Source organism: Punica granatum, chromosome 2 (genome assembly GCF_007655135.1).
Source record: "Punica granatum isolate Tunisia-2019 chromosome 2, ASM765513v2, whole genome shotgun sequence".
Taxonomy (NCBI): domain Eukaryota; kingdom Viridiplantae; phylum Streptophyta; class Magnoliopsida; order Myrtales; family Lythraceae; genus Punica; species Punica granatum.
In genome coordinates this window covers 33,959,735-34,066,150 of record NC_045128.1, presented here as the reverse complement: position 1 = coordinate 34,066,150, position 106,416 = coordinate 33,959,735, and the positions used below count along the sequence as shown (strand labels likewise).

Sequence of the window (106,416 nt, the reverse complement as noted above, 5' to 3'; positions counted from 1 at the left end):
TCCCATACACTGCCCTCCCTTCCATGGCCTCCTATCCAAACAATTTGTGAAAAGAGAGAAGAATAAATGACAGAAGAGAGGACAAATGACACATTGTTTATGACATCACCAGGACGACTGTAGATACTTCCTTTTTTTTTAAGGGAAAAAATCAAATTTTTACTCCAATAAATAGATGGTCAAAAAATTGTCCTGAATTGTTGGATAAAGTAAAAGTTGATGGCATCCGCATAAATGATTTACTGGGGATTGTTTCATCCTCCCAAACTGTTGGAGCAATGTTTTCCATAATTTTATCTAAAAAAAAATATGGCTGGGGAAAATGACCCAAAACCTGAACTCCAAGTGGGCCTAATGGTTTGTTTGACTCCAGAAGCTCAAAATCCAACTCAGGCTAAGTCCGTTTGACTGAAAGCCCAGATCACCTCAAGATGGGCCAGTTTGGACTAGATTTCGCGCAAGCCCAATTCAACAATTGACCGGAGATTCACCTCAGGTCCTCAGCAGTAAGTTGCAATTACCACGTGGTGTCACCGGAAAAAAAAATAATCCCAAATATGTCTGTAATTATGTGAGATGCCTCATTGAGAAGTGATGAAGCATTTTCAACAAAACTTGGGCATATTTTGCGATTAGAGCACTCGTATGAAAATGCATTATGATAGGAAATACACGTAACTTTTTCCAGGATAGTAACATACTATGATTATCGCATTATATATATTAATTCCAGTAAAAAAAATGATATAATTAGGAAGAATGTCCATATGATTAAAAAAAAGAAATTTAAAAATGAAAATATTTTCCGCCTTTACTCATCTTAGACTGCAAAGAAGAAATTTAAAAAGAAAAAAATGGGAAAAGAATTGGAAATTATTGGCGGAGTTTGGAACATGGAAAGAAAGAAAATGTCCCCTTGCATACGTCTCCATCCTAAAGGTAGATTGCATGCATGTGCATGGACGAGCGAAAACCCCTGTCCGGTCATTGCCTACAGTGTACAGCCAGTCAAACTTAGTAAACAAAAGTAAAAAGATATTTGTCGGTCTTATATTCTGCTCAGCTGGTTTAAATCTAATTCTAAGGGATTTGACCAAATGATAAAAAGAATTTTAAGTATTTATTCGATTTCGGATTCGAAATTCCTTAGAGTCATCGGAATGCCTCTAGCATGATTACTCACTCCGTACGTCGCCGGGGTTCACGGAGCTATGGGAATTAGTCGAGCAAAATCTAGACACCTCGAATTAGCAAAAAAAAAATCGTTTAGATCCACTCATTCATTAGATACTGAGATTGGACTTAACTCCAATGGATAAAATCTTAAACTGGCAAGTTATATTATTACCGAATCTCTGATAGATTTATGGATTCATAGTTAATATTTTGACGTGGGATTGACACCTTATTAATAACACTCAACCTGTTTAAGAGAGTTATATTGTGACAGGGGCGGAGCCATTAAGGCTCCAGCCCTGACTTTTCTATTTTTTACAAATTTCATATATAAATTTGTAAAAATTTCAACTTTTGACCTTAAAAAACCATCAATGTCTCCCTGAATTATTTTATTATTTGACTTTTGCCCCAAAACTTTTAATTTGCCATTCCTGAACTTTATTTTTGGCTCCGCCCTGATATTGTCGGTTGCAGTAATATATATAGAAGAGAGAATACTCTGCTCCTTAAATCATGGATGGAGGGACTTAAGGATGGACGTAAATCACCATCCTATGGGAACTCGAGATTTTTATAAAATATCCATTGGGCCTATAAGCGATTGGGAGCATCTCCAACCCAAAAACTCGAGCTGATAGATTGTGATACCCAATCTCTTATAAACCCATTGGATTTTTCTTAGTTTTTCTGTGTGGGATTTTTACTCTTAACATCCGCCATCACGTGACAACATGTAACTTTGACATTCACCTACACGTGCCACGTGGACTAGAACAACCCGCCCTCAAGAACTAACTACGAGTCGGGACTGAACTTCCGTGCTCGGGAGGAGGGGGGACGACAATTGACAATGAAGCCACGATTGGGCCGGACTAAGACGAGGCGGGTTTCTCTCCGCACTCAGATTTCAAAGAGACCACGAGTTCCACACTCGGGCCAAATATGGGCGCACTTCGGCTGCCCATCGACAAAGAGACATTTCAACTGGCGTGATGTGAACCCACACACATGTGCGCGGAAGCGTAACCTGCTCTGATACCATATAAAATATCCATTGGGCCTATAAGCGATTGGGCCCATCTCCAACCCAAAAGTTCGAGCGGATAGATTGTGATACACAATCTCTTATAAACCCATTGGATTTTTCTTAATTTTTCTGTGTGAAATTTTTACTCTCAACAATTTTGATATTCTGTCCATTCATAAAACAAAGCTAAAGCATTTTTGTTTCAGAATGGATAGTCGTGCATGCAATATTGGTCCAAAGAAGACAACACTTGCTTTTATCATCTCCAATGACATTATAAAGCGAAAGTGAAGACCTCTGTCCTTTGCGCTTTTAACGAAAATGATATGTCAAATTTTCGACCCATGATTGAACTTCGGGAACCAATCATCCACCGCCCAAAGCCACAATTATATAGTTCGGGTGCGCCTCTGGTCCCCTTAAGCGAGATTCAGTCCCGTTGTAGTCATTCGATCAGCTTCGTCAAAATGGCATCTACGGCGATGCTTTCCCGGCCCAATTTGGATCACACGACATAATTTTTTTCGTATAGATTTTTCTAAGACTTATTCAATGGCTTTGCGATGAGTTGCTTTCAACCATTATCGCAAGACATAATTACCTATCAGAAGGAAAAAAGAGAGAGGACATAAATGAATCGGTTAATAAACTTTGCCATCATTGAGCCTCAAGTACTGGTGAAAAGCAAGAGTGTTTTTCAGCAATTATGGCCCCCTTTTTCCATAAATATATAATTCCAAGATTTTCATTTATATCAATATATATTGATGCAAAAGAGGAAAAAAAAAATCTAGTGTCTGTCTTTCTCTGTACGGACTGACGTTCCCGTGGGATCAAGATTACATGGGCCCCCACAAACCAGTCCGTAGGCCCATGGACTTTCCCATCTGCTGGGGCCCAAGTGATCGTGTCAAGGGCAATTTTGGTAGATTATTGATTTATTGTCTTTATTAATTTAATTTTAAGCGTATATTTATGTATGAGGCAATTAAATTAGTGTTAACACAAACTCAGCGACTGCAACAATTATAATCCATTGGCTCTTAAATGGACAATGGGCTAATGAGGTGGCTGGCTTGAAAAAGAAAAGTCTTAATACTATATGCATGTATCATGTATGTATATATTATTTATTTTATATGAATATATAATTTAGAAAAAGTAACGCAAAACTAGAGGACAAAACTACTTTTTTCGTTTTTAATTGATTGAAACCAAAAGATGAATTTTTATTTTCAAAAGAAAATAAAAAGTTTGGGACAGGAATGCCCTTCGTGGCTTTTGACAGAAAAGCACTTGGTGGGATGATGATTAAAGGGGAAGAGGGATGGGAAAGTACTTTGTGCCTTTCGATTCCTGATCCCCTTTTGCTTTTTAGGTGAGTGAATGCATGTAATGTTTGAATGATAGTGAAAGTTTTCTTTGTCGTGGGGGTGCCTTTTGATGCAGACATTTATCTTTTATTTTCACGATATATTTCTTCATTATTTTTTTCCCCCTCAATTGTCGAAAAATAACAGTTGAAAATGATCGAATTTTCGCCTATACAGAAGATGATTCGTCGAGAGTTTATAAGGTTACTCTTTCAAGTACAAAAGAGTTAGTCACCCGACGCATGTTCCTTTCGGGGTAACAAGGAATCGTGTTAATGATATGTAATCAACGTGTAATAATTTTGAGTTCTTAGCAATGATGATGGGGACACAACGCACTTCCTCCCCGTGAATAAAAAAAAAATGAGAAGAAAAGATAATTTTTTTTACTTTTTATTTTTCTGTCGTTGTCCTTTGATGAATTTTTTTAATTTTACCTTCTTATAAAGCAAGGGGAGGAAGTTGGGGCAATGATTTGTGCATGGTTGCACACCACTTGGGCCCGAGCTAGTTCATGCCCATTATCTTGGAAGTCTTTGTCCGCAATGAGCACATGCTTTTGAAAATACTCCCGCCCCTCATGATGGTCGTCCTGTCTTACTCCCAAATGATAATTAGTAATAACCCAAGATAATCACCGCGTGTATCGTAAAATCCGTACCTTCATTCGGAGTCTAACACCCATGTATTCTTCGCCATCCTCAATACATAGCTTATACATGTCGTTGTATCGGTGACATCGTTGCTCCCATTACCTTCACATATTGGTAACCCACTTGGGGGCTCATAGTAGAAAGTATATATAAGTCACGTGCAATATCTTTGGACCTTTCATGAGCACTTAATATATGTAGAGTTGTTGCCGTGAAACGCGGACCAGCTTCCCGTCATGATTAATCGAATCGACGAGTAAATTCTACGTAGTTGTTTTAGCAAGCTGTGATTGAAGTATATTGGTCGAGGTAATAGAGGGGTTGATTTTGATACCCCGTGTGGGCAAATTCAGCTGGATCCCACAACTCTCAATAAGTTTCCATTTATGGGGCATGAGAGGTACATTTGGCAAATCCTAAGGAGACACTTATAGAGTAGCAATTAAGATGCAAGAATCCACTCGGAGGAGATGAAGAGCAGACGAAAGGGAGGCCCCCCCTAAGCTATATAAGCTAATTAAGCAGCAGAAGCTAGCTAGCTATTCTGTCTTTGTTTTTGTTTTTGTTTTTGTTTTTGGGTTTTTGGGTTATAAATCCAATCTAATGTTGTCCTTGTCCAAAGACATCGTTGGACTTTTCCTCCATCGGAGGGACATAGCTTAGGACGTTTCGGGGACAAGCCCAACTCAACAGGTAACTGTTTATCAGAATAATGACACTACCAATCGCCAACAATTTCCCTTCCCTTGTCTACATTACCATTCTCTATCTCTCATCCCACCTTCTCTCCCTCTAGCCTTGAAATTGACACATAGAGCTAGCCAGAGAACTCCAAACCCTTGCTTATCTTTCAAATAAGATCACCGGTATTCCTAGTCTATATTAATTATTAAAAGTGAAATTATTCGCGTTTGAATATCAATTTGATCTTGACTATGATGTATTTTTAGAGGGTTTTAAATTCTTACATTGCAGGTAAAATTAAACGAAGATGAGCGCAGATTGAACGAAGGATAAAGTATAGGGAAGGAAAGCATTTTTCATGTGTGCAGCAGCACAAAGAGATAATAATGTTTCACTAATTGCTCTAAATTAATCCTTCACGAGAGAGGTGGGTAAAATGTAAAAGTTAAAGGGACTCTTACCCCTGCTGGAATCAGAAGGGATCAGCTGTAAAATGGAGCAGAATTTGTTTGTCCACCCGCTTTAATTTTTCTCTGCCAATTTCTCTTTTTGGGTGCCAAAGTATTAATTAATCTATAAATTGCAATTTGTAGTTTGCTGCTCTTTTCGAGTCCATTAATGGCTTATTAATGTACTGGCTTCGATCGGGCAGAAAAATCAACTGAAAATTCAGTTGCATAATTGATTATAAGAGCCTTAAGCAGCACGAACAGTATCTAAAATGATCTCTTTTTTTTTTTCTTTTTACGGAACAACAATATGTAAATCAATAAAAAAAAACACGAACATAATTTCTCTAAAAGAGAAATTGCGAAGGTAAATTTGATGTGTTTGGAGAGCAAGTTGGGGACATCTGATCCGAAAATTCTACTCTCGAAGCTCAGCATACATTGCTTTCTCTTTCCCGATTCAGATATCGAAAGCCCGAGCTCAAAAGGCTTTTGTAGTTTCTTTCTCTTGGCATGATTGCACGGTCCAACAGATCCATGTGCATATGGTTTTCAAAGAGGCAAAATAGAGAACAGAGACCTAAGAACAACAATATCAAATTATATACTATATATGTATAGGGGTCCTGTTCTGAGACTATGTAAGATAATATAGCATTGTTGTACTGTGATATGATTAATGTTGTTGCATGCTTCTGACAGACATGAAATCGTTTGGAAGCAAAATGAGACAGTGTTCACATTTTCAAAAGGGAGAACATGTAATTTTAGCAATCATGATCACTAAAATTGATGAAGCCGGTCTCTCTTATGTAAAAAAAATTAAAAAAATGTATAAGGCTTATTCATAATTAATTACACAAATCGAAGGCATGCATTAGCACATGATGAGCTTGGAGAAATGTGGAGCGGATGACTTCATAATTACTCAAATCTCGAAGTGTGTTAATGGAATATTAAGGCCTCTAGTTCGTCCATATGCTCTTATAGTTAAATGGAAATCAGGCCTAATTAGACAACAAATTTAGGGGATTCCATATATGACCATAAGCCCACCCATATATCTTTTTCCCTGGCAGAAAGGTGACAATACTGATGAGCAGCATAAAATGGGCATCGAGCATATGGAAAAGAAAGAGAACATCAGCTTTAGAAGAATCACGAGTACATTCATAAGCCTTAGCTTGTTTGACCGTGTGTACAAATCAAACGGACTGAACTAACAAACAAAAGCATTAAACCAATTAACGCAGTCCCATGGAAGCCCTAGTATAATTCTCATAAGCCGGGAAAGGTACGAGTCATTTACAAGTCAGACCCAAATTACGCATTTCTAGCATATACTTGTTGAGACAAAGTCGGAGAACGGATTCAAGTCTCGAAATTTGACATTGTCAATTTATATAAGAGTAAGCTTGAAATTACCAAACTATGATCTTTCCGGCCAGAGTGCAAACTCCAAACATCTAGTACAATCAACGTAAGCGGATAAAATTGTCCAAAAAGCATATTTCCAGCTATAATATGTTTGGTGAGTACTAAAAAGGCTTAATTCAAACAGTTTAGTGCTTATTTTTCTTAATTAAGATTTTGAGTTTGAGTCTTGAAAATAAAAAAAAAATCATTGATTGAGAGAGTTTTACCCCTTAGCGAATTGATTCGACTCAAACTGAATTAATCGGGTTCATTAGTCTTTCGGATACTGAGTTACACCGAAGACTATGTTGCCAGGTTTGTAAACCAGGAGATCGTAAACCAAGAGCCTTGCCATTTTACTTTTCTTTTTCCTTCCTTAATTTCCAAATATTTTTATCATTTGGTTCAATTAATTTCTCCAATCCCAAGCAAATATTTTTAAACTTTAAGTTGAACGAGGGCCAAAGCCAAGGTGAATAGGGTTGATCGAAGGGAATAAAAGAATAAGAAGGACGAGGCTACACGCGTGCAGTTGAATTTCCACATATAAAAATCTCAACAGGATCGATAAAACAATAAATGCTGGCCATATGGATAAAATTTAGTTTATTACTTACGATATGAAATACATAATTATTCACGTATTATCACAATTATAATAATGCGGGGGGCTATACTATATCGTGATTCTTTTGTTTCATGATGGGAAGAATACTATACATTCCCTTTCTAATTCTTTGAACCCATAACCCCAAAAGTATGACTTCACTTTTCCCTATAGACCCCTATTCCCTTCCCCAACATTCCCGAGAGTCATTTTCATCCGTTACTTAAATATTTTTTTTCCAAATAATAGAAAAGCCTCCACTACCTTTTTTTTAAAAAAATTAGATTAGTTTTTTTAAAACTTGAAATCCTGTCTAATTCATCTTATTAATCCAATCCGAACCATGGAGGTAAAACTCTCTCAATCATTGATTTTTTTCATTCACAAAACTTAATTTTGAGACCTTATTTAATAGAGGAACAAGTATCAAATTACTTCAACGAATTCATGTTAGTTTACGAGATTCAACCATCAATATTTGAAAAAAAAAGAGTAAAAAAGAAAATATTCGCTTCCCATATATTAACCTAATTTTATAATTTTTCTTTATTTTCCCTTTCATTTTTTTTTCTTGGGAGGAGAAACATATTCAAAGTTATTTAAAAGTAGCCTCTTGGTTTATGAGGGAAAGGTTCCTTATCCACCCTATTTGTGCATACACTACAAAACTAGAGTCTTCTAATTTAATCAATAACTTCGCGAGATCTGGTCCTTTTCATTAATTATTAAACTTGTCTTTTTTTTCCTAATTTAAGTTACAATTGATCTTCTTCTTCTTTTTTATAGTTAAGTTACAATTGATCTTAAATTTATGGGAGTATATTCCTTCTTTTCTTAGTTATTACTCTGTTCACAAATTCAGGTGATCTAGATCTGCATGTATATATTCACCAAATAGATCAATATTATTTTGATATCACTCTTCCCACTGACCTGAAAAAAGGAAAAACAAATTTCACATATCTAAAAGTAAACGTATTCGCATTTCCACCCAGAGAAAAAAAAGAAAAAGAAAAAGCTATATATAAATTACCGTAAAAGAAAAAAGCTATATGCATATACATATATGTAAGATACGTAGATATACATGCAATCTCAAGTCTTGCCAATGAAAGCAATTCCACGCGGCCCATGCCACAGACGAAATTTTGATTTTGTTATAATATTCACCATGCAGATAGAGATATCGGACGAGACTTTAAGAATATTCATTCATATGCATATCTTAGACATTTGTATCATGCATACGATATATTAGCACATGTACATGCATGCACACATATTTTGTATATGTGTGTACATGAGCACATGCATATATATACATATAATTTCAATATATATATATATATATTCATGAGTATTGAGTACAAATTTAGCAAGAAAATTGGGATTTGTCGTGCCCCCAAATGCGCCACTAATAAATAGAGATGGCTAGAATTAAACATAGCTGCGTGCAATTGCATTGACAAAGGAGGTGCTACCAATGGTAAAATTGTGCAGTGTGGGATACATTATGGAGAATGGGTCCCACCACACGCCCGTCCCTCCCTCTTTCTCGAAAGTTAAATCCATGGCCCTCGATAGGGAGAGGTGGAAGATCAATGTGTGGGATCCATCTCGACGTTGTATTATTAACATTACGTGTTTGTAACCCGTTATTGTTCGTCTCAATGCCAAGGCATATGCTTCCCACGACTTAATTTGAGAATCATAGAGTTCGGTGTCGAGTCTCTACTAAGAAGCGCTTGATTGATTCTCTCTTGTGTCTATCTCACCGGACAAATCTACAAATATTTATACCGCAATAATAGTTCTAGTGTGCCGATTTCATAACAATTTGGCCATATATATGAGTGACTTGATACATGCATGGAGAGAGCTCTTACTCTTTTTCTCCACGAAAGTTGCCTTCTCTTGTCATTTGTTTAATCGGGCAGGCCATACAAATACTATGCAATTCCATGCCCAATATTGCCCACCAATACGTGCTAGAAAAGGAAAAAAAAATATTTAAACTTTCCATGCTTGAATAGGAAAAAATCAAGAGAAAAAACAAAACAAGCCCATACCCCACTAACCTCCACTTCGACTTCCTTTCTTTCTTTTCTTTCTTATTATTATAATTTCCATACGAGTAATCATTTGGTGCATTAATTGAGCACCGTGGAACTCTGTATGGTGGCACCAAAACAATGTATCCACTCAATCGAGCGGGTACGTATGATTCCAACATCCACAAGACTTTTTTTTTCTTTGATGATTTTTTTTGGTTATATATTTCATGATTATTCATGGCTCCTCGTGTTTGCCCTTCATCCCTTTGGTGATGCACGACCAAGTTATGGGGTCTAGCAAGCTATTGCATGCTGAGTTTATGAGCAATATATGATTGCATCCAAACTATATTGCATGTCTACAATGAGCATATTCGGTTGAAGCATAACAGTTAATAGTACGATTGCAATGATATATATAAATATATATTTTTATTCTCCTTTTCTTTTTTGTGATAAGAGAGGTTATAGATTTAGTATCAACTCTCTACAATTATATATCCATTAATCGTATCAAGTACGTGATAATTATTATTATGATTCTTGATTGATTTACGACTAATTAATGATAAATAAAAATAGTCAACTACATTAAGAAAAAACCCAGTCAACTATCTATATATGTTGTTACGTGAATGTCACGTGGCAGACCATGATTGACCGTTGATCCATATGATCTTAGTTTAATTTAACAAGACAATGGCAGCAAAATACATTTTCTTTATGTGAGGACGAAAGTGAACAAAAGACGATTAGAAATGAAAATAAAAAGCGACCAAAGTTTTCGGACTGCTAGGGATCAAGAGGACCTGCTTTCCTATTTAGATTTATTGTTAACTAATGTAGACTTCCGATTAATCCAACAATGATGTTCAAAGTCGCCATTGACGAGGAAAGGGTCTTGTCCAGAATCAAGAGATCATAGGTTCGATCCTCACCAGTAAGACTTATGTACTCCTCTATTTAGTTTTTATTTCATTTTCTTGTATTAAGCTTATGTGTCCCTTATTACAAAAAAAAAAGCCATCATTGATGAATCAAAGACGCATGCCATCACCTATTGATTTAGGTATTGCAGGTTCGATACCTAGTGGGACTATCCGTGCTCCTTTATTAGTTATTTAGGATTTAAGATTTCTCTTTCATTGTATTAGATATTGGGTCTCCTTTATATTTGAAAAAAAAATCGAATGATCATTGTTATGAGGTTAATTTAATTAAGTTAATGTTTTAGCTTTCCTTATTGCCCCACTTCATTTTTCGAGTGGAGATCTTTGCATGGCTGGATTAAGTGCATTCGAACGTATTGAGCTATACAAATGCGTCACGTTAGGTGTTCATAAATCACTTTAATGTGTAAAATGAGATTATTGTGTATTAGTTTCGAGAAACCTTTAGTTTTAAATTACTAATCATACATCACATCTAGGAAGTGGTGCTATCCTTATATTCACCCCCTCCCCATGTCACATTATGTTCTTTTTTAGATGTCGACAAACATGTGTCGTGCACAACCATCCATCTATCTATCTATCCATCTAAGATAATGAAAACAGGATATTCAGCCAAAAAGATAATGAAAACAGGATCCTTTGGGCCTATGGGGGAGAGTGGGCGGGGTTTTCCCACCCGCCCCCCCTTTTTTTATTTAATCTTTTTCATTCTTATTAAATTTAAATAAATAAATATATATTTTTTCGGATGTATACCACTTGATATTCCAAATTTTATTACGTCCAATTAATTTAGATTCGATTGAGGTCAATCTAGTAAGATATAAACCTCTCATGATCGTGATTTTCTCTAATCACAAAACTTGCATCCAATTATTTACCTAAAGATAAACAAGCACTGGCTCACCTAAAATCAAGCCACATTAATAGAAAGTTTATTTCAATTCGTAATTAATTTTTATGATTCAATAATTAGTCACAAATTTAAATAGTCTCCCTTTATTTGTGATTTTTTTGGTATGTATCACTTCATATTAGAAAGCCACTAGGCCGAACTAATCTTTCAAGCAAGGTCGACCTACTATAGAATAAACCTCCCATAATTGTAAATTTTCTCCAACCATGGGACTCACACCCGAGGCTATACGTGTCAAGCGTGGTAATATAAAAAATTATTAAAGAAAAATATATCATGGTAATAATTTTTTACAAAAAAAATAACGATTAGTTAACATCATAAATAAAATGATAATGCTATATAATACATCACTATAATAAGTAAAAATAAATTATGCATTTATAGAACGAAAAGTGGCTCGCTAAGGAATAACTTCAAGTTTTTTTTTGTATTCTAAGCTAATATGGATATTAAGAGAGTGACTTTCATATTTCTTTAGACATTAATTAATTAAATTGATTATGTAAGTCTTTAAATGCAATGAAGCTCTTTTAGTAATTCATTTAATACTTTTGTTATAGTAATAGATGTTCGTAAGTAAATTTGAGTACCATATATTTTTCGGTGCGCACTCTGGTTATATAATAAGTCCTGATATGTCATATTGGTTTGCTTCTTATTAAAAATATCAGATGAGATCTTTTCATATATTTCAATAACCTAACAATATCGAATGAGAAAATGGCCTAATAAAAAAGAATATAGCTTTATAACTATTATAAGTAAAATTTAAACAAAGCATAAAGAGATATTATACACATACTTTTTGAATTACAAGTAATATTATTCATTTTATTCGTATGAGAAGACTAAAAAACATTTCAAATCTATTGTTTAAGATATTACAGTCCTATATAAATAAGTGGGTATAAGAAATAATAATTTATTAATATTACATATATCTAACAAATTATGGGTTAATTGCAACGGTGGTCAAAAAAATTTCAGGAATATTTCAGGTTGGTCCAAAATGTTTTTTTGGTAACTTGTTAGTACAAAAAGTTTCAAAACCGTTTCAATGTAGTGCATTCCGTCAATTGTCCCTGACGTCGTTAACATTTTGCTAACGTGGCACCTCCTATGTGCCACTTTTGTTACGTGGAATCAATCATAGTGCGGCACGTCATTTAAGAGGATATAAAATCTGAAAAGTGTAATAAAAATATAAAAAAAGTAAAATTTATAAAAATAATAAAAAATTATTTTAAAAACTTTTAAAAATAAAAAACTTTTAAATTTTAAAAACTTTTAAAAATAATTTCAAATTTTAAAAACTTTTAAAAATAATTTTAATTTAAAATTTAAAATAATTTTTATTATTTTTAATTTCAAAATAATTTGAATTTTTAAATATTTTTAACAAAATTTTAAAATTATTTTTAAAAACTTTTTAAATAATAAAATAATAAAATTTTTAAAATTTTTTCTATATTTTTAGTTTTTTTGTAATTTTTTATTATTTTATGTATTTTTATTAGACTTTTTCAGATTTTATGTTCTCTTAAATAACGTGGCGTTCTATGATTGGTTCCACGTAACAAAAGTGACACATAGGACTCGTCACGTCAGCAAAATATTAACGGCGTGAGGGACAATTGACGGAATACACTATATTGAAACGGTTTTGAAACTTTTTGTACCAACAAGTTATCAAAAAAATATTTTGGACCAATCTGAAATATTCATGAAGTTTTTTGGACTACCGGTGCAATTAACACGACAAATTATTGGAGAAAACTTTTGCACCCGTTGCGAAGCGCATGCACATTTCCTAGTGTCGAATTAATCGGTAAGCTTTTGGGTTTGGCATCATTAATATTGTTCAATCGATGCTCATTGAATCCCCCTTATGGAACGGGCCCTAACCCCTTTTTACAATCAAATCATTTTTTTTTGGCCCGGAATATAAAATAATATTGATATGACGATTACAGGAGGTCATCACTAGAATTTTCTGATTGTATTATATTAAGCTTGTTCTTTTGCATGCACGATGTAATCACAATACCGAAATTATTATTGCAAACTCTACCAAATGCTTTATTCGTCAATGCAGATTTTTTACATCTTATCATGAAGAGGACAAACATTAATTCGAGTGTCATGAAACGAATTAAATAAGGAGAAATCATAAGTTTTTAAATTTTTTTTTATAGTTATAACCATTTAGCCAATTACCTGCTACCAAAAAATAAAAAGGAAAAGAAAAAATAATTCTGTCCACTGATAATTTGACTTTTTTTTATGAAAAAGAATAGGAGGTTTCAGGTAGTGGGCAGTTACACCTCCTAGACTCCGACCATGTTGGCCGTACGAGCAGCCCCCACCGAAGCGCTAGTGGTCAGTCGGGCGAAGCTTACTTGGACTTCCACGGGCTAATGATGGGTGGAGCTTTATTTTGAACTTCCACGGGCCAACCGACTCCCAACAGACATTTCTAGTAATCTCCGGGACTCTTACTTTCGGAGAACGCAGTTGCACTGGGGTATAATCGAACGCGTGACGTCAAAACAACTCCAACAGGCCTTAACCACGAGGCTGCCAGGCCTCGATGGTCACTGATAATTTGATTTAAAAAATCATATTGAAGATAAATCTTTCTCTATTTATAAGGAAAAGAAAAAGATATAAAATTTTCTCTTATAAATAGAGAAAAATCTGTATCACTTCGCATCCTCAGGATACATTTTTGGGGAAATTAGAGAAGGACGAATCCATTGACAAGAGCTACACAGAAAGGATTTAGGAAATGATCAGGCTTCGAAGGTTTTAAAAACTAATTAAATTTCCACCGAAAAAAAATTAATTTAAGGATTATACAAATAACTAAAGTATCATTAATTTTGCTTTAAACAGTGACTAATATGTAATTTTAATTAGTTTTAAGACATCCATTTTCATTTAATTTAGCGCGTGCGATTGTGCGTGCACACACATATATTATAGAAAAAGGAGGTAGGTGTTGCAGACATATGTCGTGCGAGACAAAGAATTTTGTAATTAATTAAACTTTTATTAGTGAGATTCTTCGTGCCTCGTTATTTCTTTTCATTTTTCTATTCTTTTATCAATCTCACATACTGAAAGATATTGTTTAATATTTTGATATTTTGAACACTTATTTAATTTTTGGGTTAATTATACCGATGGTTCAAAAGGTTTCATGTATGTCTCAAGTTGGTCCAAAATATTTTTTTGGTAACTTGTTAGGTACAAAAAGTTTCAAAACCAATTCAATATAGTACATTCCGTCAATTGCTCTTGACGCCGTTAACATTTTGCTGACATGGCGCGTCCTATGTGTCACTTTTATTACGTGGAACCAATCATAGTGCTCTACGTCATTTAAGAGAAAATAAAATTAGAAAAATTCTAATAAAAATACAAAAAAAATAGAAAAAAATATAAAAAATTATTTTAAATTTTTTTTAAAACTTTTAAAAATAAAAAATTACAAACTTTTAAAAATAATTTTAAACTTTTAATTTATAATTTAAATTAAAAATAATTTTTATTAATTTAAATTTTAAATTTAAAATAATTTAAATTTAAATAATTTAAATTTTTTTATTTTTAAAAACATTTAAAAATAATAATAAATAATTTATATTTTTTTAAAAAAATTAAATTTTTTTTTCTAAATTTTTTCTATTTTGAAATTTTATATTTTTATTGGACTTTTTCAAATTTTATTTTCTTTTAAATGACATAGCGCACTGTGATTGATTCCACGTAACAAAAGTGACACATAGGACGCGCCACATCAGTAAAATGTTAACGGCGATTGACGGAATATACTACATTGAAACGGTTTTGAAACTTTTTATACCAACAAGTTACCAAAAAAATATTTTGGACCAAACTTGAAACATTCGTGAAACCTTTTGGACTATCGGTGCAATTTACCCTTAATTTTTAGAATGCACTTTGCCCTCTAACTTATGAGGTGAGTTTAAGTTTGGCCCTGACCTTTAAATTTCTGCGGAGTACTCACCGACCTTATCAAAAAATAAGAAGGGTACTCCCTCAACCAAATTACGATCAAAATTTCTACCAAAAGATGCACATGTCATATTAAATATGGTAAAATCGTTAATTGATTATCTAAAACTAAACAAAAAGAAAAGAACAATGGAATTTGGGATTAGTGCGCGATGCTCCTCCACTTGATGCCTTCTCGGATCCTTGCAGATTGAGGAATGTCAAATTGGAAAAGAAAAGAAATTATCCCTTTTTTTTTTTCTTTTTATCTCCATCGAAGAGAAAAATTAGAAATCTCATAAATTACTTCAGCTATGTACTCCATCATTTTAATAAATATATGATATGATATGCACATTGCAATTGAATTATGGGCTGCAAGAGCAACATTTTTTTACTATACTGTAAATACTCGTAAGTCAGTTGAGTGTTTACACCTAAGGATAATTTACTCGACCCAATAAAAATGTAGCTGCCAATGGTTAATCTCACGCTTGGAGTGTTTTTGCTCCTTTTTAGCAGCGATACCTCTGTTGTCATAAGCATGGAACCAGTATATGTTGTCCCTCAATCTACAAGGATATGAGAAGGTAGCGGGTGAAGGAGGATCATGTCCTAATTTCCAATTTCAATTGTTCTTTTCTTTTTCAGTTTTTCTTTTATTGCAATTAATCAATTAACGATTTTACCATTTTTAATATTACGTATGAGTGGTATCATCTTTTGATCGGTATTTTTTATCGGAAATTGGTTGAAGGGGTATCTTACATATTTCCAAATAAGGTCGGTGAGTATTCTACAAAAAGTTGAAGGTTAAAGGGTAAATCCAAACTTATTCTACAAAGTGCATTTAACTCTAAGTTTTATATATTAAAGAATTTGCCTACTCTTAAAATTATCATTTTTTTTTGTGTCAACTATCTGATATTTAAAAACTCAATAGATCTCGTCTAATCCTGAATCAAATCGGATCGATCTATTAAGAATTAGTATTTTTAAGCGTAAATTTTATCTATTCATAGAATTCAAATTTAAAAATTTATTTTAGCAATTAAATTTTAAGATTTTAACTTTAATTTTAACTATACTCACTACACAATAAAAATCAACTCTTCAAAATAAAAAATGTGGACTTCATACATAAATCTATATAAACTCTATTATATTCAATTCCATTTTTAATATTAAATTCTCTCAACTATTCATTACTTTTTCTCATAATTCAATAACACAATCATTACAATCCAATTAAAATCAAAACTCAAATTAACTTAACTTTTTACTTTTCCGATTTGTATCGTAAATTTTGTAAACTCTTTAGAGCTGGCACCGGTCGGGCCCAGCCGATCCAGATAAGATTGAGTCAATATGGGATGTCGGTCAAAGAAAGCAATCAATGATCCCCACAGTGTACGTCAACCACAGCCGTCCGATGCCATCATGAGAAGGGACTTTCATGATGATTTCATCAGCACCGTTCCATTTCCCACCGTAAAGATGCCTTCCGCTGGGTCCTAGCACACTTCCAAGTCTGAGGTGTAATCATACCCAATCACTACCCGCCTACGGAAGCTCATTGTTCTCCTTGTTACCCGTTGAATCTGATCTCCTTTTTGACCATAGACCCGCACGCAACTGATCTTCCATTATGGTTCATATCTTCTTTTTTTCTTTTTTCTTTTTTCTCCTTTGAACTACAAAAATACAGCAAGAAATCCACTTGAAGTACTCATGATAATAGCCAATTTAATTAACAAGTTAAAAATATTTCATAATCTTACTGAAAAATATATATCTATATATTTTTTTCTCTTATATCAATCTCATATCATGCTTAGAATAAATTATTTCTGATTGCAGGCCAGGCGAAACTGCACTAAAGCCGTTCTTCCTCTAAGTGCACAAATGATAGTTATCTTGAGTGTCTTATGGTGCGTTTGGTTTCAGAGTTAAAGTAATTTTGATTTTGATTGTGAAAATGATAAATGATTGTGTAGTGTGTTGAGTTAAAATTAAAATTAAAAATTTTGACTTGAAAAATGTTTATTTTTGTTTGTGTAGTGTGTTGAGTTAAAATTAAAGTTAAAATTTTTGTGATTTTAACTGCGAAACCAAATGGAGCATTAAAGACCGTTCACGATGCACATAAGAGTGCACTGCTTGATCTGTTGTCCTAAACAATAGGGTTATCTTAAAAAACTGGGGTTGATAATTTTATATGACCCAGTGTTTGTAGTTTGTTTTAATTATAGTCAATCCTTTTAAAAAATTTATGAGTCAACCTAACATTTCGTTTCTGTTTCAAATCTAATTTATCGTCAGTTTTCCATCCAAAATTGTCGGGAAATCTGATGTGGCATATTTTATAGGACCTACATTAATATTTTTACGTATTTATGTATATTTAATTAAAAAAAATGAACCAACCACCCCAGCCCTTGCTAGGGGCAGTGGCTGCCGATGAGGCCACCTTGCCCTCCAATTTGGACAAGATTTAGGTTTTTCAATCTCAACCAAATTGGAGTCGGCCACCACCCACTGGAAGAGGTTGCTAATAAACACGATTGCAATCTCGGGCAAATTGGGAGTGGGGATGCGTGGTGGTGGCCTTTCGGGGATGAGGTTGGCAGCGAGTTCTATGTTCGTCGGTGACCTCATCCTAGCCATCACCCCTTGCAAGGGCTGACAGTGGATGGGTTTTTATTTTTTTTATTTTCTAAATTAAATATATATATTATTAATGTGATCTCTAAAGTGTAACGTCAGATTTTCTGTCAATTTTGTACGGAAAATTAATGATAGGCTAAATTTAAAACAAAAAAGTACTATTAGGGTGTTTCAAAATTTTTTAAAGAATAGTCTATAACTGAGATGAACTCTAAATATTGAGTTACTTGAAATTATTAACCCTAAAAAATACTAACCAATTTATCGACTAATAAGTAGATTCCATTTTGCTTGTGCATTTTCCCACCAGACCGAATGTTACGCATTTTATTGTATAAATGCTACGAAAATAATTCGATTAAAACGTGCTCTTTGATGAGATTCAACATAATATAATTTTCATATATTCCAATTATGTAATTTTCAAAATGTAATAAAAAAGAAAGCATTTCATAAAAAGTAATTGTTTTGTCGATTTATAATTATATTCCATTTTGCCGCGCATCTTTTGTATTAGACCAAAGGTTATCCGTTATATTGTTATAACTGCTTTGTGGATGAATCACTAACCTCATGATGGATATAGAAAATCTTAAGTGGTTATAATTCATTATGATATGATGAGAAAAAATTAATAAAATTGCTTGATGAATTATAAATTTTGAACTTTTGGAAACTTTATAAATACAAGTTTAATACAAATCAACACCCATGAGTGAGAAACGTATTTGAAGCAAGTCATAAAGATAACGAGTCTTAAAAAAGAAATATTTTCGTTGACTAATAACTAGATTCTATTTTGCACACGCACCCTCTGCCGAAGATTGAATGCTTAGTCCCAAAATTGTATTGTGAATGTATCATTAAATTATATGGTGTGTTTGGTTTCAGAATTAAAGTTATTTTAATTTTGATTGTGGAAAATGATAAATGATTGTGTAGTGTGTTGAGTTAAAGTTAAAATTAAAATTTTTTACTTGGGAAATGTGTATTTTTATTGTGTAGTGTGTTGAGTTAAAATTAAAATTAAATTTTTTGTAATTTTAGTTTGCGAAACCAAACGAAACAAGAATCTGCAAGTACATGAGTGAAGAGGTGCAAAAAATAATAATTACGACTCTAATTTGAATTATTATATATATTTCTTTTTCGATGAGGATTAACATGGAATATGATATAGTTAAGCTTTTACTTTTATATCTTCCAACTGAAGTTTTCAAACTTTTTAAAAATTCCATATATGTAAATATAAATAAAAGCAAAACATATTAAAATCCATGCACAGTAAGAATAAAAATTTTATTTTAAGAAAGGAAGCATGCTCGCCGTTCTGTCGTCGAGTAGATAAATTCTATTTTCGCCCGTGCACCTTTCATACTAGACCAAACGTAACATATTTTACGGCCAGTGCTACAGTGTGGAAGAATTGTTAACTCATCGGGATCTAGAGAGCGCCTAGGGGATGCATTATGGCCAATAATTACGTCACCTATGAAATATAATTCGACTTAGGTAATTTTATTTTAGGAAATTCAACATGTATACGTGTTCCATGCATGTATATATTTATGATTTCTTGTTAATATGGTCCCGACATTATGCGTAAAGTGACGAATTATTGGACGGTTTTCGCAAACTTGGTTCATGCCACCCAAGTCAGTCCACAAGACAAAACAAAGCACGAGAGCCATGCTATGACCAAAACGCCCGAAAGCCATGCAACCTGGTGGACCCCACTCGCCGTCACTGCCGTCGAATCGACCGTTACATCTTACAGACAATTTGAGTATATATAAAGATGATTATCGGGACATTTTACGCAAACAAGAGGAAAAGGCAAAAAAAAAAGAAGAAGAAAAAAAGGCAGAAGAAAGATAGAGAGTGAGAGAGATGGGGACTGGACTGCAACTAAAGCTACGAATTACTGTTCTCATCCTCATAACTCATAAGGTATGCTGCTATATCCTCAATCTTATATAAATCCTAAATTAATAATTCCTTCATTTTGCTTTAAATTGTCCTCAATTGATAAATATTTTTTTTTCCTTTTTTTTCCTACTGCTCATTTTATTCCCATAAATCAAATCTTTTTTTTTTGGGTCCAAATTTGTCAAATTTTGCCCTTTGGAAGCTCTATAATGGGGAGCTAGCTAGTAATTAACTATTGCATTGCCGGAAATATGGTTATAAGGCGTCGTAGTTCACGTGATGAATGATACAGGTCTTCTTGGGATTGAGTTCGTCACGCCAAAGCTCGGACAAGTTTTTATATACATATATATATATATATGTATATTATAATTAACGGTGTTTTAACTGAAAAGGTCGTGTAACATATATCCTATTATGTGCATGATATAAACATGCACGTGGCTTTTATTCTTATTTGCACGTGCGGATTTTCAAAAGGACATTACGCGTGGTAAATGATCCCTAGTACGACGAGTTAATTACTGCTCCAAAAGAGAGCTGATTATTCAAAAAGGTATCATATGAGGTGAGTATTTACCAAACGAGATGTGATTAGCATGTAACTTTTTCGTTTTTGGGGTAAATGATTAGCATGTAACTTTTTCCTCTAGAAAAATCATGTATTGCTAAACCGGACGCTATATAATCGACGAAAAAGTTAAGCAATTCTCGAGTCCAACGACTGAATATTCACTCGGGGTCTCCATACGAAACGTTATTCTCCATATATGAAACGTTATTATTTAAGTATGAAAACGTTTCGTATGAAGTGCAGCGCATAAATATTCAACCACCGAATCCAAGAATTTCGCCAAAAATGTTTCCAACTTCAACTTCTATATCTATTTTTCTAAATAAAATACCATGTATTAGCTTCTAAATCATATATAACGTGATGATACGTCGTATTTGAACATGAGATGCGCTTTCTTGATTGTAGGAACTTGAAAAAATAGCTTCTTTTGTGTCCACAATTTCTAAATTCAGATGAAAATTTCAAGACCTCACCAAAAATACTTTGTAATTAGAATCAAGTCGGCACCCAAATGAAATTAGTCTTTCAACAATCAATAAATTGATAATAATGTTGTCTAAAAAAATAAAAGATTTATATTTCTCTTTTTTTGAAGTTATAATTACTATAATTATTTTATTTTCTCGTTATAAGGGAAAGTCATTTAATTAATAGTTTAATACGATGAAATAATAAATTTTAATAAATAATAAAAATTATAATAGCTAATAACTATAATTATTTTCGTTAGGCTTCATCTTAGTTGATATAAGATATATACATACAAAATATAAAACAATCACATTCAGATATATATATATATATATATATACACTACCAAGGAAATTCTTTTCGTCGACCGTATGTATGTACTATATATGAAGCATATACCACCTCGATACGAGGAATGCGTCAACGTTTTAATGTTGTACTACAAGACCATCGAGACGAAACGCCGTTGCTGTCTGTCTGTGGTCTCTCTCCCCTCTCTCTCTCTCTCTCTCTCTCTCCCCCCCCTGTGGTTAATGTTTAGGGGCCACTGAGGTCGCGCTACGTCCCCGAGGCGGCGCGTTCGACCCAAACCATAGTGTAATGTAGTGGAGGAGGAAAAGCTCAGACAGGTTGGCTCTCTCTCTCTCTCTCGTTGTGGTTGAGAGAGAGAGAAAGAGAGAGAGAGAGAGAACAGCAGAACGCAGACACAGCCACAGACAGGGAGAGAGAGGGGGGCAAAGGCAAAGGCAAAGCCAAAGGGAGCCGCACAGCCCACAAAAAACCCTTTTTTGCCACGTGACCAAGAAAGCAACTATCGCACACTCGCACCCAACATGAACAACAACAACATTAATAAGAAAAAAAAAATGAATTGTAAAAAAAAAAAAAGAGAGAAGGAAATTGGAAAAGGGAGGAAAGCAAAGAGAGCAGCAGCAGCAGCAGAGACCAAAGCTAAGCACAAAGAAAGCAAAAGGCCTCTCCTTTTGCATGCGTGTATAAGATCACCCATCATCCCCATCATCATATTCATCTTCCCCACCTCCCCATCCCCATCCCCATCATCATTCCCCTCCTCTCTTCTCTTTTTATCTCCCACCTTTCTTTTCCAGCTTCTGTTCTCCTCCTCTCTCTCTTCCCCTTCCCCTTCAGCTCTGGCGCCATTCCCTGTAGGTGTTTAGCTTCTTCTTCTTCTAGCCGTTAGATCTTGTGGTTGGAGTTGCGTATGTTTGTTGGTTGGCGAGTAGTAGTAATTGCAGTTCTTCTGGTTAATGATGATAATAATGCCTTCATTTTAATTTATTTTTTCTTGGTTTCATTTAATCCAAATCTCCTTTGCTCCTCCTGTAGCATTTTTTGCATTAATTTTGCGTATCCTTGAGATAGTGATTTCACTGCCCCTTTCAAGGTTTATTCCTTCCCTTTGTATGTGTGTGCTCTGCTCTCTCCCTCTCTCTCTCTTCCTTCCTTCTCTGCTAGCTCCCATTTTTCTCTTTTGTTCCTTTCTATGTATTCCTCTTCTCATTCTCTCTCTCTCTCTCTCTTCTCCCCAATTTTTTTATTTTTTATTTTTGTAATATTGGATATGGCTGTGTTTTTATCTGCTTGGTCTCTTCTGTGTTTCTTTCTCTCCCATTTCGGATTTTCAGTTTTGGGTTGGAGAGACTGTTGGAACCCCGGCTCTTCTTCTGGGTATTTCCATTTCGCTTTTGTTCCATTGCAATAAATAAAAGCCAAAAAAAAAACTGTTCTATTTGGATTCATGGTCATTGGTTTTCTGATTGAAGAAGAATCTGAAGGAAGAAGAGGAGGGGGAAGAAGAAAGAAAGAGTAATTGGTTTTCGGGTCTCCCTACGTTTTCTTTTGTCTTTGCGTCCATTCATGGCTTTTAAAGCTCAACTCTCCTCAACATGCCCTCCCGATGAAATCCATTTTCATTGAAAGGAGCCATCTTTGATTTGATTTCATCGTAGTATTTAATGGGTTTTCCATTTCTTGTCGAGGAACAGTGAAGCTCGAAATGTGCTGTCAATGGATGGCGCTTTTAGTCCTTACCCCACTCCCCTTGCATCATTGTTTCCTTTTATTCACCATTTCGTGCTATACATGCTTCCCCCCTCTGACTCTGACATGCAATTTTTCTTCTCGCCTTGGGCTTTCGTTTGCACAGGCGAGCTTTAGTCTGTGAGCAAGTAAACCAGCATGCCAGTGAGGCAAATGAAGGAGGAGAGCTCACAACAGCATCCCATCGTGATCAAGACCCACCTCCAAAACTCCATGAACCATCCCCACAAGTCCCCTAAAGCCCCTCAGAACGGCAAGTGCCCGCCGCGGCAAGACCTGGCTCCTAACTCCAACAAGTCCCAGAATGAGACCTCCCCGAACTCGTCCAACAAAAACCGGAGCCGGAGGCGGGGACGGGGCGGGAGGAAATCCGACCAAGGCGATGCCTGCACGAGGCCGAGCTCTCGTCCTTGTACTGCTGCCGATAAGCCTGTTGCTTCGGAGGACCGGCTTATGGGAGTCATCGTCCCGAGAACCCCGAACGAGTGTGCTCAGAACAGCAGGAGCTTGGTGAAGTTTCCGAGCTCGAGCAGGTCATGTAACTTCGCCCCTAGGCCCGGCTATGGGCAAGCAGGGACTAAGTGCATAGTGAAGGCCAATCATTTCTTCGCAGAGTTGCCACAGAAGGACCTGAATCAATATGATGTAAGTTCCTCGAATCATCATTTGCATTTGGTGGATTTAAAGTAAAATCATGGATCTTTACAAGTATGATCACTGAAATAAAATTAATTTAATTTAAAATTTTGCTTAAAATTGTTTTTTCAAGTTTTTTATTTACTTTCTTTGGTGGGTTTCTTGAGAAGCATGAAAATTTACTAGTAGCAGAGGAATTGGAAGCTGAGAAGGTAGAAAAACTGAATCTTGAAGAAGAATAATTGGGCTGAAAAATTGAATAATTCTTTGTTGGTGTTGATATATTTGGGGCCCTTTAATCTGACACTCTTTAGCGGGTTGATGTCACTTTATGAGGTTGCTTTGCTGATTTCTGCTGTTACATTTGAAGGTGAAATTGAATGGAGTGTCCTGTGCGAGTTGTGTTTTCTTTTTATCTTTTTCCTGTCTCTTTTCGGGGGCATTAATGAGCTCTTCAGATTTGTTCCTTTTGTTTGCTGCGCAAAGTTTGTTCTTTTTCTTCTGTTCTGTTTTCACCCTTCTGAGCAGCTGTTATTATCTGTCGCATGCAAAGGTCACTATTACACCAGAGGTGGCATCAAGAACCGTGAACAGGGCAATCATGGCAGAACTTGTGAGGCTGTACAGAGAATCTGCGCTCGGAATGCGACTTCCCGCCTATGATGGCCGGAAGAGCCTGTACACAGCCGGTGAGCTCCCCTTTGTGGCGAAGGAGTTCAGGATCAAGCTCTTAGATGATGATGGTGGTATCAGTGGCCCCAAGTAAGCTACTCCTTTGACCATTTCAATTATTTGACTTTTTCTTGAAAGTAATGCGTTTCTATATTCGCACGTCATTTGGGCAGCTCGTATTAAACGATGCCATGTACAAATACGTAATAAATGTGTTATAAGCTTGTTGGCTTTTCCTTGTGTTATTTGATAGCCATTGTATAATCATGGTACTCTTTACTGTATAATTATGCTACTCTAGTGGTTTGCATTTCTGGATTTATAATAATATTCAATGGCTCAAGTTTCATGACTGCAACCTTAAATACCAAAAGGAAGGGTGTATATAGTATATTATGTTATGCGTGCTACTAGTCTTTGATGTTCATGAATGCAGAATACACATTATCAAAAGAATTGACAAATTGATCTTTTGATTTGACTGAATTCCCACTCTGAGAAAAGATGTACTTGTTTTAAATTCCAGGCGGGAAAGAGAGTACAAAGTGGTGCTTAAGTTCGTTGCGCGGGCAAACCTGCACCATTTGGGAGAGTTCCTAGCTGGTAAACGGGCCGATGCTCCACAAGAAGCTCTTCAGATACTTGACATAGTACTTAGAGAGCTTTCAACAAGGAGGTAATGCATGAAAACCTTTCTTAAGTTAATGACAGCAATTTTATTTAGGTTATTCGCCTAATTACATAGAACATGCACTTTTGTAGATTTTGCCCAATTGGCAGATCTTTCTTCTCACCAGATATCAGAGCTCCTCAAAGGCTGGGCGAGGGATTGGAATCATGGTGTGGCTTTTACCAAAGCATCAGGCCAACCCAGATGGGTCTATCGTTGAATATTGGTAGTTAATCCTTTAACATATATTATAATCTTAGTGAACTGTATTCTTTTATCATATTACCTAATTATTCTTTCTTCAATTGGTGTATGCACTAGATATGGCTTCGGCAGCATTTATCGAGCCTCTTCCTGTGATTGAATTTGTGGGCCAGCTTCTGGGCAAAGACGTGTTATCAAGACAATTATCTGATTCTGATCGTGTGAAGGTGTATTTCTTGGTGTACTTGTGAATCGAATATTCACTAAGTTCACTCACTTATTGAGCTAAAATTCTATACCAGATTAAGAGAGCTCTTCGTGGAGTGAAAGTGGAAGTAACGCACAGAGGGAATGTACGAAGGAAGTATCGCGTTTCGGGGCTCACGTCTCAACCAACGAGAGAGCTGGTGTAAGTTCTTCTCCAGTGAATTTTCCCTATGATCTTGAACAAAAACAGGACCACCTTTTGCTATTTGGCTTTCTCTAGTTTTACTTTGTGGGCATGTGCTAAGGAGGGATCTATTGTTCAGGTTTCCTGTAGATGATGAATCGAACATGAAGTCAGTTGTAGAATACTTCCAAGAGATGTATGGCTTCACTATTCAATACACACATCTTCCATGTCTTCAAGTGGGAAACCAAAAGAAGGCTAATTATTTACCAATGGAGGTAAGTTGTCACTGTAATTTTAACTCACTCTGCTGATTAACAAACTTTTTTTTTTCCTCCCTCTGATAAGCATGTTAAACTTGTTAATTACCGTTGTTCTTACGCTGAATATTGATTTTTTTTTTCTTTTTAGGCCTGCAAAATTGTTGAGGGGCAACGGTATACGAAGAGGCTGAATGAAAAGCAAATTACTGCCCTCCTAAGAGTCACATGCCAAAGACCAAGGGATCGTGAAAATGACATCTTGAGGGTTCGTAACTTGCAACTGATTCTAGGAAGTTGGTTTATAATGAGTCTGATAATTAATTGCGCCTAATTGACCAATTTTCACTTGCTAACTGAGCAGACGGTGCAACACAACTCATACGATCAAGATCCTTATGCGAAGGAGTTTGGCATCAAAATTAGTGAAAAGTTGGCCTCTGTTGAAGCTCGTATCCTTCCTGCCCCTTGGGTAATATAAAGAACATTTATTTTTGTGCTAAATTCCTTCTAGGGGATTGCGTGAACTAATTGTTCTTCCTCTTCTGGCATTGTTACATGCAGCTGAAATATCACGAAACTGGGAAGGAGAAGGATTGTTTGCCTCAAGTAGGTCAATGGAACATGATGAATAAAGTAAATTCCTGTATATCACATTCCCCTTCCCCCCCCTCCCCCCCCTCTTTATGGCCAACACTTTGACAACGAAAACTCTGACAGTTTTTTCTGTCCTTATTAATGATGATTTCAATATTCAACTTGTAATTTTTCTTTTATCATCTTACCTCTCCTTCTATGCAGAAAATGATAAATGGAATGACCGTGAATCGGTGGGCATGCATCAATTTTTCACGGAGCGTGCAGGATAGTATCGTGAGGGGATTCTGTAATGAGCTGGCCCAAATGTGTCAAGTTTCTGGAATGGTATCTTTCTGTCCTCTCATTATTACATACTTCTGAAAAATTATCCAACAAAAAAAGGCTTGTCATTGACTTGGCTATTATTCCGTTGTTTGTAGGAATTTAATCCCGACCCTGTTATACCAATCTACAATGCAAGGCCTGAGCAGGTCGAGAAAGCGTTGAAGCACGTTTATCATGCAGCCATGAACAAAACGAAGGGAAAAGAACTTGAACTTTTACTGGCTATTCTGCCTGACAACAATGGGTCCCTCTATGGTAAGTTGTAGATCAATTACACTTTGTGTTTGACATCTGATCAATGAATTGGACTTAATGGTTCTCCATTGGCAGGTGACCTTAAGCGAATATGCGAGACTGATCTTGGGTTGATATCCCAGTGCTGTCTCACAAAGCATGTCTTCAAGATAAGCAAGCAGTACCTTGCTAACGTCTCACTGAAAATCAACGTTAAGGTTTGTTTCGATCATTACATTGTCTATAAAGTATTTCTCCTCACCAATTCTGAATTGTGAGAGATTTTTATGGGACTTAAATAAAAGTTGTTCTGTTGTCAACAGTATTTTGTTTGTTGTCCACAATGTCTAAAATATATGTATAACTTTTGCATAGTTGAGAGAGAATTGCATGGGATCTTAATCCCTGCAATGCATGAGCCCACTAAAAAAAATAATCATAGAAGTATGTAAATTTCTTAAAGATGTGTCAGCTTCCATCTCTTCAGATGTATAAATTTCATGGCTTTTCTGTGCAGATGGGTGGTAGAAATACGGTTCTTTTGGATGCAATTAGCTGCAGAATTCCCCTAGTCAGTGACATACCAACCATCATATTCGGGGCAGATGTGACCCACCCAGAAAATGGGGAAGACTCGAGCCCCTCTATAGCTGCTGTATGATCCCTACACTTTCAGTTCCTCTTATGCCACATTATATTCGCACAGTAAAATAATTTCTAAAGTATCAAATTTGCTGATGTCTCCATTTTGGAACTATAGGTAGTGGCATCCCAAGACTGGCCTGAAGTGACCAAATACGCGGGACTGGTATGTGCGCAGGCTCACAGACAGGAACTCATACAAGATTTATACAAGACATGGCACGATCCTGTTCGTGGAACTGTCAGTGGCGGCATGATTAGGTATCTCCCTGATTCTATTCATCCTATCAAGTTTTGAGCTCTCTGTTTGTTTGTATTAGATTTTCTTTAATTTATCTCTTTTCCAACTTGCTTGATTTTTGCTCTATGTTGTGCAGGGATCTCTTGATTTCATTTAGAAAGGCCACAGGGCAGAAGCCGCTCAGAATAATCTTTTACCGGTAATTGCATTTTTTCATCGATGAGGCAGTTGATGTTTTGATATCCATTGCTGACAGTTGCTTAACGGACTATACAGGGATGGAGTCAGCGAAGGGCAATTTTATCAAGTACTCTTGTATGAATTGGATGCAATTCGGAAGGTGATTGTTATATAACACCTCCATTTGTCTTACCTGGATAAGCTGATACCTTACGGAAGAAACTGAATCTTCTGATTACGATTTCCAGGCTTGTGCGTCTCTGGAACCAAATTATCAACCGCCAGTGACATTCATTGTGGTACAGAAACGGCACCATACTCGGTTGTTTGCTAACAACCACAGAGACAGAAGCAGTGTAGATAAGAGTGGGAATATCATGCCTGGTAAGTGATACGTGACCGTAAATCTTAGTTAATCCTATATAGAACAATTCAGATTCTTGGTGCTATTATTGGTACTGTTGAATCTTTTCTGGTAAACTGAAGATACTATCCAAGTATTCCAGCATACATAAAGTTTGATTTCAAAATTGAATTTTCAGGTACGGTGGTTGATACCAAAATCTGTCATCCAACTGAATTTGATTTCTACCTCTGCAGTCATGCTGGGATTCAGGTAAAATTCCTCTTTATTCTGTTTCCTGCTACTCGCCTTTTCTTCAAGATTATTGTCGTAAGGGTGATACTTCTTTTCCATGACATATAAAATATAAATTCATGTTATATGATGCACATTTCTCATCTTGACATTGCAGGGTACAAGTCGGCCGGCTCATTATCATGTTTTGTGGGATGAGAATAATTTCACACCTGACGGAATTCAGTCGCTCACTAACAACCTTTGCTACACATATGCGAGGTGCACGCGTTCTGTCTCAGTTGGTAAGCTGATTTTTCCTTTTTATATCCCCTTCATTCTGTTTTCCTAGCCATGATATTAGCAGTATAAAATGCAGTTGGCAGCTCATTCAGGGAACCAAGGCATACTATTTTGTTTGAACCGATTGGAGATTTTTTTTTTACATGTGTTGATTTATTGTTGATCCACTGCACATGTTTTAACTCTAAAACATCTCTTTCTATTCGATGCAGTACCTCCAGCTTATTATGCACACTTGGCGGCATTTCGAGCACGGTTCTACATGGAACCTGAGCTGCAACAAGAAAACGGCTCAAGTGGCACGGGCAGTGGGAATAAGACGAAGGGGTCCCGGACAGAGTCTGGAGTGAAGCCATTGCCTGCCTTGAAGGAGAATGTGAAGAGAGTAATGTTCTACTGTTAGGCCAGTTTTATGTACATGTAATCCTGTTTATATGTACATGATTCTCTGATTTCCGTATTTCTGTCGGTAGTTCCAGCAGCAGTGTAGTTCAGTTCAGCTTAGGACTCTATAGTAGTAGTAGTAGAAAACCTGTTGGATAAATGATAAGGTAGAACTAGGACAGGATAGGATTAGAAAGGATCAGGATTTCATCTATGTAGTCGTGGTTGCATCGGTGTAGGCTTGTTGTAAAGAAATGCTGGTTCAGGAATCGAATTAAGAGTTTTAGCAGGTTTCTCTGCTCCGGTTATTGTTGAAGGGCACTCCCGACTTTGCATAGTTCTTTCGAACTTCACGACCAGATCATGTCACGCAAAACTTTGCGCCTTATGATAGTAAACTCGAAATGACAGACAGAAACAGTCTGATGACCGATGTATCATAGTACTTCTGCACAATAGGACCTGTGACGCGCAAACAGTGGGACCACAAGAAGTCGGCACAGAGATCGGATAATAGTTTTCTGGAAATACTGAGGACATGGGCCATATGAATGAAAAATGCAGAAAAGTTGTAGCCTTATAGGCAGTCATAGGATTGCAGGATTCCCCGTAGGTTCAATGTTCATGCAACTGATCCTTTCCTTCCCCATGCTTTATCCTTGAAGATGTTACCCAAATCGAATACGCAGAGAAGAATCTCAAATCTTTTCGGATCAATGGATATTGCAAGAACCATGTACCGGAAAAGTATGTTACCTGGACTCGAGTTTTACCGCAATGGCGATGCTTCCTATTTAGTATTTACTTAGAGCCACTGCTTTTAGGACTCACTGGATCAAATGGTTACTGCAACAGTAAGTCCAATGCTGAATCTGGGCATATGATGGGGCTGCGTCCTGTTCTGGCCCACTGCCTTGCTCAGTTAGCCATATGTTTGTGCAATGTACAGTAGAGTGAGAGCGCTGACATCTGGCAACTCGGACCCAGCTTCAATTTGGGCCTACTTCAATTTGGGTTAGCCATCAGCTCCTCTACTTTAGCTACATATTAACTTAATCATGTACCTAATTAACTTTTGATCTTGGGAAAAATAAAAACATTAATTAGCATAAAGTTTCACATTGATGCAAAAACATACCTTCTAAAGGTTTTCACCAACAACAATTTCTAAGACATCTCTTATGTTTTGCTTGTCTGGTTTACTTTGAAGGAAGTCCATGTATAGTGATATAATTGGAGATGGAAAAAGAAATTACATGTAGAACATATATATGTATGTGAGCTTCTTCTTTTAGAAATTAGTGAACTCCTGACTATGTTTCCTTGGCTTAATCCATTTTACGGTTAAGATTTATTCAAGGAAAGAGGTCAGAGCTTAGATAGAGGGTTTTAGTACAATGACAAACGCTCTCAATCAGGAACCAAGAGCTTCTCAATCCGATTCTCGTAAGTGGAATTACCTGTATTCTTTATTTATATTTCTATTTTTTTATGCTAGGCCCATAAGTCTCTTTATAACCGAAAAGAAAAAAAGAAAAAAGAGGTTGGGGTTAATATAGAATAAAATTCGGCCCTTAAATGTTACAGTAAAATAACAGCAGTTCGAATTCCAGATCGGTCCACAAGCAAGCAGTGAACAACTCGTACGTTTTGAAAGTTGAATTTGAGCTGTGATATCATCAACATTAGGACTCGACTGATGCATCAGGTGGATGTTTACAAGTTCCAGCTTTGATTAACTAGTTAATCTTTGATGGGATTATTTCTTACAGGATAAATGTATAATGCCACATCGGAAAAACTCAAACCATTAACTAGTCCAGTTCATGTTCCGCGCCTTTATCATGTGCATATACAATCATCTCAGCATTTTCAATCCGGTGCACAACAGTATGACTTTTCTTTCAATGCCCAAGATAGGTACGACTCGTGAGCTTCGAACGTGCTCCACTGTGCCGACCGATGATGGTAAGGCCGTCTTCGCTTACTCGTAAGCCCAACCAAACTGAATACTTATCATTTTGCTTTATGATCTGAATTCTATTACGATTTCGAGAAGGGCCGAGCTGATGATGAACTTCCATTCTCATGGGACCAAAGATCTTACAGATGTGAAAATATTGACATGATCATCAATAATTCCTATATATGGCAATGCCGTCCAAGGAAAAGGGCAATGGTCATTCCAATGAAATAGTACACACCACAACTGATACATCTCTTTCAAATCAAAACCATACCCAAATCCCCTTTCACCAACTTTCAATGCAAAAAAAGCAACAGAAATGCCAAGCAATGTACTGAAAGGGGGTCCTGAGGTCTTACATTTTTCACCAACTTTTGCCTTCCACTTGATGTCCTTCATCAGCATCAAAGAGACGACCCCCCCCCCCCCAAAAAGAAGTATAAGGGGAGATTTTCAGATTTGAGAGAATCAAGCAAAAATGGTTTTTTTGGTGTTTATTTTTCATTTGGGTGTACTTTGAAGGGAGTAAAGCTCCATGGAATCTTGTCCAGAAATGGAGGTTTTGTTTTCATACAAAATTGCTATACCGCTTCGCTTGCCTAGCACCATAATGGTAAGATCTTCGTGTGAACGAAATCGAATATGTTGAAAGCCGGCCTGTTCTTCATCTAGGAAGCCAGAAAACCAAATTCGAGTCTTTTTGCAGTGACAAAAGAATTTTTTTTGGTTACCAAATTCAAGTCTTTCGTAAGATAATCGAACTGTCAATAGGCCAAGTGATCAGGCTCCTTGTGATGATCTTGCTTTCGTAAAATTAGGTTTAAACAGGGAAGAATAACGAAGATGAACAGCTAATTAATTGAAAGATCAATAATTTGAACTGTACTATACTATTAACAACGACGAACCTTCTAACTTTTCGCTGGTATACTGAGTCTATATAATGTGTTATGATGTATTTGCTGTTCAAGTTAGGACTAAAAGTCCCAATGTTAAGGCGAATTTGTGATATAACAAATGGAGGAAAAGATTTTTGCATTGACGTGCAACAGAGCATGATAGGACACTGAGAAATGTAGAAATGGATTTATTAGGGATGAGATATTAATGCATTAGGCATTAGAATGAGGGTTATCAAGTCATCAAAAAACAAAAGATTAATGATCGATACAGAGGCGCTAGATCTCCCTCATAAGATCCGATCCACGGATTAGTTTAGTGTAATATTAAATAGGTGACATATCCCAATCTGAGACGTTGAAAGTTCCCCACGCACGCACTTGCCAACATTAGGATTCTCGACTGGTATTGTGATCATTACATGAGTAAATAGGATGGGAATCGTGCATACCACATATAAATACGTGGAAGGAATGCTATGTTTGCAGTCCTAGCTAGGAGTCTGGTTTTCAATTAGGCCTCCATATGTGAGCAACTTTACCGGAAGAGTATAGTACGCTGATCAGTTAAGAAATTTGATGGTTCTGTTAATGATGCAAAACAAGTAGAGATGGGAAATCCTGCTGCCTTAAAATCCAATCACCCGGACCCCCAACTTAGTACTTACTACTTAGAACATTAACAAAAACGTCGACATGGATCTATGAGTACAAATAGATCTCTGTCCCTGCAGATTAATGAGCTATTACCCACTCTTTTAGGGGCCGATCAAGATTTCATCGACGAAAGAGTACTCAAAATTACAAGAGAAGGACAAAGAAATTAGCAGCACAGGGAAGAAGTAAGGTTAAAACTGGATGCACACTAATATATACCTACAGAGAGACAATTACGCCACAGCAATCACTCTCTCAGACTTGCAGAAATATGAGGAACTTGAGCAGAAGACAAGCAATGTGATCATCTAAGAGAAATCGAGACCTATCAAAATAAAAAAATAAAAAATAAAATCTAAGAGAAACCACCCAGAAATTAACGCAAACAAAAAGAGAGAGAGAGAGAGAGAGAGATCGGAGAATCTGCATATTATTGCTTACAACCTCAATCATGATCTCGTACATTTGTCTTGTGGTAGAACGATCGACCACCCAACATATAGTAAAGCGCCATTCTGCTCACTGGAGTATGTTCATGTCTTACTTGAGCACAACCACAGCCTTTCTTGGGGTCGTAAACGGAAAACCAAAAGGGTACAGTACTAATTGCAGATTGTTCTTAGTTTAATCCCAGTGGACAGTTACATTCTTACAATAGGACAAATTTCTTTCATCTCACTTTCATTTTTGAAAACAAGTTATGATTTTAAAACCTAAGTCATGTGTTTTTGGTTGTGCTAGCTGCTTTGCATGTTTTCTCCTCTTCATTTGGAGTTCCCAGACCAAACTAAGAAGTTGGTCTTCACTCGATATCTCCCTCCGAGAACAGAACAGTTAATTCAGTTGCGATTAATCCCGGAAAATTTAACCATGATGAGCAGGTTTAATCATCTGAAGAGCTCTAGGGTTTATTATTATTATTATTTATTTTTATTATTATTATTTTTCCGTTACTTTCATGGAAAGTCCAACACCATATCGTGGCAGAGGGCAGGACACATTCCAAAGAGAAGTACACAAAAGTTGATCACATAATCCTCAGACCTGCAGAGTCATTTCAATATTATAAGATCTAACAGTCACTGAGACCGTATAATGAGACGAGTACGGCCCAAACAATTTCAGGAGAGACTCACTGGATACGTCCCCCCCCAAAAAAAAAAATTCATTATTTATTTAATTTAATTAATAGCAAAAGGGAAATATGTGCAGTTAATTTGAGGAATATCATATGTGAGGCCATTTTGGTTGAGAGAGAGGCTCGATCATCGAAGCAGACCACAAAAAAAGACAGATCTTGAAATCCTCAACTTCTCCGAGACACAAAAATCCCTGTCGCTTGTGACACCATTTTTTTTTTTGTTTTTTGTTTTTTAACTGTCCAGAACAGTTCCTGGGCAATCCTGCACAATATGAATAATATATTTTTTCTGGTTTAGATATTGTCACTAAATACAACAGCCCCATCAACCATGGAAGAAACCCTAGAGCACAAAATTGAAGCGACAGACAAGAACCCACATGAGCAAATTAAATTTACAGCTAATTGACACACAGCCACTGCGGTCTCCTTAACCCGTCGAATCTCAGGCAGGTTTGCGAATGTGAGATGGAGTCTCTCGAATGACTTTGACTGCGAAGGTTCTGCCGGTGAAGAGAAGTAAATTGTCCAGAGCCGTGAGATTGGACGAAGTGAATCGACAAAAGAGATATGGATCCGACACGTACCTTCACAATCCCAAGGTCAAGTTCTTCTCTAGCTAGACCTTAGGGAACAAATTAAGTTCTTTCCAACCAGGCCGAAGAATTAGGGTTATCTGTCTCGTGCTACCAGCAACAGGTGAAGCTACCACATGATCTCGATCGTCTTCCCTCCAAGGAGCTGAAGAGCAGGAGGAGGGGAAGTTAAGATCATGCTGGCAGCTTCAACTGGTAATGGTGCCCGACCGAATGACGACGACGAAGCTCGCTCGATATGCTTCTCTTCTTCTCCTCCTTCCTTCACTCTATGTGGGTAGAGGTCATGAGGACAAGGAAGAGGATAGGGGGGGTTATTTATAGAGGGAAGGGGAGAGGTTGATGGTGAAGGGATTGTGAATTATCAGAGAATATGATTTTTTTATGGAATATTTGAGTAGACTTAAATTTGCCAAATAAAAAGAAAAAAAACTTTGCAAAATATAATTATTGATATATTGAATAATATTTCTTTTGAGATATCAAAAAAAAAAAGAGAGAGATAGAGAGAGAGAGAGAGAGAGAGAGAGAGAGAGATGAGTGGTCCCAAAACAATGGTGGCAAATTGAATAATGTCACGCCAACATGCAGTTTGAGACAGGTTAGTGATTATATATATTGTTTGTATATAAGTTGTAAAGAGAACTAAATTTTAACTTTTGTTTCATAGGTTGGGGTCTCTCTGAAGAAAGGGGGGACCTTTTAACATGCATCCATCTCTATCTCACCCTAACAAATACACCATATTATATACATCCCACATATGTACATTTAATGCATATACTCTTTTTTTTTTTTTGAAAAAATATATATGTTCACATTGTATATTCTCGATGAGTTATATCTGACAATTTTCTATTAGATGGTATCATTATATAATAATAGCGAATCTTTTGATATCTACGTTACAGAATTACTACCTTTGAAACATGTTGTATATTGTCGACTTTTGCCTAGACGTGTATTAGTTTTGATTCGATATGAGTGAACACCAAAGAAGAACCACGGGGACCATGTCTGCAGTGGTCTTTTTTTTTTTTTACATATATGTATATGTATAGAAGATAATATCCATATATAGAGAGAGAGAGAGAGATATGTATGTGCTGGTGTGTGAGGTTCACATAAAAGGAAGGAGGAAAAGAGCAGCTCAACATATTTGCCAAGAAAATCAGGTGAGAGACTCACAGTTTCATTGCTAAACATATCCCAATCTTTATTCCATTTTGGTTAATGGTGCTGGTGTGCATTTAATCCCATTTTTCCTTATTTGGGCCATTTCTTTGTTCAGTGTTTGATGCGTTTTCCTTGAAAATTTATCATTTCTTGAATGTTTTTCCTGCATAAGCACTTCATTGCTACTGGTGCCAGCTGCACCCTCACTAGCTACTACTCACTAGAAACATTTGAAAAGGACTATTAGGAAAATGACCCTCTCTTTTTATATAATTAATTCAATAAAATTTCAAAAGAATTCCATCATAAAAAAATTCGCAGCATTTATAATTAAGGACACATATACATGTAAAATATCCAAACAAATCAGCTGCTCACCTTTATATTAGGCATGAATGAAGGATTGCACTTATTTTTACAGGCTTTTGCATAAATAAAATATTTTTTTTTTTCAAAAATCATACAGATGGCCCTATTTTGGTAAATCTTATATGCTTTACAAGAGGGTCCAAACTCATTGAGAGTACTTTTTGGTTAGGATTAAATCGACGCCTAAATAAGAATTAGTTTCCCTCAATAGATTGACGATATTTTTTAGGTTCAATGAAAAAAGAATTTCTCATGCAAAAGATTAAAATAGAGTCGCGTAGATATGATAGAATATTGTATATAATTAACTAAAATCCCTATCTGACGTGTTTAATACATAAGGAATGAGGCTAAACTCTACGTAATCATTTTTCATCACTCTATTTTTTCAGGTATCTAAATTAATCTCTTTTCGGAACATATTCCTGCAGGAGTATATTCCCCTAACAATTATATGGTGAGAAAAGTTTGAGGGTATCTAATCAATTGTTTTAATATAATATTTAATTAATTCGGACAACCCCCTACATTCGAAAGCACTAGGCTTAGGGTCTTAGGTGGTGCCTATAGGGCTTATCATTCATATTCGAAGCATATCAATGAAATGGGTCATGCCGAGAAGGTCAATAATTACGTGTTTGTTATTAATCATCTGTTGTCATAAATCTGTTATGCGCATATTGTTATGTATTACGTCAAAGATATGCTTTATAGATTTTTGTTCTAGAAACTCTCTATTGAGCGATTCGATAAGTTATGATTGACAATTGTATAATGCATATATATAATTAGCCAGGTACAGTTAATTTATCAAACAACAAGATGATATACTTATAAATATATTATATATACATATCTTATCAAAAAAATAGTATATATAAATACACACATCTGAAATAAGGAAAGGTTATATGTAATACGAATGGATAATTTTTCAAACAACAAAAGCTTTATTGACAAATGAGATTTCCACCCAGAACAAAAATTGGTAGTAATTATAGGAATACTCTCTACTGAATTGATTAACAATAATAACACAATTACTATTATAACTATGATGACAGTGATGATAAAATCTGACCTTTGGATAAAATTTAATGTGTATAAAATTGTGTGAATGTCGGGCACGGACGTCTTTGGATAAATGCTGAAACACAAAATCAAAAAGGTCATCCCTCTTCTTCGATTAGTTATTAACATTTCTACTGTATAACACAATGGATTCTTTCGACTCAATCCAAATCGTTGGCACATTATGATCTTCTCCATATGAGCATATATATTATATTACCAAAATATCCAGCAGCCTTGGCCATCAATCAACAAGAGAATGTTCGTTAATTATTAGATGTCACCACATGATCACTAATTAATTGTGCTAATAGATAGTGTTTATATATAATTATCCCTTATGGATTAGCATATATTCGAGTCTATTTCACGCAGCACGTCAATGTGTGTGTGTGTGTGTATATATATATGCAAAGTGAAGTGCATTAAAATTTTCATTCATGATGTGCAATCACTCTCTCTCACGTGTTGAGCTATCTTTCTCTTTGCATATAATTTCCACCATTACTTAATTAATTTACTCATATGATCTGCAAGGATTCGCATATGATATATGTCTCTGAGCAATAGGTTTAACTTTGGATTGGGAATCTCCGTTTTAAGGCCAAGTTGCATCTGCGTCGAGTTTGGAATTAGCGAGATATATGAAATTCAAAAGTTGCTTACTTTTTCACGAGGAAATATTTATACCGTATTTGGCATATGCATAAATTTCAGAAATATATTGTGCTAATTAAGATCATATATAGTCAAGCTTTACCCAGCATATATATATATATATATATATATATATATATATATATAGTTTTCAGGTGACTTCAGGTCTGAGCGAACCCGAGCTATAGTTCTCGATGGAGATCAGCTTTGTGATTAACAATCACCAAGGTTTACCGTACAATCAATGTTGGAAGAAATATTTCTGGAATTCGTCTATGCCCTTTTTTGATCAAAAAAAGAAAAAAAGAAAAAAGAAGCATCCTTCGAAAGAGGTTATTGTTGAGAAGTATAGACTACCCATTAGGTAGGTTTTCATTTTCTTGATGCTAAAATAATTCATGAAATCTTCTTTTCTAGTAAATATAAGTTATAACAAACGAAATATTACAATATACCATGTAATAATTGATTTTTTTATTATTTTTGGGATAATTATTGTGAAAATTTTTAAATAATGAAAAATGCAAATTGGCGTTTCGCTGCAAGAGCTCTCCTTTTGCCTATTGTCTTGTCTTTCTCTTTGTCTTCGACTTCGGGATCGTATATACATACACGTATTGAAACGTAAACAAACGGAAGAACATATATTAATAATGGTGCCCTGATACATTTGGTTGACATTGTACGTACTTTATCGAGGGTCTGGAACTGAAGACGTACTTTATTGCTTTTTCGTGAAAGGAAATTAAAATAGATAATTCAGTTAACTAGTAATCAATTTTATGACGTTGGAAGAGAGACCTGCTTAAGCTGGCAATAGCATATACACTGGTTCATGTGTCAATTCTAAGACGACTAAGTTGCATTTTACTCCATCTACATAGCATGGGAAGACCGATTATGATCGAGGAGGGGGGCTAGGTAAGCTACCTCGTCGTAGTGTCGCGGAAGTTACTGGCAAGTTGTGGGCTATAAAGAGAGGGGGAGGGGGTTCAACTTTAGCGTACGAAGAAATGATTTAAGCTCAAAGGTTCATGGGGATTGTCCCTGGCATGATGGAACCATGATAGCAAAATGGCATAAAATCTCGTGGTGGGACAGTTGAGGAAATATGGCACCTTCCTGTGATGCCCTCTAATGACACTCTCTCTCAAGGACGATATTCACGTCATCTGCATTCCCCCACATGATTCAGCTCTTTCCTTGGGCCCATGAGATCCCGTGCAGATGCTTTCAAAACTGTTCGACCCGGATAAGAGCGATGCGTAGTTCGGATGGTTCGGGACACCCCTCAAAACAAATATTTGCTAGCAAGGGAGCAAAGGTTCTCTAACATTTGATGTCGTGTTATTCAAACTTCATGGCCTGGACCGTTTGTGAGCCTTCAATATGGGTGCGATTGACACGGGTGAGAGTGAATAAACCGTTCATGCACCTCCACAACATAGGAGTTCGTTTTGAACCATTCGGGGCTCTCATACAGATGGTGGACTTATTGTAACTTTTGTAGTCTTTTCTCATCTTAGAGTTTCTCTCGAAAAGACTATAAGAAATCCAACCCCATTGCCATGGCGTGAGAGCGCTATAAACCAATGTATTATTCGGGTTGCACTATAAAGCACAATCTGTTTGTCCGAATATATATTACTCTGCAGAAAGAGGAAGGCACCAAAGGACGGTGGATTCTGTTTGTTTTTGATACGAACGGATATGGGAGCGTGCATCGGATGGCCCCGTGAACCGTCTCGACGAACTGGCTGCCCGACCACGGAGTCCAAGAAATACCCTCCTGGATAAGGACTCATATGGAGGGAGGGAAAGGGAGGAAAGGGTCCATAGCAATCGGTTTCCTGGGAACCTGCACAGCCTATATATATATATGTGTGTGTAAAATAATAAAGGCAATAAATAAACAAATGAAAAGGGACTGAAATAGAAATCTATGGTGGGAGTCTCTGGCAGATACAGATGGTGGCAGAGCGAGTTTGATGAGGGGAGAAGGAGAGGCATGCAAGGAGTGCAGCCGCAGAGTACTAGAGTGGTCCATTCCATTGCATATGTAAGGGAGGGAAGCTGCAATATTTGGACAATTTGTTTGCAGCTCTCTGAGCTGTCACTACTCAGGAAACATTTACTCTCTCACCCCCTCTCCCTCTCTATCTGTCTTGGAGTTTCATTTCAAATGTAAATTACGCGTGTTGAAAATAACGGGACTTTAGTGGAGCGCAGTGGTATTCGCCGCATCGACTCAAAATCAGGAGAGACTCAGGCTTCATTTCCAAACCTTCTTTGTTTTGCTTGCTCTTGTCTAACTTCTCATATTCACGGACCTCTCTTGTAATTGGAGTAGAGTGTTATCATGTAATTGGAGTAGAGTGTTATCATGTAGAAGGCAGCCGCTAATAATAAAAGAAGGGAATCCTTTTCTTTAATTAGTCTCTCTCTCTCTCTCTCTCTGCGTCTCTGTGTGTGTGTGTTGTTTTGGGGTCTAAAAGAGATAGCAGGGGGACCGCAAAGAGAGGAAGACAAGTGAGAACAAACTGGCTCCTCCCATCTCCTCCAATTAAATCCCATTCCTCTGCTCGCAACTCCTTGTTTTGGCAGTGTGTTGGCCTGCAGATGCATTTACATTTCAGATTAACTTCACGAGCTAGCTAGGCCAGACACTACTTTTCCCTATGGCATTGGCAATGATGACAGTGACGGACCAGGAATGATCCTTTTTTTTTTTTTTGGGATAATTTTGATAGGGAAGATCCATATAATTACATATATGCAAACTAACTTCATGTCCTGTCTGGCACGGCGAACTGTGCTTGGTGTAGTTCGGGACCCACCGATCCCATGGAATCTAGTATGGTTTAATCAGAATTTGCAAAAACACCTCAGCTAATTGCCAGTTAGGGTAAATGAACCATCTCCATCAGCACAAAATTGGAAACTCATTAAGCCAACTTAACATTACTGCCGTAAGCAATCCACCGTCTGAATATGGAATTCAGGTTTTTCTAGCTCTGGTAACAACAGTAACTCATAAAGACTTACAGAAATGCATAACTGTATACATAAGGATTACAACATTATGCTACAAAACCTAAGCTGGACGGCTGCAAACGAATCTAAGACAATTATTCCGTAAGTCAAAATAAGACTCGCCCTGGAAGGACAGAATACATAAATTATAATGCCCTACAACTGCAAAATTCCAAGATTCTGAAGAATGGGTTATTTGGATCTAAAACTAACAAACTACTCCTGTTCCGTATCGGGATCCCTGACCAAGTTTTTTGTGCAGGAAAGCACCGACTCATGTATGTCTCTGGCTGATGGTCGGTTAACTGGGTTTTTCTCAGTACACCGGTAGAACAAATCGACAAGAAACCTCAATGACTCCATTTCTTCTCTTGGTCTCTTCTGTTCTGCTCCTGACACCGAACTTGAAGTATCTCTCGACGAAGCCAATGCTTCCATCTCATCAGTTAGTTTCGGTCTTTCTCCATTCTGCTTAAATCACGGGGCAGACCAGTTATAATGCAAACCAGAGATCCCTCAACCTATTTTTTTAGATATGAATTGATGCCAAATACAGATTGCCTTTACTCCACTGTGGTGAGAGAGGAGAGATCTTACCAGGAGAAGGTCATGAATGAGAGAATCTGACACGTCCAAATAAGGAACTTGCAAGGTCAACAGTTCAAGAAGCAAACAACCATATGACCAGATATCCACCTCCTGTGATGTGTATATTAAGCACACTTGATTAACTATAGATAACTACCTTAATGAATAAGGGAGAGAAACTCAAAATAATCATCCCAACAAATCCATTTGTGCAATTACAACAGTAAGAAACATTCAAGTAACAAGTGGAAACTTACCAGGCCATAATTTTTCGGTTTTTGCATTGCCTGAAGTACTTCAGGGGCCATCCAGCGAGGTGTTCCAACACATACATTGGGAGGAGGTATTCCAGTATGGGCAATACAGCATGTATGCAAAGAAGCCCGTAGAGGAACTGCTCGATCGAAATCGCAAAGCTTCACAACATGTGTCCCATCGGGCTTCTTAGACTCCAAATCAACCAAAACATTCTCACTCTTAATGTCACGGTGCATGATATGCTTTGAGTGCAGCTCCTCTAATGCAGAAGCAACATCTCTAGCAATTACCAGAGCCAAGCCCACTGGAACATGCTTCTTACCAGACTTTGACAGGCTCTCCACATAATTCTAAGATATGTCGGGCAAAACAGGAGAAAGATCAGCATCAAGAAGAGAACAGACATATATTATACATAAAGGCATAAACATTGGATGAGGAAGTCCAGTCACCTTTAATGACCCGCCTTTTATGTGCTCCATATAAATTGCAGACCTTAATATACGGCGCTCAGGGTTCCCATCGACACCATTTACCCACTTCGAATACATCTGATGCCCAATCATTTTCACAATGCATGGGTGCTCCAGGGCACCCAGAATTCTCACCTCCCCTAGACAATTGTACTCGAAGTTCCTGATATCATCAAATGCATTGCCACCTACTTCTAAGGTGCGAACCTGCATAAAAGGTGAACAGAGATACTGAATACAAAATTACACAGAATGGACTTAAAATCTATTGTTGGAAAAGGCAAATTATTAGAAATTTGGCTTATTTAGACACTCACCTTGGCGACAACATCAGTAGAACCATAAGAGCAACGAACAAGAGAAGTTGAAGCCACCTGTGCAATTTCATCACATGTGGAAAGAGAGGGAAAGGAGGTAGCACCAATTGCCGTCTCCGTTGACAGAGGAATTTTAGATCGACTGAGAGGGATGTACCTGCATACCGATCACACAGGCCCATATATGAACTTTTGAAATAGCAACAATAAGTCCAATAGCCATCATAGTCAAGCTTATCAACAAGATCAATTACAGAAAAAGCGATAAACAAACCTGCAAAGGTACTCTGGATCTGTCTCCTCTCGAATATCATGTGGGCGGCATGCGTCCACAACCATACGGACCAAGGAATCACCTTTCCGGATAAGAACAACATTCCATGCATGGGGCAAGAAATCAAGGTAGCCCCTCACAAGCTCACAAGGCACCGGAGGCTCCATCCTATCACAGAGATACTGGAGACCAGATAATTAATTAGGTCATTATGGTTAATTTTGGAGGACAGCAGTACCGAGAGGAGTGATAATCACCTTCAATAGCAGTGCTCTATGCCTACAGATACCGAACTTCAAAGTCCCTATTGGAACAACGATGGAATTTCGTCTGACTTTGATAGAATGAAGAGATTTCTCACAAAGATTGGCAAATACAAAATCCTCATTATCATAAAGATTGTTCTCTGCTGGAGTGTCAGTGCAGTCACTGTTACCAGTTGAGCAGGTGCAAACAAAAGGTTTCTTGTAATTTGAGCCTGATGCAGCCTTTCGCATCCGTTCAATAATCGAACTTCTGTCACAGCCACCAAAATGGTCCGACACAAACAAGGCAAGCAACGATGCAATCTGTAGGTTGTCAAAAGCGTCATGATTCTCATCTTCTTTTAAAGAGTTCAAGCGCTTAAAGTGAAACACCAGTGCCTGTGCAGAGAGTGTAATTGCATCTAGCACTTCATCCTTTCCCCTGAAGAAAACAAAAATAGCAAAATCAGTTAGGAACAGCATCACCTATATATGGCCCAACCATTCATCATTACTAGCATATCCCACAAATAATTTATGTTTATATAACTGGAACCTGTCCATAAGAATGACTTCACGCGATTCAAGATGCAACTTTTGCTCATAAGTGCTTAACGACGTGAAGGGCCGGTCACGTCCAGCATCATAAAAGCCATCTGGTAGCGGGTCTTCAATACTACAAAATGACATAGTACTATACTTACAAGACAGATTTGAACTCTCATCAGCTGGCCTGCGAGACTTGCATGGTTTTGGATTTTCAATAGTCTTGTCATAATGCCTCTTAATCTTAGCACTACTCTTGGATTTCTGAGATTCTCGCTTCACTGGGCCACTAGATACGGCAGAATCATCCTCACAACTGTCTTCTTCCGCTCTACTTCCACGGTCAAAATTGGGAGAACAGTTCTCAATAAGTATGTCAGATTTCAAACTAGTCTTTTCCTCATCAACACTGTCAGGAAGATTTTCTTCCCCAGCTTCCCCAGAAAGTAATTCTTTATCAGAGGCATCATGAAGGGTCCTAATTTGCCCATCAGCATCAATATTAGGAGAAAGAATGTCTTCATCTTGTAACTCGTTATGTTTTGTGGCCTTCATAGTTAAGTTCTCAGTGTGCTTTTCACCCTTCCCCTTTCTGCTTTTGTTTAAAAGTTCTTGCCGAGCTCTTTGCTGCAAATAATGTCTCCTTTTCCACCTCTTGGATGACCTTCGAGCTGAGAATGACCTACTACTCGATGAAGAGGCAGACAACAAGCTTGGCAAGGCATGGCAGCATCCTAATGAGGAAATGTCTCAAATCAATCTTAATAGGTATAACAAGGAAGAAGAAAAGCTGGTTAAACTCAGAACACTGAAGAAGATCCATGGCATCTTACCCTTATAAGGAAGAATTCCATCATGCAATTGGATGCTTGAGTCATTAACATCCATTTCAACTGAAGAGCTTGAATAGTCATCAGTTAATATTTCACAGCCGTTTCCTTCCAAATTGCAGCATATCCACGATGGAATTTGACAACTGAGAAGTTTATTGTACTTGAACAAGAACAAGGATTCAAGCACACAATAACCATGTTAATTTCTTTGCAGTGAGACTTCAATCTGCAAAAAGTTAAGGGTGCACAAAATACTAAATATAGACATGGCAGATTGAAAGAATATATCTATAGGACCGAACACTACCCATACAGAGCAAAAGAGAGATTACAGAAACTGCCCATATAAGTACCTGAAGGTTTAAGCTTTGAAGATTGCGCATATATCCAAGTTGAAGAGGTCCCAGTGAGGTCAACCTATTATTTGACAGGTCCAGGTTCTCCAACTGTTGTAGAGATGCCAGACTGCTAGGAAGTTCCACTAACTTATTATGAGCAACTTTCAGGGATATCAAGGAATTTAAATAAGTAATTTCATTTGGCAAACTCTTCATCTTATTGAATGAAAGATCCAAATACTCCAATTTATCAAGGCAGCCAATCTCTGGCGGTAAGCATCTGCAAAGAAATAGTGATAATTGAGCTCCCAAGGAATCACTATTAAACATAATGTTTCCAGCAGTACCACAGAAGAGTTTTGAGGTAAAAGGGGGACTGATACAAATTTCAGTATATCAGATGAAAAAGTAGCATGGGGAAAACAAAACTTTTATGAGTTCTAGTATCACATGTCAGCACTAAGCTATCAACATTGAGAATCTACTGAAAAAAAGCAACCTAAAAGGATAAGCAACGGATAAGCAAGAAAAATATGAAACTACCTAGTATGTAACAGTCTAGCAATACAATCTAGGCTAAGATGGGAAACCATGAATATGATCGATTGCTGTCCTAGTCAAAATTTACAAAGCACCATTGCATAAGCTGCTTCCTGGTCAGAACAACCCTTTTCTCTATATATTGTCGCTAATGAATATACTTATAATCACGGCAAAGTAAGTATAATTTTTATTTTCCCTGTAACGAGATGAATATAATGATCTGTCAACTGATCAAGGCACGAAACAGCTTGAGATCCCAAAAAACATTACTTTATAGATGCTTGGTTCGATCCATGTTTGCCAATTTTCATTTTCAGAAAAAAAAAATTTAGACAGCAAAAAGCACAAGATTAACACTTTTGCAGAGCCAAACACAATTTAAGTTCTACAATGTACATAATTCAAACAAGCAGGAACTGAGGGAAGCAACACTACCTTATGGAGAAGTGGCAAACAGAGAGCTTGGTCAAGCACTTAAGCTGAGCAACCTCGGTCAGCAACGGGAACACGGAAGGCCGGCGCAGGGCCTTGCTCAAATCGAGCTCCTTCAAGCCCTTCAGCTTGCGGAGCGGGAGCCCCTCCAACCCAGGTGGTGATATCTTTACCTGCAACCGCTCCAGACCCACCAAATTCGCGAATTCGGTCGGGAATAAATTCACTTCATTCGCGAAGAACTTCAGCGTCTTCAGCCTCTGTAGCTGCCCCACCCACCTGGGGAGCAGATTGAACTCGTTCTTGTACAGGTACAAGTCCCTGACCGACAAATTTGATTTATCGAGCAAGGAGAACTCCAGGCTCTTCCCGGAGACATCGAGGGCCGAGTCGTCGTCGGAACCGGCGCCCTCGCTGGGAGAATTAGAGGACCTAGGCGTCCGATCCTTGGGGTTCTCCGGAGAATCGGGGTCATTGGTTTCTCGCATTGGAGGACGACGAGGGTCGAATTCCCCGGAGAGAGAGGGCGGGATGAGAGGAAGAACGCTCCTTGCTGGTTGCGGGAGAAACCCTAGAAGAGGAGAGAAACTTAGGAAGAAAGAGCGGACCGCTATTGTGCGTGCATTGAGAAAAGGAAAGAAAGTCGATGAAAAATTTGAATAATAATTGCTTTTTCCTTTTTTTGTTTTCTGCGAATAATAATAAAGGCTAAGAACGACCTCAGGAATTTACATGAACTTCCGAATTACTGGCCGCTGAATTGCTGCCGGACGACATGTCGGACTCACACTCTTATGTGCGGAGATTATTTCTTAAACTCGATTATTATCGTGCAGGACCGGGTCAAAAATACTAATGCGATAATCCAATCTCACAAACTTGATGGAGTTGCAAATATCAGCGCGACACTCAAATTTTACATTTTGAAGGCGACGCCGAAAATCTCGTTATTATTATCGAGAATTCTTTTATTTGTGAGAATGAGATACTATCACAACCATGTGCCATAACGGTTGCTCTATTCACATTACATGAATGAAATCTAGCAGCCACACCAAGTACATACTCTCCTTGGCATAGAATATTCTGCCCGGTCGAATACGATAGTACTCCCTAAGTTTTGGTGCCTCTAAAATTTGCTCCATAAAGTATTAAAATTAAAAATTAACTTGTAAAACTACCGTGAATTGAAAGGTTAGAAAATTACATTTGGTTAAGAAAAGATGTCTATATGAAACTTTTGAGCCTTTGTTTTTTAATATAGTGATTTTGAGATTTGAGATTCCGAAAACGAGATTATTCTTCGCAATCTCATTGAAAAGTTCAAGTAATATAATATCGGAAAGAACTTAATTCTAGTGAATGATTTTGAAACGCTCTCTTCAAATCTTGTTTCTCAGCCAAATAAAGGGTGCATTTTATCAGCAAATTTTAGGGGTAATTGTTACATTTTTGAGAGTTCAAGGGAGGTAATTTACAGAAATAAAGCTTGAGGAGGAACTTCTTCATTCTGAAAATTCAGGGTCCAACAATTCAAAGGTATCAAAAGATTCAAAACTTAGGAAAATGGCAACTGACCTATATAATGGGGCCCAGCTTCGATGTTTTGATCCAATAGGAAGGCGTGGGCTTGGTTGAGCCTCTAAAGGGCCTCTCTTAGAGACTTCCCCTTATGGGCTCGTGGGCCCTTGGTCCTTTGGACCTGCCTAATGCAGTCGAGTAGCCTAAAAAGCCCAATGCCCATTAGTCATTTTCAAACATAATATAAGCCTGTTTCGACTCTTCAATAACCACGTCTCAAACTTACTACTTACTAGTACTAGCTATAATTCTTCTACACATTTTAGTATGAGTTCATGGTGCCCGCAAAGACAGTATTCCCCACTTGGCAACCATCGTATCGCCTCAAAGAGAGAGAGAATGTGAACTAATAGGCAGTGATCTCGATTAGGGGCGCCGATCATGATTTTTTAAAACATCGTGTAAGCTTACGACTTATATATTGCCATTGTTCTCGACCATTAAAAATTAATGCAAAAGCTAATTTTCATAAGTGGCCCATGGAGTCCAAATACCATATCACGCTGAAACGCACCGATATCCTCACATGTCCACAAGGACGTTAAGCATGCTGCCTTCCTTGTTAGCAAGGATTCCACCCAATCATTTAACGAAATTAATAAAATCAAATGAAGTCCGCTTCCCTCCTCGTATAAATAGCCTCTCCCTCTCCCCTCTCCCCCTCATTTCATCGCAAAATTCAGAATCACGTCTCTGCTGCTGCTCTCTCCCTCTGCTTCCCGCTCGAAAGCATCTCAAACGCTTCTTCCATTGTTGCCGAGCTTCTCCATTGATTCGAGAGATCGTCTCTCGGACTACGATCGAAGATGCTGGCAGCTCTCAAGTAAGTTCTCTATCTGCATGATTTCACTACTTCAGTGACGTTATTGTTTTTAAACGCTGTACGTGCGAGTACGTGAATTTGAGCTTTGAGTTTGATCTCTGTTTGAACGATCGGTTGTCAGGACTGAAGACCAGAGCCAGTTGCAGCTCATCGAGAGAGAAGACGTTGATGATGAGGAGGACCTCTTCGAGGCCATAGACAAACGTACGTTTCAATATTCCACTCATCGATCATCAATTTCGAAATGCATGTGCATTGTTTGATGCACGCCAGTAGGAGCTCTTTTGAAATCTCTCGCCGGTTGTCTCTGCTCATGGACGATCGATGAGAGTATAGTCTTACCGTTTATAACTTCAGTTGTGAGTTCAGTGTCAATTTCTAATCGATCCTATCATGCTCTATCTCTGCGGTGAGTTACTAATACATTTACATCTGTGAAGAGATTTTCATGATCAATCGAAAAATTTCTTTGCTCCGTTCTCAGAATCAGCATGTTGTTCATATTTTGATTTGAGAATCAGCTCCGCTGAGCATATCTTCTGGTGATGTTGACGATGATCTATTTTTCCATTCTGAGTATTTCTGTGTGTTACTCGATTAATGCTGTCATAGATCTGTGGATATTAGATTATTTTAAGTTTGGATTCGAAATTTTTGATATACATACATATATATATATATATGACATATATAAATTCGTTCAAATATCAGATGCAGAGGTATCTTCACCATACAGTAGTTAGCCTGTTCCTGTCTTGGGTGTTGGAGCTCTCTGTATTCACCTCACTCTATGAGTGTTGCATGTTTCTGAAACTGATTGATCTGCTTTCCAGTGATCAAGATATGAACTACTCCATGTAAACCACCGGAGAATTTCTTGAATCATTGTAAATAGATCAATCTTATCGGTTCTTTCGCTAATATATGTGCACTTTTTGCAGTGATCTCTCAAGGAATCAATGCTGGAGATGTGAAAAAGCTCCAAGATGCAGGGATCTACACCTGTAATGGCTTGAAGATGCATACGAAGAAGGTGATTAAACTTTTAATGAAGTCCTCCATTGGTTGATGCTCTGCTTCAATATGTTTCTCACGGTAGTTGATTTGCGCAGCACTTGACGGGAATAAAAGGATTATCTGAAGCCAAAGTGGACAAGATATGTGAAGCTGCTGAGAAATTAGTGGTTCGAGCTCATGATATCCCCTATGAAAATTTTCATCTCCGCTAACTGAAAATCTTGTGGTTTTCTCATGAATGCACAATTTTGTTTTCAGAACTTTGGCTATATCACAGGAAGTGATGCTTTGCTGAGAGTAGGTTCTCGATCCATTACTGTTGATTTGTACAATCCCAAGCTGTGGAATCATGTTTGAGACTGATATATAGAAAATCAACCCTGGAATATTGGAAATTCCACATGAAACTTTTATGAGCAACTACGTGAACTGTATGTTCTCTCTCATTTCTTGTAGAGAAAGTCCGTGATTCATATCACGACAGGAAGCCAGGCCCTTGATGAGCTTTTAGGCGGTAATGCACTTCATTTTCTGGATACAACCACCCAGCATCTGTTCCTGAACATAACCTCTGAATCTGCCTTCATTGTCTTTGGTTGGATCATGCAGGTGGAATTGAAACTCTGGCTATAACAGAAGCTTTTGGGGAATTTCGGTGAAATATAAATCTTAGCAAAGTTTGAGTAATTTCTTTATCTCCTTTATGAAAGATTTTAGAACTCTGACAGTCATTATATAATTCAGGTCAGGGAAAACACAGCTCGCACATACTCTCTGTGTTTCTACACAGGTTGGTTCCAACTTGTAGCATGCAAGCCATTTTGAGATAAAAATCATTTTGGAGATTTGACTGATTGCATCTAAATAAGAGCTTTATAATCTTGGATACATGGAGACTGCATGTCTCTGAATCATAATAGTGCTATCTGGACCTTATTAACTGTTAATTTGCAACAGATATATAGAAATACAAATCAAATCTTGCTCAACTGTATGCTTATTTTCATAAATCTGTTCAAGGGGTTGAGGAAAATTCAAGTCGAGATATTTGACAGACTTTTGTTTCATATGAAAACCTTGTTTGCTTTTCTGTGGTCGCTCTACAAGCATTATTTTGTTGCTTTTGATCTTTACAGCTGCCAACTCACATGAAAGGAGGCAATGGCAAGGTTGCTTACATTGACACTGAGGGAACTTTGTATCCTTTTCCGCTCGTGTTTAGCTCTCCTCAAAATTTCTAGGCATCAGACTCAGTTTTTGCCTCATACTCTCCATGAAGGGGTAGTTGTCTTTCTTAGCTAAGTCCACCTGCAGCCGCCCTGATCGCATTGTGTCAATAGCTGAGAGATTTGGCATGGACCCTGGGGCAGTCCTTGACAATGTAAGATCATCTATCTTTGTCCGTGCGTGGCAATCAGCTCTTATTGGCAGTTAAATTACAATGGTTATCTCCTGTATGGCAGATCATTTATGCCCGCGCATACACTTATGAGCATCAATACGACCTGCTTCTCGGCCTGGCTGTGAAAATGTCTGAAGAACCATTTAGATTACTGGTGAGCTCCAGTTACACAACCATGTAATCTGACTATTAGTTGGTATACATATATATAAGCTTTTTTTTTTTTTGGGGAATATTTTTCAGATTGTAGACTCTGTGATTGCTCTCTTCCGAGTGGATTTTACTGGGAGAGGAGAACTTGCTGAACGGCAGGTTAGTTTCCATCATTCCCAGATCCCGGGGTGCCAGCCTTGTCACAATGTTCAAAGTCTGATCCACCAAACAAATCAATTCTGAGTTGCAGCAAAAATTGGCACAAATGCTTTCTAGATTAACAAAGATTGCTGAGGAATTCAATGTTGCTGTGTATATGACCAACCAAGGTACCATCTGTGTACTGAAGCTCATTCCTTTTCCATGGATGCATAATTCTGCTCAGTTGTTGTCACTATGGAGGAAATCGCAGCTTATTTTTCTTTACAGAAGGATGAAAATGACTTGACATATTTGTAATGTCATATCTTGATTTCTTGGGTCCCATGGTAGGGAAGCCAGCTTTTCGAGAACATTTGATTTATTGGTTCCATAGTTAACCAGTTATTTCAAGAACATAGTCCATCGTCATGAATATAGATAGATAGATAGATGTCTTAACTTTCAGCTGGAACTATTTGTTGCAGTGATTGCTGATCCAGGTGGCGGAGTATTCATATCAGATCCTAAGAAACCAGCAGGAGGCCATGTGCTAGCCCATGCAGCCACAATTAGGCTGATGTTTAGGAAAGGCAAAGGTGAACAGCGCGTCTGCAAGGTGTTCGATGCTCCAAACCTACCAGAAGCTGAAGCTATATCCTTTCATATCGTACCATATAATCAATTTCTTCTCAATAGTAGATTTGAATGTCGTCATGCTGCTCACTAAATGATTTTCTTCACTTTTGACACACAAAATGGTAAAAAAAGGTCAGTTCACCAAATGGATTGAGCACTAAATGATTTTCTTCACTTTGACGCACAAAATGGTAAAAAAGGTCAGTTCACCAAATGGATTGTTAATCAATCAGCAAACTTCGACAAAGATTCTTCCAAGAAGTTGGCCTTAACATTAGTACGTATTCCAGATAACACCAGGAGGCATAGCAGATGCCAAGGACTAATGTAAGCTGAGGATCTGTACCTTATATACCAGCCAGATGATCACTCTTTCCGCATTTAGTTTAGTAATACTTATCATACAGTATGCTGCTGCTTATACAGTATGAACTCATTTTAGTTTCCTAAAAGTGGCTTCACTTGATTAAGCTGATCAAGTATTTGATTAGATTAAGACGATGCCTTTGACTCCATATATTAGTAATATACTTACCACTGTCCACTCTAAAGAAACCAGAACAACCTATATTTGATAAACAGTTCTAGCCTTTAGTATTCTGCGTCTCCTGTCCTCTTCTTGGTTGGATTACCCGCTGCAACTCATTGACAGTCTTTAATATAATTCTCGCAATTGATGATGAGCAAAGCAAACTTCTATCCATGCCCGAATGTAACTCGAATAGAGGGTATTATTCCATATGATATGATATCACAAAGTTCACCAAAGCCTTGGTCTTCACAGTAAGCAACATGTACAGCCGCATAAACTGATACCTCAGTTTCTTTTTATACCCCTCAACATGAAAAGGGTTAATACCAAATAAAAGGCTGCAAGATTGTCAAGATACAAATACACGAAAAGACATGTTAAAACCAAGTGAAGGCCCTATGTAGAACTAAAGGCCATTCAATGGAGCAGAGGGTCTCAGTAGTGTGAGGACCAGTTCGCAGCGCTCCCAACTCTAGGCATGCCACTGGTCTCCTTCTTTGACTCCGAGTCCACTTTGAAGGTAGCTCCGCACACTTGACCCGAGCTGTCCACCCTCGGCACTGGCTTCAACTCATTCCGGGGGTGCTCATAACTCCTCAGCCCTCCAGACTTTGTAAAGAAGCACCCTGAGGTAACAGCAAAATAGAAAATCTTAAGACAATCTTCATCTTCTTTTGAATAATACAAACAGGAAGGAGGAATAACCTACAGAAAATGATGTTCACAGAGTATTATTCTCATGATTACATAACGTTTCAATCCTAAAGTTCATAATTGATTCCTCCATATTGCTTTGAAGCAACTCAACCAAATTTGAGATTTATTCGTATTGCACATTCCATAGAATCCTTTCTAACTCCTTTGTACAAGATCCCATTCTCCACCCAAAATCAGTGCAGAAAGAGAACCACTGTCTAATGGCTAACACTAAAAATGGGTAGCTCTGAACAGGATCTACCTTTAGGAAATGGAGCAAAAGATTTCCCGCAGCCCTTCTTGACAATCTCCACATCATCAGAGAGGACGAGATTCCCTTCAGAATCGGTTCCCCAAAAGAAAGGAACACTTCCATCGGCATCCTGCGTAAACTCAGAAAGCCAGTCAAATCGTCAACAACTGCTGCTCGTCAGGAAAAAAACCCATCACATCAACGAAGCAACCCATAAGATATTTCTACTTACAGCAGCGAGAAAGGTAGTCTTTGCGGAGCTGTCATAGAGAATGAATGCAAACTTCCCGTTCAGGTCTCTCACAACCTGATCCGGAGGGTAAGGGCCACGGTCCCTCAGAGTCCTATAGGCTTCAATGACGATGATCACCTCGTTCGCCATCTTGTTCAATCCATACTGTTGCTTCAGAAGAGCAACATTCTCGATGTGTCCTTGGAACAGGCAGAAGATGTCATCCACGACCGCAAACAATCTACGTGAATCAAATTAGGACCAAAGATCAGTGCTACTGACAGAGGTTGTATATTGTGATAATAACAAAGAAAGGTCAAGTAAATGTCTTGTCCTTATCCAAGCTTTAATTCGCATCTTACTGGATGAGCACATTGACAAGATGCCATGGATGACATAAATAATAGATATTTATAAAGATCAAACGAAAAAGGGAAAACCTCAAGATTCCAATTTCAGAAGCACTTTTCTAAACATATAGACCGACACATCTGATGATTAATTAACACTTAACAAAAAGGCAAAACGAAACAAGAACGAAGAAACGGAGCATACCCAACAAAAGAATCAACATCAGAAGCAAGAATAAGACTGATCCACGCAAACAGACGGCGATCAAGAGCAGATCACAAATGAATTTCACTGAGGTAAAGCAGAAGAAAGGAATGGAAATGTTGCGTTGTGATGGAAGTGAGAGGGCACCTGGGGAGGAGGGGATTCTGGCGATCGAGGGAGTAGGCGATGAGGCCGGCGGAGCCGAGGTTGACGGTGACGGAGCCGGGGTGGACACCGGCGAAGTGGTTGCTGAGGCAGCCGTCCTTGAGGGCGGAGACCGCCTCGGAGTGCGGGCTCTGAAGCGCGTCCGGGCCCTTGGCCACGGATTTGTCGAACACCGCCAGCATTTTTTTGCAAACGAGTCGACGAACGGGATGAAACGACCGCGAGGCTTGAGAGAGAGAGAGAGGTTTCTGTGGGCAGAGACTGAAGAATATGGAGAAAGGCACAGAGACTGCGCGAGAGAGCGAGAGAGAAAAATATAAAGATTATTGGGAGGTAGTGGTTAATTATTATAAACTTCTGGGGAAGTCTATTTCTTTCATTTGTTTCCCAAACTGCCCCTACTTTTCTCCAGAAATTTCCCAAAATACCGTGCCACCGTTTTTGTACTAAGGAAAAATGTACCGCACCACTTGCCGATTGAGGAACTTTCTCTTGGGTGAATGAAGGAGGCAAAACGCCTCATAGAGAAGTACAAGGAAAAGCTAATTAGCGACGGCAAAGAGGGGGTATAAGGCCCAAACACAATCCCCAAGTAAAAGCATCTTGATGCCATCCGAGAGTGAGTCAAAGAACGGCGCTTCTACCAAAAAGCTTACAGACCTGTCATCCCATCCGCGCATAAATTGGCTTTTCAATAACAATGAAGCACGTACACCTCCCATTCCCTTCCTAGAATACTACGAATCTCCTTCACTAATTTGCCCGTGAGAGGATTAGGAGTGGATGAATCGGCAATCAGATTGCGAGCCATCTCAAAGTCCATCTCGACCATCGTCACAATGTGACGTCCATGGACCACGCGAGTCCCAGCCCTATCAGCACAGCCCAGAGCTCATCCGTGACCGACGTAGCCCAGCCCACATTATGTATAAACCCTGAGATCCATCGACCATTCTCATTGAGGACACCGCCACATCCCGTCATTCCAGGATTTCCACGAGATGCACCATCGATATATGAGAGTTATGGAGTAATGGAGTGCACTTTAGCTTTGTTTGAATAGCAGTTTATGAGAGTTTCGGAGTAATGGATTATGGACGGCTACTATACTTCATCGTAACTTCTTGCAACTCGTGATCCAAACAAACGATGGTGAAATGTGGGAATCAACAAATGACAAAATGGTTTTTGCCCCTTTTTTTTTTAGGTCGGAGGATTCTCCTAACTTACCTTTCCTAGATGTAATTGGATTGTAGTTGAATCTTGTGATAGAAAGTGAAGCGAATGGCATTCATGTCTATCTTTTTAAAGAGGAAAAGTTAACTGAAAATATAATTTGATTTCAGTTGATCTTCAATTTCAGTTTAACCTTTACAATTATTCACATAAGAATTTTTTTTTTGGCGCTACAGGCGACATTATATTAACTCGTATGCAATGGAAAATACATGATTTAAAACTTCTTGTTTGTATATTATCTTATACCATCCTCAATTGCACATAATTGGGCTATTAAAATATTCAAAGATTGTGATGAAAATTGAAAAAATAAAGAAAAAGGAAAAAAGGCAAGCGAAAATAAGGATCTTTCTACCATGATATGCGTGACCATAACACATTTGAAAGACAGGTTGATGTTGACTAACTCTCAGGAAATGATTGGCTATAACAGCAATTGCAGCAGACAGTCTCTTTAATTCCGAGCCGTTGGATTCGTGTACGAGTCAGAGCTTATCCAAAAACAGCCTTCTTGACGTGGCTAGTAGACATTGTATTTGTACCCCATTTTGGACATAAAATATTAGTTCTTTATTATATTTCAGAAAAAAAAGAAAGATAAGATATTAAAAACACATCTTGATCTTGACTTGCGTAAGAGGGCCAAAATAATAAAAAGAGATTATTGTTAGACGATGACGGTGCGGAAAAATAAATTATTGTTTAACGATATTGTTTTACCTTTTGTTTTAACTAAGTTAAAAGACATGAGGATAATATGATCGAATCATTCGAAAAATTAGTTGTTGGGAAACCAATTTCGCATTTTATGCAGTAATAGACATGAATAGATATCAATTGCCAGTATATGCCCAACCGAAGACCATTTTCAACTGCTAAAGAAAATGGTCTCATCGAGTAAGCACGGGAGGGTGTTTGGTTCGAGTATTATTGGCTCACGGAGAAAGTAAAGATTACAAGGAAAAAGAAATTTTCATTTTTTTTGTTGCGTCGTAAGTCAGAAATGTAAGATTGTCGAATTTGGTAAATATATTAAATTACTGAGAATGTGAGTGTTAATTTCAAGCATAATTTTTTTTTTTACAGGGATAGGTCCTCAACGAAGCTCCACCCATTAATATACTTAAACGAGATGGGGGCATAATGGTCATTTCCGTGATTATATCCCACTCAATATCCCAGTTTGCTCTAAACACAAGATAAGGATTAAAATTATGCTTAGTATTATTAAAATCTCATCCTTTTCCTCTCCTAATTTTCTATCATAGCTGACGTCCAAACATGTCGAGGTGGGTTTGGATTGGGATGGCACTTTCTTCCTCGGGCTTCCTCCATTGAATGAATCAATTGCTTTCCATCCCAAGCCCTCTGGGACTCTCCGAGCAAATTTCTCCATTCATCAGTCCCCGGTGAGAAACTGGACAGCATGCCATAAAAAGTTAATTTTGATAATAAAGAATAAAATAAAGACAAGAAATTGTACGGACGTTAAGCTGTCGGAGTGGAGTTGGTGCCTGAAATGGACACAGTGACGCTCTCACTTTACCCTTTGGCTCCCCCACCCACCCCAGTTGCTCCGTCGCCTCCTCCTCCTCCTTCTCCTCCTTCCCCTTATTCTTCTTGATCATTCAGAGCTCCGGATTCGTTGTCAATGGAGGACAAGACTGAGCTGCAGCAGCAGCAAACCGTTCCGGTCCCCAGAGTGAAGCTCGGCACTCAGGGCTTAGAGGTAATCATCTCTCTCTCTCTGTGTCTCTCTCTGTGTGTGCGCCCAACTCGATGAAAACTGAAAAGCCCTGAGATTCTTTGAGAAAGTGCAGGTTTCTCGATTGGGCTTCGGGTGTGGGGGTCTCTCCGGCATCCTCAATGCTCCTCTCACACACGACGCCGCCTGCTCTGTCTTGAAGGAAGCTTTCTCCAAGGGCGTCACTTTCTTCGACACCGCCGATGCCTACAACGACAACGAGATCATGATCGAGAAGGTCAGCCTCTGCCCTGATTGTCGAATCATCTCTAATTGGATATCTTCACACTGACTTGTAATTGTAAATGCGGTGCCTTTCCTTCAGGCCCTGAAGCAGCTCCCCCGCTCTCAGGTCCAGTTAGCCACAAAGTTCGGCATCTTGAAATCAGCCGACGGGCAGTTCCGCGTTAAGGGTACCCCTGAATATGTGAGGCAGTGCTGCGAGGCTAGTCTTGGGAGACTTGGCGTGGACTACATAGACTTGTACTATCAGCATCGGGTGGACATCAATGTGCCGATAGAGGACACCGTGAGACGCATTTCTCGTTTTTCCTTATTGTAGATTATGCTTCTGAATTCTGATGATATGTGATGGACTGTTTATTGAGCTGGAATTGGTTGGTTTGGGTACTATAGATGGGTGAGCTCAAGAAGCTGGTGGAGGAAGGGAAGGTAAAGTACATCGGCCTGTCGGAAGCTAGTCCCGATACCATAAGGAGAGCTCATGCAGTTCACCCAATCACAGCCATACAGATGGAGTACTCTCTCTGGAGTCGTGAGATCGAGGATGAAATGATTCCACTTTGCAGGTACATCAGCCTGTCTGTTCGTGTTTGTTTTATACTAGTTAGTTTAGTTGCCTATCAGAGAAATTTTGATCTGCCTTCTTAGGGAGCTGGGGATTGGAATAGTGGCGTATAGCCCTCTCGGTCATGGCTTCTTCGGTGGGAAGGCAGTTGTTGAGAGTTTGCCAACAGAGAGTGTCTTGGTAAGAACTTCCCCCCGTTTTCTCTGCCTTTTGCCATTATTCTCATGAATCCACGGTGAGGAGGAAATTCCAGCCTAATTTACGGTCTCAGGCAGGCCAGAGTTCTTTAAAAAGAGATGCCTGATTGGTGTAATGTGCGCATGGGTGAATGAGTGGTTGCATCATAGGCTTATGGTTATTATTTCACGTGATAGGCTGTTCATCCAAGATTTATGGGGGAGAATCTGGAGAAGAACAAACTTGTGTATCAGAAATTCGCTGACCTGGCAGCAAAGCATGGTTGCACACCTCCTCAACTCGCTCTTGCATGGCTCCTCCAACAGGGGGACGACATAGTCCCAATACCTGGTACGTGCTTTTCCATGAACTGAGATGGCATATAGAATCACAATGCATGTATTCATGTTCACGCTTGGTGATTTTCTGTTTGTCTCTATGGAGTTGGTCTTGTTTGCTTCACTGAAATCTTTACTGAATCGACTGATGTATCTCGCTTCTTCAAATGATATATAGGGACCACGAAGGTCAAGAACCTCGAGGATAATATCAGGTCAATCACCGTTAAGCTGACCCCTGAGGATATGAAAGTGATCTGTGATGTTGTGGCTGTCGAGGAAGTGGGCGGTGAGAGGGAGTTGCCAATACTGGCTGAATACTCTTGGAGACATGCAAATACTCCAAGAAAATAGTAACAAGAGTGAATAGATGTCGGTGCAGATTTGCCTGGAGGAACGTTTTCATCTCGGTTGAAAATTGGATTTCTCTATCTGCTTGAGAAACTCAGGTTGCGTTTGCGTTTGGTTTCATAGTAGGATTTTAAAATCAGATTTTGATTTTGATTTTGATTTTGGAGTGGTATAAATGGGGCCCACCCTTTGACTTTGTATGTGTTATGTTGTTTTGTTGTGGAAAAAAGTGGTATAAATGGGACTCACTCTTTGACTTTGTATGAATTATTTTGTATTGTAGTGAGTAGAGTTAAGTTAGAATTGTAATTCTAAAATATCATCTTGAAACCAAACAGGCCCTAAGAGAATATCATAGACCGACTTGTTTGTGCACAGCTGTTCTCGACTCTCTTTGGAAGTTGTTCGCTATACTCATTTAACTGTTGTAGGTCTGAAGCTCAGTCCAATCGAGCATGTCCAGTTGTCCTGTTGGGCTCATTAATCTGTATGGCAATACCATCCTAGGCCCAATTTCATCTATAAGTTTACGAATGCCGTCCATCGGAAAAGTTCTCGACGGAAATCCCTTGGGAAATGAATCCATCGGAAAATACCAACAAAAACTTCCGAACTTATTTTTGGTGGACTTCCATGGGAAATCTGTTAGAAGTACCAAAGTTTGTGATGGTTGTTGTGCAACAATGGCCTTTCTCAACGAGACTTTTCCCGCATTTCCATCGTCATGAATGTTTAAGGGGCATCCGATCTCTTAATCGTTAGAATTTAGGAAGAATTAGGACTGGTATCTCGGTCGCGCTCTCGGTCTCTCGAAGCTCCACAACTTGCTGGACACCTCGACCGTATCAAGAAGGAAACAGCTGCGTCTGGGGCTTGTTGGGACTAGTTTCCAGGGCACAGCCGTGGCATGTCAGGTCCTGAGAGCAGTTGGAAGAGTCGTGCTAGAACGTCTTAGCCCGTTGAATGGAACATGACAACCTCGGCCCACGTCACGGATGGAAACAAGGTCAGGTCACAGTGTCTTTGTTCCAACCTGGTGATGGAGTTTGGTCCACGTCTGCCTTTTATCTCTGCGTTTCAAGAAAGCGTTCCATTACGATTTCTACGAGTTATGGAACTCCCATCTTGACCGTGTGAAACGATGACAGAGCTGCACAAAACTCGGTTAAACCGGCTTGCAGACGATAAGAAGCATGAAAGAGGTATCTTCAGGGACCACAATTAGTCCTGACAGACCAACTGGTGAAGAGAACAGCTTCTCCATAGAAGACATGCAAAAGAGGCTTCACAGCAATCAATAGCACGCACATTTCCTCTGTTATGATAGTTTGTGATTGATCTATGGATATCATCCGAGATCCTTCATAGGCGCCTCTGATTTTTTGCTAAGCTAAATCAGGAAGCGCACCCTTCATCCTATGTGCCCCCACTTCTTCGACAGTATGTTCTACATAGTATTACAGCAAGAAGATTAACGGAAGACCCTCTTATGTTCAGGATTAAGCTTCTCGGATTTTGCTCCCACAGCAATAAACAGTTCCATCATGGAATACTCAGCCCTTGCCTTGATTTAACGGAACTATGGTAAAAAAAAGGAGTCAATTTGGATCATGATCTCCTAATTTGATCACTGCATTCAGGACTACTTCATTAACAGATCCTTCTAGTCTCCCTCTACTGCAGTGATCGAAATCATTCAAACGGCTCTGGCAAACATTTTCCTGCTTACATATCTCGAGAAATGGGGTACTCGGCAAGTAGAACGTCATGGAATTGCTTTCCCTTCTTTTTTATTTTTTTTTCTTGGGTAAAAATTACATAAAACGGTTTAGAACCAGAATTTTCCTGCTTACCCGTCTTGAGAAATGCTTTTCCTATTCATTAGCATAACCAATGTTCACGGCATATTGGTTCCTTGGTAGGGATGGCACCGGGAAATGTTGGAATGGCTATATCCATCGTATACCCATACCCATTAAGAAAATCACTCTCAAACTAGTTAAAATTTTAAAGGAAAACTCTCAAATCCTTCCCACTAATTTAACGGAAGCCTACTGGGAACCCATTTTTAACCTGTTAATAAGTTTGCGAGAAAATATTATATGAACTTATCATAGCATCAAATTTATAGAAAATTATTTGATATAACAAAAAGGATTCGAATATAAATTATAAATTCCAGGCAAATAATTTTACTAAAGAAAATAAATTATAATACTTATAAGTTCATAACATGTTCGAGAAAAACGAATCGCAACACTTATAAGTTTATAATATATTCAAAAATAATAAGCCACAATAATTTCAAGTTCATAATACTAAATAAGTATTACAAATACTAGAAATTCGAATTAAAATAAAGGGAAATAAAAAAAATGACGGATGTTTTTTTGTACATATAAGTAATATAGTACATTTACGTTTAACGGGGTTTGATACGGGTTTTGAGGTAAAATCCTAAACCCTTCTCGAACCCTATAAGGTTTTAATCTCAAGCCTCTAAATCCTTTCCATGACCTAACGAATAACATTTGTTAACCACCGATCCGGGTTTGGAACGGATGAAGCATCGGTTTACAAAAACACATTGCCACCCCTCTTCCTGGGAGTCTTCAATTATCCGACACGAATGACCATGCATCCTTGTGCAGGGGTCTGGGTGGGCGTGCAATCACATCCTTTGCTACGATATATTCTCCAAATTTCCATCTTCACGATTGTCAAATGCGCATTCGATCTCTAACACTTCATTAAGAGAGAAAAAAAAAAAAAAAACCTCGTATCCTACTCAACGTGTACATGATTTGAGAACTCCCCTCAGCGATCCAGAATCTTCCAGACATCCCAACCGTCCTAGTCCATTAAATGCAACATTGGAACCTCGGCCCAGCTCATGAATGAAGACAAGGTCAGGGCACAGTGTCTTTTATTTTATTTTTTATTTTTAGTCGAAGGGGCACAGTGTCTTGTTCCTTCCTGGTGATGGAATTTGGGTCCACGTCTCCCTTTTCACTATGTGTGGACATGTGAACCCCTTCAGCCCCACAAGGCTTACTTCCGAGACGTGGAGCCAAAATGATCCACCAAACCTTCCTCCACCCCTCCCGCCCCTATAAATACCCCTCCTCGATCATCGTTGTTATCAGCACTAATAAATCAAGATCAGGACGCCTTATTAGCTGATTCTGGCTTGAGATTCAGACTCCCATAAGTTCTAGTTTCTCGGCCCCGAGCGAGTACTACAGTTCTCGAAGGGTCCAAGGTTAGATCTATAGACAAGTCGTCCTTTAAGTCGAGATGGCAGCGGTGACTGCAGTGCAAACACTCCTCGCGAGCTCCGGTGCCCCGGCGAGGCTTACTAGCAGAGGGAATGTGAGGCAGTTGTTCGGTGCTGGGAGTTCCATTCTCGGCTCTAGCCGCTCTAGTGCTGGCTTGCCGTTGAGGTGCATGGCCGAGGTGAGCGTTGTGTCGTACCTTGTATGAATCTCCGGAAAGCGCTGCAAATTTATCACCCATATAACTTTTAAGTAGATGTGTTTTGCTTAGATGTGGTAGTTTATGCGACTTTGACGAGATTATAGATGCAAGTATGTGTTCAGTTGAGCATGGACCATGTGATTAAGTTCTGTTTATTGGCCTCTCATTAATCCTGCAGGATGGTAAGCAAGAAAAGTCAGTACCACCAGCCGCCTCAAAATCAAATCGTTCTCCCTCATCCGAGACGATTCCCCCTCCGACACCAAAGCCTAAGGTATGTCATGCTATACACAGTAGCCGTGAAATTCTACATTATTTTTTCATCGAAGTTGTACACTTTTCTTAATATTGCTGACATCGACAGGTGAGCACGAAATTCTCGGATTTGTTTGCGTTCAGTGGTCCTGTACCTGAGAGGATCAATGGTCGGCTTGCAATGATCGGGTTTGTGGCAGCCATAGCTGTGGAGCTGTCAAAGGGCCAAGATCTGTTTGCGCAGATAACCGAGGGTGGTGGGGTCACGTGGTTTGTTGGGACGAGTGTTTTGCTATCAGTTGCCTCCCTGGTCCCATTGTTCAAGGGTGTGCGAGCAGAGGCAAAGACCGAAGGGATAATGAATGCCGATGCTGAGTTGTGGAACGGGAGGCTAGCGATGTTGGGGCTTGTGGCCTTGGCCTTCACCGAGTATGTGATAGGCGGCACTCTTGTATAGATTATTCCATTAAATGATAACTGGAAAATCATAGATGTAGCCGTGGGAGCTTGAATAGTTAAATTCAAGTGTGATTTTGCATTAGATTTGAAGAACTGTCATATCTCATTCTATGTTTTTTTCTCTTTTATTTTTTTGGGTTATGCGTCTGTCTGTTATTGCACCATATGCATTTCCCATATTATGTTACCCAACTTTGTCGAATATATAATATTTTTCCGTATTACAATGGTGTAATTGTATAAATTCACCCGCGGCAGGAGAACAGAATAATGTAATCAGCTATTAATCTATTAACAGTAGTTCTGTTTTGTCCGACACATGAACATTTGATTTCTCTTTTGATATTCCATTAAGTAATAAGTTGATTTTTCTTTTGAGAATTGGTTCAGCAAAAAGAGCGTATACGGGGAGGTAAGGAAAGTGATAAGAAAAATTTGGTACAAGCAACAAAAGAGCGGACATACTGATCATGTACTCATACGAAACGTACATATGCAGAAGGAAAAACTACTGAGAGGGGGCTGAAACTGAAGCCAGTCGTAATACAATAAGGTTATGATCTGAAGTAGCAGTATTGATAGTATATGAAAAAACGAAGAGGCTGTTAGCTTATTAGTCTAGAAGGAATTGATAAGGAAGTATAGTAGAGGAAGAAATCTACGATTTTCATCTGAGAAACTTCAACGTGATGTGATGTTCTTCATCGGCAGGCAGGGAACCTTCCCCTTTTTCTTTTGGTTTTCCAATGTCGAATTAACTGAAAGAAGCAAACTTTAATTGATATTTAATGATAGTGAAATGTGAATGATCAAGACAAACGAAGCACTGTAAATTACACGGTTGAGCTTGCAAATGAAAATGAGGTCTTAGAAAACCGGATGGAAAGGAAAAACGAGAGAGATCAAGTGAGCTCCTAAACCGACCGCAGAACCTGAATCAAGGGCATCCCTTTTGCCTTCTCTTTCGACCATTCGTTACGATACATGTAATCGTGGAAGAGTTGTTCGGAAACCGGGGTACGGAGTTTTCTTTATTTTGGAAGAAAAGAAGCGGCTTGAATGAGTGAATTACTGAAGATAAATTCACTACAAATTAGGGAGAAAGAAGTGAATTTATCTAGTTGAGGCATTCTTGATAAAAATAACTGCCTCCCTCCAGCAGCAGGTCTCCATGGCAATATGGCGGAGATCTGTTAATAATGGAGACTGACTAACGAGTTTCCGTGGATCGATTAGGGAATGCGGCATAGGTCAACTAAAGAGTGGCTCTTGTAATGCTGTTGTTTTGGAAGGACAAGGGACGAACATAGACCGTTAATAAGATCTATATCAGCAACCACTCAGAAAAATGGGATATCAGATTCTGTAATCATATAACCTCAATAGCGCTGCCACCCTGAGAACAAATTTTGATGTAGTTCTCATCATATTAGATCAATGAGTATGTCCACCGCAAATGATGGACAGCTTATTGACGATATAATACCAAAATATGTAGCTAGCTATATGGTTTGTATAGGCACAGACGGAGTACATTAGTTTTACATGTATAATTGTATTTTCAGGAAATCAATGAGCCTTCAGGGGGACTCCTGACTTCTCAGTCAAGCTCTTAATGTACTCCTTCCTTGCAGGATGGTCTTCCTGTGGCCGATTGAAGGGAGTCCATATCGGTTCCCCGACGAACAACCTCATCAGCTGCGTAATGAACCAACACATGGAAAGTAATCAACAAAGACATCGTCAGCTATCCGTGTCATATATTCTAGGAGCCAGTGTGGCACTGGAGCTAAAGAGAACTGGATGCAACAAGAACTACATATATCGTAACTGATCCTCTTTTTTTTTTTGGTGATTTCAGACCTCACTTATTTCGATATCCTCGTACTAAATATGACAATATAGATAATTGAAATCAAGAGGAAAATGTTAAATTATAAAATTTGCAATCACATGGTGCAGGGCTGTCATCAAAGCAAGAAGTAAATCTTTGAGCATTAGAAGATGATCTGATTTATTACCTTGATGTAGTTATTCATGTCAAGAGTGAACCGGTGGTAAATACCAGCAGGCAGGACAATAAGATCACCTGCCTTGATCCATATCCGAATCCAACGGTCATCCTTGTCTCGGACATCAAAGTACCCACTTCCTTCTAGGCAGTAACGTATCTCTTCATCCCCATGTATGTGCTCTGTGTAGAAGTTCCTGAGCTTCTGCTCATAATTCTCCACTTTCTCTGGGCATAAATCTAGCAAATCCTACGAAATTTTTGTAAAGAAAAAAAGCATCATTAGATAAAAACTTGGACATACATATACACAATTATCCATAGTAGACGTACTACCGCAAACTCCTCATAGCAGTCAAAGAACGAGAGAGAGAGATGCAGAAATGATGAATTTCCACAGTTATATGCGTCCGAACCTCATCCTTTACGCATGCACAAAAAAGGAATACTTGGAAAATTCTTCTAGCTGACTTGAGATGAGTTAATGATCATTTTTCCATCTCACTCTCTACTTCCTATCTTTCTCATGTTCGTTTTCCCTATTATAGAACTCATAACCAACTTTTAACCATGTTTCAATAAAGCGCAACCCAAGTCTCTTCCTGCTCTGTTGCAAAACCAACAGATGCAATTACCGGTACTTCATTCTTGTTTCCTTGATGAGTTTAGACCTACTGCAGGCAGTTAAGCTCAGCACAACCCGAATTCCCTGAACTACGAAAAGACAAGCACAAATGCAAGACCAAATTGTCGGACCAATGAATTCGACAAGAGGGGTAAGAGGGAGTACCATGTAACTGTACCCCCGAGATTCCCGAATCTTCCGTAGCTCTTCATCGTTGTCGTAGTCATTCGGGTTTAAGTGCCAGTACAGCACTCCCAGTTCTGCGGACAGACAGAGATGAATCAGACCGAATATAAAGTTGACTTCAAATTCATCAAAAGATAATCTTCTTTTTTTTTTTCCTGAACAGAAGCTAGTAAAGTTCCGACAGAGGGAGAGGACCTGACCTGCCAAATGGTCCAAAGAGACGAACTCCTTGGGGTTGCGGTGGTGAGGGAGCCTCTGATCCTCACTGCTCTCCTCCATGAACCACGCCTGCCCAACAGTTCAATTCAACCCCAAGCACCGCCCACAATCAGTCATTCGCTCGACTCTCCATAAAAATGGCCAAATTGAAACAAAACCCGATGCTCAGAATGAATGGACTGTAAAGGAATTACGTACCTCAATCGCCATTGCTGAATTCTCCGACACAAAGCTCCGTCCCCTGCTTTCCGTCCTCCGCCTGCAAATGACAAGGCTGAGAGAGTAAGATGAGCTACGGCGCCCCTTTATAGCGGAGGGACGAGAATCGCAGCCCGCATGGAGACAGATTTCGGGGACATGTCGCGATTGCTTGCCACGTGTATGACTGCATTTCCTCCGCTGCGTTTGTGGCGGCCATTTCCAGGCACTTCACAAAAATCATCCCGCCCGGCAAGAATCATACAGCGTTGTCGAGTCAAACCAATTCTTACGGACTTTCTACATCCGACAAATTTTTTTTTTTTTTGGGTTTGTATTTGTATAGATGAGTAAAAGGTTTGTCGATGTTTTCTTTTGAAAAAATTAAATGAACGGCACCAACAAGTACTGGATTGAAATGGTAAGCGGTTTCAACTCTTAGGACGAGAACACGAATTCGTATCCCAGAATAAATCATAGGACATAAGAGCTTAACTTTGCAATATCTCTCACAATTCTTCACTTAGAAGGATAGGTCGTAGATATAAGAGTTTAACTTAAAGAAAGTTGTCTGATTCTTTTAAGGAACTGTCACTTATATAAAGAGAAAATTATTTCTAGAGCGACAGAATTATTTCTAGAGTTTAACTTAAAAAAAAGTTATATCTGATTCTTTCTAACAGCTGTCACCGATATAGAAAGGTAGAATTATTTCTTAATGGGATAAGAGGATCTCCCTTTTGATCTTATTCCGCGGCCAGCAAGCCAACTAAATTGATGCCTCATGCAAAATGCAACATTGTTGGCAGATTATGAAAGGGCTCGGTATTTAGGCACGGGCTTCAATAGTAGGTCCGAGTTGAGCCGGGCCCAAACTGCGGAACTCTATGGGCCAGCCCGCACTGAAACTTCGATTCAACGTTGCCGCGGTTGCAATTTATTGAATCGCCTCTTCAGATTTTCAGTGGCTTTGTATTTTTTTTTTATTTTTTTCCCTTAGTGTGCGTCACCCGATGTCCATAGACTCAATAAAATCCAAATAATTTAAGATTGAGTCAGGTTAGCCCACTAAAACATTGATATTTCACGGTGTGAATTTTCTCAATTCACGAGACTTTATTTAAGATAAATAAATATTATATATCACTTAAAAAACCAATCCCCACTTTGGTAGATTTTTAGTGGTTTGGTTTATAATGAAATTACAATCAACACTCTCTCGATGCAACAAGTGGCACGTGCCACATGCCAAAGGATTGGGTTCCTACAAAGGTAATTTCATCATTAAGTCCGTTTGGAAATAGAGTTTGATTTTGATTTTGATTTTGATTCTGAAAAAGGACAAATGAGATTGTATTATAAATTTGACTTGGAAAACGTGTGTTTTTGTTATGTAGTGGGTAGAGTTAAAATCAAAATCATGATTCTAAAATTAAACTCTGTTCCCAAACGGAACCTAAAAGTGTCACATAAGGTGCACACGTGGTATATATAAGTTAGAGGTGCACATGTAATTTTACCTTATATAACTCGTTTGCTTAACCGACAGCATCGAGCCGAGGCAACCTCATATAGTTATGATTTTTCTACAGTTCCGAGTCGAGACCATAGGCAATTACCTTATCTGCCAATGTATTTCGTCCACCGCATGTGGGTACTTAGATAAATTTCTGCCCCCTTCATAGGTGTGTTACTGTCTGGAGGGAAGGAGGGAATGGAAGGACCCCACATGGAAAGTGGGTCCCACGGAGCTCGTCTCTGACTGGGGCACGTAAACCACAGCACAAGCTCCGACGTACAATAATTTCCCTTTACCCGTCTCTCTCTATTTCTATCTCTCTCTCACTGATCCGTTTGGCGATGCTTCCTTGACTTAGACCTTACCCACACGCTCGCACACGCAAACACCCCCTCTCCTCTCTCCCTACCTCTCCCTCAGATCTCTCTCTCTCTATCTCTCTCGCTCTGCAATTATGGCAATCTCTCCTTCTCTCTCATATTGAATTCATAAATCTTCTCACAGGTGGGTAAGTGAATGAGCGACTGAGAAGACTGAACATATTATTAAAGATCGCAGTCCTTCCTCCTTCGCCTTCACCCGTGTGTACCCTCCTCGCACTTATTGCACCCTCCCACCCAAGCAGCAGCCTTTACCCCCCGCTCCCCCCTCCTCCTCGGTGGCGATGAGCCCTCTGCGCCACCGCCGCCGCCGCCGCCCATTCCCTTCGCTCCCCCTCCTCGCCGCCCTCTTTCTCTTGCTCTCCTCCTCCGCCATTTCCCTCCCCCAGCACTTCGGTAAGTGCTTATCATCATGTATGTTTTCCAAAAACGGAAAACACGTTCGGGTTATTCTTCCTTTTCTTTCCCCTTTCTTTATGTTTTATGAAAGTTATGAGTCTCATATTTCTGTCGGAAATCCGAAAAACGTTTTCCAAGGTTTTTCCAAGACAACCTGCAAATGCTAATAGAATTACCAGGAAAATATGGAAAACGTTTTTACCAAGATTTCTATATTTATGACCTCATGTCCATTTCTCTTGTCTATAACAATCTTTTGCAGACTCGTCCCGCGGAGGAGGAGGAGGACCGAGGTCGCGAGAGATCGTAGACGACAGGACCAGGATGCGAATTCTCCGCGCAGCCGGGTCGGGCGAAGACCAGCTTCGGCGGCGGGTTCTCAAAGGGCTGGGGTCATCCCCGCCCACATGCCGGTCAAAGTGCGGGAGTTGCTCCCCGTGCACGCCGGTGCACGTCCCCATCCAGCCGGGCTTCAGCATGCCCCTCGAGTACTACCCCGAAGCGTGGCGATGTAAGTGTGGCAACAAGTTGTTCATGCCATAATATGAATAGTGACTGGGACTGAATTTTTTCCACACCACACCTTCTGCTATCTATGCTTGTGGGACTGATCAAAATTGGGTTTTTTTTAAAAAGGGGGGGAATTTGTTGGGAATGTAAGTTTTTGCTGTGGAAGAGGCAAATGGGTAGGGAGAAAAGATTTTAATTGAAGAAGAAGATCGTTTGATCCTCCCTCCTTGGGAACATGTGTTTTTCTTTTTTTTTATTAAATTTATGACTCCTAGGATGTTAGTTAATTTGCTGTTTGTTAGTATTAATAGTGTGGGAGGGTAGGGCTTTTGGTTCCTTTGGGGGTTGCATTTATTGAGAGAGCCTCCCTGGACAGGTTTAATGTTTGTGAGACAAAATGGATAAGTTGAGATGTTTGTAAATTTCTTAAATCAAATTCTTTAGTATCTCGGCTTTTATAACATACTGAAGCCTGTATTGTGTTGCCTCGTGTTGTTTCGTCTTCCTCCTCCTCCTCCTCTTCTGTTGTTCAAGATTCCCAATGCAAACACCTTGGAATTTAGTCCCATGCAGAAGAGTCACATTTCTTTTCACTCGTCAGATAAAACTTCTCGCATATTTCAGTCTTATAATATTAGCAAAGATTAATTTTTGCATCATGAGGTTTCAGAGGAACATACTCAGTCACTACTCGACGAGAAAATCAAGAGTAATAGCGAATCCTTGAGGTGGTAGTATATGCGCGCCCAGCATGCATGACATTCAATCAGAAAAAGTTTTAATTCTCAGGTATCAGAGTATGTAATCTGAACAGCGGGTTTATCTCGAGCCTCTTGTGTGCTCCTACTAATAAAAAGTTTATGCATCACCACAACATTCCGTGGCTTTAACTTGCGGCGATGCGTAAACCTTTTATCCGCAAAGTCTATCTACTCTGTCTTTCAACTTTCAAGGTTATAACGTCCATACCTCATATAAAGCAAAGTTTGTTATACTCCACGACACTACGAAATGCTAATGCAATTACTTTGTCCAAAATAATGTGGGAGCTTACCACCGAAAAAAATGTGGGATTTGATAAAGAAAAACTACGAGTCTTATCTCCTGAATCCTTCGCTGTAAGTAAATGTTCGTAAAATGCGTTTATTTACAGATCGAAGTCATATGCGCAATAATTTTTTGAACATCGTGGAATGGTAGGTTGGTCATGGGGGAGAGGGGGGGTTTCAGAATCAGAGGTTTCAGATAAACAAAACAAATTAAAGGGTTGGTCGAGGCATGTGAATCAAACATGGGTTTCCATTCCAATAATTGCACCCGCCGGAAGTTTTGAAAAAGAGAAAACAAAAGACAGTTTTCCAGTTTTTTTGTTTTGCTTTCCGTTTTCGTTCTCTCTCTCTCTCTGATCAATTTTCTGAAATGCTTCTGCTGCCAATTTCTTCCCTATCAGATCCCAATTTTCTAGTTTCATGTTAAAATCTTTTCATATTTTTCGGTAACACCCCAAGCTGTTTTTAGCCAACTCATTCACATTCAGATATCAGTTTGTCTTGAATACAGATTATTTTTAATAGGATTGGAAACATCTGCTTAGATATAAAATCTACTCACCAATTAACTTTGCAATTTGTTAATTGAATCACATCTCGTGTTTTAAGAGGAAAAACTTTTGGTTGAAATAAGATTTCTGGTGGTGGCTTCTGTTCTGTTGAGGGATACGACAGCATTCATTTCCATACGGAATTTTGCTTTTGCTCATTTTCCGTATCGTACCCCTGCAAAAGCTTCAGCATTTAATTTTTCCTTCCTTTCCGTATGTACCCCTTTTCGATGATCGTCATTCTAATATCTTTGACAGTGACTCTCCATGCCTTACCACAATAACAAGAAATTTTATTGCGCAAAAAAAAAAAAAAACAAAAAGACAACATCAATTTCTTCTTCTTTTTTTGGGTGAATACATCAATTTCGATTTTCATTTTCATGTGAGGGGGGAGAGAAATTAAACACGTCCTCTTAGATAATAATCTGCAAGGAACATGGTCATCTACAGATAGGGGAATCCGAGACTTGCATGGTGACTATGCAAGACGAGATCATGCACATTTGCTCCTAAAAAGAATGCGTGTACATCATCGGTCCTTAACTGAATTCTAGTCTTTAATATTTTGAAACTGTCTCCTCCCATCTTATGTCCAATTCAGGGTCGTTACAATCATGAGCCTCACTGCATCAAAGACAACATCCATACTAGGATATTGGAAGTTGCACGATCGCCACTGCTACTCAACATTTTACCAATCCACACTGGAATCATATATATTGCACAGTAGAATTCGCTATTATGTACTCTCCATAACCATATATGATTGTCTAGGGGCTTTAAACTCATCATAAGTGCTAAGAGTCTAAAACACTTACGAATTTCGGTTATAAATGGAGTCTCATAAGGCTAATATAAGAAAATAAAAATTTTGATAGACTATGTTTGGCAAGCCGGATAAGATGCCAGATGTATGTTTAAAATCCTAATCCTACATTTGGTGTCGACCGGATTAGAATTGGGATATACTTGGATAAAAGTATTAAGCAGTTAATCCTAAGTAGGGGGCGGATTAAGGATGCTTGGCATATGATTATTTTAGAAAAGATGGGAATGCCCCTCGATTTGTATCAAATTTTCAAATGCTACCATTGATATATATATATATATATATATATATATTGGTCTGGTTGGAGAAAGAGAAGGGCGATGGGTTGACGCTAGCCACCATCGGCCCAGGCGAGGTCGCCGGTAAGCCTTGGGTCTGCTAGCAATCTCGTAGAGGGTAGCGGTGGCCGGCGTTAGGTCTCCCACTGCTCCCCTCCATGAATAGTCGCAAGAGACCTTCTCTACAAGCTGGTTTTCCTTTTCTTTTTTTAACAAAATTTCAGGGGTTTTTAAATTTTAAGAAATTTTTAAATAATTATTTATTGGTGTATAAGTCATTTTCTTTTTATATTCCAATCCCAAACCTTGGTATACTCCAAACATATTATTAAAATATTTTATATCCTTGGCATTTAAAATCCCATCTCATTCCCTCTCCATCCTAGTCCCTAACTCAGCGACCAAACATAGCCATTGCTAATCGAAGGGTACGAGGATAGTCCCACCACATGAAGCATAAGTGCAGCCTCTTAATTAATTGGCAGTCGAGATGGTGCGTACTGCCTACATCCTTCCTTCTCATAATACTGTTGAGTAGTTCATTACAGCTTATTTCTGAAATATTTTTCAAGATTTTCTCCAATAACAAATCGATATTATTGACAATTTTCATAATTATACTTTATAAATTTATTAAAAGTAATATATATATATATATGTATATGTATATGTATATATGTTATATTGACTCATAGATTAGGTAAGACAGGCGACAAGTTGGGGGAGGATGACGGGGATGGTCGGCTTTGGGAGCATTATTCGCGAATTGAATTTCAAATTCCCCCCAGCACACAGACACAAAAGTGTATAGAGACTGGCCGGTCAACCTCCGGGCCTATCTTCACTTTATTCCTACCCCCAGACGAGTTGAGATGATGAAGCAGACATTTGATTTGATAGCGTTTGTTTGGTCTTTGCCATTGCTGCCCTTGGAATTACGTGTCAAAAATTTTCATTTCACAAAATATCACTTCAACATTCATAAGCAATCAATATACCACTGCACAATTACATGAAAATAATCTATATAGTATCCGATTTCACGTGACCCTTACGACATCGTACAATATTTCAGCCTCGATCACTAATTTCCAAAACTACCTGTGCAATGTGATATTTAAGGCGGAATATTTATCTTCAATCCAGAGATATACGACATTCATATATTAATGTGTTTGTTTTTGCCATATCCACTTATTATTTACTTGGCAGCAAGCTCTTGCCCTACCTATAGTTTTTCTTTTCTTGGAGAAACAAGAGGACACCTATTGAATGAAATTTTTGCATTTTTTTTTTCAGGAAATTTGAGGAAAAACGAAGATGAATAGGAAATGGAGCTTGTTTCCAAATAAATAGTAAAACTGAAGCTATTTTCTATGGTACTCCTCCTGCTACATAGGATTAGGATTAGCCAATCCAGTGCGCATATAATAAGGTTTCTTAAGCATCGACAAGCAGATTATATTAGAAATGGACAGCGGTCATGCGTTTTTTCTCTGAAGAAATTCGATCCTTTGGAGCTCCACCGGAGCGATCTCGGCATGCCTATCCCTCACGGCCATCAAGTCCCTGTCATTCCCTTCCATGAACGCCCGCAAGAAGGCCACCACGATCCCCCCGACAAACCTCCTCATGGGCTCTCTGGCCCGCCCGTTTTTGCAGAGGCAGTATGTGGCCTTCCCTCTAATCCCCTCGGTCTCGTTGTCCAACATGTCCAAGTGACCATATTCCTTTGCCACGAAGTAGCAGGCAGGCGGCCTGCATTCCCGGAAGAAGTCCTCGTGGTTCACACCCTTCGGAGCACATGGCGGGAACAGTGGGTTCCTCTTCACCTCGCCGAGGCCCGACCCAATCACCTTCAGAGGAGCTTAAATTGTGAAGAGGGAGACATAAAGATATATCAAGTAGTTTACTAGATGGCACTGGCTCGAGTACAAGTAAAAAAAAACTAGTAACTGCCCAAAAGTGGCTATAAGTTCCAGCACTGTACCATAACCGGCATGTCGAGGTCGAAGGAACGAGGCTCGTATGTTAGAACAGGCGGCGGGGTTTGCTTCCCTTTATCCATTCCATCGACAGGATCAATGCCAATAAGGGCTGAGAAAGGGAGTGCGGTGGTGGTGGAAACCTTTTTCAAGGCCAGGGCGAAGGCTGCCTTGCCTCCCCTGCTGTGGCCAGAGAGAGCTAACTTGGCCAGTTTAGGGCGGACTCCCGGTGGAAGAGTGGCAGAGAGGCCTGTGGGCAGCCAGTCTGTGATTGCAGCTGCGGACCGGATCTCTTCGGTTGTGTCTGGTCCAGCGACAGTATATAGCTGTTTAATTTGCCAAGAAAATGAAGATCCAGTGATGACTCAAAACAATCGATCGGTTTGATACTCCAAGATCTGATAATACAACTCAAATCGGATATGTAACTAGAGTGTAAACTTGATGTGTTTCGATACGCGGGACCATTTTTTCTGCAAGAATCTAATTTAGTTTTTTTGGCTATCTCAAGCTAGTTAACACGTTACTTTTTTATAGTCATTTTGGGGACGGAAAAGAAATATGATTAGCTGATGATCAATGATTGGGAGAGCTCTCATACAATTCGAACTTGGATTAGTGAACTCATGCAATTCGAACTTGAATTAGTTGGCCCTACTTGGCTTTCGGATACTATATGATGCACATACAAGAAAAGCACTGAGTAGGCAGCATCCTATCGAACCAAATTCTCCCACCTTACAAGACCCACCGCAGTTAAAGGTCAGATCATGAGCTTAAACTGGTGATTCATATGAATATAACACGTTAATACTGATTGTCACCATAAAAATTACCACCTTCTGGGGAAAAAATGTTCAGTAACAAACTGTATTTTCGATGTAAACATAACGTATGAACAGTTAGAACTAACTGGGCGTATTACATATATGACTTCTTCTGTCTCCATATCTTTGTGCTGACTGCTGAACGCAGTACAATTTCCATAATTTATCGCTCCATTGTGCTACTGAACATGTCATGTTCGTGTTTGTAATCTTTCTTCCTACCTAACGTACTAATATATATCGTCCAGTTCAGTTCTAATTATAATTAGAATGATTCTGCACGCAACTCATAGTCACTTGAATCAACTACACCAACACGACAAGAGAAATTAAAGCGGGAGAGACAGGGAGAGGTGATTACCTGAGGAGCGATGACGATGAAGCCATGGGACCCGATGTGCTGAAGAAGCTGAGAGTAGAAGGAGTTGGTGAGGAGATAGCCGTGGAGGAGTACAAGAACAGGGAACTCTCCTTCCTCTGTCGGGGAGGCGATCAGAAGCGGCTTCGGTGGCTTCCCGGCATCACTGCTTCCGACGGAGTCGACACTCTTAAGAAGGGTCGGGAATTTGCCCGTGACGAAAACATCGGAGGTAGTAGCGCTTTCCGTGGAAGGAAGACAAGAAGAAGAACAAGGCATGAATGAAGCCTTCAGTTGGTCCCTTTGCTCTGTCTTGTTCTTTCTTCTTCACACTTCAGTAATGACTTCTAATGAAATATCTCGTGTCCCTTTGGCCTTAGTGATGGATAAAGTCCATTGCGTGGGGCTTCTATAGCCACTGCCTTGTGAAGCACAAACCATCTTGTTCACATTTGGTCTTTTTTTCAATAACAATGGACGTTCATCGGTCTAATAAAATATAATAGATGTTTATATTTGGTCTTTATCTGATGGAGTTTATATAATTCTATCTCCGAATTACAGTTTTATGTTCTAAGATTACCTTTCTTTTTGTACTGATATAGCCTCTCCGACGAAAAATTCTTAAATGAACTCGGACCATATGGTTAAGCATATTGAAGAGTAACCTTATCGTTTATATTATTGGCCCCACGTTTGAGTGCCCTCTTTGCTACAAAATGTCCAATTATTTCGCTCATTGTGCCTAGAGTTTCTCAAGCATCACTATCGTGGGTCTAGCTTCCTCATTAAGCTAAGTGCTTCCCGAGAGTATTATGTGTAATAAGTATATATATCATGACATTGCATTACAAGACTCGATTAAAAGTTTCATATGTAATAGATTTGTAACCATCTATACTGACGTGTCGAATGATTATTAACTTGTAATACATATCACGTGAATGCCTATTATATATATGACCATAAATGTTGAATCATACTTATACTACACTTTTAAAAGTATAATTTCAAATTTAGTTCTTGTTAGTGAGACTTCTCCTACTAAATTTATTTTTCATTTTTCAATACTTTAAAAAGTATAATTTTAAATTCGATTTTCAACCACAAGACTTCTTGAATCCGTTTATTTTCCTTTTTCCTATTCCTTAACTAGAGGGGAAAAATGCAGTTTTATTTCTCAATTATTGAAGCTTTTGCCACTCTGGCCCTAAACCTTTTTTTTCTTTTGTTCTTGTCCTCCACCTTTCAATATTTTGCCACTTTGGTCTGATTGTTACATTTTCCGTTCAAAATAACCTTTTTCAATCCAAATGATTTTTTAACATCTAATTATAATTTTCAAATTTTTCTTTAAAAAAGAAGAAGAGGGAGAGTAGAGGAGGCGGCCGTGGTCTCACCGCCAGCCACCGCCCTCCTCCCCTTCTCCTCTAAAATCGAGTTGCTAACAACCCCAATTTGGGGAGAGTCGACACCGATGAGGGTTACACCTCCCCAAATTTTTAAAGAAAATGCAAAAAAATGGAGAGAAAGGGGAGAAGGGCAGTGATGGCCACACCGCCTACCATCACCACACAGTCAAGGTCAACGACGACCAATGAGGTCGCCGGTGACCCTGATTGCGAGGGAGGTCGCCGGTGACCCTGATTGCGAGGGAGGTCGCCGGCATTGAGACTCCCAGCCCTTCCAAATCGAGATTGACCCGACCGCCCCCATCTTACTCCCTCTTCCCTATTACAGAATTACATCTACTTTCTTCTTTTAAAAAAAAAATTAAATTTCGAAAATTATAATTAAATTTTAAAAATACTTATTGGACGGAAAAGGTTGTCTTGGATGAAAAATGTAGTAACCGGACTAAAGTGGCAAAATATTGAAAGGTTGAGGACGAGAATTGCTAAAAAAAAATTATGTTTATGACCAAATAAACAAAATTTTCAAAGGTTAAGGGTGTGTTTGTTTTTTTAAAATTTTTTAACTCAACTCAACTCAATTCCACTTATTTTCAATTCAACGTCACAATCATTACTTTTTTTCATTTTTTAAATTTTTTTAACCATTCAATTTAATTTTTAATATTAAATTCTCTCAACTATTCATTATTTTTTCACAATTCAACAATACAATCATTACTTAATCATTACTTTCTCTCAATTATTTATTATTTTTTCACACTTTTTCTCATAATTCAACAATACAATCATTACAAACCAATTAAAACAAAAACTCAACTCAGCTTAATTCTAAATCAAACGCACTCTAAGAATCAAAACTGCCTTTTTCCCTTACGAGAGCAATAGACCGCTCTTTTTTTTCATTGGAACCTTAAGGGCAAAAAAAAAGTTGGCCCAAAAAAAGGGGCCCCACATGGATATGCAATTTTACTTGCCATTAGGTTATTCTTAAAAGCCCACTGGCCCAAAAGAGAAGCCCCAAAAAGCCCAACCTTTCCGCCGTAAGCACCGCCCAGTCGACTTTTTATTGGGATATATATTACACCTCTCGGCCAAGTTTGATTGCTGAATGAACTTTTTTTTTTTCCTCAAAAGGTAATGAGAATCCATTCTATATCAAAAGGCCCGCACGAGAGAAAAAATACCCAAGAGAAAAACTACGAGAACAGGAAATACGGTTAGTTCGTTGGGACCACTGCAAAGAAGAATACATAAGACGCCCTTATATATCTATTCTAACATCCATAATAAATTTATCCAAATCAATAGCCAATCCAATATTTTTTTTTCTCTTTTCAGTTTTAAGGGAGTTCGTGAGTTGGTTAGGTACAAGGATAAAAAAGCAAAATAAAAAGGAATGTGGAGATTTTCACTAGAATTGAATTCGAAATCTCCTAATTTTGAATCAGTAGTTCGTGCCACTGCATTAATTCAATTGTTCATACAATAGTAAATTTGCTTTATTGGAAGAAGTTCTGAATAATCCTGAAGTTTTGCTATCCCACATCACAAATTAAAGCAGACTCGTACGTAGGCATCAGAACATGCTTAATGTAGAAAGTTCACGCATCACGAAAGGAACTCGATTGCCGAAAGCTCTACTGGAGCAATCTCCGGCGTGTCCCTCACGGTGATCAAGTCCGTACTATCACCTCCCAAGTAAGCCCTCAGGGAAGCCACCACAATCCCTCCAACAAACTTCCTCATGGGCTCTCTAGACTTCCCATTCTTGCATATGCAATCAGCCAGTATCCCTCTCAGCCCGGGGGTCTTATCATCGAGCATATCCATGTGGCCATAGTCCTTGGCGACGAAGTGGCACGCCGGGGGTTTGCACTCATTGAAGAATTCCTTGTGGTTCACGCCATTCGCGGCGCAAGGAGGCACCATGCAGCACTTCTTGACCTCGCTGAGTCCTGCTCCGATCACCTTAGAGGAACAAACGGATCGTGAGAGTAAATAGCCAATAGATAGCAGATGTTTTCTTGTAACATTCTGTCTAGCGAATATATAACGTAATATAAACTAAGCCATTACCATGACGGGCATTTCGAGGTCGAATGATTGGGTTTTATACGTAAGAACCGGTGGTGGGGTCTGAGACCCTTCAGATCCATCAACCGGGTCGATGCCAATTAGGGCTCTAAAAGGGATAGACGTAGTGATGGAAAGCATGCCCAGTGCCAGGGCAAAGGCCGTTTTGCCGCCTCTGCTGTGGCCGGAAAGGGCCAGCTTGGCCAGGTTCGGAGTGACCTGTGATGGAAGAGCGGCGGAGAGACCTCCACGCAGCCAATCTGTGACTGCTCCGGCCGATCTGATGTCTTCTGTGCAGTCTTTTCCACGACATGTATATAGCTGTCCATTTTGAGATCGACGGAGCAACAAGCTTAGCTTTTAGAGAACAACTATCAAAGCAATAATCCTGCATTGCAAGTGAAATTTTACAGTGTAGGGACTCGAGACTCACTGAAAATTATTATATGCATGATATGGGCACGAACATGACATGTTAACATGAATAGCTACTTTGCACTCTCTTATAAGGAAATGGATCTACTGCAACCGTTTGAATATGAATCCAATGAATCAACATTATAAAGCTGGTGAAATTATCATTTCCTCTTTTTGAAGACAACATTATAAATGAATCTTACCTTGATTTAAGTAGATGATTATTAGAGAAAAGGCTAAATTTACGGATGCTCCGGGCGAATCACTTGCATTCTGGCGAGCCCAGTACGTGGTCTCAAATGTGATGCCTCATTCTAAGTAATCTTTTTTCATTATTCGGTGCACAAGGGCCCTTTTTCATGGACAATTTGCAAAATTTCCTAGGGGCTTCAACCGTATTTCACCCAAAAAATTTTGGGACTGGCTCCAATTTAAGAATTTCCTTCAATACCAAACATTGCATACTTTGTCCTAATTCCAAAGTCAGAAATCATGAAATTCTCCATTGCAATGTAATCAATTACATTATGTCATCTTTAGAAATGGGATTAAGTCCCGCTACTTCTGGTGGATGTGTCCGGTGCCGTGTCGCTTCAAGTCATTTTTCATGTTGGAAGGACGCATTGCAACATTCTTATCAGTTAGGGTCATGTCTTCATTGTTATTTCCCCAAAAAGTAGAAAGCAGAGGGAAAGAGAGAAAACAAGCAAAACTCATGACCATCAGCCAAGTTATACAAGCCCGAGCTCCGACTGACATCATGCAAAGTAACACCAAGTAACCCTTAACAAACTGATGAGTACCTGAGGAGCAACGACGATGAAGCAATGGGACGCAATGTGCTGCAGAAGCTCGGAGTAGAAGGAGTTGAGGAGCATATAGCCGTGAAGCAGTATAAGAACCGGGAACTCTCCTTCCTCCATCGGGGAGACGATAAGAAGGGGCTCCGGGGGAAGAACGGGGAGCCCATCAGGGTTCCCACCGGTGGAGTCAACATTCTTGGGAATGGTCTCGTACTTCCCATTCTCAAACACATCAGTAGCACTGGAAGAAGAAGAAGACATGAAGGGCAGCCACAGAGATGAGATGATATATGCCTCTCTTTTCAGAGTTTGCTGGGCTTATATATTGCCTCGACGAGATATCAAACAGCCCCTATACGTACTAATTATGAGTTTTTTAAGTCGATTATTATATGTTTACTTAATTCTACCCAGTCAGAAACACGAATTACAATCTGTCACGTGATAAAAATGTGAGAATTTGGGGAAAGAAGGTACCGGCTAATCATATCTCTAATCTCTATACTATTCTAGTCATTAAAATTAAACTTAAAACGCGCAATTTCATGGCAGGTTGGTAGAATTACCGGGTTAAGATTGCGCTTCATCTGTTCCATCGACATGAATGACTCTGAAAGAAACCGCAGCTCAAGAACTACTGTTATACTGTCTTCTTCACCTTGGCTGTTGGCTGCACATACAACATGAACTCGGCATGAATGAGTCTAGTAGGGATTTTTGGTAATGGAGTGGAGTGCCCAAATATTTATGTAAATATTTAAGGGAGTTGTAATGATAGTTGGGAAAAAAATACGTGTGAAAATTCATCATCAAGTTGAAAAACAGATAAAAAAATAATGATTGTGTCGTTGAATTGAAAAAAAAGTAACGAATAATTTGAACAATTTAACGTTTAAAAATTAATTGTGATAATGGTTAATAAAATTATGTAAGATAATTTATCATTATATTGAAGAAAAAGATTAAAAAAAATAATGTTTGTGTTGTCTTATCGAGGAAAAAATAAAGTGAAATTAAGTTGAGTAAAATCATACTCGATAAACAAATAAAGCAGCGAAACCACAACAACTGCCATTGTACTATCTTCTTCAAGTTTCAATGCTGTTAAATTTTAACAGTAAATAAAAGAAACATCAAAATAGTCCTCCTGCCCATTTTTCCACCAATTTTGAATATCGGCTTGCTTCCCCTCTCTCTCTCTCTCGCAATCCACATTGTGGGCAATGATCCCTTTGCAAATATATATAAAAATAAGCTCAAATTCTACCAGCAAGTGTACTGGGTCAGATCAAGTAATATAGTGATGAATAGAGTGTCGATCCCACAAGGATTAATTAAGTACTAAACCTATATTAGATTCTATTATTATCTAAGCAATCAAATTAAGAGAATTAACTAATTAACTACTAATCAACCTAAATCGTCACAAAGAGCAGAAAGAGAATTGTACGAAAATATATCAATTGAAAGTGGGAAAAACAGAATCCACCCTAGTTTCACTAATCAGATTGCCATCATGTTATATAGACTGATAGCTATGTGATTATTCAAGTGAGTTTATCAAGCCTTTAAAATTAAAGTCTTAAACCTCTAATTAATCAATCAGCTCCCGCATCTCTAATTAATAGTGGACTCTAAATTATAATCATACACCTTCCAGTGCTATGATTGTCTAATGCCCTAAATTAATTATCCCTAATGTCTTAGCGAATAACTAACTAGAAACATTGCATTAATCCCTGGATAATTTCTAATTAAACTAATTAACGCAGCTATCGCATTTAACTAATTAGTCTAATCAAGAATTCCTAACAAACACTATATCAACTCCCGTATCAATAGTGTTTCTAACAATTATAACCAATTAAGAATTAAAATTGAAATTATAGGAATTGCAATCATGAATCATCAACACATCTATTAATCCTATAACATGGCGACAATCATCATATTAGCTACCTAGGGTTTCATCATATTCCCACAAAAGAAGCTTAGAATATCATGGAATTGAAAACACAATTATAATTCCAAGGAGTCATTGCAATAGAATTCATATTCAGCAGTAAACTCAAGATATTGAATCCTAAAACAAAAACCCAACAATTCCTTTAAGGAATTATCTCTTCCACAATTCTTCGCTTCAAATCAATTGATCCAGGTGACGGCTCCAGACAAGACCCTCTCCAAAAACTCTCTAGGTTAAAAGAATGGTGAAAGATGGCTCCCCCCCTAGGGTTTCCTAATCTTGTTATGAGGAGTATTTATATCCACAACAAAAAAAAGATTTCCGAAAGATATATGCTGGCTCCAAATTGCGCAAAACTCCTCAATATTGCTCGTAATTCCATCTAAGTCCTCAAAGACCTACAATATCAAATTACACATAATTAAGCACCGACTTCTTATAATTTCTATAAAATTAATAATAATTTAACATGAATTGCACAATAAAATATGAGTATAATATGCCCTTATCAACTTCCCCACACTTGAACTTTTGCTTGTCCTCAAGCAAAATAAATAAGACCAAGGAAAGAAATCTATCAGAGAGAGTACAAATTTTCATATTCACTGATTTAAGCATTTGATATCTCATAATTTATTACTCGTTATTTTGTGGTGCCCACTGCTCAAACCAAACTGGAAACATGTGATCAGAGTACTACAGTTGAAATTAACCAGCTAATCTAGAGAAAGCAAATTTTAATCCAAGCGTTTAGCCTAAGATTTCTATTTCAAAAGTAAATACTCAGTCCTATAAGGAAAAATACACATTTAAACTTCATAGCTGTTAGCAGGCATATAATCCCTCTAATTTTCCCTCTAAGCAAGTCAACAAGGTAGTGAAAGCATATGGTATCTGCTTCGTCCCTAGGTTTTCTTCCTTTTTATTACAAGTCTTAATTTATTTTTTTGTTTTTGCATTCAATTTTTCCTTTCTGTTTAAGAAGCAATTTTTTTTTTTTCAAGTCCAATTTTAGTTTGAACTTGTGCCTTTCCGCTCTTCTCGTTATAGTGAGTTCATTGAGTCGGCACATCCCGGGCTCATCACCCAAGTGACCGGGTTTTAAAGGGACCCCTACGAACTCTTCCTCACTCTAACATTCAAGTTAGGATACTCATAACTCAATTCTTGAGTCATTGGAGTAAAGGCTATGCTTGCTTTTTTTTTTTGAATGCTCACTAACACTTTTCAGACTTCTTTTATAGGAATCACTAAGTACAAAGCTTCTTCTACCTCTTTCACTAAATGTTAAAGTGCTATTAGAATAATTAAAAAGAGGATATACTAACTAACTTTGCTTAGAAGTAGACCTGTTTATTTTTCACTTAAGGACTTGACCGACTCTTAAACTTCAAACTCTAGGGCTAAAAACTAGGTAAATTTGATTTCTAAAGATTTGACTAATTAATTTTAACTAAGTACAAAAATCACAACAGTGGTGAGTAGGGCGCCTAAGTGAGTCAATTTTTTTCAAACAATTCCTGAACAAATGCTATCAACAGTATTCTTCGTACAATCTCTAGATTTCAATAATTAAAAAAAATTTAAAAAAAAAAAAAAGAATTTGGCCTAACAATTGCCAGATAACTTAAGGACAATTATAATTCAAGGTGACAGGGAAGTATAACTATTTATCAACAAAGACAGGCATCAGATGTCATGAGTAACAAATTAAATCACAGAATTCAGACATCAACACTATACTCAATTTTATACTCCATCTGTTTAGTATCTCCCTTCCCCACACTTAGATTAAACAGTGTCCTCACTGTTCCTAATGTAGCTCTAGTAAAACGAAAATAAAAATAAAGAACATAAGAGAAAAAGAGATACTAGTACTTCCCCGGTTTCGAAAAATTAAGTTGAAGCAATTGGAGTTCCAACTGGTATAGCAATAGAGAGAGTCAGCAGTTGTTATCCACCCTGGCTTCAAAAACAAAAAGAAAACAACAAAAAGAACAAAAATAGCAGATAATCCATCTTAACTAAAACAATCAAATAGCAAATATCCCAAGTCTACCCAATGAGTGGGTGCTTGATAAAGTACAAACCAACAGCAAATCAAAATAAAACAAATGAAGCAAAAGAATTGAGAGCCAACAGGGACTTTAGCTCTCAGACATGGGCTGCCTCCCATGAAGCACTTAGTTTATAGTCGCTAGTTCGACTTTTCCAATTCTTCAACCGAATTTGCTAGATCCACCGTAGTGGCATCACCATCAATATTTTCCCCTTCAAAGTAATGCTTGAGAAGATGACCGTTTACTTTAAAAGTGCGGTCATCTTCTGACTTCAGCTCAACTGCACCATAGGGAAAAACATTAGAAATAACAAATGGTCCAGACCATCGAGATTTTAACTTACCTGGGAACAACTTCAAGCGAGAGTTGTATAATAGGACTTTCTGACCAGGCAAAAACTCTCGCTTTAGGATGTTCCTATCATGCCATCGCTTGGCTCGCTCCTTGTATATCCTAGCATTTTCATATGCTTCCTCTCTCATCTCAGCCATCTGATTCAATTGGAGCAATCTCTTTTCACCTGCAGCTTGTAAATCAAAGTTAAGGTATTTTATGGCCCAATATGCTTTGTGCTCAAGCTCTACTGGTAGGTGACATGATTTACCATAAACAATCTTGTATGGGGACATTCCTATGGGGGTTTTGAAAGCTGTCCTGTAAGCCCACAATGCATCATCAAGTTTTAAAGACCAATCTTTCCTAGATGCATTGACTGTTTTCTCTAAGATACGCTTTATTTCCCTATTGGACACCTCAACCTGTCCACAAGTCTGTGGATGATAAGGGGTGGCAATTTTATGAGTAACTCCATATTTTGATAATAATTTTTCAAATTGCCGATTGCAAAAATGTGATCCCCCATCACTTATAATGGCTCTAGGTACCCCAAATCTTGAAAAGATGTTCTTTTTCAAAAATCTGATTACAACTCTGGCATCATTACTTTGTAGAGCAACTGCTTCTACCCATTTTGAAACATAATCAACAGCCACAAGAATATATTTATTTGAAAAAGAAGAGGGAAAAGGACCCATAAAGTCTATTCCCCACACATCAAAAAGCTCAATTACAAGAATGCTATTTTGTGGTACTTCATGTCTCCTAGAAATATTGCCAGTTCTTTGGCATGGAGCACAAGACATAATGTAATTCCTGCAATCATGAAATACTCTAGGCCAATAAAATCCACAAGATAAGATCTTAGTTGCAGTTCTTTCCACACCAAAGTGGCCTCCTGCTTCCTTAGAATGACAGTGTTGTATTATGCTAAGTTGTTCAGTTTCAGGCACACAGCGTCTAATTACTTGGTCAGCACAATATTTAAACAGATATGGTTCATCCCAAAAATAGTATTTCACATCATGCAAAAATTTCTTTTTCTGTTGAGATGACAAACCATATGGTGTGATGTTGCTAACCATGTAATTGACTATATCAGCATACCAAGGTAATCCTTGGATTTCTGCTACATGCAATTGTTCATCAGGGAACTTTTCATTAATGGGTGAATCTAAACAATCAGATTCCAAACGGGATAAGTGATCAGCCACTACATTTTCAGTTCCCTTTGTGTCTCTAATTTCCAGGTCAAATTCTTGTAGCAGTAGAATCCAACGAATTAGCCTAGGTTTAGCATCAGCTTTGGCAAACAAATATTTCAGGGCAGCATGGTCTGTGTATACTATGATCTTAGAACCTATCAGATAAGGCCGAAACTTGTCACATGCAAATATGACTGCTAAAAGCTCCTTTTCAGTTGTGGCATAGTTCTTTTGGGCCTCATTTAAAGTTCTACTAGCATAGTATATTGCATGAAATACCTTACCTCTCCTTTGCCCAAGTACTGCTCCTACAGCATAGTCGCTGGCATCACACATCAGCTCAAACGGAAGCTCCCAATTAGGTGCAACGATCACTGGTGCAGAAGTGAGTTTCTCCTTCAATAAATTGAATGCCTGCAAACAATTGTCATTAAAAACAAAAGCAGAATCTTTTTCAAGTAAATTACAAAGAGGTCTAGAGATTTTAGAAAAGTCCTTGATAAATCTCCTGTAGAAGCCAGCATGTCCTAAGAAGCTCCTTACTCCTTTTGTTGAAGTGGGTGGTGGCAACTTCTCTATTATCTCCACTTTTGCTCGATCAACTTCAATCCCTTTCTTTGACACCTTGTGACCTAAGACTATACCCTCTCTTACCATAAAATGACATTTCTCCCAGTTCAGAAGCAGATTAGTCTCCTTACATCTTTTAAGCACACAGCCTAAATTTGTCAGACAAGATTCAAATGACTTCCCAAAAACAGAGAAATCATCCATAAATATTTCAATAAAATTCTCTAACATGTCAGAAAATATAGACATCATGCACCTCTGGAAAGTGGCAGGTGCATTACAGAGACCGAAAGGCATTCTCCTAAAGGCAAAAGTGCCATAAGGACAAGTAAATGTGGTTTTCTCCTGGTCCTCGGGTGCTATATGAATCTGATTGTAACCAGAATAACCATCTAGAAAACAATAATAATCATGCCCTGCAAGTTTTTCTAGCATCTGATCAATGAAGGGGAGGGGGAAATGGTCTTTACGGGTAGCATCATTTAGTTTCCTGTAATCTATACAAACTCTCCACCCAGTCACAGTACGAGTCGGGATTAATTTATTGACCTCATTTTTAACCACAGTCATACCACCCTTTTTGGGCACTACTTGAACAGGACTAACCCATTTACTATCTGAGATAGGATAGATAATACCTGCATCCAACAGTTTAAGCACTTCTTTCTTCACTACCTCTTTGAGAGTTGGGTTAAGTCGCCTCTGTGGTTGCACTATGGGTTTGCACTCAGCTTCCAACATTATCCTGTGAGTGCAAATCAAAGGGCTGATCCCTTTGATATCTGCAATAGTCCATCCTATTGCCTCCTTGTGCTCTCTCAGCACGCTTAGGAGCTGTTGCTCCTGATCACCTGTCAAGGAAGAAGAGATAATTATTGGCAAAGTATCATCTATTCCAAGATAGGCATATTTTAAATGGCTAGGCAATGGTTTAAGTTCTAGCACCGGGGACTGTGTCAAAGATGATACTGGTTTTGTCGCACTAGTGCCCAGCTCCTCATAGTAGCGAGCCTTGATTTCTGATACCTTCTCCACAGATTCTTCCTCATGCTCATCATCATCACTCCAATCGTCCAGATCCCTAAGGACTGATTCCATTGTATCCACACCTGCTTTCTCCTCCACAGACTCAGAGATAAGCTCATCAATAATATCAATGGTGTAACATGATTTGCCATCATCAAATTTCTTTATGGCGTCATAAACATTAAAAGTTATTTGTTCATTCATAACTCTTAAAGTGAGCTTACCTTGTTCCACATCTATTAATGCTTTACCTGTCGCAAGGAACGGTCTGCCAAGGATCATGGGCACCTCTCTGTCCTCCTCCATCTCCAAGACTATGAAGTCGACTGGAAATATGAATTTGTCTACCTTCACCAGGACATTCTCAACAATACCCTTTGGATATTTGATACTCCTGTCAGCAAGTTGCAAGGTAATATGAGTTTTCTTGCATTCTCCAAGTCCAAGTTTCCTGAAAATAGACAGAGGCATTAAATTTATACTTGCACCTGAATCAATAAGAACGTTCTCAAAATGAAAATTCCCTATAGTACAAGGAACAGTGAAACTCCCCTGATCTCTTTGTTTGCGTGGTAAGTTAGGCAAGTCCTTTTGGAGAATCATAGAACACTCTCCTGTAAGCATCACAGGCTCACTCCCATCAAACTTCCTCTTTTTAGTGAGCAGATCCTTCATGAATCTAGCATATGAAGGCATCTGCTGGAGTGCTTCTGCAAATGGAATGTTGATTTGCAGCTTTTTAAAAACATCTAGGAATTTAGCAAATTGGGCGTCCAACTGTTGTTGCTTCAATCTTCCTGGAAAAGGGACAGGAGGAACATACGGTTTCACCCCTAGTGACTTCTGCCTTGGTTCCTCCACCTTTTGCTTACCTTTGTCTTTCTCCGGACTCTCCTCCTGAGTTTGAGCTTTTCTATTGACTATTTCCAATTCCTTGCCACTCCTCAGCATTATAGCATTGACACCCTTGGGGTTCTCTTCAGTGTTGCTGGGTAAAGACCCTGATGGTCTATTACTCAATTGCTGAGAAATCTGACTAATCTGACCCTCTAGGTTTCGAATAGTGGCTTGTTGATTCTGTAGCATGGTGTCAGTCTTTTGCATATAGCTCAACATGAGCTCTTCCATTCTCGACTGACTTTGCTGAGGTGGAGCATTCTGAGCAGGGCCTTGCTTTTGGAATCCAGGTGGCGGTTTAAGTGCATTATTCTCATTCCTCCATGAGAAATTAGGATGATTACGCCACCCGGGATTGTAAGTGTTCGAATAAGGCCCTTGATTACTCCGTTGGAAGTTGTTGACAAAGTTCACTTGCTCTCCATTGGGTGAAGCCGAGGGATTTCCAGACATGCATTCAAGAGTCGAATGTGGTCCTGAACACAACTCACAAAAAGCAACCTGATTAGTATTAAAAGAATGTGCTGAGGTGAGTTTACTTACCTGGGTAGTGAGAGCTGAAATCTGGGTTGTCAAATTAGCAATAGTGTCCATGTCATTGACTGATGCCACTCTTGATTTACTTCTTTCATTCTGCCAATTATGTGCACTGGAGGCCATCTCTTCTATCAAAGCACTTGCTTCATCATAATTCTTACCCATCAGTGCGCCTCCTGCTGCAGCATCTACTAGAGACCTCAATGTATCATCCAGGCTAAGATAGAAGACCTCAATTAGGAGATTATCTGGCAATCCGTGATGTGGGCACTTTCTGATTGCCTCCTTGAATCTCTCCCATGCCTCATAAAGTGATTCACCATTGAACTTGGTGAAGTTAGTGATTTCGTTCCTCAATCTTGCAGTCCTAGCTGGTGGGAAAAATCTCCTGAGAAACTTAGATGAAAGGTCGGCCCAGGTGGTGATGGACTCTTGTGGCAGTGAATTGAACCAGGCTCTCGCTTTATCCCTAAGCGAGAAAGGAAAAAGCTGTAATCTAATAACATCATCAGTGACATTATTCATCTTTACCGTGTTACAGTATTGGAGGAATCCTGCAATATGCTCATCAGGACTCTCGTTGGGATATCCTCCAAACTGATTTGATTGAACCATCTGGATGAGTGCTGGCTTCAGTTCAAAGTTATTAGCTGGAATAGTGGGCCTTCTGATCGCAGAACCCATAATAGTAGGTACTGCATAGTCTCGAAGTGCTCTGGCAGCACCCTGTATTTGGCGGTTGATGTCATCATCTGCCATCTCAACTACCTGCAATTCTTCCCTTCTTCTGTTCTCTCTTCTCAACCGATGCAAGGTGCGCTCTATCTCAGGATCTAATGGTAGAAGTTCAGCACTTCTACTCCTGCGCATAGAATACCTGCAAAGAGAACAAGAAATAAACACACAGTAAAGTGCGCCTAAATTAACAATAGAACTAAAGGTGGTCTAATATTAAGTTAATCCCCGGCAACGGCGCCAAAAACTTGATCCCTTTGCAAATATATATAAAAATAAGCTCAAATTCTACCAGCAAGTGTACTGGGTCAGATCAAGTAATATAGTGATGAATAGAGTGTCGATCCCACAAGGATTAATTAAGTACTAAACCTATATTAGATTCTATTATTATCTAAGCAATCAAATTAAGAGAATTAACTAATTAACTACTAATCAACCTAAATCGTCACAAAGAGCAGAAAGAGAATTGTACGAAAATATATCAATTGAAAGTGGGAAAAACAGAATCCACCCTAGTTTCACTAATCAGATTGCCATCATGTTATATAGACTGATAGCTATGTGATTATTCAAGTGAGTTTATCAAGCCTTTAAAATTAAAGTCTTAAACCTCTAATTAATCAATCAGCTCCCGCATCTCTAATTAATAGTGGACTCTAAATTATAATCATACACCTTCCAGTGCTATGATTGTCTAATGCCCTAAATTAATTATCCCTAATGTCTTAGCGAATAACTAACTAGAAACATTGCATTAATCCCTGGATAATCTCTAATTAAACTAATTAACGCAGCTATCGCATTTAACTAATTAGTCTAATCAAGAATTCCTAACAAACACTATATCAACTCCCGTATCAATAGTGTTTCTAACAATTATAACCAATTAAGAATTAAAATTGAAATTATAGGAATTGCAATCATGAATCATCAACACATCTATTAATCCTATAACATGGCGACAATCATCATATTAGCTACCTAGGGTTTCATCATATTCCCACAAAAGAAGCTTAGAATATCATGGAATTGAAAACACAATTATAATTCCAAGGAGTCATTGCAATAGAATTCATATTCAGCAGTAAACTCAAGATATTGAATCCTAAAACAAAAACCCAACAATTCCTTTAAGGAATTATCTCTTCCACAATTCTTCGCTTCAAATCAATTGATCCAGGTGACGGCTCCAGACAAGACCCTCTCCAAAAACTCTCTAGGTTAAAAGAATGGTGAAAGATGGCTCCCCCCTAGGGTTTCCTAATCTTGTTATGAGGAGTATTTATATCCACAACAAAAAAAAGATTTCCGAAAGATATATGCTGGCTCCAAATTGCGCAAAACTCCTCAATATTGCTCGTAATTCCATCTAAGTCCTCAAAGACCTACAATATCAAATTACACATAATTAAGCACCGACTTCTTATAATTTCTATAAAATTAATAATAATTTAACATGAATTGCACAATAAAATATGAGTATAATATGCCCTTATCAGGCAACAACACTGACCGAATTCGATTAGGGACACCATGGGGTGAAAAGTAGATGGCCACGCCCCTCGTGTTGCTTGGAAAGGGAGTTCGAGCATCGCCATCTTCATCCCATCGCCGTCGACATCACCATGTTGTCGTCTTCTCGTCCCCAGAGTCGCAGCGCGTTGCCATACCCAATCGACAGAGAAAAGATAGAGGTTGCTTAAAATCTCCAGAGACACATAGAAAGCATTCCTGAAGTAAAAAAATATATATATATATATCAGAGGTTGACCTTAACCGTTCATTGTTTCCAAATTATAGAGAGAGAAAGGTCGATTACGTCCGTTAATGGTGGATTGAAGTTGGATCGATTGCATGAACTATATTGTTCTTTTCACATTGGCATTATTGCATTAGGACAAGCGCGGAGTATACCATTCCATGTTTAATTTTGTCGGCCATCAATGGGGTCCCTAGCTCATAAATGTCCGTACGAGGTAAAACGTTCGAATGTATCCACTAAAAACATGTTGAAAATGAAAGTGATGTGACAGATGAGTAGTAATTCAAAAAATAATAGGAGCTGACAAATGGTGCATTCATTCATTGCAGTAACACGTGTCCTTACAAATTTTTGGTGATTATTTTCGCTCGAGAAATATTCGTTGTATTGCATGAGATAGCTCCAATACGATTTGACAGTGGGCTGAGGCTCATTAATCATCGATCTTAATCCCAGTACGGCAGTACCAAACTTATACTGCATAGTGTTTATCTCTAATTGAGCAAAACCCTAATTAATGAAGATGACGACGTGAACAGGTAGGAAGGAATTCAATCAGAGAAGCTTGGTGCCAGACAAGGAAGGGGTCTTGATACAGCGATACAAGACGTAATCCGAAATCAAAAGATTATGAATTCAATCATCGCCAGTGAAATTTATGTGTCTCATATTTTATTTTATTTTATTTCTTGTACTATGTATCTCCTTTATTATCGAAAAAAACTTCCCACCAGACTCGTTCAAAATCTAGTGTGCCGCATTGTCACAGGAAGCCACTGTCATTACTTTAAAATATCTACGTCATAAATGCGGTGGGCAGAGAGGTATTCGAGTTCATGTCCATAGAAATTTTAAAGTGAACATGGAGAAATACAACCACTCGCACAACTTAGTAATTATAGGACTTCATCATTGATAATACATATTTTATGGTCTCCATTATCAACTTAGTTAATATAATTAATAAAAATATCAACTAAAAAATATATCAAGTCACCATTTCACTACATTTCTAAAATATATCTTACAGTGCATCCAAAAAATATTTCTCACAAAGAAAAAAGTAAAATACGAAAATGTAGAGGTCCGCGCAACGCGCACGCAACAACACTAGTTTTCAATTATTCAGCATAAATCTCGAATGAATGCTCATGGCATGGTGAAATGATGCGAATTGGCCTTTACAAATAATTTTTTCTCATTTCGTCGCAGCAAGCAAAATGGATTGCCCGGAAATGAATGGGCCAGCAGGCCCATTCAATTAGGAATTCGTCCGTCCAATTTAATTTATGCTTCAACTTCATTCATCAAAAAAACTTGGTGGGGTTGCATCTTGACGAGAGGCAGTGCAGTTAAATATGTTTTTACTTTTTTTGCTGAGTGATACGCGTTTTTACTTAGAATCAAGAGATCTTGGGTCGAATTATCATTAGCGGGACATCTCATATTCACCCTTATTTCACTTTATTATCCTTTTATTAGATTCATTGATCTCTTATAATGATAATAATAATCATCATCATCATTATTATGAAAAAAATAAAACTAATGTTGTATATTTTAATTTTATTCTTCTGAAGTCCACTTTAATTCAAAGCCTAGAAAAACATGTCAATGTGGGAATCCAGACAAAACAAAAAGTACACCTAATTATCTCTGACATTCCTTAATTAGTCAGCAACAGCACAATCTTATGACATTCCCTAATATAAGTATTAGATTAAATTATTCTTTTCTTAATCTTTTTGCAGGGGAAAAAAATAACATAAAAACTGTGAAAGAAATTGACAGATAAAGACAACGAACAACCTTAATTCCAGCTCCAATAAGATTCTTATAAGGGAATACAGCCAAATTCCCATTATATGCCATTGAATCCTCTCGCGTCTTGTCTTCATCATCCCCCCATTATTCTACACATCTTGTGTGCTTCAATTGGGTCCTCCACCCCTCCCTTTTTGACTGATTCAGTCCAAACACTCTCCCTTTCCTTTCATCAATTGATTAAAAGGCCACAATATATAATTCACATGGTATCCTTTCCTCTAAAGAAACCTCACTCAATTTGACAATCATTTCATCCAATAAATTTTTCATGTATTATTATGTAATCCATGTATTCCTCTTTCATAGAAAAAAGACAGTTTGTTTAGTTCGATGTTTGTTATATATTATTGATAAAAATTGTACTTATTTAACAAGAAAAAAGAAAAGTGTTTAGGTGATTTGTACCATCTGTTACACATTGATAGAATAGGATTAAACCGCCTCAATTCGACAGTACCTTATTAATGTGAAACCACAAGGAAAGTTCATTGTAACTTACGATCCAGACCCTTACCACTGACTCTCAATTGAGTACCAATTCAAGAGAAGGCGAATTGAGAGAGCAATTTTTGAAAATGAAATGCGTTGAGAGTCTACATGTGCGAATTAGACTATAACTGAGTAATGACATTTTTCTTCGTCCTCACTCTTCATGTAATTGGGGTGCCAGCACGTGCTAGTACAGGTGATAAGGTTGGACCCTGAAGGTTTTAACTAAACCACTTCGAGCTCCCGCTAATCCATGAAAATGCTTAGGTGAAAAGTCGTTTCTACTCTTTTATATTGGTATAATATAATTCCTTGTGAGATGCTATCATTTTTTTCTCAAAAATATAATTTAATCGTGTGCTTAACATTTGTCTTACTAATGAGACTAGCTATTGGTACAGAATACAAATGTAAACAAGTTGAGGATTTCCGAATAGATTGATCCGGGCAACTAATAATATTTCTCCAGAAGCTAAAAATTCTCATATAGATCTCCTATAATTCCGATCTTTTGCTTTTATATTATATTATTGATTGAAAAATTTAGTGCTCGAAATACATAGTTCTTGAAATTCCCCTGTCCATGTCCTTATTCTTTTCTTCCATTGGTAAGCCTAAGCACATGGTTTCCTCCCATTAGAAAGAACTTCATAGCTTTATCAAAATCATAGTGTAAAACAAGAAAAAAAAAAGTGCCCAAAAAAGATGGGGGGAAAAAAAAAAGGAGAACCACAATTTGAAAAATTATCCATGATTGCTCACCCCCTTTTTACAGTAGCAATACATATAATTAATAAAGATTAAAAATTGAAAAAAAAAAAGCCCCAACCAAATCTTAGAATATCAGATATGATTCCCCTCTCTTTCTGACCATTAATGATTTTTCACCTTAAAAAAACATATATACCTAAAACAGTCACATACCCTAATCTTCCATCTCCCTTGCTTTTTGACATTTGATCTCAACTGCCCACTTCATGAACCGAAAAAGCCACAATCCCCAAAACACATTCTCCCATCGGACACCATTTGACTATTTCTCGTCTTTTTTGCCCGTAATTCACCCCCTCCTCTAAGTACCAAAACATTTGTAAACATATATAGTCATAAACTCAAAAGGGTCACGCCCCCCGGTTTCCGCTTGTTCCGATCCACATCTGAATTCACACCCTATGTCTAGTACTTCTCTCGGCGGAGATAGCAAGAAGCTTCGAGACGCCCTGAGTCCACATATCGTACTCCCTCTGGCTCGTGCACTCAAACTCTATCAGTCCCCGCATCACCGTCTTGAGCCCGAAGTATCTCCGGTTCTCCCCGCCCTCCAGCAGGTGCCGGCCCGGCCAGGCGGGCATGTCCTTTATCACCTCCAAGACCACATCTGAGGATCCCAGACACACAAAAAGTTAAAAACCACATGATATTAAAAGGAAAAGAACAATTCTTCTTTTGATCTTTTTTCCCCCCCTTTCCTTCAACACTTTAGTAGAGAGAAGCTGAGGGGAGGAGACTAGCTTTCGCAAATCCCTAAGTAAGGGGAAGACCCACTTCCACTTCTTTTGTGTTCACATTATTATTAGAGAGAGACAAAAGCAATCAAAACTCACTTTTTTTCTTCTTTGTGATGGTCCCAGCAACATGCTTGCTCTTCATCTTCAGCATCACCTATTCACAGCAAAAATAAAGCAAAAGAAAACTCAGAGAAAAGAGATATTGAAGCAGGAAAAGATAAAGGGGCTGGCATTAATTTCATCTTCCTGAGATTTTTCTTCTTTTTTGCTTTTCATCTGAAATCTGAAATCCCTTTTAGGCCATCACTTCACAGCCAAAGCCAAAAGTTCTATCTCATTCCCAATTATTGAGAAAAACTGGCTTTACCTGATTCATCCTATTGATGTAAACAGATACTATCTTCCAGTGTAGATCACCTGCAATCAAATCACCAACACATAAGAAGAGGGGAAACACAAGCAATCTACTAGCTCTATGCTTGTCCAACTGATCGGGTATAATAGTCTTGACCGTAAAACAGTTCGCGATACGTCAAAAGAAAACATATTTAGTAGATGGGTTTGGGATAGCTCCCTATTGCCTGTCCGGGACTAGACACGATGATAAGCACATGCAACAGACGAGAACCTCAATCAATCACAGCAAGAACCTACGGCATTCATAGCCTGTGACTACAATTTGACGACATAGGGCATTGTAGCTTAAATTCCAAACAGAGCCCTATGTGATTTAACTCGACATTTATTATGGCAACAAACATTTTACTTGAGAAGAAAGTAAAAGCCAAAAGGATCCGCCCTATGTATCTACCTTTACGGGTGCGCTTGAGAAGCTCGCTACCCCTAGCGAGTAGTTCCCTGCTGCAGATTCCTAGGAAATTTTCTTCCGGTACGAGCTCGTCGCTATTACTGCTATTAGAACTACCGTTGTTGCCGTTACCGCTCCCACCGACCCCTTTATCCACCGGAATTACGGAAGCAATGTTCCACACTTCCTTCAATGCCCTCGCCTTTAATGTGGCTGCCCCGCGTAGAGCTGACACAAATGGATAGCCACCAGGAAGGTCATTATCGTCATATAGAAAAAGTCTCGAATAAATGACAAACGTACTGCAATTGTCATGGAAATTTCCAGCAGAAGTAGTATGTGTGAATAGACATACTAATCTATTAGATATTCGCATCTCAAGATATATATATTCAATGAGTTAAACATTAAACGGTCATCCGATGATGGATTTCGAAAGATCATATCGGTACCTGTAGCAGCAGCTGCAGTTAAGGTCATGATATCACCAGCGGATCGGACATTCACAGCGGAGCTGACAATGGAGGCGAGGTGCTCCCGCTCGGCCCCCATGGCTTCGGCCGCTTCAACGCACTGGGCGGCCACGAGGGTGGCGGCAGAGGCCACCGCCATGTCGGTCTTGGCCCTCTGTTCGTCCTTGCCCGTCCCAGAGGATGCGGCGGTGGCAGCAGCGATGGCGGCCACCGCAGCAGCCACCCCTGCGACGGAAATGGCAGCATGGAGCTGAGCATTCTGGGCACGGGCTTCCTCTTTCTTCTTCTCCCTCCGGTCCTTGAGCCACCGCCCCACGGTCTTGCTGCTACCGCTGCCCAGGGTCGTCAAGGAAGAGTTCCCTCCGGGGACAGAGGCGGAGGACCGGACGTTGAAGGAGTTGTTTGACCGGCAATGCTGCATGCCAGAATATGCCGGCGTCGTTAGAATCATTGAGGGTGAAAGACACGAAGAGAGAAACCGCCAGGTCCTTCTGGGGTCCAACGTTTGCACGCGTGTTTATTAACGGGTTATAACTTATCATTAGCAAGAAAAACCTCAAGAATAGGAAAACAAAAAGGAGAACAAAGGATATAATTAGCGAGCGCCAGCAAAGCACAACCATACTAGTGGTGCGGAGCAAGAGGGGTGCACCCACCTCGTGGTTTCAAGGGTCCGTGCACCATTAATGCCATCATCAAACGATGATAAACCGAACCGGCATCAAATTCATCCAATAAATCACAACCCTTAATCGCGATCACCACGGGATGTCATGGGCCTATTGATTTTGATATTGAGGAAGGGCAAACGGTCTTTGGGGCTCTATGCACCACCGTACAAAGTGTACGGATTTTTACTCTGAATATCAGAACACATTCTTGGTACTTTCCAAAGGGCTGTCAACAGAAACACTGGAAATATTCAGACTTATGTTCGCATTCTCGCATTCTCTCACATTCTTACTCGGTTGTTGGTTGAGGTAGACAAAGGACATTATAACGAGGCAGAAAAAAAACATGTATAAAGATAAAAAGGGATTAAATTTTCCAAGTGATTAGCTGTAACCTCGCAACTAATTATGATCTGCTGATGAAAAGAAGCGGCTTTGATACTACCTATATTCCTTTATTTAAGATTTTCATTTTTCATTAAAAAAATTTTATTTTATTATACCAAATTCACGTAGTTCTCTTTCTCATGGTAATAGAAAAAAGAGCGGTTTTGGGCAGAGGATCACAGAATATTTTGAAAAGTATTAAGATTTTTTTCTCTTTTGTATGAAAGATGAGTATAAGAATTATTATCGGAGGCGTAAAAGAAAATGGGTATTAAATTTTCTCTGCATTGAACAAAGCAAAGATATCAGACTTCTACTCTCTCCCGGTGCAATTAAAGGCTCGTCGGTTACAACAAAAGCTGATGCTATTGTCCCCTCTCTCCTCTCCCTCTCTCTCTAATTTCTGTATCAGTGTCCATGATCAGTGCAGTCAGTGACCCCAGTATTCGTGCTGCGCAGCCAAAAAGAGGAAAACTGACAACATATAGTACCCATCTCACCAAGCCCATGTCCTGTCCCTGATAGCCGGTGTCAGTTTCCGGCGAACCCACAATGAGTTTTCCGTCAAGCACCCCAAAAACAAACGATAACATTCTTGAACACATTTTAGGAGAAAATTAGCTTATTTTTTATGGTTCTTTATTCTTTTGGCAGGATACGAACCTTGGCATCATCGATCTCGGAGGGGGAGACAGGTGGGCTGTCGGTTAAGGAGCCATTGAGAGGACCACTGCTGTGGGAGAGCCTGCCTGAAGTGCGTGGGGATACCTCCTGCTGCGAACATCCAACATAATGGAGCGTTAATTTAAAATTATCACAAAAAGGGGTCTCCATGATGGCGAAATCGGAATTATTGAAGAGATAAGAGGAGAATAAAAATGGCGGGTTTACGTTGCGTGCGGGGCGCCTAGTGAACGAACGAGGACAGAGCAATGATTGCTGCAGAGGAGTGGGCTTTACTTTTTTGCTTAGAAAACAATTCATGCACGAATTAGAGGAAAAAAAAATCTGTGAGCGATCAGTGCTTGAAGTTCTTTTGCCATGCTTGGCTGCATGAGTATAAAGACCTTACTGGGTTCTTGGATTTTTTAGTTCTCGTGTCATCGGAAAACAGGACAACCCGGAAAACGTTCACATCTCCGAACAAGACAAAACAGTTTCACACATAAGAACGAAACAGAAGAAACAAAATCTGCAGAAGAGGGCAAGAACAGAGGATGGAAGAACAAAAATCTTCGAATCAGCAGACAAAGGACGACGAGAAACTCCAAAAAGAAGGAAGAAAAAAAAAAGAATTGTTTCAGTGAGTGGCACTCACCGACTGTGACATGATGCGCTCTATGATCATCTGGGAGGTCTCCGAGGAGGCGAAGGAGAACGGGTTGCCGGAGCAGGAGGCCCCGTCCTCGAGCTCGCCGGCTAGGTCCTCCGGTATGGCGGCGGCAGCAAGCGGGCCGCTGGAAGGGGGCTTGGAGAGCAGCATTTGAGGCGGTGCCAGGGCCTTGGAGATCTCAAGCGCCGACACGCTCCACGAGCGGGACAGGAACTCCATGGGCTCAAGTGGGGTCTCCGGCGGGCGGAACAACACCGGGTCGGGTCGCCATGGCTCCGAGACCACCTTCTCCATGTCACAAATGATCGCTCGGGTCCTTTTTTTTTTCCTTGTTTGGGGGGGGGGGGGGTGGGTGTTGGTTTCCTTCTTTTCTTCCTTTTCCTTGTTTGTTCTTCTTAGCTGAAAGGCAAGAGTAGGTTAGATCATTTACAGCGAGGAGGAGAGCAGAGAGTTGGGATCCATGGATAAATGAAGAAGAAGAAGAGGAAGAAGAAGAAGGTGAAAGACGGGGGAGAGGAACTGTCTGCTGCGTTTACATATATAAGCTTCAATCCACTGACTGAGAGCGGTATCTTTTTCTTCTTCTTCTTCTTTTCCTTTTCTTTTTGGTTTTATTATCTCTCTCTTTTTGTTCTTTTATTACATTTTTTCCTTTTTATCTTTTAATAATTTCTTTTAAAACCAGCTATATCTAATGGATTATTATGAAGAGAAAATAGAAGTTTTTTCGTCCTCAATGCGATAGAGTTCTGGACAAAAATGATGGCCTGATTCCATAAAAAGATCTGAAAAACAGGTTATTATTCAATGGAGGATGACAAGTTGTAATCTAGTCACGCCATAACTGGACATGCTGTTAAATATCATGAACAATAATAAACCTTTATTGATTTAAGCAGTTCAATACTGGTTATGTTAAAGTAAGATATCGAGTTCGACTTTTTGTGAATGTAAAAAATTCACGCCGGAAAGTTTTATCTCTTAATGAGCTGACTTGACTCGATTGGATTAGTCAATGTCTAATTAAGTTTTCAAATACCATGATTTATACTAAAAAAATCATGAATAATGAATTTACATGTCCCGTTAATTTCCATTTTATGGATTAAACATGAGCAAAATAAAAATAAATAAAGTTGAATGCTGGAAATGCAGCTTGCTTATTTAATGGTGCGATAACAATTTAGATTCCCAAGCCTTGTTTTCATTGTTTTATTTTTTTCCTTTTTTGGCTCAAAATGAAATTCAATTATGAATTTAACAGCTGAAGACAGAGTTCAATAGTGAATTCCTTACCAAATCTCAAGATACCTTTATTTTCTTATTATCAACTCTTAATGCATTGGAAAGCGTCGTATAAGACGTAGGAAGCTTCTCCTTATATGATCCTTCGTCTAACCACTACTAATAATGCCACAAGTGGCACAATATTATATTACCACGTCGTTTTACGAAATCGAAATTTATTGCAATCATAGAAGACGAAAAGATTAATATAATAGATTTATTAAACTATTTATATTTTGCTGGGTGATTTACATTTTAATTGAGACACTTTCACAAAAATATTAGATTTTTTTAAAAAATATATGATATTAGCTAAACAAAATATTTAATAGAAACAGTAATGAAGATAAAAATAATTTTTATAGAATTGTAATGGTAATTTTGTTGATATCCAACAAAAATAATAATAATTTTATTAATTATCGCAACCGTACTAGCCCCGTTTTCTAGTTACATCTAACTGCTACTTTTCTCAAGGTCCGGAATACAAGCTTTTTGAAAGATGAGGGCTTATTTGCATACTTGAAGTAAAAAAAAAAATTGAGCACTTGGATGTTATGATGACACAATACAGGACTTACTCTGCAGATTAGTGAAATTATTAGGGCCTCCTTAAGAGGGACTGCACTGCAGTAAATCTATAATTTGGGGCGCTTGGGAAAAATACTGAATTTTGATTAATGCGAGTCTACATTTAGTTTTTACGAGATTGGCCCAAAGAAAAAAAAAGTTAAAATTATAGGTCATGTAACTTTTTTGGTGTGCACCTGGCCATTTAAAACCTGAATTGGCTCCGACTATTCCGGTTGAATCAAATCGATTCACTAAAAGATAAAACTCTCCCGAACGTGAATCATGAGTCATGTAATTGTGAGGCTAGGATAAATAAAGGAGAATTCTAAGAGAATTTAGGAAATCTCTATCGTAAAGAAAATATTAAATTTTCCATAAAGAGTGTATCCATGCTGATAAAATTTTAGCTCATAATATTATGAATAGTTATGCATATTTTCAGGAAAATTTAGCAAAATTTTATTGCACGAGATTGCTTTAATTATTTTTCAGTTTGTCGAGCAATATATGAATCAAAGCCAGACAAGGTTGATATTTTTTTTCCCCTCTCTCTCTCTCCCTCTAAAAGGGTTTTTTGCTTTTTCTCATAAGTACCCTTGTAAAAGGTTGAACGCGAACTGTATTCTAATTAGCATTAACTTAGATAAAGTAATGCAATCTTCTTTTTCCGCCAAAGAACAAACATTGAAATCCCTTCTTCCTCTTTTTAAATTTGAACAATGAACTCCGTGAAAATGAAAAGGTTTTTGCTGGCCGAACATCGCCTTTTGATTTATGCACATTTGAATTTATGTACTCTTTTTGAGTGGTCTCGAACTTCCGTATCTCTTGCGTGTTATATGAAGTTACTGATGAAAGGGAGTCCAATATTAGCATTATTATTAAGTTCACCTCAACTAATAGTTGATCAAACTTACATATAAGATTAGATTGACTAGACCTAGTTTCTTATAAAAGAAGTAATTTTATATGAATAAATAACTCCTAATATACAGTATGATGATCTTTTAATTGTTCTTGGGGGACAAGATTCATTTCAAAGAAAAAACAGAAAAATAATGGAAAAGAAAGAAAATGTGATTTATATAGTATTTGATAACGAAGTTAAGTTTGATTTAATTTGATTTAAGAATATAAGAATATAAATAGTTAGAAAAAGTATGTGAGAAAATTTGGAAAAGAAGATAAAAAATAATAATTATTGTGTTGTAAAAGTGTTAAAATTGATGAAAAAATGTTGAATAATTCGAAAATTTGGTATTAAAAATTAATTTAGATAATAGATAAGAAAAAGTATAAAAAAAGATTAAAAAGTAATAATTGTATTTTAAAATTGAGAAAAAAATTAAATTAAGTTAAATTAGATTTTAAAAAACCAAATTTTATTACCAAGCATTTACTTATAAAGGGTGGAAAATGAAAGAGCTTCTCGGTTAAGTATTTTTTTCGTCTGGGTGTAACAAGATAGAGAACTTTGGGAAGAAATGGGGTACTACGATGCAGACTCGTGTGCACAGTACTCTGTACATCATTTGAAATCGTACGGTCGGATTTGATTTTCCCAGACACAATTTTCTTTTTATTATTTTTTTTCCATCAAAATTATCCAAAACGGACATATTCCACGTGCTACAAGCAACATGGCTCGAAAATGTCTCAACTCCAGGATATTACGGGGAAAATAATCAGACCGACATGATAATGCAAAATTTTCTTTTATGAATAGTTTCTATAGTATAAATTTTGGATGATTTAACGCCAAATTTGATATAGTTTTTAATTGAAAGACAATACGTCTTTCAATTGGCATTATCCGCCCAAGCCCCTATAGGATTATCAGATGATCAACATTTTGTGTCACAAATCCAGTTATAAATTAAAGTTGATCTGACGATTCGGAATCGACAATAGTTCCAGAACATGCTCAATAGCAAACCCATTTGTTATTTTTTGAAATTCATAAACATTATCAGTTAGTTCGAGCATTTCATTTTTTATTATTTCATTACAAGTAAATTGAAACACCCACACATCTGTATACATATATATATATATATATAGTTGTAACTCTTACAATAAATAGGGTTACAAAAGTAAATTTCTAATAAAAGAGGGGTAGAAAAATCAATTAACAATGAAATAAATAAGGTTTAATATTCATATTAAATTTAACTTAAATAACAAATTTAGTAAAGAAACTTTACTTAAATTAATTTATGTAGGTAGCTTTGCCTCATTCTGAAAATTTTTATATGCAAAAAGTTAAGTTTTAATTTCTATATTATTTGTACAATATTAAAACAAACTAAAACTTCATAACTACAAATTTCAATATATTATTATATTAATGCAATATGAATCTCCTCTTATTTAGAAAATTAATTATTACAAATAAAATTTATATTATATATAACAAATTAACTATTTTATGTGCATAAAACTACAAGTATTTGTACTTTGAATCATGCATAAGCTTTACTTGAATTAATCTATGTGAGTATTTTTGTCCTCAATTTGAAAAATATTATTTCTAAAATAATTAACTTTCAAGTGATAGGTTAACTATACGATTTACGTAGACGAATTAAAACTTATAAGTATAAAGTTCAATATATTATTGATATATTGCAATACAAAACTAGCCATATTCTACACTGTAAATTTTGGATTTTTTTCACATCATACAAAACTAATTTGAATCTTTAGATCCTCCTCAATCTAATCTAAACCATCTGTTTTTACGAGTTTTAAGAATTAAAAAGTACCCTCAGAAAACTCATGATCTGATCCTTTATAAATAAGTTGTGATTCCCCCTCCCCCTTTCTTTCTCTTAATAGGTACAGGCAAATCCAACTTCCTGCATTCATGGGTCCTGCAAACATATTGAACCTCTCTGTTTCTTGACATGATTACTAGGTTTCTTGAATTAATTAGGAGCTATATTGGAACTTGGAAGGCCTTCAAAAAACAGACAAGGCTACTATCTTGATTGAAGCCATTGGCATGGTGACTCAATTGCGTGGCGACGCCCAGAAGTTGAAAGACCCAAAATTTTGGAGAAAATCAAGGAGTTAAAAGTGAGCCACTTTTTAAAATTTTCATTATCAACTACAATACATGTGAATAACAGGTATAATTGTCTTTAGAACTATGTTTCCTACCTCAAAGTTATGTAAGCATTAGATGATTCTATATCGTGCTACAAAATTTGTGTGACTATATAGGCTGAGAAGAATGAACTGCATGATGAGAAGCAAAAGCTAAAAGCAGAGAAAGAGAAGTTGGAAAAGCAACTCAAGACTGTTAACTCTCAACCAACATTCATACCTCTGCCTCATGTCGTTCGTGCTGCTTATGCCACGCCTCACAAACAAGCCCCGGGCATAAAGTTGGTTCCTTTCATCAGCTACCCAAGAGTTGCAATGTGGTAGTTCATGCTTGCTGCTCCACTTATCTTGCGAGGCTGAATCTTGTTTTCGCCTGCAAAACAAACTCAAATTAATGACTCTGCAGGAATATTTCCTTTGGGCCATGGGAAGTCCAAGAATCATTAGGCGATTGTTGCTGATTCAGTTAAAGGTACGATTCACTTAATGCAGTCGGATCGACTGGTGGTTTATGGTCGATAATGAGGTACTTCCTCATTGATCCACGCATGAGGGCTAATTTGTAATACAGGTGAAAATTTATTGGAGAAAAATATGAAAGTAAATAATGAAAATACTTTAAAAAAATTATGTACAAGGGATGATCCATATTAAATGATGGGTATCTAATGGCTCATATTAGTTTTGTATGGTATGACAAATCTAAAAATTCCTACTAAAGAAGCACCATGCAAAACTCCTATCATTTTAAATTTATGTCGAAAAATTTATTATAGCAAATAAAATTTATATTTTATATAACAGATTAATTGTTCATATGCATAATCAACAATAAAATTATATATACTTTAGATCTTGCACAACTTATGAAAACTAATTTGCTCAAAACAATACTACAATTAAATTTAAAAAGCATAAAAAGTTCTCCACAAGAAAATAAAATTATAATCACATTGAAAATAAAAAGTTTACAAATCTCTATAGAAAAATTAATCGTGCAACGCACGGGAAAATGGTATATTTATATGTTCATCCATGACTTAAGTAAACGGAGACATACGCGAACGATCTTCATTGCCAATTGAGCACAAAATGACACATACTCGGACAACCTTGATCTGTATATGAACTTTTTCGTTTAGAGATCAGATTTTCTTTTCACTTGGACATAATGAGGAGGCGTTTTCAAGCATTCATTTCCAAGAAATTCGTTTGCTGATGTTTAGTCAATTGTAACCCGTTATGTGCCTTTCACGATAATTAGCTAGTCCAGCCAGCTCCATCGATCTCCCATTGCAGTGTCATGGTCACTTACACTGATTCCCATCCCACATTAATTTCATTTCCATCTCTTATAATCAATCACTATTATTGGCAATTTCTTCACTTCCTTGATGTAAACTCCCATGAAAAAATAATCGGGATGATAAAACTCGATAATTTCATGCACCTAGCTTCGACTACATGATTCTCTTGAGGTAGAACCGAAAGTAATCTCAGATGAATAACACACAATGGTAAAATATCCATACATATAATATCAAGGATCAGTTTTAATCCGCACCTGCGTCATGAGATCTATATTTTGCCATGGAAAGTAGACAGGGTCGGTGAAGAGGATCAGGAGTCAGCAAGTCAATTATTTGGATTAGATGTATGGAATTAGATAATCGAATTATAGGAATGATAAATGGAAATTTCCATGAAAAAACTATGAGAGAACAAGAATGGCTGGCACAAAATTAAAGGGGCCCCACAGGTTGCAACCAATTGAACTGTATCCACCTGGAGAAATTTAATGAACTGGGGCCACGACCTATGACAAGGGCAATCGCAACTCTTAAACGAATGGTCGAAACGTTAGGGTATGCATGGTACAATTACTCATTTCTCATAAGGACGGCCATCGGATGTTTGCTTCGTCCTCACTTTAGACCTTCCTACGTGGTCCGAATTTGCCAGACAGAATGGCACATCGCTCATTTATTTTGACAATTACTCGTCTAGTCCTGGTACCGAGCCCCGCGTGTCAACAGCATCGTATGCAATTTCCATGAACTCGTCTTCGCGAGATGGGTATTACCCGTTTTGAGTTTTGATCATGTATATGCTTCGAATAACATGTGCAACTTTAGGGAACTCGTCATCTAGTAGCGCCAATCCATCTATTGGAACATGAATTGGTTTTTATTATATCCTCATTTTCCGTACAAATGTTCTACGTGTTATTAGTTTTTCATTTAACTTTTGTGTGTACATGTCGAATTAGCTAGAATTCTGATTGGAAGTTGTATATATGTATATACAACCGTGGATAGATCGCAACCATCTTTTATATTTTCTCTGAATCGAGGGCGTCTCATCAAAATCTAATGTACACAGCTTTCTCATAATTGCAGATTGTGATTGATATGTATATCGTTGCGGTTGATAAATTTGGAGGTGAAAATGGATTCTCAATTATGATGGAAGTAGGTTGCAAATCCTCTTCATGGACCCAAAAATCCGAAATCGAAACCGGTCCAAGTCATGTGGACCTCAGGAGAGTCGAACAACATACCTGTGGGTCGTATTATAGAAATGAGAAAGTAGGTAAAATGTCGAATGACTCGTTCTCGATTTTGAATTATGAAGTTCTAGATTTAGAGTCAGAGAGGTTCAATTTACATTATTATGTCCTTTTTTTTCTTCTTTCTGTATCCCCTGCTCCAATACAAAATATTTGAGTTATTATCGTATTGGATTGGAATAACTTTTCCAAATATTTGTTTATAAAAGTTGCTTTCTTTTTTTTTTTTTACATCCTATAATGAAAGTTTTCCAGAACAAATTATAAGGACATGCTCAGGGAATGGGCCTTTTCAATATGGTGATATAATCAATTGATTGGTTCTCTCTTGGCATATTAATTATCTTTCCTTCCTTCTTTTTTTTTTTTTTGATCTTGGAGAATAATTATTAATTTCAGTAAAGTGTACAGAAAGAAATTAGAATTCTGAAAAATCAAAACAGAGTTTCAGACTTTTCAGTCCCCTTTGGTACTCCCTAGCATTTGTAGCCTGTATTATTGGCATTGTCATCAATGTAATAGGACAACAATACAATATTGTATGTGGAATTCGTTATAAGTGTTGCAAGGGTAACACGCCGATGGAAACAATCTACATGCCTTAAACCCAAGTTTAATTTAGCGTTACTTAGCGAACACACGTATCCAATTATGTAAACGACAATGATATAAATTCAATTGCAGCATATATACACAAAGCAATTTCGTGTTTCCGCTATACCCTCTTATAACTCGAACATAGCATGATCCTGGCCCGTAAGGGCAACTCGAGTTTCGCCCTCTCATCGTCGAACGGACAAATATCGTACTCGAGCAATTCCGATCTTACTGGTGTCCATGGTGGCACT

At 38.2% G+C, this 106,416-nt stretch overlaps 13 protein-coding genes, 1 long non-coding RNA gene and 1 other non-coding gene across 19 annotated transcripts; 6 read left to right on the top strand and 9 right to left on the bottom strand.

The window, feature by feature from the left end:
* Nucleotides 1-21,937: 21,937 nt before the first annotated feature.
* Nucleotides 21,938-29,673, top strand: LOC116197725 (protein argonaute 10). Of its 4 annotated transcripts, none has more exons than XM_031527953.1 (22): nt 21,938-22,148; nt 23,146-23,684; nt 24,229-24,437; nt 24,874-25,023; nt 25,110-25,243; nt 25,339-25,448; nt 25,524-25,630; nt 25,752-25,890; nt 26,024-26,140; nt 26,237-26,344; nt 26,437-26,508; nt 26,674-26,796; nt 26,892-27,051; nt 27,127-27,248; nt 27,548-27,685; nt 27,791-27,933; nt 28,050-28,112; nt 28,190-28,253; nt 28,342-28,477; nt 28,636-28,709; nt 28,849-28,975; nt 29,186-29,673. In XM_031527953.1, exons 2-22 carry the CDS (start codon nt 23,178-23,180, stop codon nt 29,374-29,376), a joined length of 2,994 nt encoding a protein of 997 aa, XP_031383813.1. In that variant the 5' UTR covers nt 21,938-22,148; nt 23,146-23,177; the 3' UTR covers nt 29,377-29,673. The 4 variants fall into 4 exon arrangements, with proteins under 4 accessions (XP_031383813.1, XP_031383812.1, XP_031383814.1 ...); XM_031527952.1 differs by having other exon boundaries at nt 21,939-22,144; XM_031527954.1 differs by lacking the exon at nt 21,938-22,148 and adding an exon at nt 22,212-22,667.
* A 4,553-nt stretch (nt 29,674-34,226) lies between these two features.
* Nucleotides 34,227-34,922, bottom strand: LOC116197954. The gene is made up of 2 exons (XR_004155120.1): nt 34,608-34,922; nt 34,227-34,523 (listed from the first exon to the last, which is right to left on the bottom strand). It is a non-coding gene; the product is annotated as an uncharacterized LOC116197954 (long non-coding RNA).
* Nucleotides 34,923-40,812: 5,890 nt separating this feature from the next.
* On the bottom strand, nt 40,813-46,407 carry LOC116196184. Its single transcript, XM_031525778.1, has 11 exons — nt 45,773-46,407; nt 44,810-45,074; nt 44,457-44,616; nt 43,634-44,357; nt 43,090-43,519; nt 42,833-43,014; nt 42,559-42,715; nt 42,221-42,448; nt 41,768-42,118; nt 41,520-41,621; nt 40,813-41,390 (listed from the first exon to the last, which is right to left on the bottom strand). Exons 1-11 carry the CDS (start codon nt 46,255-46,257, stop codon nt 41,139-41,141), a joined length of 3,336 nt encoding a protein of 1,111 aa, XP_031381638.1. The 5' UTR covers nt 46,258-46,407; the 3' UTR covers nt 40,813-41,138.
* A 1,622-nt stretch (nt 46,408-48,029) lies between these two features.
* On the top strand, nt 48,030-52,394 carry LOC116197700 (meiotic recombination protein DMC1 homolog). Of its 2 annotated transcripts, XM_031527908.1 has the most exons (15): nt 48,030-48,173; nt 48,295-48,377; nt 49,115-49,206; nt 49,286-49,357; nt 49,449-49,487; nt 49,647-49,704; nt 49,800-49,845; nt 49,935-49,980; nt 50,327-50,388; nt 50,505-50,571; nt 50,654-50,746; nt 50,836-50,904; nt 50,996-51,074; nt 51,372-51,538; nt 51,804-52,394. In XM_031527908.1, exons 1-15 carry the CDS (start codon nt 48,157-48,159, stop codon nt 51,846-51,848), a joined length of 1,035 nt encoding a protein of 344 aa, XP_031383768.1. In that variant the 5' UTR covers nt 48,030-48,156; the 3' UTR covers nt 51,849-52,394. The 2 variants fall into 2 exon arrangements, with proteins under 2 accessions (XP_031383768.1, XP_031383769.1); XM_031527909.1 differs by lacking the exons at nt 48,030-48,173; nt 48,295-48,377 and adding an exon at nt 48,913-49,030.
* On the bottom strand, nt 52,236-54,274 carry LOC116197701 (stem-specific protein TSJT1). Its single transcript, XM_031527910.1, has 4 exons — nt 53,938-54,274; nt 53,236-53,476; nt 53,013-53,133; nt 52,236-52,680 (listed from the first exon to the last, which is right to left on the bottom strand). The coding sequence occupies exons 1-4, from the start codon at nt 54,135-54,137 to the stop codon at nt 52,490-52,492; spliced, it is 753 nt and encodes a 250-aa protein (XP_031383770.1). The 5' UTR covers nt 54,138-54,274; the 3' UTR covers nt 52,236-52,489.
* A 2,223-nt stretch (nt 54,275-56,497) lies between these two features.
* LOC116193552 (perakine reductase-like) lies at nt 56,498-58,989 on the top strand. Its single transcript, XM_031522297.1, has 7 exons — nt 56,498-56,923; nt 57,015-57,176; nt 57,264-57,467; nt 57,575-57,747; nt 57,830-57,926; nt 58,121-58,274; nt 58,440-58,989. The coding sequence occupies exons 1-7, from the start codon at nt 56,846-56,848 to the stop codon at nt 58,613-58,615; spliced, it is 1,044 nt and encodes a 347-aa protein (XP_031378157.1). The 5' UTR covers nt 56,498-56,845; the 3' UTR covers nt 58,616-58,989.
* Nucleotides 58,990-61,711: 2,722 nt separating this feature from the next.
* Nucleotides 61,712-63,103, top strand: LOC116193554 (early light-induced protein 2, chloroplastic-like). The gene is made up of 3 exons (XM_031522299.1): nt 61,712-62,068; nt 62,268-62,363; nt 62,454-63,103. The coding sequence occupies exons 1-3, from the start codon at nt 61,910-61,912 to the stop codon at nt 62,799-62,801; spliced, it is 603 nt and encodes a 200-aa protein (XP_031378159.1). The 5' UTR covers nt 61,712-61,909; the 3' UTR covers nt 62,802-63,103.
* A 1,039-nt stretch (nt 63,104-64,142) lies between these two features.
* On the bottom strand, nt 64,143-66,202 carry LOC116193555 (1,2-dihydroxy-3-keto-5-methylthiopentene dioxygenase 1). Its single transcript, XM_031522300.1, has 5 exons — nt 66,043-66,202; nt 65,826-65,913; nt 65,605-65,699; nt 64,825-65,064; nt 64,143-64,501 (listed from the first exon to the last, which is right to left on the bottom strand). Exons 1-5 carry the CDS (start codon nt 66,052-66,054, stop codon nt 64,373-64,375), a joined length of 564 nt encoding a protein of 187 aa, XP_031378160.1. The 5' UTR covers nt 66,055-66,202; the 3' UTR covers nt 64,143-64,372.
* Nucleotides 66,203-67,904: 1,702 nt separating this feature from the next.
* LOC116193556 (EPIDERMAL PATTERNING FACTOR-like protein 4) lies at nt 67,905-69,338 on the top strand. Its single transcript, XM_031522301.1, has 2 exons — nt 67,905-68,337; nt 68,603-69,338. The coding sequence occupies exons 1-2, from the start codon at nt 68,226-68,228 to the stop codon at nt 68,881-68,883; spliced, it is 393 nt and encodes a 130-aa protein (XP_031378161.1). The 5' UTR covers nt 67,905-68,225; the 3' UTR covers nt 68,884-69,338.
* Nucleotides 69,339-72,881: 3,543 nt separating this feature from the next.
* On the bottom strand, nt 72,882-75,106 carry LOC116193553 (chlorophyllase-2, chloroplastic-like). The gene is made up of 3 exons (XM_031522298.1): nt 74,734-75,106; nt 73,551-73,871; nt 72,882-73,416 (listed from the first exon to the last, which is right to left on the bottom strand). Exons 1-3 carry the CDS (start codon nt 75,007-75,009, stop codon nt 73,042-73,044), a joined length of 972 nt encoding a protein of 323 aa, XP_031378158.1. The 5' UTR covers nt 75,010-75,106; the 3' UTR covers nt 72,882-73,041.
* A 2,456-nt stretch (nt 75,107-77,562) lies between these two features.
* LOC116195097 (chlorophyllase-2, chloroplastic-like) lies at nt 77,563-79,741 on the bottom strand. The gene is made up of 3 exons (XM_031524072.1): nt 79,439-79,741; nt 78,222-78,539; nt 77,563-78,113 (listed from the first exon to the last, which is right to left on the bottom strand). The coding sequence occupies exons 1-3, from the start codon at nt 79,697-79,699 to the stop codon at nt 77,754-77,756; spliced, it is 939 nt and encodes a 312-aa protein (XP_031379932.1). The 5' UTR covers nt 79,700-79,741; the 3' UTR covers nt 77,563-77,753.
* A 3,823-nt stretch (nt 79,742-83,564) lies between these two features.
* Nucleotides 83,565-86,720, bottom strand: LOC116194256. Its single transcript, XM_031523021.1, has 2 exons — nt 84,741-86,720; nt 83,565-84,236 (listed from the first exon to the last, which is right to left on the bottom strand). Exons 1-2 carry the CDS (start codon nt 86,671-86,673, stop codon nt 83,602-83,604), a joined length of 2,568 nt encoding a protein of 855 aa, XP_031378881.1. The 5' UTR covers nt 86,674-86,720; the 3' UTR covers nt 83,565-83,601.
* On the bottom strand, nt 86,705-88,905 carry LOC116193899. Its single transcript, XM_031522642.1, has 4 exons — nt 88,042-88,905; nt 87,212-87,999; nt 86,826-87,052; nt 86,705-86,715 (listed from the first exon to the last, which is right to left on the bottom strand). Exons 1-4 carry the CDS (start codon nt 88,903-88,905, stop codon nt 86,705-86,707), a joined length of 1,890 nt encoding a protein of 629 aa, XP_031378502.1.
* LOC116198304 lies at nt 88,289-88,395 on the top strand. The gene has a single exon (XR_004155242.1). It is a non-coding gene; the product is annotated as a small nucleolar RNA R71 (small nucleolar RNA).
* Nucleotides 88,906-93,559: 4,654 nt separating the features above from the next.
* Nucleotides 93,560-98,601, bottom strand: LOC116196457 (VAN3-binding protein). Its single transcript, XM_031526185.1, has 7 exons — nt 98,017-98,601; nt 97,362-97,472; nt 95,620-96,055; nt 95,171-95,395; nt 94,727-94,776; nt 94,456-94,513; nt 93,560-94,229 (listed from the first exon to the last, which is right to left on the bottom strand). The coding sequence occupies exons 1-7, from the start codon at nt 98,323-98,325 to the stop codon at nt 94,015-94,017; spliced, it is 1,404 nt and encodes a 467-aa protein (XP_031382045.1). The 5' UTR covers nt 98,326-98,601; the 3' UTR covers nt 93,560-94,014.
* Between the last annotated feature and the right edge of the window lie 7,815 nt (nt 98,602-106,416).

Excerpts from the sequence above, each read along its gene's own strand:
- LOC116197725 (XM_031527953.1), top strand. The coding sequence starts at position 23,178 with ATGCCAGTGAGGCAAATGAAGGAGGAGAGCTCACAACAGCATCCCATC. Across the intron at positions 26,141-26,236 it reads GTGAAAATGACATCTTGAGG|ACGGTGCAACACAACTCATA; the intron begins GTTCGTAACTTG and ends CTAACTGAGCAG. Across the intron at positions 27,249-27,547 it reads CACTGAAAATCAACGTTAAG|ATGGGTGGTAGAAATACGGT; the intron begins GTTTGTTTCGAT and ends TTTTCTGTGCAG.
- LOC116196184 (XM_031525778.1), bottom strand. The coding sequence starts at position 46,257 with ATGCGAGAAACCAATGACCCCGATTCTCCGGAGAACCCCAAGGATCGG. Across the intron at positions 44,358-44,456 it reads TGGAATTCTTCCTTATAAGG|GATGCTGCCATGCCTTGCCA; the intron begins GTAAGATGCCAT and ends TTTCCTCATTAG. Across the intron at positions 41,391-41,519 it reads TCATTCATGACCTTCTCCTG|AATGGAGAAAGACCGAAACT; the intron begins GTAAGATCTCTC and ends TGATTTAAGCAG.
- LOC116197700 (XM_031527908.1), top strand. Across the intron at positions 49,488-49,646 it reads GAAGTGATGCTTTGCTGAGA|AGAAAGTCCGTGATTCATAT; the intron begins GTAGGTTCTCGA and ends CATTTCTTGTAG. Across the intron at positions 51,539-51,803 it reads ACCTACCAGAAGCTGAAGCT|GTATTCCAGATAACACCAGG; the intron begins ATATCCTTTCAT and ends TAACATTAGTAC.
- LOC116197701 (XM_031527910.1), bottom strand. The coding sequence starts at position 54,137 with ATGCTGGCGGTGTTCGACAAATCCGTGGCCAAGGGCCCGGACGCGCTT. Across the intron at positions 53,477-53,937 it reads CAGAATCCCCTCCTCCCCAG|ATTGTTTGCGGTCGTGGATG; the intron begins GTGCCCTCTCAC and ends TGATTCACGTAG. Across the intron at positions 53,134-53,235 it reads AGACTACCTTTCTCGCTGCT|GATGCCGATGGAAGTGTTCC; the intron begins GTAAGTAGAAAT and ends GAGTTTACGCAG.
- LOC116193552 (XM_031522297.1), top strand. The coding sequence starts at position 56,846 with ATGGAGGACAAGACTGAGCTGCAGCAGCAGCAAACCGTTCCGGTCCCC. Across the intron at positions 56,924-57,014 it reads TCGGCACTCAGGGCTTAGAG|GTTTCTCGATTGGGCTTCGG; the intron begins GTAATCATCTCT and ends GAGAAAGTGCAG. Across the intron at positions 57,748-57,829 it reads GAAATGATTCCACTTTGCAG|GGAGCTGGGGATTGGAATAG; the intron begins GTACATCAGCCT and ends CTGCCTTCTTAG.
- LOC116193554 (XM_031522299.1), top strand. The coding sequence starts at position 61,910 with ATGGCAGCGGTGACTGCAGTGCAAACACTCCTCGCGAGCTCCGGTGCC. Across the intron at positions 62,069-62,267 it reads CGTTGAGGTGCATGGCCGAG|GATGGTAAGCAAGAAAAGTC; the intron begins GTGAGCGTTGTG and ends TTAATCCTGCAG. Across the intron at positions 62,364-62,453 it reads CTCCGACACCAAAGCCTAAG|GTGAGCACGAAATTCTCGGA; the intron begins GTATGTCATGCT and ends TGACATCGACAG.
- LOC116193555 (XM_031522300.1), bottom strand. Across the intron at positions 65,065-65,604 it reads CTCGGGGGTACAGTTACATG|GATTTGCTAGATTTATGCCC; the intron begins GTACTCCCTCTT and ends AAAATTTCGTAG. Across the intron at positions 64,502-64,824 it reads ACATGAATAACTACATCAAG|CTGATGAGGTTGTTCGTCGG; the intron begins GTAATAAATCAG and ends TTCATTACGCAG.
- LOC116193556 (XM_031522301.1), top strand. The coding sequence starts at position 68,226 with ATGAGCCCTCTGCGCCACCGCCGCCGCCGCCGCCCATTCCCTTCGCTC. Across the intron at positions 68,338-68,602 it reads TTCCCTCCCCCAGCACTTCG|ACTCGTCCCGCGGAGGAGGA; the intron begins GTAAGTGCTTAT and ends AATCTTTTGCAG.
- LOC116193553 (XM_031522298.1), bottom strand. The coding sequence starts at position 75,009 with ATGCCTTGTTCTTCTTCTTGTCTTCCTTCCACGGAAAGCGCTACTACC. Across the intron at positions 73,872-74,733 it reads TCATCGTCATCGCTCCTCAG|CTATATACTGTCGCTGGACC; the intron begins GTAATCACCTCT and ends CAAATTAAACAG. Across the intron at positions 73,417-73,550 it reads ACCTCGACATGCCGGTTATG|GTGATTGGGTCGGGCCTCGG; the intron begins GTACAGTGCTGG and ends GCTCCTCTGAAG.
- LOC116195097 (XM_031524072.1), bottom strand. The coding sequence starts at position 79,699 with ATGTCTTCTTCTTCTTCCAGTGCTACTGATGTGTTTGAGAATGGGAAG. Across the intron at positions 78,540-79,438 it reads TCATCGTCGTTGCTCCTCAG|CTATATACATGTCGTGGAAA; the intron begins GTACTCATCAGT and ends CAAAATGGACAG. Across the intron at positions 78,114-78,221 it reads ACCTCGAAATGCCCGTCATG|GTGATCGGAGCAGGACTCAG; the intron begins GTAATGGCTTAG and ends TGTTCCTCTAAG.
- LOC116194256 (XM_031523021.1), bottom strand. The coding sequence starts at position 86,673 with ATGGAATCAGTCCTTAGGGATCTGGACGATTGGAGTGATGATGATGAG. Across the intron at positions 84,237-84,740 it reads ACGCTGTGTGCCTGAAACTG|AGACTTGTGGACAGGTTGAG; the intron begins AACAACTTAGCA and ends CTTATCATCCAC.
- LOC116193899 (XM_031522642.1), bottom strand. The coding sequence starts at position 88,905 with ATGCGCAGGAGTAGAAGTGCTGAACTTCTACCATTAGATCCTGAGATA. Across the intron at positions 88,000-88,041 it reads TTTCAGCTCTCACTACCCAG|GTTGCTTTTTGTGAGTTGTG; the intron begins GTAAGTAAACTC and ends AATACTAATCAG. Across the intron at positions 87,053-87,211 it reads CCTGTGATGCTTACAGGAGA|GAAACTTGGACTTGGAGAAT; the intron begins GTGTTCTATGAT and ends GTCTATTTTCAG.
- LOC116196457 (XM_031526185.1), bottom strand. The coding sequence starts at position 98,325 with ATGGAGAAGGTGGTCTCGGAGCCATGGCGACCCGACCCGGTGTTGTTC. Across the intron at positions 97,473-98,016 it reads AGCGCATCATGTCACAGTCG|CAGGAGGTATCCCCACGCAC; the intron begins GTGAGTGCCACT and ends GGATGTTCGCAG. Across the intron at positions 94,777-95,170 it reads TCTCAAGCGCACCCGTAAAG|GTGATCTACACTGGAAGATA; the intron begins GTAGATACATAG and ends ATTTGATTGCAG.